The sequence below is a fragment of the Notolepis coatsorum genome (genome assembly GCF_963971535.1).
Source record: "Notolepis coatsorum genome assembly, chromosome: 9".
NCBI classification, from domain to species: domain Eukaryota; kingdom Metazoa; phylum Chordata; class Actinopteri; order Aulopiformes; family Paralepididae; genus Notolepis; species Notolepis coatsorum.
In genome coordinates this window covers 65,220,687-65,342,582 of record NC_140173.1, presented here as the reverse complement: position 1 = coordinate 65,342,582, position 121,896 = coordinate 65,220,687, and the positions used below count along the sequence as shown (strand labels likewise).

At 43.0% G+C, this 121,896-nt stretch overlaps 1 protein-coding gene across 1 annotated transcript; it reads left to right on the top strand.

The window, feature by feature from the left end:
* Positions 1-4,829: 4,829 nt before the first annotated feature.
* On the top strand, positions 4,830-98,855 carry LOC311234648 (uncharacterized protein). Its single transcript, XM_084321894.1, has 12 exons — positions 4,830-5,079; positions 39,794-39,888; positions 40,387-41,191; positions 50,419-52,249; positions 70,143-70,249; positions 71,992-72,091; positions 79,116-79,399; positions 91,636-91,830; positions 92,334-92,424; positions 93,179-93,297; positions 93,536-94,406; positions 98,625-98,855. Exons 1-12 carry the CDS (start codon positions 4,918-4,920, stop codon positions 98,660-98,662), a joined length of 4,698 nt encoding a protein of 1,565 aa, XP_084178020.1. The 5' UTR covers positions 4,830-4,917; the 3' UTR covers positions 98,663-98,855.
* Positions 98,856-121,896: the final 23,041 nt, after the last annotated feature.

Here is a 121,896-nt window from a genome sequence, read left to right as displayed (position 1 = left end):
GGGACTTAAATGTGGACAGGCCCACTGCTCGCTGGTCTGAAAGATTAATAAGAACACATGTTAGCACAATGTCATTCATTTTCAAGCTTTGTTTTTATTTGACAAAGACCTATTTGACCTATTTCTTTGACAAAGATTTGCTTACACCTACCAACTGGCATTGCCTTGGTATATAAACGCCACACAGATGCCTTCGTGACGCAAGATGGTAACAGCTGACCGGTAAAGTTCTTTTGGTGTGCCTGGCGTCCAGGGAGGTGAACAGCATGATCTTCTGCATAATTCAACACAAATTGAACTACTTTTTCGATATCTTCATATTTTATGCAATGCTTGTTGTTGTGTGGCGATCGCTTCTTTGTGCGAAGACACATGCCATTTTCTGACATGTGTTTGCTTATTGCAATCAAGCGATCCTTACCTATTCTTGGGAGAGAAGAGGGGGGGGGGGGGAGACAGAGAGAGAGATAGTTAGATCATCATCATCACAAGTACCGGTACCTGTCTGTACCACACCCAGTCTACATGATTGTGGAGACAGAGACAGAGAAGTTAGATCATCATCATCATCAATCATCATCATCACAAGTACCGGTACCTGTCTGTACCACACCCAGTCTACATGATTGTGGAGACAGAGAGAGATAGTTAGATCATCATCATCAATCATCATCATCATCACAAGTACCGGTACCTGTCTGTACCACACCCAGTCTACATGATTGTGGAGACAGAGAGAGATAGTTAGATCATCATCATCAATCATCATCATCATCACAAGTACCGGTACCTGTCTGTACCACACCCAGTCTACATGATTGTGGAGACAGAGAGAGATAGTTATTGTAATTGTGGCACAAATCAAAAGACACAAATAGTGTCTTTGGTCTATACTATCTGCTATACTTTATACTATACTATGCTACTATACTCTACTATAATGTACTATAATTAGTTTTAATAAAATGGGGGACCCTGATAATAAACAAGACTAATCAAGTTTCAAGATTTTATTATCATTTAAAAAAAAAATAGGCATGATGTACTATATTAGTTTTAAATAGACAATAATAATAACTTACCCGTGGATGAAGAGGAAAGCTTCACGGCAGATTTGTATCGCCCCGAAGAAATAGTTTGTGTAAGCACGTTGTCTTTTTTTGGAAAACGATTTATTTCCGATAGTCCATTCTGACTTTCGACCAAAAGCCTGGAGCTGCGCCATAATAATCAAGTCTTTATGATCCTCTTCGAGAGCCGCTATCTCAAAACGCCTTGTGTAAACTTCATCACGGTCCAATTTTGTGATACATGACCGCCGATTAAGAATGTCATTTTCTTTATCAACCTGGACGCATTTACAAGTAAATCGCAAAAGTCTTTCCATTTGGCGTTCGTGGTTCTCGTCAGATTCAACTTCCACAACGCACATTACGTGTTCTACCTTGTCTCCAAATCCGTTAGGTGTGTTGTCACCATCATCAGATTCTGGCTCTGCCTCGTCTTCAAATCCGTTAGTTTTGTCACAATCACCACCATCACCATCATTTTCTGGCTCTGCCTCGTCTTCAATAGTGTTGTCACCATCATCATCATCTGCCTCTAACTCGTCACAATTGTCTTCTTCTTCTGAACCAGAATCTGAGTTTCTTTTTGGATTTTTCTTCTGCGGAAAGAAATCCGTGATGAATGTTCCTAAAGCGCGTTCGTCTTCAACACAGTGTGCTCCGAAGTGAGCAAACCGGTTTAATGCCTCGGCAAGTGCCCTCGCTGTGGGTTGCTGACTGGGTTCCATGGTGACTGGCAAACATGCACTGCCCTGCTCTCTGTTTAATACTCACCGATCAATGGCATCAACTTAATGACGTGACTCACCTGACCAATAAGCATTTAGATGTAAATACATGTAGTGTGGTAGTGAAAGACACAACAACTAGGTTAACCTTCTGTAGTGTGGTAGTGAAAGGTTAACCTTCTGTAGTGTGGTAGTGACGGATAAAAAAACGGATAAATAGTTTTTTTCACCATATTTCTAATATTTATTTTTGCTAAATACCAATTATAAATATCTCGACGAATTACCTCTGAATATGAATCAAAAAAAATATTAAAGATTTGCTCACTAGTTCTACCAGAAACGGAGTTGAGGCGAAGCATTACTAAGCTTCTGTAGTGTGGCAGTGAAAGGGTTAACGCGCCCTCATCGCGCCGCAGCGCAGTTTACATCAGGGCCCCCACAATAATGAAAAAGCCGATGAAAAAGCCATTTTTTATCACTCCGTTTCCGTATTAAATTAATTTACTTTTAGCCATTAGGTTGGAAAAAATGCACCCTACCGAAATTCGTTCGCTCATAAAATTCGAACTGTGTTTTAATGGTTTTTAATTAAGTTAAAACACACGTTTTATAAAGGCCGTAAAGGCCTCTTTTTTTAATCTTTTTTTTAGACACTGCGTTACGTTGCTTATAAATCATCTGAACTTATAACATTAAGATAGTGTATTAATAGTGTGTTATTCTAAAGCTAATGACGTCTGTGTGTTAACACCTATTAAGTACAGTACTTGGCCCCTGTGGACAGGCCCCACAGCCCGCGCGTGTAGTTTTTTCTCCTCACTTGGAAGAAAATTTGTGGAACTATTATAACAATAATTACCTCATTTACAAGTTGTATTTAAGTTTGCAACTAAGGGCAAATAAGGGAACACATCAATGACAATTCAAATATGTAAAAAAAATCAAGATTTCGATTTTTAGGATTTTCTAAACAGCAAGACATTTTCTTCATTTCAGAGCACCTCCCCCTTTGCGGATCAAATCGGGTTTGGTCACGGCGAGTCACATGACACACACAGTGGCGTAACTCTCTCTCCAGGTGTGCGGGGGACAGATTTGTGGGCGTGGCCCCTCTCTACCTAGATTTTTTTTTTTAAATACCAGGGGTGCAATACCGCATTTTCCCAGGCGGTGGCGCCATTTCTCCATGTAAACGACACACTGAGCTCATACATACAGAATTTCCATTGCATTCAGAGATCTCCAGGGTTCAAACAACCAAAACACAATTATCCTCCTCTAAACCAGTAGGAACGCCTTTCATCTCTGATGGCTCCCATTGTGAAATGTATTTACAATACAAGGATGTTACAATACTTCCATTGAATATGACAACAACAACAACAAAAGCTATAGAAGTTATGTTTATTATTGGTCAAATTATTCATAGTCTTTCCCTCATGTAAATATTTTGGGTTTTTATCTTTTTAACCAGAGTTATACTGCAGTTTGTAACGTAATGGTCTTTGCTATGGCAAATTGCTCTTAGAAATGGGAGTCAAGCAAACTTGTTAAAGTGTACAGCATGTGAATCAAATGTGGGATTGTTGTGACAAAGCTACAGCATAGAATTCTAAAGAAGCAAATCAAAATCCTTACTCCTGATTCCCCCAAAACACAACACTGCAGTAAATGAACTCATGCTGAAATTCTTCTTTCAACATGAGATCACTGCAATAACCAGAGGAACGTGCCAAAAAAAACAGGGTCCAACTCATCTGTGAACTAAAGAGCACTTTCAAGCATTTCTAATTGCCACTTCATCTGCAGAAAATGAAATGTCATGTTTATCTCCAATCCAGTTAAAAGAGTTTCTCACACCAAGAAAACCTATTTTATCTTTTAGTGGAATGAACATTGCCGGCATCAGAATACATTTGACTTCTGGTCTTCATATAATCTATCAACAAAACATTGGAATAATGACAAAGCCATGCTAGTTTACATAGATCCCCCATTTTCAACTTACCTTCCCCCATTTTCAACTTAACTTTCGTCTCGTTTACATAGGTACATAGACAGTAATGTTACATCTAGACATTTATGACATACCAGATCTAGTAATAATAAAGTAAACTTTTACTGCTACATCTAGACATTTATGACATACCAGATCTAGTAATAATAGAGTAAACTTAACTTTCGTCTTAGTAACAATGTTCATAAAGTGTTGAGTGCTACAGTGTAGGTTAGTTTATTAGGACAAGTGCATGACAGTAAGGTTAGTTAGGGTTAGATTTTTTTTTATTTAGATAATGGTTGAAGTAGTGAGTCTTTAGTCGACGGCGAAAGATTGGACGGGTTTCAAAAAATGGACTCTTTATACTCTCACGTGCTCCAGTCCACACGCATGCGCATACACATTGCGCACTCCAACACATAGCGAGAGAGCCCCCCCCTCATCCGCAATACTTGTCCAGACCACTAATACTTGTCCAGACCACGAAGCCCCGCCTCCAACCCGTCCAGCCTGGCTCTGCGGCTCTGCAGATACCCCCTACTCTCTGATTGGCCGACGCCAGTTTCTACACTGGTTAAGCTTAGGCACTCTTCGAAGTTGGTTAAGGTTAGAGTTTGTCTTAGAGCGTGACGGTTAAGCTTAGGCACTCTTTCGAAGTTGGTTAAGGTTAGAGTTTGTCTTAGAGCATTGATTGATTGATTGATTGATTGAAAACTTTATTAACAGATTGTAGAATGGGTACAATACAGTACAGCTCAATACACACAATTGTTAAGGGGATGCAGACCAGAGAAAGACTTTCGTCTTTCTATCGCATGGCGATAGAACGCCAGGTAGTTTGCAGGCTGTTTGACGTGGAAATGGGCAAAGAGTCGACACAGCTCGTCACGCTATTGGGCGCACATGTCACATGACCAGAAACGTCTGCCAGAAATGCGGCTACCTTTGGTAATCACGCGCGAGCGCCCGTCCGCTACTACACTTGAGATACATGGTGGCTAACAACAACGACGAGCTAACCGCTAACTCACTGCTGAAACACACGGCACTGTTCTGCATTAACTAAGCGATAGAAAGCGTACTTGCTAGTGTTCTATATTTACGGAGAACAGACAGCAGCATGTACCGTGGCCGGCCTCCGACTCGAGGAGGATATGCACCGCCGGCATTAGGCCCCGGTGCTGGTGCTCGTCCGCCGTTCAGAGGGGACCGAGGGCCTCCCTTCCAGCGAGGCGGTTATCATCACAACCAGGGACCACCGGAGCCGTACGGGAGAATAGAGGTAAATAATAATACCGGAGTCAGGAGTTTCTTTCTAGTAGCTAACTAACGTTATTGGTCAAAGTCCATTTCCTCATCGTTAGAATGTCTCTGCGTCGATATATCAATTCCAACGAATTCAGTTGTTGATACTAGTATCAGTTACATGAGCACCAGCAGCAACATCATCCTCCATGGGTGTACTGTCTGTATGCATTTCCACACCCCCATGGGTGTTGTTGATGGTGCTCCTCATGTAACGTCAACGCAGAGACAGTCTAACAATGAGTAACGTTAGCTTAGCCAACTAACTTCAAAGGGAAATATGGAATAAATGAAGAATTCCTGACTGTTATATTACATGGCCTACTAGTGAAGTGCTATCAATATTTGTGAACATGAGCTGAGTTAATCTCTTCTCTCTCAAAGCCATAGCCCCTTTCGTGACTGTAAGTCACGACAACATAAACATTTTAAATAATTTTAATAAACTTGTCAGTTAAAATGGCTCCCTTCTTCTTCTGCATGTTATTGCATTGTGAGTGACATGGGTGGTGCGCCCAGCAATGCAAAGTCAAGTTAAGAGTTTTATTTGTCACGGCACACAAGTATGCGGGGGGTCTTGCCCGCAACGATTGTGCATAATACAACAACAATAATAATAATAATAATAGAATAGAACGACATTGTGCAATAATACAAGTAATCAAAGTAGGGCATATCGGTATATGTACATGCGTTTTTACAGAGCATGGTAGGACATGCTAGGTCCTGTGATGGTGCAATACACTGTTAGCTACGGATGAGGCACTGGGTCTTTATGTACACTGTAATGCTATATTATACAATCTCAAGTTATACTATACTATTCTTTTTTTTTTATCCACTTTTTCTCCCATTTTCTATATTTTCTCCCATCCTAATTTCGTATCATCCAATTCAACCCTCCCCTGTCACGAACGCTGTTTCTTGCCTCCCACAAGCCCTAAGTCATACATAGCACAAGTCCCCTCCGGTACTTGAGGTAACAGCAGTCGCATCTTTTCACCTGCGCAGCTCGATCTCTCAGTGGCGAGGAGTAACGCGTGGGAGGCTCACGCTGCACCCGACACTTCCGGATTCCACTGCGCAGGTGCACCAACCGACCTGTAGGAGTCGCTGTCCACAACGCCCGATCCCCACCCATCAGTTTCCCACCCCCTAATACGGCCAATGTGTATTAGTACGGACGACCAGCTAAACTGAAAGCAATGAGGAGCGCTGGGCTCGAACAGGCAAGCCCAGCATCTCCGTCATTCATGGCAAGTGCCTTGCCCACTACGCCACGTAGCCGCCCATACTATACTATTCTTAAAGTGACCTTTCCTTTTGTAAAGTGGCCATAAGTGTGAGCGTGTGCAGCATGAGTGTGTGTGTGCTCATGTTAAAGTGGCTGCTAGTGTGTGAGCGTTAGAGCTGCCGCGGTATTGATGTTTTCCTTACCGCACAAATTTGCGAAATATTTCCTACCGCCGCGGTTATTACCGCACGCACACAAAAAAAATTAAAAAAAAAGTTTGAATGCATTTTTTTTTTAGTAGTCTACTCTTTATAGCATATAGCCTGCCTCTAGTCTAAATGTCTATCTTTAGAGGATGACTTTGCAGCATGAATATTGTTTGGGATTCGGCAAGCACGCATTCGTTATTGAAAGTGAAACACGGATTCGAAGTTTCCCCTCTGGTCGTGCGCCGTTCACTCGGTGTCGCGGGCAGGGGTGGTTACCCCCCCGACCCTTTCTTCTTATTATTATTATAAAGTTACTACTTTATAATAAAGGCATTCGTTTTGTGGCATTAACGTTATATAGTTTTTTTTTGATCCACTTTTTCTCCCATTTTTCTATATTTTCTCCCATCCCAATTTCGTATCATCCAATTCAACCCTCCCCTGTCACGAACGCTGTTTCTTGCCTCCCACAAGCCGGCTGCAATGTGGACTAAGTCATACATAGCACAAGTCCCCTCCGGTACTTGAGGTAACAGCAGTCGCATCTTTTCACCTGCGCAGCTCGATCTCTCAGTGTCGAGGAGTAACGCGTGGGAGGCTCACGCTGCCCCCGACACTTCCTGATTCTACTGCGCAGGCGCACCAACCGACTTGTAGGAGTCGCTTGTTCACAACGCCCGATCCCCACCCTTCAGTTTCCCTCCCCGTAATACGGCCAATGTGTATTACTGCGGACGACCAGCTAAACTGAAAACAATGTGGAGAGCTGGATTCGAACACGCGAATCCTAGCGTCTCCACACTGGTGGCGAGTGCCAATGCCCACTACACCACCTAGCCGCCCGCATTAACGTTATATAGTTACACGTTCAATAACATCAGCGTATTTACCGGACCATAGCAAGGGCAAGCAATACTCAATTCATATCTCAGTTCCTTTCTTTGCTCAGAGCGTGCTGAGTTGTCCCATTCTGCGGTCTGTTAATAAAGTTTTCAATCAGACAAGTGTATAGAACGAAGGGCTTTTATTATAACATTCGTTGCAGGCAGTAAAATCATTATGTCTCGTTTAGTACTCCTGAGGAGCGATGGTAGTCCACTCCGGCGGGGAGCTAAAGCTAACGTTATTAGCCGTGTTGTGATGAGCTCTGATCAATTGGTGACATTCAGGACGTAAAAACGTGTGACGCGTAGGCCTGCCGCGATAAGCAATAAATCGATTAATTGCTGCGATAATTAAAATTAATGCAATGATTTTGACGGGCGCGATTAATTGCTATTTGCGCGTTTGTTTTAATGAGGCGGAACCAGTGCCCCTTGTCAGTCACTGTCCGTGTTGGGAGGCGGGTCGCTGACGTTACTAGAGTACAGCACGGGAGCTCCGTGGGGCAACGCCATATAGGGCTGGGCGATATGGCCTAAATATGATATCACGATATTTTCTGACCTTTCGGCGATACACGATACACATCACGATGTTTTTCCTTTTTTCCCCAAACAATTCATTATGAGGCTTACCAAGACAGTATTTGAGTTTGCAAGCGAACATTAAAGACAAAAGACTCATGCATTTAGCATTTTTATATTATATATTAGATTTAGATTATTGGATTCTTAGATTATATATTTAGCATTTTAGCCTTTCGTTTTTTTATATTATATATTAGATTTAGATGATTAGATTACATATTGTAACTATTTATTTATTTACATGTATGTATACATTTATTATTTGAACGGCTTAAGGCTATATCTGTACTTGATGTTTGTTTGTTGTGTTGCATACTTGAAATAAACTTCAATCAAATCAAACCCCCCCTCTTAAAAACAAAAACCTGTGTTTAACCTAGCCATCTATAAAACATCATGCTAAAACTGTGAAACAAATGTCCTACTCCCCTAAAGAAAGAAATACATAGCAAACATGACTCAGTTATCCAATAGTGCTGCTGCTTTTTATTTTGTTAAAATCTTTTAGTTAAGACTAAAAGACTACAATATATATGACTACAAGGGCCAGAAGCCCACTTCATGACGGCTTCCTGTCCTCGCATTCCATTTCCGGTTTTCCGGTTAACGTTACATTTTCAACAACAGATTGCTGCTAATTAAACACTTCATGGAAACGGAGTAACGTTAACGTTATGTCGAGTTCATACGTGTAGTGTAGTATGAACTCCACATAACGCTAACATTACTCCGTGTCCACTGTTGCTGCCACTGTTGCGTCGCAGATGGATGTTACACTCTGTTAGCTCCGTAGCTAATCCGCTCATAAACTAACTTACAGATAGCAGTACCGTTAACGCCGGAGCTTACTCCTGGGTTTTAGGGGGCATCCCTAGCACCGAGCCACCGCCTCTCTGTCTCTGGCTAGGTGTGTGCGCTTGCGTGCGTGTATGTGCGTGTAGATGACGTAATTTTGGCAAGTGTGTGTGTGACTGACTTTTTTTTTCTGCGAGAGGGAGAGGCGAGAGAGAGAGGAAAGCATTTAGCACTGCGCTTGTAAGTCTCATCTCAGCCGCGGCGGCCTCTAACGCGAGGGCAAAACATCACGATATCCGCGATACGTTTAAAAAGTGTATTGTTAATGAACTGTACCCGATATTTATATAATATCGTCATATCGCCCAGCCCTAACGCCATAGCTTAACTACATTTCTCAATAGTGTTGCTCCTTTTAACCAAGTAGCATTATTTGTAGTGTAACGTTAGCTATTTTTAGACCCAAGTAGTTACTCGCTACTGCCCGGAGAAACTGGACTGCTAAATAAAGATGAAAGATAGAGCTTTGATTCTCATTCCATGCTAACATTAGCTAAATAGCTAACAAACGAAATACAACGTATAGCATAGCTACAAGTACAACACAGAATAACGTTAATACAATTACATGCATCATTGTTTACAATGAACGGGTGGGGCTAGTCAAAGGACTGGACACGGGGACAAGTTAAACATGAATTAATTTATTATAACACTCCGGTAGTTTCGAGTCGTGCTGCAGTGCTTACGCACCACAGCTATTCTATTATATACTGCTTTGACGCTTCCTCCTCATCGTTGATTGCCTGTAGTAGCTGCATCTAACGTTAGTAGCTAACGTTAAAACTTAACTAACCTAAAGTTAGTTGTTCACCAACAATTTGTTTTATCATTAGCTCAAAAACAGAACCGGACTTGTCGGCTCATAGGTTCTGCTTAGGATAATCACAACAATACTTCCGGTCCGGTCGGTGGGCTTCAAAATAAAAGTCTAAAACACCGGAAAAGACGGAGCGGTGGGCTTCAAAATAAAAGTTTTGGGAAATACATTTCTCAAAAAAAATTCTCTAACCGGTCGCAATAATATCGCTTATCGCAATATTTTCGGGGGCAATTAATCGCCCAGCAAAATGTGTTATCGTGGCAGGCCTAGTGACGCGTCTCTCTTCTGACCAATCAGTGGTCTGCAATGTTTCACGTGACTTTTCTGGTACCCAATAGGGTCGCTTGGAACCTCGATAGAGGAGTAGGGCAGGGCTATTCAACTGGCGGCCCGCGGGCCAGATCCGGCCCGCGGGATGATTCTGACCGGCCCGCCAAAGATTACATGATAATAATAATAAAAAAAAAAAAAAAATAATAATATTATTATATTTTTTTTTTACTTTTTTTTTCTTCATGTCAACGTTCACACGCACAATTGAGCCAAAAGTCACTCAATTAATGACAGATTTCATTGATAAATTGAGGGAAAACTTTGCAAGTCGATTTGATGAATTTGACATGTCCAGAGAATTGATGCATTTTGTGAGCAACCCATTTGCCAATGTAGCTGCTATTTCCACAAAAGGACAAGAGTTCCTTGCATCACTTCACATTGATGAAGGTCTCCTGCAACTTGAAATAATTGACATGCAAGCATCATCTGCTCTGAAGCACTTGAGAATGAATCCACCACAACATTTTGGATAAAGTGTATTCATGTCAACACATTCCCCAAAATAAAAACGCTGGCAATATCTGTGCTAACAATGTTTGGCTCAACATACACCTGTGAATCCAGTTTCTCTCACATGAATGCCATTAAAACAAGCAACCGTGCCTCCTTGACGCATTTGCATCACTGTTTGCGGATAGCCCTCACTTCCTATGAACCCTCTTTCTCTGCCATTGCCCAGTCAAAGAAGTGCAATCTCTCTCATTTAGGGATGGGTATCGTTAGGATTTTATCGATACTACTACTCCTATCGATACTGCTTAACGGTTCGGTACTTTATCGATACTCTTATCGGTTCTTTTTGATAATTTTTTTATGATTTTTATATTTGCAGTTGAGAGCATTGGTCATCTCCCTACAGTAAAGATTAGAAATGATTGAATTATTGTAAATGTGTGTGGAGTGGTGGGAATAGCTGCTTCAATAATAACTTATAACAACAACAGACAAGTTAGACAACTATGTATACAAAAAAAACGATATACACTGAATGATTAGTTGTTACCTAAAGTCCTTGGACTCCACTGTAGAGAACGGGTGCAGGCCTTTGACAACAAACTTTGTCACAGCCCTGTGACACTCGTTCACCCTATCCTCTGTCATCTTTCCTCTAGCTGCTAGGGAGAAAGGACTTTGGGTGGTGGAGGGAGGTAGAGGGAGGATGTGTGGTGGCCCTGGGCTCACTGGCCTGGGACACATTGGTGGCTGACCTCAGCTTGACAATCTATAAAAAGTTTTTAGATTGTAGTATTTGTAGCTAAACAATTATTTTGTTTATTAGCCTATTTGTAATAATTCGTTATTAGCCTAGGAAACTCTGTATCTTGGCTTACCGGCTGCAGTGGACGTGGATGCAGATGGACCACTGCGCGCAAGGCAGTCGAATACGGCGCATTTCTGCACACTAATATAGTGTTTTGCAAACAAATGTTTTGATAGATTGCTCGTATTGCCACCCTTACTGGCAAATGTTTTGTTGCACTTGTGAACGCTTCGCTCTATCCGCCAGTGACGCCCCGAACTCACTGCTCACGAACGAATTTCACGTGCGGCTCCCTCGTGAGATCGCGCGCCTGGTCAGGCACACTGGACCTACGACTTGAGCGTGCGGAAGCGCACCGAGGAAGGCATATTTACATTGGGACAGCTGTAAATGCCTAGTCTATATGCAAAGTCAGTCATTTTAGAATGATGATCAGTGTGACTGTACTCCTGAAAGAGCAGCGTGTAGCCCCAGCAGCAGCAAGAGCTTATTATTATTATTATTATTATTATTATTATTATTATTATTATTATTATTATTATTATTATTATTATTATTATTATTATTATTATGCAACATTGTAATAGTTATAGGTATAAACAAACATACAGACAAACATTCAAGGCGTTTATTTGCAGATACAGACACAGCTGGTTGAACAACATCTATATCTGTGGTAATAATGCAGATATTCAATTGTATTTCTGTGACAATGTTGTCACATGTGTTGTCCATGTCAGATCCTCTGAGATGTGGACCCCCAGGTACTTGAAGCTGCTCTGCTCACCCTGTCCACGGTAGCCCCGTTTATCCTCAGTGGTGTGTGTGTCCTAGGGGTGGACGGTATACGCAGGGCCGCCTGGGAGAAATGCGAGGCCCTGTGTGAGATTTAAACGCGAGGCCCCCCCCCCCCCCCCAAAAGGTTAAAAAAAAAAAATATATATATACAAAACAGAAGGAAAAGATAACTTCACAAAGGCAACATGAATATACATGGATCCAAAAGGACAAAGATCAACACTTAAATTCAAAGAGAAGAGGGTCTATACCAGAGAAAACAAAGCAGCAAGGAGCCAATGGCCGACATCACCTAAATAGGCTAGCCAGGTAGGCTACTGACACCAGGCCACACACAGCTTTGGCCAACGGTAGGGCTGCACGATTAATCGTTTTTTAATCGAAATCGCGATTTGGAATGATGCAATTATCAAATCGCCAAGCCTGCAATTAATTTTTTATTTTATTTTTTTTAACCAGGAAGTCCCATTGAGATACAAGATCTCATTTGCAAGGTAGACCTGGCCAAGATGACAGCAATAACATTTGCAATACATCACACAGCAATAAAATGTGCGATACATCACACAAGAACATAATACATGTGCATGTATACAATACATCACATGTAAACACAAAGCAGAATAGTCTACATGATAGTAAAAGTGTATAATACAGGGTAATACAGTAATTTTGCAGTTGGGACCCGACTACAGAAAGCAGCAACATTTGTAATTTTTTTTTTAATATGTTATAATCGCATCGCAAATCGCAATCGCAATATCTGTCAGAATAATCGCAATTAGATTATTTCCCAAAATCGTGCAGCCCTAGCCAACGGCCCAACGCTACCCAAGCTACACAAACGACCAAGACAATTCACACACAGCACATGTCGTATCTCCAAATGTTGTGAAGTAACATATGTTTTGCCTGGAAAAAAACATCGTTATTAACAAAACATTCAGGAGGGGAAGGAAGGAAGAGTGGGGTAATGTCATGACATTTTCATTCATCTTACCTGCACCAAGGAACGCAGGGCGAAAGGCCGCAACACGGGTCTCCACGTTGACGAAAGGCCTCTCGCTGGCGGGACAAAAATAAGCTATGGCCGGAGCCTTGTCATGGTGCAGGCCCGACTACATCTTCTGTCAAAGATGATGTCGTAGTCAGAGTGCCAGAACCCCCTGCTATTCTCACGGCTAATGTCAATGGTCGTAGCACAAGCTAACAGCTAACTCTAGGCTAACTGATAGGATCAAGCTAACGTTCCCAGCCGAGCGCAGCCGGCAGCTAACGTCGTAGCTAAACAGCTAACTGGCTAACAGTTAGCTCAACCCGGCTATCGCTAACCATTAGCTAACGCAGAAGCAAGCTATGCGGCTACCACTGAAAAACTGTACAACGTGAGAAAAGCAATACAGGTGCTGACACCAAGCCACACACCGTTAGCTACTAGTACTACAACAGCTAGTCGGCCAGTTTGGCTCCAGAGAGAGAGAGAGCGAGAGAGAGAGAGATCCACGGCGGGAATAGAAGAGTTAGGTTAAAAACTCACCAAACGTCCAAGAGGATGGAGACAACCGCGTGGAGTTGACGAAGTTCATCTGCCAAACGACCATCCTCTTCATCTTGGCTGCATGCGCTGTCTCTAGGTTAGCTAACGCTAGTTAGCCTTTAGCTAAGCTAGCTACTAGCCGACATCATCATGGCTATATCCCGACTGCACCATGACAAGGCTCCGGCCATAGCTTCTTTTTGTCCCGCCAGCGAGAGGCCTTTCGTCAACGTTCCTTGGTGACCGACCAACTGATAATGACCGACCTCTTCGTCTTGGCTGGCATAACTAAGCATAACCTCCAAAGCTGCACGCGCGAAATAGTCAAACGCAGCTGACGCACGCCGGCGTACACATGATGTAACCACTCCCTTCGTTGAAACCAATAGTATGTCTGCTGCAGAGCCCCAGAGCTCCAATAGTGAGTGTCTGCTGCAGAGCCGCAGACCCAGGAACAAGTCAGACACATTCTACATGTCTAATGTGAAATATATAAGCATATAAGCAAAACTAGATTTTAGGTCTGTGATGAAAAAGGGCCTCGCGGGAAGGGGGGCCTCGCAAAAAAATAAAAAAAATAATAAATAATTTTTTTTTTTTTTTTTTTGTGAGGCCCCCCTTCCCGCGAGGCCCTGTGCGACCGCACTGCTCGCACACCCCCTGAGGCGGCCCTGGGTATACGGTATAAATGGTATGAATTTGCTCTACGGTATGGATTTTGACTATACCTTGTAACCGGTAGAGCAGCTCTAAAATAGCAATGACGTCATGTAACCACAGCGTGACTATTTCACTCGCATTTGCCCCTAAAAATAGATAGAATTAGTCATAGATAATAGATATGTGCAAACTGCAAAAAGTTATTTAGGAGGCTTCGCGCAGTGGGCGTGTCAACACGCAATTGTCATTTCATAATAAACACATCACCGTGGCGCACAGCAAGTTTCAATTTCAGTTCCTGGCATTTTTAACCAGTGGAGAAAGGTAAGAGATTTCCCTATTGTTTTTCTTATATGAATTATTCTACGTTAATAAAACATACCTGGTGATCAACTACAGTTTGCTGTGAACATTATGATATGTGTGTAGTGTTCTGATAACGACGGCTGGGCAGCGGGAGCTGAATGCTCGATTTTGCGAGAAGCATGGAGCTGCAGAGCAGGGCCGATGTGCCTGCACAGTGCAATACTCCAATTCAGCCATTGGCAATTCAGCCGTTGGGTGGGGGCCGCTGTTGAGCGGGCCTGTGACCGGACCTGAAAGCGCCCCTGCTCTGCGGCTCTGCAGTTGCATACTATTGGGATTCGTTGGGAGCAGCACAGAGTCTCGACTCGGGACTTATTTTATTTGGAATATAATGACTGTATACGCAAAAGTAGCCTAGTTTTAAGTTAAAATATTATAAATCTACATGCCTTGAGGATGTCATTCTTTATATAGCCTGCCTATCAGGCAAAAAAAATATTCTAACGGAAACACTGATACCGTGATATATACCGTTACCGTCTATGCTTCAAATTATACCGTGATATACATTTTAGACCATACCGTCCACCCCTAGTGTGTCCCCTGCTGTCTTCTCCTAAAATCCACGATCAGCTCCTTGGTTTTACCAATGTTCAGGAGCAGGCTGTTGTCCTGGCACCAGCGTTCCAGTACCTCAACCTCCTCCCGGTAGGCCATCTCGTTGTTGTCCGAGATCAGCCCCACTACCACTGTGTCGTCCGCAAACTTCACTATGGAGTTGGAGCTGAACTTGGCCACACAGTCATGTGTGTATAGCGAGTACAGCAGGGGGCTCAGAACACAGCCCTGGGGGGACCTGATGCGCAGGGTGATGGTGTTGGAGGTCTGACCCCCCACCCTGACTAGGGATGGGAATCGAAAACCGGTTCCCAACGGCCGATGCCTGGAACCGTGTGGCTCCCGTGACTTTCGATTCCCTTATCGCTGCCTACAGTTGCGCAATAATGTTAGCCGTTAGCATGTAGCCATGGCAGACTCTATTTGATTCCTTAATGGCTCGAAATTGCCTGGGTTTTGGTAATATGCTCCCGAAATGCTCCTGCTGTTTGGCTACTTCTATGTGCAGTGAAAACTACTTGAATGCTTTAGAACCTAGTCATTGATTTAGATCAGGCTGAGCTAAAATTAGCCGCGGAGCTAACGTGAGCTAACGCTATTTAATCAAGCTCACAAAGAGAGATAAACAGCTGACAGCGGATAGTACAGGTACAAATACAATAAAACAGCAGGTGGGGGCTGTTGTGTAAACCTTGTACTCTTTAGTTCACATATAATGAGAGACGGAATGTTTGTTTACAAGACTGTAAGCCAGGAAGTACAGTGGTGCAACATACAAATGTGTCCGTGTAGCAACACAAGCCAATACCTTATAGGACAGGGGCCCGGGGAGCTCTCTCTCTCTGTGTGTGTGTGTGTGTGTGTGTGTGTGTGTGTGTGTGTGTGTGTGTGTGTGTGTGTGAGAGAGAGAGTGTGTGAGTGAGAGACAGAAGTCAGAGGAATAACAACCTGTTATTCAATAGATTAAATTAGTTTAAGAATAAAAAAATAAATACATTTTAAGAGAATCTCAAATACATTATTTTATTTAAGTGTAGGCTATAGTTAATGTTTTATTTTTTACAGTTTTTGTATTTTTCTGACATGGGGGCTCAACAATAAATGACAATCAGAAATGTCAAGTTGCATGTTATTCTAACCAGCTTAGACCCCTACGCTCTGCATCTTCTGGCCGCCTCAGACCTACTCCTATCCGAGCTCCGGGAGGGTCATCAAAGAGAAGTCGCCTATTCTCAGTCCTTGCCCCACAATGGTGGAATGAACTACCCACCCCAGTTAGGACAGCCGAAACCCATCCAATCTTTCGCCGTCGACTAAAGACGCACTTCTTCAACCATTATCTGAATAAAAAAAAATATATCTAACCCCAACTAACCGTACTGTCATGCACTTGTCCTAATAAACTAACCTACACTTTAGCACTCAACACTTTGATGAACATTGTTGCTCAGCTGATAGAGTTGTGCCCTTCCTGATGGCTTGTCGTACAGAACTTGTAAGTCACTTTGGATAAAAGCGTCAGCTAAATGACTAAATGTAGTTCTGTTGCATTTTCAATTTATTTATTTAAATTATAAATTGATCAGGTATCGATAAGGGAATCGATAAAGAATCGAATCGATAAGCAGAATCGATAATGGAATCGTATCGATAAAATCCTATCAATTCCCATCCCTAACCCTGACCGCCTGGGGCCTTTCACTCAGAAAATCCAGGGCAGAGCTCAGACCCAGCTCGATCAGCTTGTCCACCAGTCTGGTGGGAACTATGGTGTTGAACGCTGAGCTGTAGTCAGTGAACAACAGTCTCACATAGCCCCCCTTCTGGCGGTCTAGGTGAGAGAGGGTGCTGTGCAGTACTTGGGAGACCGCATCATCAATGGACCTGTTTGGCCTGTATGCAAATTGCATAGGGTCCATATCACTGGGGAGGGAGGCACAAATGTGATCCTTAACCAGCCTCTCGAAACATTTCATGGCCACAGACGTGAGTGCCACCGGTCTGTAGTCATTGAGACCTGTTGGGGAGGGTTTCTTTGGTACCGGGATAATGGTAGACATCTTGAAGCAGGCAGGGACCACTGACTCCGCCAGGGATAGATTAAATATGGTGGTGAACACAGGGGCTAGCTGGTTAGCACAGGACTTAAGTATGCATCCTGTTATTCCATCTGGGCCAGCACTGCAGCCTTCCTGATGTTCACCCGCATAAATGCTCTTCTCACACTGTGTTCCGTCAATGAGAGAGCGTCCCCGCCCCCCGGTGAGCTAGCGTCGCCACTGTTTGCCCCAAACCGAGCGTAGAAGGAGTTGAGTTTGTCCGCGAGAGAGGCGTCGTCGCTCCCCATTGAGGGGGCGCTGACTTTGTAGTCAGTTATCAAAGTAAGTAAAGAAAATGCAGAAGAAGAAAGGCAGCCATTTTGAAGGAAAGCAGTAGTTTAGCTGAAGTTGATAAGTAACGCTGAGCTTTCAAACCCTGTCTGAAACAGATTGGATTGTCTTACCATATGAATAACATGTCGGCTGTAGGGGTTTTGAAAATGTGAGTAGCTGCTAGGGGTGGAACGGTTCACAAAATCGACGGTTCGGTTCGTATCACGGTTTTCGGTTCGGTTCGATATATGTTTTTTTTTTTTTATCCACTTTTTCTCCCATTTTCTATATTTTCTCCCATCCCAATTTCGTATCATCCAATTCAACCCTCCCCTGTCACGAACGCTGTTTCTTGCCTCCCACAAGCCGGCTGCAATGTGGACTAAGTCATACATAGCACAAGTCAGGGTTAGAAATTAACATTTTTTTTCAAGGGCTTTTTTTGCCCCCCTTAATTGATTTTCGGGGGCTTTTTTTTGTATTTCGGGGGCACTGAATTTTTATGATGAAAATTAACATAAGGATTATAAAACATTGTTGACACTTTTTTTTACAGTCTTCGTCCCTATGTTTGATAATGTAATGTTAATGTCTCCATATATAGGGCTCTACGCTAACCTTTTTCCCAAGGAGCACATGTGCTCCTAAATAAAATGTTAATAAATAAAATCTAAATAAAAATTTAGGAGCACACAAAGAAATTTAGGAGCACAGTGAAAATTGTTCAAGTAACAGAGTTTATTAACTATTTATCTCATGCATTATTATACTGTGCGTGTGCACACTATGAATTGAAAATGGGGGACCCTGATGTAAACAAGACCAAAGTCTTTCTCTGGTCTGCATCCCCTTAACTTGTGTGTATTGAGCTGTACTGTATTGTACCCATTCTGCAATCTGTTAATAAAGTTTTCAATCAATCAAACGCAAAGGATATCGGTTGTCAAGCTGCTTTTGTATGTTGTAGTGTTGTTATGATACCAACATTTTGACTTTGATACAGATAGGAAAGGTAATGGAATATATTATTAGATGACAGAACATTGAAAATTCTTTATACAATTATTTAATTCATTATGAAATAGAAATTCCGTTTTTGGGTGGAACGTTTGTTGCAAGGAGGGAGGAGGCGGGGACCGCTGCGTGTTACACACAACACGGAGAAATGGTCTAGCTGCTTCGGTGCGTCGTTAACGTTAACGTCGGAAGAAATTCCCCACTAAGCCCTAAATTCAGAGCAGAGCAGTATCCTAATGACTTTTATGCTTCAGTCGATAAGGTGTTTTGCGAATTCTGTCAACATACCGTGGGGACTGGACCCGCAAAAACACGTGCGAATATCACTTCAAAAGCCATGTCAGCCGGATTCCTCTCTTTCTCCTCGTCTCTCTTTTGCTCAAAATAAAAATGAATGGGCTTCATGGCTGGCTGATTTTTTTGCGTTGTCTGATTCTGAATGTATAACTTGCCTAAGCCGGTAACGTGACTTTGTTTTCGGGCGCTACTGTGATTGGACGTTTATGCGCCTTGTGTAATGTGGGACTATTATAACAGCGGAGCTGTTTTGTAATCGTCACTCGTCTCGAGTAAATGATTTTTCCGGGTGGCGCGCACACACATATTATTAGGGCCAAACACAAGGGAAATGCTCGCACTGTAGATCATATATATAATTATATATATAATTAGTAAACTGTCGGGGGCATTTTCTGCCCCCCTTAACTGATATTCGGGGGCATTTTGTCCATTTTCAAGGGCATTTTGCCCCGAGCCCCCGTTAATTTCGAACCCTGGCACAAGTCCCCTCCGGTACTTGAGGTAACAGCAGTCGCATCTTTTCACCTGCGCAGCTCGATCTCTGTGTCGAGGAGTAACGCATGGGAGGCTCACGCTGCCCCCGACACTTCCTGATTCTACTGCGCAGGCGCACCAACCGACCTGTAGGAGTCGCTGTCCACAACGCCCGATCCCCACCCATCAGTTTCCCACCCCCTAATACGGCCAATGTGTATTAGTACGGACGACCAGCTAAACTGAAAGCAAATGTGGAGCGCTGGGCTCGAACAGGCAAGCCCAGCGTCTCCAGATTTCGTGGCGAGCGCCTTGCCCACTACGCCACGTAGCCGCCCGGTTCGATATATGTTGTTTTTCATTAATTTTTTTTTAACATTGCTTCTAATTTTTTTATATATATATATATAAGTTTACAGTGGTTTGCCTTAAATAATGTTTGGCACACAACGACCGAACTGACTGATAAATATAGGCTACATTTGTAAGTTAGTGCAAACAAACAATATGCTCAGCCAGCACTAGACTTTCCTTTCTTTAAAATAAACACACAAAAAACAATGTCAACAATGTTTAAATGCCCTGCTTGTCAGTTCTTAACACATTGCCTGCCGAGTAGGGCTGACCTTCGAAGCTTTTTTTGGCAATCGAAGCTTCGGGGCCGAGCTTCGATTTTAATTCGAAGCTTCAAGAAGAGAAGCAAATATTTCATTATAATATATATATATATTTTTTTTTATCTCATGTTGTGGGACTTGTACAGCACTTTGGTAAACTTTGTTGTTTTTAAATGTGCTCTATAAATAAAGTGGATTGGATTAATTAATTAAGTAGCCCCTTTTCGTGACTGTGATGCAGCCAACAAGGTTTCACTCAGCTGCGCTGCCTGGGTGCAGTGGGGCTGCTCTCACAGCCAACGACATGACATTACATAATTATGTTGCAACCTTCGTCTATCAAGCAAACAATTATATTATATTTAATTTATAATTATATCACACAATGCACCTACAAAAGCAGATGATTACAATTAAATTAGCCAACTTGGTAACACATTAGTCATGGCAGCATAGGCATAGCCTTATTAATGTTTTGTGTGGCGTTGCCGTCGTGTACAACGATACTTACGTTTTTTAGGTGATTTGACAAAGTTGTTGTGATATGCCATTTTCTTCTGGCATATCTGGCACTCTGCTTTTTGGGCATTGTCTTTGCATATTTTAAAGTGTAACCACACGTCTGATGACTTCTTCGTCTGCTGCACATGTCCTTGTTGTTTTCAACACAGATAATCTCCACGTGCTTGTTGTAGAGAGGTGGAGTCGAGGCGCCGCTTACTTTCGTTTCATTGGAATGGAGGCGCAAGATTGGAGGCAAAAAAAAGTAAAAAAAATTATTATAAACTTCGATTTTTCTTTTAATGTTCGAAGCTTGTGCCATCGAACGAAGCTTCGAAGTATTTAAGACAGCCCTACTGCCGAGCATTGTACCCATCTAATGCCTATTAAGTAGGGATGGCCGATATTATCGGCCGACCGATATTATCGGCCGATATCGGCAGTAAAATGTGATATCGGAAAATATCGGTATCGGCAAAAAAAAAAAAAAAATAATAACTATTGCATCCAGTGAAATTATTAGTTACCTGAAATTATTCCGTTTTTTTGGGGGGGAAACCCTGCATATATCGGTATCGGAAATTAAGAGTTGGACAATATCGGAATATCGGTATCGGTAAAAAAGCCAATATCGAGCATCCCTACTATTAAGTCTATGGAGTGGCTCACCTTCTTTGCAGGGCTATAACTTTTTAAATTGTATTGCTATATTGACATTACTATGGCTCATTCAACATCGATTATCTATCGTTCAGGATGTGGGAACGTTATACTTTTTCATTCATACATTCATACAAAAATACCTTCTAGAATATAAGTGTTTTTATCGTTTTCTCCAGTAATTCCTAGAACGTGAGTTATAGGCCTAAACGCATATATAGATTATCGATTGCCGTTTCCCCCCTATACACGCTATATTAAAAAATTAAACTGTATATGATCGGTATACGTTATGCCTCATCATGCGTGATCGTCAGTAAATGCTTTATGTAGTATGGGTGATATATTGATCAGAATGTTTGCAGTGAAATGAATAAACAATTGGGCTGAAAATAACGTTAGTGTCCTCTTACCGTGCGTCAAAGAGACTGGCGGTGAAAGATCCCAAGTATAGGACGTCGATCACCTAGGTCCATTTCCGGTTTGTATGTCGCAATAAATGCCGAAATCATATCGATTATTAAGTTTAGAAAGCGATCCATTATGTACATTGTGTCTGTCGGGAGCCTTGCAACGATATCTGACGGCCGGATGAATTTAATCAACGCACAGCCCCCATATCCTGTTTGCCAGTGTAACTCGCCCGACCATCCACCAGGCGGCGGTATTGAGCCGTCGTTGCCTTCACCTTTAGGGTCCAGCTGGAGTGTTGCGGGTGTATATATGAATTATGAATGCCATGGGCTGTACAGTGCGAGATATATATCGCACGTGCTACAGCAACAGCGGTCTGTGCGATGAATGGATTTACTTCAGTAGCACTGGTGCGATAGGCATTCGGTTCATATCGATACTCTTATTTTGAAAATCCTGTCGCGGGTCTCATTTCCGCCTAAGCGCAGCTCCAGCTATAATAACTATGGCTCCACAGCACACAACAGTACTCGTCTCAGTAGTACCAGCAGTAGCGTCTGGAACGCGGACATTGCAACATAGCAAGGCTAGTGTGCTTATTTCGCGACCCAAAACAAATCCCTTCTGTTTTATTCCGCAACGGGTCAAATGCATATAACATGCTTTGCAATCCTTGCCATTCCTTTATGACCACGTCATGTTTAAGACCGGAATTAACGTTGCGTTAGCATGAGCTAACAACAAGCTAAAACCCTGTTCAGAGCGACAGAGAACAACAGAGTGGGGACAGGGAAGGAGGTGGGGGGGCATTCTCCCTTCTGTGTGTGTGCGTTTGAAAAGATATGATGAAGTCAAACGAGTATATTATATTGATAGTAAATGTACTGAGGGTGGACAGATGATGTTGATATTTAAACATAAAAAATACAATACATAATAAATGTATGCATGATCATCATGCAACATAAAAACAATTGCAGGAACGGTTTGGGAGAGGAAGGGGTTTTAAGTTGCATGTTCCAAAATTTTTTTACTTAAAGTTTAAAGCTCAATATATCAAAACGTGGCACTTTATAGTGAACAGGAGGTCTATTTGTATTAAAAACAATAAATTTGTTTTTCATTTAAATGTCTGGAAGAGCTAATTTTTTTTTTCCAAATTATATTTGTTACCTTTTGAGTTGATCTAAATGTTACTGATTGTGTTAAATGGGCTTATGATATCATCTCATATCAAGTTTCAAGTTTCTTTAATAGTTGTCATACAGAAGTACAGAATACTTTCATACAAAATGCTTCTTACTGTTACGCTCCAGAGACTGTGCTAGACAAGATAGTATCAAATAACATAGTATAGCATGTAATTTAGAAGTAGAAAATGAGGTCACAGTGTTCAGTATAGACATATGTACAATGTTCGATGCAGAATAGACGTAACTGAGTTACCATATAATATACAATACTATGCAGTGTACTAATGTACAGTACTATATAGTGCAAAGCAGAAATGGGATGAGGTACAATTTAGGTACAATTTACAGTAAGGTGTACGAGTTGTAGTGCAATCCTTCATCAATAAATATAAAGTGTGGGGAGTGGGTGCTACAGTGTGTTTGTTTAAAGTGGGTGTGTGCTATAAGTGTGTGGAGTGGGTGCTACAGTGTGTTTGTTTAAAGTGAGTGTGTGCGTGTGGATGTGTGTGCTATGTGCGTTTGATGGTTGTTGTTGTGTAGTGTTCATTGTTCGTTTAGCAGCCTGATGGCCTGGGGATAGAAGCTTCTTCTGAGTCTTTCTGTGCTCTCCTTGAGACTCCGGTAGCGCTTGCCTGACCGCAGCAGTTCAAAGAGGCAGTTGTTCGGGTGACTGGAGTCTTTAATGATTCTCTTAGCCTTGCCCCTGCAACGCTTGTTGTAAATGTTCTGGAGGGTGGGGAGCCCCCCTCCAATTGTGCGTTCGGCTGAACGTGTCACTCTTTGTAGTCTGCTTCGGTCTTGTGCAGTGCTATTCCCAAACCAGGAGGTGATGTTGCCAGTCAAGATGCTCTCTATTGTACATGAGTAGAAGTTCTTAAGGATCTTCTGACTGACTTGGAACTTCCTTAGTCGCCTGAGGAAGTAGAGGCGTTGTCGTGCCTTCTTCACAACACTGTCAATGTGTGTGGTCCATGTCAAGTCCTCGGATATGTAGGCTCCGAGGTACTTAAAGCTGTTGACTCTCTCAACCGGTGCCCCGTCGATGCTGAGGGCGCTGTAGTCCTTGACCCCCGACCTCCTGAAGTCCACAATCATCTCCTTTTGTTTTGCTGACGTTCAGGGAGAGGCTGTTTTCCTGGCACCATCCCGCCAGGACCTTGACCTCTTCCAGGTAGGCCCTCTCGTCGTTGGCAGAGATCAGGCCCACCACCACTGTGTCGTCAGCAAATTTGATGATTGTATTGCTACTCTGCTGAACCACACAGTCGTGTGTGTACAGGGAGTAGAGGAGGGGGATTGCAGGCACCTGCATTGTATCGTATCGTGGCAGATATCGCAAATATCGTATCGTTGTCCAAATAATCGATATCGTGTCGTGATGAAATTGGTGATTCCCACCCCTAGTAGAGTCCATACACCCAACACCAAATCCCATAATTCCTTACATGTAACGTGTCTGGCTGTGTGACGTCAACTTGTCAGCATGAAAATGACATCCAAACATGGCACTACAACTAAATAACACAAATACAATAGGCACATTTGTGACTGTTACAAATATAACACGTTTTATACTTGTGCTACAAGATATTGGCCTGTGCTACAAAACTATCAACCTCTGTAGCACCAGTGCTATGTGCAAAAAAAGTTAACATACAGCCATGGCGAAAAAATGAAATATTGATCTCAATAACTAGGGATGCCCCGATCACGTTTTTTGCCACCGATACCGATCACCGATCGTCGTGAGCCATATCGGCCGATACCGATCCGATACCGATCGTTTTTGATTAAAAAGAAATTAAAAATTATTTTATATAAAGTTTTTTTCTTTTTTTTTTTTTTTTATAAAATATATATATTATATAATTAGACTTGTACTTGTATTATCTGCGAGACATCGCCACCACGCAACAAGTCAAAATGCTCGCTATCTGCAAACAGCTCCACTGTCTGTGTGTACTCTAGTAGCCTCCAGCTCCAAAAAGGATTCTCCGGCGCTGCAGCGGGACCCTATTGGTAACGTTATGCTTTGGTCATTTCACATTCAGCAAGCCCTCAGCTCGAATACGCATTCAATCAATGTTATAAGACATTGATATCAGGAGCTATCTGTAGCTACTGCTAGCCGGCTAGATGACGTTAAGACAACTATTTAGTTCAATCGGACATTTAGTTTTGAACTGTTAACTAACGTCAGCTAACGCAAGCTAACGGAGATATCAACATGGATTACTAGACTTCCTGGGGCATTTGTTGATATCCGGAGCTATCAGTAGCTAGCCGGCTAAATACCGTTAGACAATGCCTACTAAAAGTGAATAGTTGACTGGGTAATTTTGTTTAAACAGTAACGATAGCTAGGTAGCTAATGTTAGCTCAGGTCGAATGCACTATCTAGACTCAGCAGAGGAGGTCCGCCTCCTCTGTGTTTACAAACTCTACACGGGTACGGGCGCGGCTAGGGAGGAGGAGCAGTTTGCAGGTCCTGTGCGTCTGAGACAAGCGAGTGAGATATCCACTTGATCAGTTTCCGCGATCGGCGAATATGACTAATTATCGGAATTCCCCGATCGCATATTTATACTGATTATCGGCCGATAACGATCGGTGGCCGATCGATCGGGGCATCCCTATCAATAACACTGTACAGCGAGGTCTGGCGGTCAAAGCATGGCGGGCAATAACGTTTTAAAGCGTTTCCGGCGGTGGATGTGTTAATGGAAAGATTAGTTTTCCGCTTGAAATTAAAGTGCTTATTTGAAATACAATGAAAGGAATATGGCTGGATTTCTTATCAAAAGGAAAAGTGTCACTGTTATTTAAAATAAATAAACAAATTAGAAGGCCATCAATATAGTCAAGTCAAGTTAAGTAAATTTTATTTATATAGCACATTTCCAGGCAGCTGGCACCAAAGTGCTTCACAGGCAGGTTGATAAAAAAACGAAATAATACGATGCAAGATATAAAATTAAAAACACAGTAAAACAATTAATGTTAGTGATGCACGATATATCGGCCGCCGATATAATATGGCCGTTTTTTTACACATCGGTATCGGTCCGATATCAAGATAAAGCCGATATTTAAAAAAAAAAAAAATTCTACATGTTTTTGCCTTAAATAGTTTCAATATATCAGTCATTTCTGAAAATAAGTTACAAAAGTAAAAAAAATTATGCGTTTTGGAAAATAGCTCTTTATTTGATTATCATAAAGTGTTTTCTATACAGAGATATCGACATCGGTAAATATCGGTATCGGCCAGAACAGCAATATTAATATCGGTTATCGGTATCGGCCACAATTTTCACATCGGTGCATCACTAATTAATGTAATAAAAACAGGTAGGACACAGTAAAGCAAAGAGGATAGGAGGGCCAGGGGTCTAGTGGTGATTAAGTGGGGGGGGAAGGCCAAGGAGAACAATAATATTATAAAAATATAAAATGCAGCATACTTAAGCATTACATCACACGCAGGAGTGGTTTGTGACCAATAAACCATGCCTAGGGGTGGTTGTTAGGCCCGAGGCGCAGCCGAGGGTCGTTAGACCCCCCTAGGCATGGTTTATTGGTCACAAATCACGACTGCACGTGGTGTAAAGCTTTTATACAACTGCCAGATTCATCCAACCTTATTTCTATACAATAAACACACATTAATCGAAGATTTATTGAAAAAACCATCCGCCAGAAAAAGTAGTTCCCACAACTCCATGTGGAAGCAGCTTGAAGTGCATCCAACCAAACTAACACATCCAACTGTGTATTATTGGAATGATTGAGAGAAGTTGCCTCATGTGGAAGCAGCTTGAAGTGCATCCAACCAACTAACACATCCAACTGTGTATTATTGGAATGATTGATTGAAAATTTTATTACCAGATGCAGAATGGGTACAATACAGTACGGCTCAATACACACAATTGTTAAGGGAATGCATAGGAAAAAAACGTTTTCTTCGCCCTATTTTTTTATTTATTTCTTTTAGCCTAAACTTAACCAGTTGGAAACCAGGGGTACAGTAATAAAATTAGCAATCAACCAATCAATCAATTCAATAGACCATGCTCACTTAAAACAGCGCTGCTTCTCTCTCAGTCTGACTCCCCCGCTGTTGCAGACAGGAGTGTGTGTGTGTGTGTGTGCGTGTGTGTGTGTGTGTGTGTGTGTCACAGTGTGTGTGTGCGTGTGTGTGTGTATGTGTGTGTGTGTGTGTGTGTGTGTGTGTGTGTGTATGTGTATGTGTGTGTGTGTGTTTGTGGGTACGCCAGCGTCGGACAGTGAGAGAGAACGCTGCAGTCAGTAGCAAGAAGGAAGTAGAAATTTAAATCAATCAATTAATCTATCAATCAAACTGCGATTTTTCTTTTGTTCTAGATTGCCTCAAGACCCATCAATTACATCATCCAACATTGTTTAAAGGGCTAACACATTCCCCTTGACAGAATCGCTTCATATTTAGTCGTTTAGTCGCCATTAACATATCCATTTGTAAATATTATTGGCCACCTTCTTGTGATCCGGCGGAGTGATGTGATGTGGGTCGGTTGTGGGCGGGTCCTGGGCCAGCAGCGTGGATTGTTGCCAATAAAGACGTGTAAAATGACTGTTTCAGCCAATCAGAATCGAGAAATTTGCATGCCGTTGTATAAATCAAACTAACACACAATCGAGTTGATAATATGCAGTGGAAAAGCGGCAATAGTCCCGGTTGGAGTTAGTAAACACAGTTGTATGTTAGCCTTCTTGGATGTTGAATAAACGAACGCCTATCACTGTCTTTCAACACCCCGCCTCTCAGGCCATGTCCAGACTAAAAAGATTTTGGTAGTTTTAGGCAAAGTATTTGATCGTTTGCATCGTTCTGCCACACGGAATTGCGTTCTGGCAGCCTGAAGACGGTACTTTTTGATACTAGCTCCCAGAGTGCGCAATTCTGAAGACGCCCCCCCATTGCGTTACCATCTTTACAAACGATACACGTGTTCTCCTGAACCGATGATGCGTTGGCCCACCTCTCCCTTACCCCACATGCGCAAACTCTCAGTTAACATCACAACAACAATGGCGTCGTACAGAGTAGTTGCGTTCGTGGTGCAGAAGCTATTGAGCCTGATCTGGCTTTTGCGGCAAACTGTTCCATAGCATACCCCTTCAGTTGATGACAAATAGGGGTGCCCCGATATGAAAATTTGCCACCGATACCGATTGTTCAACTAACACAATCGGCCGATACCGATATTTGTGGCAAAAAAAAATTATTATTATTTTTTAATATATATATATATATATATCTTTTTTTTTTAAACTACTGTATATGTGCACGAGCGCCCTTTTGGCGGTGCGTGACATGAAAAGGCTAATGGCGGTGCTATAGTGTTGTTTTACTAATAAATATAACTAATAGTAATCTGTTTCTGAGCCTATGCATGTAATTCTCATTTTGTTCTTTCGTGTGGTGAAGTATTTTATTTGTTGCAATTTGAGTAAAATGACTGGAGTTACCAACAATACAGTGAAATATACTGACTTTTCCACGATATTCTAATTTATTGAGCTGCACCTGTATTCACCATGCCATGTGTTTTATTAAATTATAATGCTCATGAGTCATACAATACTCACTGGCTTTCATAACGTTACAGACTAACTTCTAAGGCTGAGCCCGAACGTTCGAACGTTCGTTCGTTACGTTGACATTCGGACTTTAATTAATAGGTTCGAACGTTCGGTGAAAAAAAAAAAAAGGCAGGCGCGCGACGTTGAGGCGATGTGAAGCGGCGCGTCCCCCGAGTGCGCTCGGCTCAACCAGTGTGGTCTCTGCCGGGCTGTAGCTGGATACTATTGTCTCAACCAATGCAATAGAACCATTTTGATTGACAGGCGATTCTGCCAATTACGTCACACCGCTTGCACCCGCCTCTGCTGTTACCACCAATCGGCAAGCGTTTTACTTCCGGCAATACATTTATCTGCTTGCGAGACCGAGAAGCACAACAGAGTGAACAGACTCCGTAGCTCCCCGCTGAGGAAGGATCATTAATGAATACCAGCCTTTTTCGGCCACGGAGCGCGAGCTTCATGGCGGGAGGTGGTTGCGTTGTAAACAACTCTGGCCGAGGGCGGACGGGCGACAGGCGTGTTGGGAGCCCGGCGGCACCCCGCCGGTGTCTCTCTGTCGTCCCCCGTTCCGAGGTAGACGGTGGAAGGAGCCGAGGCGCGCGCCTCTCTCCTTCCCGTCGACCAAGAGTGAATACCTGTTTGAACGTGTAACACCAATGCCACAAAACGAATGCATTTGTTTATCTAGCCCCTTACGTGACTGCGGTGTGCAAGGGCTATTGTTTATCATAAGTAGGAACTTTATGCAGTACTCAGTACGTAGCTTGTTTATTTCCTTCTGAGTGCTTTGTTTAATTACATGTTTACATGAACAGCCACCACTGTAAACATGTTTTTTCACCAATAGATTATGCAATGCCGCCCTCCGTAGGATCTATAATACAAAAAAAAAAAGATTATACAAAAAAAAATGTAATAAAAAATTTTTTATTAAAAATTTTACAAAAAACGAACGTTCGAACGTTCGTTCGATAAACCCTGGCGAACGTTCGAACCCTAAAAACAGGGTTCGGGCTCAGCCTTACTAACTTCTTGTCTTGCTCAAGACTTGTTTATGACTTAGTTATGAGTTTTAATAAGAGAGCACCATCTCTCTCAACCAAAGCAATGCATGGTGACGGCAACAGAACAATCTTTATTGAAAGTGGATTCTGCCAATTACGTCACACCGCTAGCACCCACCTCCTGCTGTTCTTACCACCAATCGGCAAGCGTTTATTCGTTTTTTACTTCCGGGAATTCCACCATTGATCTGCTTGCGAGAACCACAACAAACCTACCGGCGCTGATAACGTTAGCTCCCCGCCGGCCATGAGTAGATTACCAGCGCTCCGCAGGATGACCAAACGGCATAATGATTTTACTGCAACGAATGTTATAATAAATTTTTTTTTTTTTTTTTTTTATCTTTCCCCCCCCTTCTTTTTCCTCCGATTTTTCTCCCATCCCAATATTAGTCGTTATGCCAATTCCCAATCCCCTTCCTGGTCGCTGCGCACTTACCCCCCACAGTCGGTCTGGGAGAGTGGAGGCTATCACGTGCTTCCTCCGACACACGTCTAGCCAATCAACCGCTTCTTTTCACCTGGCAGCGCGGACTCTCACTGAGAGGGCGTAGCGTGTGGAAGGATCACACTATCCCACTTAGATCCTATCCGCGCTTAGCAGGTGCCCCGACCGAACTGTAGGAGTCGCTGTTTACAATGACCCGGACCCACCCCGCCAGCTTCTCCCACCCTCTAATACTGCCAATTGTATTAGTGTGAACGGCCAGCCAAGCTGGTGTCAGACAACCCCGGAGCTGTGAGCTGGATTCGAACAGGCGAATCCAGCGTCTCCGGGGTTGGTGACAAACGCAATCTCCGTTACGCCACCTGACCGCCCTATAATAAAAGCTTTTCTATACATTTGTCTGATTGAAAACTTTATTAACAGATTGCAGAATGGGTACAACTCAGTACGGGCTCTCTGAGCAACGGAAGGAAGGAACTGAGCTATGAATGACTGAGTAATGCTTGCTATGTTTGGTTAAATAATATGCTGATGTTATTGAACGTGTAACACTAACTATATAACGTTAATGCCACAAAACGAATGCCTTTGTTAATAAGTAGTAACTTTGATGCAGTAGCTTCTTATGGGTACAGGACATGGCTTTTCTTATAACACTAAGTATAAGTTATATTTAATATAAATATAAATAAATGCATATACAACACATTCTCAAGATAGATCACTCTGATTAGAAAAGAAAACCCACAACTAAAGTGTACATAAATAGCCACTATTTTTAATATATACAATAAATATACATGGATTTACAGTTACACAAATGGATGTACAATATAAACTGGAATAGCGAACAATATCATGTGTTGTGATACATCTATGGTAATTTAACATTATATTCTTGTAGCCAAATGAATGCTGTGACGAGGCTTAAAATTGATTTTGTCCCAACCCCAGACCCATAGTTCACAAATCGAATTAAAATGTTATCGCTGGATGCACATTGTCAATCTCCTGACCCGTTAGTCATAGTCACAACATTTGCTGTGATTATTGATTACCCTTGGAAGGAGAAACATGTTGATTTTGGTTACCCTGTAACCTTTCTTCTAGTACCTCCATTATGGATTAATAGCCTGGTCTGTTGACATTTGCAATATCAGCAACTGTTGATGAAGATTAAGTACTTTAACATTTTAAACCAGCAATCTGAGGGACACAGAGCAGCATACCTGGACCACTTTAACAACCTTCAGGTCAATATATCGAGGGTTGAATGCACTGAAATACAAGACCACCCTATAGAATATGTACTGTACTTTTACGTTTGAAACTTAATACAGTACTGTAGTGATTGTAATGGTACATAATTCACCCACGGACCTATGTTAGGAACATTCTAGAAAATTAGTGCCGCCCGAACATTCTGGAACGTGTGTGATAATGTCATGGCAGTACATTGGCAGTACATTCTAGAACCTTAGTTATGCCCGATCATTCTGGAACGTTGGTGATGATGTCATAGTAGAACCTTCTAGAACCTCTAACATTCCTATTAAGCATTCTGTTTAGCTTTCTAGTAATGTCCACCTTCCATTGCTCCACAGGCCGCGTGTTGCTTCTTCCCAATCCAACAGTGCAAAAATGCGGAAGCATTCGTCACCGCACGCCACTACGATGAATGAATGCATGTTAAAAAATATTGCCATTCTCTAAGTCAAACTCTAACCTTAACCAGCTCCTTAACAGCGCCTAAACTTAACCCTTCTAACCTTAAGCAACTCCGAAACAATGCCTAACCTTAACCAACTCCGAAACAATGCCTAAACTTAACCGGCGAAATGAAACCGGCACTCCTCATCTGTAGTAAGAGGGGAGGAGAGAGGGGTGATGGATAAGGAGAGAGGGGTGATGGATAAGGGGGGAGGGATGAGGGGGAGAGGTGAATGAGGAGAGAGGGATGAGGGGGAGAGGTGAATGAGGAGAGAGGGATATTATTCAGTTCATATATTCAGTTCATCAATGACACGATTGTAAAGCTGCACACATTCCATGATGCTCACTTTAGTCCAAAAACATAAATCAGACCTCTTTCATTGTCACTCATGTCATGTCTTGGGTTGACCTGTGTCGTCTCTGTGAGGGCAGTAACATCTCCAGCACACCTCATTCTGTGAAAAAAACACAAAAAGCTGAGTATTAGCTAAGCATAGACGGATACTAATAATAGTTCATTTATGGAGCATCTTTCATACATAAAATGCAGCTCAAAGTGGATTTTATTGACAAACATAACAACTTTGACAGATCAACATTTATATTTGCCTTGTCAGGGATAAAACGAAAAGTCCAGGACTTATTTACATCGTTGTCCCTGTTGTTACTAGTTTCAAGTGGCACTATGGCATCTGAAGTGCATCGAGCATTCTTAGTGCATGTAGTAGTATTTATGTTATTAGTATTCTGTTGTCTGTTAGCCAGTTCTTTATACTATCAAGGGTGGTCACTACATTACATCTATAACTATAACTGTCCTTGTTGGTCATCATTTCCACTGTTATGCACCTGGCTTGCGGTAACGTTGCTGATGAGATGAGGAACTAGCTGGCTCTACTCGTACTAGCCCTGCTATCAATCCAGTCCAGAGTATAAGCTAACGTTATGATACAGAAAGCTAACGTTATGATGCAGAAAGCTAACGTTATGATGCAGAAAGCTTATGTTATGATACATAAACCTAACGTTATGATGCAGAAAGCTAACAAGGTTGTCATTCGAGAGGTAGGGTCTGTGTCTTTTCGGAGCAAACACGAAAGCCCGGATATACGCTAGCTAGTGCAGTCAAAGTCAAATGTTAGCAAACTAATAGTTTGGTCTACGTTTCTAATACTACATGCCGTCAAATATTATGTTTTTATGAATTAACCTTACCTTTGAGCAAACATAAGTGTCCTTGGTAATGGTCTTCACATTCAGTTGTGTATGTGGTCGACGACACAGCAGAATCCATTGCTTGCATTTGTCGAGTTGTCTTTTGGGCTTCGGAAAAGGTATGAAATATACTCCTCCATCCAGTCTTTCAGGGTACCTGGTGTCCGAATTACAGGTACCCCACGCACAGCGTTTCACCATCAGATATTAGGTAGATAATAACATATAAACTGAACTCTTCACAGTGGTTTCGATCACAGCCGTCTGGTTTGATACAGCCCACAAACCGAGTTGACAGAGGATTTTTGCTGTGATATGATTGGACAAATTCTATTTTGGGGAGTGGTTTAGCGACCGGTCTATTGTCATTTCATAATAGACACGGAGCAGCGTGGACGAGCGAGCTCTGTAAAAACAACTCATCTCGAGTCTGCTTCTATGTGTAACGAAAACTCTGCGAGCAGCGGTTCCAATTGTCTAACATGCTTTGCATCCTCGCCAGTCCTGTATACCCACGTCGCGCTAAAACATTAACTATTGTAATGTTATCTGCTAACTGAGTACTCCAACTAAGCTAACCTGCTAACGCTAAATACTGCTAACGCTATCACTGGGAACGCTCAAAAGCATAGTGAGGGAAGGAGGGGGCTGAGAATCTCTGTCTCGCTCTCTCCCTCTCTCTACATCTCTCCTGAACCTATTTCATTCAAAAGGAAGATATTGTTGGACAGTAGCTAGCTAGTATATATCAATAGCGTTTAAATTATAATGAATAAAATAATTGTATAAAGAATTTTCCATGTTCTGTATCTATTAATAATATATTCCATTACCTTTCCTATCTGTATCAAAGTCAAAATGTTGGTATCGTGACAACACTACAACATACAAAAGCAGCTTGACAACCGATATCCTTTGCATCTAGTAGGCATGGGCCAATGTGTGATTTTGGTGGTATGTGCTATACCAGTATAATATGCATGTAATAAATAGTTTGTTAACACTTTAATCGCCGGAAATGCTGAAACACGTCTTTCCCCGCCATGCTCATTCTGCCGAAGACGCTGGACCGCGTCTTTGATATCAATATTTCAAAAATCTGTGATCGAAATCATATTTCTCCCCCGGAGACATGAGATGTACTGTTGAGCCCCTCTCAACTCTACAACGGTTCAAGAGCGCCATCTGGTGGCCGATCGGCGGATCGCCCAGGGCAGAAACGGGAAGTGGAAGCTGGTGCTCATTTCAATTTGGTCCGATCACTCGCTAATAGTCCCAGGACTCGAGCTGATCACAACGGATAGTGATCCGTTACCAATAACTCGATAAACAACATGATTTGGACGTATATACTATTATACAACCTGGAAATGGATCGGATATTTCGACATCCCATAATAGAACAAATTCTGTTCCACGCTCATCTCCCAACGCTACGAGGAAGCTACGGTGAGTTTCAGCGTTATTTGTTAACGTCTTCGATACTAACTGCTCTAATGATCATATCACCCACACTAGATGAATGATATAACGTTGCCCACGGAATTATAAACGACCCCCCCCCCCCCCCCCCATCCGGTCAACATCAGATCATACGTAGTAACTCCTAGAAGCACGTACAGTTGAAATGTTTTATCTCGCACAGATTCCTACCAAACTGTATTTGATCATCAATATAATGCATTTAGGGCTATAAATCAAGTTCTGGAGAAAGCTGCAGAAAACGATAAAAACATACTTATACTTTAGACCGTATTTTAGTATGAATATGTGAATGAAAAAGTATAACGTTGCTACACCCTGAACAATAGATATAGGACGTTGAATGGGCCATAGTAATGTCAATTTAGCAATATAATTTAAAAAGTTATAGCCCTGCAAAGAAGGGGAACTTCTCAATGTTAAATAGGGCTGGCGAGGGATGGTAAATTATGAATTTAACCCCGGCGATCAAAGTGTTAATAAACGCTGTTACTTGAAAAATGTTCAGTGCTCCTAATTTTTTTAATTTAGGAGCACATGTCCTCCCTGGGAAAAAAGGTTAGCGTAGAGCCCTGTATATAGTAATAATAATTACACATGGCGATATACTAAAAAGCTATTTCAAATTTTTGGCTGATAAAAAATCTGCCTGGCTGGTAGTTTTTTTAATCTACCAGCCACCTTGGCTGGTAAGCCAAAAAGTTAATTTTGTTCCCTGCATGGCAGACTATTTGATTCTTCAAGGGCTCAAAATTGCCTGGGTTTTGGTCATATGCAGTCAAAAAAAAGATAAAAAAAAACGATATTATATAAATTTTTTATAAATATAATTTTTTTTTTAACAAATACTGTTTTATATATACTGTTTTTTAGTAATAACTAGAAAGTAATGGTATTTATTCAACAACAGGTGATTGTATAGATTTGTATTAGTATCATTAATCAATGAGTATGGGGCTTCAGCACTGCAGATATACCCTACTCCAATGATCCACACGGACATTATACGTTGCTGCACTCGCTACCCACTGGCTCTGCAGATATACCCTACTCAGTCTGTCTACAAGGCTCCGTTTCAGTAGCAGTCGGATCTGTTGTGATTTTTGCACAATAAATATTCAACATTCTCTTTTGAGACTCCGCCTCAGACTCTTATCATTTGGCACTAAAAGCTAAACATTGTCACAGATATGGCTGTCCGCAACATGTCATTAATTGTGTACGCGAGGTGGTCTCAATGACGACGTCAACGTGAGCTAAGTTAGCATAGCATGAGCTGCCGGTATATGAAAAGACTGTAACGTTACTGGTGACATTGTGATTTAACGAATACTCCTTTGCCAACTTGCTGTACTTTGCTTGCAGGTCTGCAGCCATTATTGCTGGATTATATGAATAGCCCCAACTTTAGCCAAGGTAATGTTAAAGCTAGCTTTCGGTTAGCTGTTCAATGCTAATAACACCAGCCACCAAGCGAACCCATGAGCTCCCCGTCAACACCGCTCTGTCGGGACGATGACATTTAAGAAAGTATCTGCTGTTAAAATGACAAATGGCATTGACACTTTAATCGATTAAGCACCCGTTTGTTTTATAATGCTTACTCAACAGACCACAGTGTTGTTGATAAATTACGTCATATGGTATCGGAGCGCAGCATTAGAGGGTACTCGCCGATACCGATACCAGCATTTTAGCCAGTATCGGCGGCTTTTCCGATACTGGTATCGGTATCGGAACAACTCTAGTGTGAACGTTGACATGAAAAGAAAAAAGTAAAAAAAAAAGATTAATAAAAAAAAAAAAAAATCGGTTTCTCACTTGATTCGATACTCGGTAGTACCGACGTGTTTCGGTTCGGTACCTCAAAAGTACAGAATTCGGTACCCATCCCTATCCATCAGTGGACCAATTGCATGCTTTTGCAGAGGACAAGAAGCCTTCACTCGACTCCTTCAGAGATTAAGCACCCCCCACAGCCCAAATGGAATGTTTTTTTTAATTTTTTTTTAATTATACTAATAGTCGACTAACGGCAAATTTTGGCCAATCATAGTCGACTATCCAAATCCTTAGTCGGGGACAGCCCTACCGTGTAGCAACACGAGCCAATACCTTACAGGACAGGGGCGAGTGGGGACCGGGGAGGGAGCTCTGTGTGCATGGAACAAACTTAACTTTTTGACTTACCAGCCATTTGGCTGGTAGATTTAAAAAACTACCAGCCGGGCAGATTTTTTACTAGCCAAAAATTATAAATAGCTTTTTAGTATATCGCCATGTGTTATTATTACTATATAATACTCTCATATGCTATTTTCAATTAATATCATAAACAACATAAGGAATATTAGCATAATTTTGAGTGGACTGAAGGAATGAGTCAGTCAACTGGTCGTTATTCCTCTGTCTTTCCTCTCTGTCAGCGCGCACACACCACACACACAGACGGCTCCTCCCCCGCTAGCCCCCACCCTCTTCTAGTCAGCCTGCTGTTCTGTCTCTCTCTCTCTCTCTCTCTCTCTGTGTTTATGCGGAGCAGCGGATTAAATGAATAACTAGGTTGCAAATCATAGTAGTTTTCACTGCACATGGAAGCAGTCAAACACTTCGGGAGCATTTCGGTAGCATATGACCAAAACCCAGGCAACTTCGAGCCCTTAAGGAATTAAATAGTCTGCTCTATGGCTGCATGCTGTGTATCGCTGCTCTGCTCGGCTTTAATGGAGCAGAAGCATGGACTGGGGCGGATATGACTCGCGGAGTTGCTACAGGGCAGGGTTAGAAATTAACATTTTTTTTCAAGGGCTTTTTTTGCCCCCCTTAATTGATTTTCGGGGGCTTTTTTTTGTATTTCGGGGGCACAACATTTTTATAATGAAAATTAACATAAAGATTATAAAACATTGTTGACACTTTTTTTTACAGTCTTCGTCCCTATGTTTGATAACGTAATGTTAATGTCTCCATATATAGGGCTCTACGCTAACCTTTTTCCCAAGGAGCACATGTGCTCCTAAATAAAATGTTAATAAATAAAATCTAAATACAAATTTAGGAGCACACAGAAATTTAGGAGCACAGTGACAATTGTTCAAGTAACACACACACACACGATGTGTGACATCATGGCTTGGTTTCATGTTTTGAGGTACCTTCAATTATCTGTAAATAATACATACATACTCTATCTAAATAGATTAAATATTATTGTCCCTGAGGGCAAGTTGTGTTGTTGTCTTGATATATCTACAAATAGCAGACGAATAACCGGTTGCCTCTGGATCAATGAATGTCTAATATTGAATAATATTATTAGATATTTTATTTTTAACATCCCTAATTCCAACAGTCAAGAGGCTTGTTTCAAATTGATGAAAAACCCCACACACGCAACGTTTGTGAGTATAGGCTCTGGCCAGATCGATCAATGAAATACGTTGCGCGCTCAGCGCTGTGGAATGAAGGAAATGCGCATCGGGATCGGATTTGGATGTTATTCTTTGGAGTTGTTACAAATGGAACGGTCTTTCCCCGCCGAACACAAGTTACTTAACGTTACACAGGTCGCGCTATGCAGATGCTTAGCTTGCTAACGTTAAGATAGCAGTGTAATGCTTGATGAGAGCAGAGCGCTCTGTCTCAAGTGCCTGTAACACGCAGCGGGCCCCGCCTCCCTCCTCCTTGGAACAAACATTCCACCCAAAAACTGAATTTCAGTCCAGTTTCAATCTGAACTATTAACAGCGGAGCTGTTTTGTAATCTTCACAATCACTCGTCTGTCTCGCACACTGCAAGTAAATGATTTTTCCGGTTTGCACACACACATATTATTAGAGGCAAATACGAGGGAAATGCTCGCACTGTAGAGCATATATATAATTATATATATAATTAGTAAACTGTCGGGGGCTTTTTTTGCCCCCCTTAACTGATTTTCGAGGGCATTTGGTCAATTTTCGAGGGCATTTTGCCCCAAGCCCCCGTTAATTTCGAACCCTGCTACAGGGTTTTTCAAAATAAGAGTATTATAGGAACGGAACGTTTCTAGCTGCCGGAGCCCAGATATTATGACTGGAGCTGCGCTTGGGGCGGCAATGAGACCCGCACAGGATTTTCAAAATAAGAGTATCGATATGAACTACACGCCAGCTGGCGGGCAGACTATTATTTTCAGACGCCAGACGGTAAATCTACACGCATTTGGCGATGGGCGTCTTCTAGTTATTTTGTTCCCTGTCTGTGTGTGTGTGTGTGTGTCTCTGAAAGACCAGAGACAGAGAAGTCAGAGGAATAACGACCTGTTGAATGCAACTACGGTTCAATAGATTAAATTAGTTTAAGATATTGAACTGTAGTTACATTCAGGGCTTGACATTAAGGCTTGTCCTATTGTCCGGGACAAGTAAAAAAAAATGGTCGGACAAGCATAATAGAATTTAACTTGTCCGACCGGACAAGTAAAAAAATATATATTCCCCAAACGAATAGTAACGTTATTCCATCTGATCAGAAAGTGCCTGTCTCACAGTGTCACACTGGAGACTCTCAATCTCTGTACGTCAATATTACTTGTCCTGGACAAACGGCGAGCGTCTTCTGAGTGCTCGCTTAGTTGACACTGACAGTGGCACGAGACCCGCGAAAATGTCTGGTCGTCAAGAGAGAGGGAAGATGAGAAAGATGAGCTGGTGCTGATGGGGGGTGAAGATTAGCTGGAGGACTGATCATACAGTACCACACACACACAAATGCACACGCACTGTGTTTAAGTTATTAAATCATAATACTTGTCCAAATCTCTTGTCGGTTTATTTATTTATTTATTTATTATAATTATTTTTTTAGGCCTTTATTTTCACAAGTACATTTCGGACAAGTAAGTTTAGCTTTCGGACAAGTAAAATATCTGAGCCACTTGTCCAAAGGACAATTATTTTAAATAATTAATTAAATATCGATACTTGGCAATACAGTATCGCCACGCAAAGTATTGCGATACTACTACGTATCGATATTGTCCCCCACCACTAGTTTATACAGTATGGATTGATTATGGTCAACAAGAGTTCAGAGTTTATACAGTATGGATTGAGTATGGGCAAGAGAGTTCAGAGGTCAACAGAGTTCTGGAGTAGGTAGAGTGGTGGGTGTAGAGAGAGAGAGAGGGGGGAGGGGCTGTCACTGTGGTGCAGACTTTAGCAAGATGACAGCTATGGGGAATAAGCTGTTCCTGAGCCTGCTGGTCCTAGAACTGAGATTCCTGTAGTGCCTCCCACAGGGGATAATGGCATAGTCTATGGTTGGGGTGAGAGGTGTCCTTGACAATACTGAGTGGCTTCCTCAGTCACCGTTTGTGATGGATAGACTCAATTGCAGGGAGTGATGTCTCTCTCTCAAAGAAGGCTCCTGCTGTAGTTGGACATGCAGCAGTCAAGATGTTAGATGGGCATTGCATTAGTTAACTCTGTGTTTGTTTACAGAGGTCACCATCACTGCGAGGTGAGCTGCCCCTGGATCATAACCATGGCCATGAGTTGACTGGACCGTCAGGGGGTACCTTTGACTCACGTGACAGGTAACCTTATTTTCCTTAAGAGAAAATACACACATTAGATTAGATTCAATAGCTCACAAAAGACACATGTTTTTACATGCAAGGTTTCAGATTATAAAAAGCAACCTTGATGGGAGAATGTCCTCTACCCATACATACATGTTTTAAAGGGATTTTGAAGGAGGGATATGATAATGTTAAAGATTGGATTGGATAATGTAAAAGGACCACAGCGGTGTAATTTTCACTTCTCACCTTTGCCGGAGATTGTCCTTGTCTTTTACTGATGGTGTGTTCATAGGTGTACACTGTACAGGGTATGTTGTTCCTCTAATTTCTATTCTTGATTATTATTAAAAATTATTAATCTATGGAAATTATTACACTTCTAGTCTCAGCATGAGTTTGACATTTCACAATGTATTGATTTGTTATCTTAAAATGTTCTTCTATTGGGGGGGAAAAGACAATGAAGCAGTTCAACTTGCTCATATATAAATGGAGCTTTCCTCTTTACAGAGACTACCCACCAAAATCTGGCCATGTTGGTCCTGATGACCGGGGCTCCCGAAGGAGGAGCGCCAGTAGAGGGAGGAGCCGCAGTCGCAGTCGAGACCGAGCCAGGTGGAAGAGTCGTGGGAGGAGCAAAAGCCGACAACGCAGTCGAAGCCGCAGCCCTGATAGGAGCAGGGGGAAGAGCCTTGGGAGGAGCAAGAGCCAACAACGCAGTCGAAGCCGCAGCCCTGATAGGAGCAGGGAGAAGAGACGTGGGAGGAGCAAGAGCAGACAACGCAGTCGAAGCCGCAGCCCCGATAAGAGCAGGGCGAAGAGTCATGGGAGGAGCAAAAGTCGAGCTCGCAGCCAGAGTCCTGAAAGGAAAATAGCCAAGAGCCGTGGCAGGAGCAAGAGTCATGCTCGCAGTAGATCGAGGTCCAGGTCCAAGTCTAGATCAAGGTCCAGGAGCCACAGCCTTAGCAAGGGCCAACCCAAGAGTCGGAGTCGCAGTATGAGTATTAGTAGCAGCAGCAGCAGCAGCAGCAGCAGCAGCAGCAGCAGCAGCAGCAGTAGTAGTCAGAGTAGCAATGGAGCCAAGACTGAATTCCAGGAGCTAGAGCTGGCCAGCAGTAGTCAGAGTAGCAATGGAGCCAAGACTGAATTCCAGGAGCCAGAGCTGGCCAGCAGTAGTCAGAGTAGCAATGGAGCCAAGACTGAATTCCAGGAGCTAGAGCTGGCTAAGAGACATAAAGAAATGGAGATTCCGAGCAGACCTACCAAGTCCATCCTAAAGAAACTGATGGACTCTGAAGATTCCCCTTCAGTGATGGTAGGTGTAGATTCGTATATCTTTTAGTTATATCATGTATTTTAAGCAACCTGATATTGCTTGTGCACACTGACCTAGAATATTTTTCACATCGGTCAACAATTTTTATTTTTATTTTTTTTAATTCCATTGTTGTTCTTGTTGTTTGTCCATTGCAATATGTATTCAGTATGAAGTTACACTTTTTGAATGCAAGAGGGCAACACTACCTAGTAGGCTGCCATCTTTTTCCATTCTCCCATGCAGTGAGTTGAACCATGTTCCACTGTCGAAACATCTCTAAACAAATTCCCAACGCAGTTTAGCTCAAAACCCCCGCCCCATCGTTTTCATTGGTTTACATGTTGTGGCCCTACAGTGCAGGGATTGTATTTTAGTCCCTTAGTTGCTTACTACATTATCTTCTTTCCATTTATTCCTAATGATTTTTTATTTCTTCCTCTGTCAGTGGTTCTCAAACTGTGGTACGCATACCACTGGTGGCACTGCTGGTGGCATTGCTGGTGTTACTTAAAAAATAAATAAAAATATATATTTTTTAATATTCTAATATATATATATTTTTTGTGCAGTTAGGCCACTGAACTTAGAAGCAGGCCAGGCCAGTGTTTCTAGTTGCGGCGGCGTGATAGTTAGATAACTTAAGTGGGGAACAACCAGGAGATCACTGTGACAGAGAGTAATGCAGTCTAAACAGTTATTTTTAGATTTTTTTGTAATGTCAGATAAAAAATGAAATACTCTCTGTAGCTGAGGGGTACAATTCCCTGACTGTATTGTTAGATATGATATTTAATACCACTACCTCATGTACTTTAACTTCTGGCCACCCAGTACAAGATATAAGTATGATGAACACTTTCCCACCTGATGAAACGAACCAACACAAATGGACCAAATCGAATATTTAATACAGCAAAGGGTGTACACAATATTCACTTAATTACATTTATGATTTGAAATGTTAAGTATGCACTTTTATGGCAAATGAGTATTCGTAGGTAAATCAACATTGAATGTCCAATCTCTGGTTGCGCAGGGAGTAAGTATACAACCTGGAATATTTAGGAAAGGCGACAGGGGGGTAGGTCAGCCATCCGTGGTATGCTGGGCTGCGCGCGCCACTTACGGCAGTCTAGACAGGTTCGCTGGAAGCGCCGTACTGCTTCTCTCCCTTGTAATATCCAATAACGACGTCTGATCTCCGCGAAGACTCTCTCTGCTCCGGCGTGGTGCACATCCTCGTCGTATTTCTTTATGATCAGCTCTGTGACCTTGTGTCGGCTGTTCAAGACGATCGGGTGCTTAATGTCATCTGGTAGATCGGGGGCTCTCCGCAGGCGACCACCCACTCTGATGAGATTATGTGCGTCACTCTCTGGTGCCAGGTGAATCAGTCTGCTGTCTGATGGGACGGGGTTTCCTCCCTGTAGACAGTCTAGCTCATCGGGGAACGAGTCTCTCTGGGCTCGTTGTAGTAGAAGAAGTTCTGCTTCTTCGTAGTCAGCTGCTGACATGTCAGTGGTGGACTGAATCTCTGGGTGGTGCCGCAGGAATTTCCTTTGTTGCGCACTCTCTAGGGTAATGCAGTCATCTATGTTCGGGTCTGTGGAGGCGACAGTGCTCAGTCCACAGAACATAGGCTTCTTGTTCTCAGCCTCCTCTCTACTTGCTTCCCTCGGGGTGGGCGTAGGCCAATCTCCTTCCGGGAGCTGGAGGAATGCTGGTCCGTCACTGTAGATGTTGTGACGGGTTAGGTCATCCAGGGACATTCCCCGGGTGATGACGTCAGCTGGGTTGTGTTTGGTATCCACATATCTCCAGCTTGCTTCTTCTGTTAGTTCCTGAATCTCGGTGACTCTGACTCCCACGAAGACTTTGTATCTGCATGAATCAGACTTAATCCATGTGAGTACTGTCGTGGAATCTGACCACAAGATTGTTCTATGCACCGGAATGGTGAGTTCACGTTGGATTAACGTGGCTAGATGCGCTCCTGCGAGGGCTGCGCAGAGCTCTAGACGTGGGATAGATTGTTGCTTACGTGGGGCTATCCTTGAGCGGGCCAGTATGAAAGCAGTGTGTATCTCTCCTCCCATCTCTTGGGCACGCAAATAAGCAACCGATCCGTAGGCTACTTCGGAGGCATCGCTGAAGACGTGTAGCTCAATCTCGCATGTCTCTGGCCTCACTGTGGATGGGAAGTAGCTGCGGCGTATATTAACACCTGGGAGTGAGCGGAGTTCCGTCTCCCACTCTCTCCATGTTGAGGCAAGGTGTGCGGGTATTGGGTCGTCCCAGCCCTGGTCCTTGTCCCATAGTGCTCGTACAATCATCTTTGCCCTGGTGGTGTAAGGTAGAATACATCCCAGCGGGTCATATTGTCTGGCGAGTGTTCTGTACACACTCCGTCTGGTGGTCGGTATCGCCGCCGACCTTCCTTGCTCTGGAGCCAAGGGTTTGTGTCTATAGTGGAGCGAGTCTGTTTTGAAGCGCCAGACTAATCCTAGTGTCATTTCTTGGGCTTCTCCTGGGATTGTCGCCATCCAGGTCTCGCTGCTGGCAGCCTTGTCTGCGGAGGAGAGGCTGCGCAATACGTGCGGGTCACTGCTGGCCCACTGCCTGAGATCAAAGCCTCCTTTGATTAGGGAGGCGCGTAACTTGATTAGGAGAGCCTCGGCTTCTTCTTGAGTCGAGACGCTTTGTAGACAGTTGTCTACGTAGAAACTGTTCTTCACACTGTGTTGGACCTCTTCATTTGCTGCTGGGTCCTCTGTGACGTGTTTCTGTAGTGCAAATGTAGCACAGCACGGGCTGCATGTGGTTCCGAAGGGGAGTACTTCCCACTGGTAGATGGATGGGTTCTCATCTCCGATCTTCTCTCTCCATAGGAACCGTAGCAGAGGCTTGTCCTCCTCTACTAGTCTCACTTGCAAGAACATCCCTTTGATATCCCCGCTTATAGCCACCTTGTCCTGGCGGAAGCGCAGTAGCACGCCTAGTAGGGAGGGGCCGAGTGTGGGGCCGGGCAAAAGCTCTTTATTCAGATTTTGGGATCCGATCTGGTAGCTGCAGTTAAACACAATGCGATCCTTGCCATTGTGATGGACCTTGTGATGCGGCACGTACCATGATTCGGTCGTCTGATCGGCCTCTTTAATGTCAATCTTTGTTACGTGTCCCGCTGTGATTAGCTTCTCAATCTCAGCTCGGTACACACTCTGTTGAGCGGGGTCTTTGGCGAGGCGCCGCTCTGTGTTCAGTAGATAGCGCTCCGTGGCGTCTTTCTTTGCGTGAAAGGGGGGCATTCCCTCTCTCCTCAGGAGTGGAGTTGCGTATCTCATCACTCCGCCGACTGTGACTCTCTTTGTCCCCTGCTCGAGTAGGTGGATGGCGTAAATGTCTTCTTCAGAGCGAATGTCTTTCTTTTCGTTCTTAAAGGGCATTGTCTCTAGGGTCCATAGCCTCTCGACATGCTGCAGGAGAGTGGTGTCTTCTTCTGTCGTTCGGGAGTGGAAGCAGCTAGTGGCTGCGGTTCGGTTGAGAGATTTAGCGAGGGGGCCTTGTAATGTCCATCCTAAGCGGGTCTCGACGGCTGCAGGACAGCCTCGGGGACCGGTGTGGACCCGGTCGATCGGGACTATGAGTTCTGCATGGTCGGAGCCTATCAACAGGGTCGGGGTAGCGCCGTTTATGAGCGGGATAGGTAATTGGCGCAGGTGCACATATTTATCCATCAACTTGGTGACAGGGTAGGTGTACTGCGAGAGTCCTATTTCTTGGCTGGTGAAAGCATTTGTGATCTTGTACTGTCGCTCTGGCTGCCCGTTGGCTGCGATAGTGAAGGAGACATTCTCGCCCTTTATCGTCTTCAAATCTCTTCTTATTGTCCGAATCGTCATTTCGTTCTTGCTCCCCCGCAGTCCCAGTTGAGTCGCAGCGGAGGCGAGCAGAAGGGTCTTCTCTGACCCGTCATCAAGGACGGCGTAAGTGTCCATGACTTTATCCTGGTAGCTCAATGTCACACGGACTACCTTTAAGAGCACTTGAGCTCCGTTGCTGCTGGCGGGGTCAATGTACATGACACTTGCCTTGGTGCCGCTCCGTGGTGCAGGTGTAGGCCGTCTTCCGTTACTATCGTGTAGTATATCTAGATGGGCTCCATCGCACCGGCTGCACCTTTTCTTTAGGCGGCATTCGGCTGCCATGTGGGGCCGCGCACATCGATAACAGCGCCGGTTGGACTTTATCCATTGGCTCACTTCTTCTGCATTCATCTTTGTGAATGTGTCACATTGTGACAGCCAGTGTTCTTTCTCACAGTAGGGACACGCTATCTTCCACTTCTCCTTCCTCGAGGGGGTGCTGTGACTCTTACTGCTCGGTACTGACTCTGATTGGTGCATGACAGTCACCGATCTTCTTCCATCATTTATTCTCCTGGGTCCCTCTCTGGAGCTTGGCGTGCTCCGCCCGAAGGTGTCCAGTCGTAAGCTGCTGACCTCTCTCGCCAGGAAGTCGGCCAGATCAAGGAGGGATGGCTCGGGGCCGTCGGGATCTCGGTAGTCCCTCTGCCGCCGAAAGCGCTCCTGTCTTGCGGGTGGCAGCTTCTCCAAAATCCTCTCGACGTTAGAGTTGGCGTACAGCTCATGCCTGCCCTTCTCCCGTTGAGCTCCCAGCATCCCCACCAGGGACTGCACTTTGATTGACAGGTCATCTAGTGAGCGATTGTCTGTGGCTGGGGGTAGGCGGTCAATATGCCTTATCTCCTGGATTACGTAATCCCATATACGTCCATATCTTTGATCCAGCGCTGCAAGGGCCGCTGTGTATGGGGTCGAGGAGGTAGCATAGGCTAGCGCTATATTGTGTGCTCGCTGTACTTTCAGGTGCTTCAATAATATTGCATACTTGTGGCGTTCATCAATGACATCCGCCAGCATTATCTCTAAGCACATCCGGAGCTCCGTGTACTGTGCTCGACTCTCATAGACGAAGTCTGGGATTGATGGCGTGGCGTTGTATGACGCCGTGGATGGCGAATACATCGGCGAGCGTTGGGGGAGAGACCTCCTGGGCGAGTCCCCTCTTGCGCCTCGCTGTGGGCCGGTACTGGCAGGGTACCATGGCCCGCTGGTCCAGGTACTGTTCCTCGGGGCTGGTCGTGCGTCGTGCTCACCCGTAAATAGAGTCGGGGGTCTGTAGCGCAGCGCCGCGGGGGTATAGCCTGGACTGTATGGGACCTCCTGGTCCGGTGGAGTACTGTGCTGTCGTCGGGCTTGGTTCTCCTCTTCTCCCTCTTCTTCTTCTATCAAATCTTCCAGATCTTGTAATCGTTTATTTAGCTTCTCCGCAGTGTAGGCCGCTCCTTCCTTGTAGCTGGGTCTCGCTTGGACCGGTATGGGAAGGGGGTCTGCGGGGGGTCTAGACTCGGTCTGTTGGTCAAGTTCAGGGTCGCTTGCTCGTTGCGGTGACGCTGCTCTTGACTGCTGTCTCGACGAGTTCCTTGAGCCCCTGGCGGAGGGAGAGGGAGTTGTCCTTTTGATCAGCTGCTCTATTAGTTGCGCTTGTAGTCTGTCGCGCTCTGCGTCTCTTTGGGCACCGGCAGCGGTGCGCTGGGCGTCGGCGCGGTCTCTTGCCATATTCTCTTCCATCTGGAAGCGTCTCATCTCCAGACTTGTGCGCTGTTCTTCGCTCCGTTGCTGTGCTTGGAGGTGTTCGCGCTTGCTGGTCGCCTGGGCTTGGAGACGTTCGCGCTCGCTAAGCGTCTGTGCTTGGAGCCGATCGCGTTCGGTAGAGGCTGTCAGGCTGACGAGGAACGCCTGTTGTAGTATCCTCTCCGCTTCGCTGGGGGAAGGCGGTAGTGGAGGTGAGCCGCTCCTGCGTGAACCGCTCCTGGGGGTACTCGTTGGGGAGTCCTGGAGCTCTAGTTCCTCGGCGCTCTCCTCTTCTTCTTCCGTGCAGAGTTCTCTCTCTGTAGGGTTGTCTTCCTCCCGGGGCGTGTCGGGGACTACTTCTTTAGTAGTGGCGGGGGGTAAAGGCATGTCAATTCCCTCCTGGTCTCCACCGTGGGCTTGGTCAGTTACATTAGGACCTACTAGGGCCTCTGTGGTCGGGGAAACCTGGTCGTTAAGGTCAGACATAATTTTACTTTCTACTTTTACTACGTTTAGCGTTTGTCGAAGGCTAGGTAGTTGACTGACAGTGTAAGCCTCTAAGTACTGAGGTGTCTGTCGTCTGCGCCGCGGGCGTTCTAGGTTAGGAGGATCGTTTCGTGGAGTGTTCATCATAGGCCATTTCGATATTAATAACACTATATTAATATTACACTAGTTACCATCCGGCTCGAAGGACCAATTGTAGCTGAGGGGTACAATTCCCTGACTGTATTGTTAGATATGATATTTAATACCACTACCTCATGTACTTTAACTTCTGGCCACCCAGTACAAGATATAAGTATGATGAACACTTTCCCACCTGATGAAACGAACCAACACAAATGGACCAAATCGAATATTTAATACAGCAAAGGGTGTACACAATATTCACTTAATTACATTTATGATTTGAAATGTTAAGTATGCACTTTTATGGCAAATGAGTATTCGTAGGTAAATCAACATTGAATGTCCAATCTCTGGTTGCGCAGGGAGTAAGTATACAACCTGGAATATTTAGGAAACGATAGCGATAGTACTTAAATAATTATAGCTGGATACACTAAGGGGGGGGGGGGGGGTCCCGCTGGTTGTAAGACAGTAGGAGGGGGGGGGGTTAGAGAAGTCGCTGGCGGTATCCCATCTGGCCGACGGTGTCTTGGGAGAATCCAAAGTCTTAGACCCAGTGCCCACAGAACCTGGGGCCGCAGACGAACACAGCTGGACCCTCTGTGGAACGGTATCTGCCGGTCCACAACGGAGAGACGTGGTGCGACCTCACGTGTAGAGCGCCGCCTCACCTGTAGTCCTCTCCGGGGGGTAATTCCAACACTCGACAGTGTTGGCCTTTATCCATGGAATAATCAAAGCACATAAAGCATAATCCAAGAGCCGTGGAAGGCTCGCCGTCGTCGGGTAGAGTAATCCAATATACAGGTCCAGTCGCTCTTGACCCGGAGCTCCTCGGATGCAATCACCACTAGGGGTCTGACCAGCCTGGATAAGCGTCCAGATAACGTCAGGAACGATGGGGGTACTGATAACTGTAGAACTCGAACCGAACGATGCACCATACATAAATAGACTATTATTAGCTTAATAGAATACGTCCAACTCGACGGTATGGTGCCAAACTATGACCATTCAACTATTAATCTACACGATATCTCAATGCCTATTCTGGGCCAAGTAGGCCCTACTACACCGCACGTGCTTCGTGGGGAGGCTTTTGCGTCTGTCACTCTGTTGGAGGGTAAAGAACTGGACTAAAAGAAAGTTCTACTTTACGAGCGTCATATATATATATGCGCTATGAACAAATAGTACCACACGTATTTCGCCCGGCATATTACTGCGCGGGACCGGGGGCTGCCTCGACATGTTAGGCGGCACGATTGAACTTGAACCTAGGGGTATGGCAACCTGGCGCCAGGTTCTAGTCCAATGGTAGAATGTCCTAATAAACTAACCTACACTGTAACACGCAACACTTTGATGAACATTGTTACTCAGCTGATAGAGTTATACCCTTCTTGCTGTCTTGTCGCACAGAACTTGTAAGTCGCTTTGGATAAAAGCGTCAGCTAAATGACTAAATGTAAATGTAAATGTAGAATGAAACTATTATGGGCTGTTTAGTAGAAACGGGGATATTCAATGCATATTGTACAAGGAATATACAGGGGATATCAAACGATATACAAATACAATTAAATATATATATATAAATAAATATACATATTCGGTTTAATCTGATCCTTCACAACACTCTCACTTTTCTGAAACGAGTTGTTGTTAAATCTGACATTACAAAAAACAAAAAATCCATCAAAATCTGTGTTGTTGCTAATCATTGACACAATGCCTAGCCTGTAATAATCCCCCCCAGAAAAATTTACTTTGCATTTGATATATTGAAAATATTAAATGTTGTGTTTTTTTTAACAATAATTTGTGATGCCATCACACAAACTGGCATTTAAAGGGTTACAATTAGAAAATGTATTGAATGTGTGTGTGTGTGTGTGTATTTTTTTTTTATGCCCATCACAAACACTGGCATTTAAAGGGTAAAAATGTTGGCCTGACTGGGGCTATATTTCACACTATATTTCCCAGCCTGAATTATTTACCCAGTCCGGCCGCGTCTATACTTCCCGCAAGCAAGTTGTCCTTTTGCGCGATCTGATTGGCCACTGACGTTTCTGGTCATGTGACATGTGCGCCCAATCGTGTGACGGCAAGTTCTTTGGACGGTTAAGCTTAGGCGCTCTTTCGAAGTTGGTTAAGGTTAGAGTTTGTCTTAGAGCATGGCGATAGAACGCCAGCCCTGATTCCAAACTCTAACCTTAACCAACTGCGAAAGAGTCTCCTAAGCTTAACCAGTGATAAACTAGGCGTTAGGTCGTTTGCAGGCTGTTCGACGCGGAAATGGGCTAAGACACTGCTTGTCACATGTCACATGACCAGAAACGTCAGTGGCCAATCAGAGCAACGCGGAAGGACAACTTGCTTGTGGGAAGTATAGACTCAGTCCGGCCCTGCTTATGCGAGTTGTCAATGGACAACAACGTGTGTGTGTGTGTGTGTGTGTGTGTGTGTGTGTGTGTGTGTGTGTGTGTGTGTGTGTGTGTGTGTGTGTGTGTGTGTGTGTGTGTAGGACAATTGCTTGCTGTGTGAGAGAGAGAATTAAGTACATTTGCTGAAATACAGTTGTTCTTAATTTTCTCACTTGCTATGTGAGAATGTTAGTTTGTTCTCAAGGCCCCTTGCATTGTATGAGTTGTGTGGAAGAGTTTGCTAGTTCTAGTGCTACCCCTTTGTACATTGTGGCTGTCTGACAAAAGTTAACAATAAATAATGGTATTAGGAATACATTTGCCTCCTGCATGAACTGTGCATAGCTGAATATACTGTATTTTAACGTCGGCCATATGGTGGTACTTGGAGAGCCAGCTACGTTCTCAGGTGGTACTTGGTGTAAAAAGGTTGAGAACCACTGCTCTAGGTTAACCTTGTTTATGGTTTCTGTTTATTAATTTGTTGTTGTTATATTTGGCTTTTCAGGGCAGCTATACTCTAAGAGGTTTGGAGAGTGCCAACATGTCCCAAGAAGCAAAACGCTACATTACTGCCATGAAAGGCATGGAGCCACATATGTTGGCTTCTATGATGGCAGAGCTGAGGCAGGACCCTCAGATGGCTCAGAGAGCTGGACTCGATGCAGAACTCACTGGGATCCTTAACCTTCTAGGCAGTGCTGATGCAATACCAGAGGTGAAAGGCAAAGATGACATTGATGATGAAGAGAAGTTTCTCTATGGAGATGAAGATGAAGATGATCCCAGACCCCAGGTGCCAGCTGAACCTGCCCACCAACACAGCGTCTCTGACTTGTACAGGGATGAGAATGAAGAGGCGCTTTATGGGGACGATCCACAACCACACGCTGCAATGGCTCAAACATATACTGTCCCGCCTGTGGCCTCACCTCATCTCCTGGCCCATCCTGGCATGGGAGACCATGCACCCAGGGGCTCTCATCTTCAGCAGAAGGCGCTTTATGGGGACGATCCACAACCACACGCTGCTATGGCTCAAACATATACTGTCCCGCCTGTGGCCTCACCTCATCTCCTGGCCCATCCTGGCATGGGAGACCATGCACCCAGGGGCTCTCATCTTCAGCAGAAGGCGCTTTATGGGGACGATCCACAACCACACGCTGCAATGGCTCAAACATATACTGTCCCGCCTGTGGCCTCACCTCATCTCCTGGCCCATCCTGGCATGGGAGACCATGCACCCAGGGGCTCTCATCTTCAGCAGAAGGCGCTTTATGGGGACGATCCACAACCACACGCTGCAATGGCTCAAACATATACTGTCCCGCCTGTGGCCTCACCTCATCTCCTGGCCCATCCTGGCATGGGAGACCATGCACCCAGGGGCTCTCATCTTCAGCAGAAGGCGATTTATGGGGACGATCCACAACCACACGCTGCAATGGCTCAAACTGTGGCCTCACCTCATCTCCTGGCCCATCCTGGCATGGGAGACCATGCACCCAGGGGCTCTCATCTTCAGCAGAAGGTGGACATGAGGTACCAAAGCAGGTCCACCATCACCCCTGATCAAAATAGAAAAGTTGAAGTGCCTAACCCAGCCTACCCGCCTGGAACAGAGCTGCTGAATGCGAAGGGGCATCAGGAGGTTGAGGAATATGAGAAGATCCAAGACCTTCTCAAAACCATTGGGCTGGACTTGGGAGTGGCTGACATTACCAAGATGGCTGCCAGGACGAAGGAGCGCTTACAAGAGAACATGCCGCCTCCTAAGACCCCCACTCATCGCCCTGGCAGGCGGAGTAGACGTAACTCATCAGGAAGTTCAGATGGCAGCGACCATGTTGGAGGAGAACGACGCAGGGGCAGTCGAAGCTCTGATAGTAATCGGAGCAAGGCTGGCAGCTGGAACAGTGATGAGGGACAAACAAACAAACAAAGACGTCGGAAAAAGTCCCCCCCATCAGACAGGCGTAGCACTCATGGAACGTCCCAGAGTATCAAAGAAGCAAAGAAGGATAACCGTGACTGGGAGGTGCCTGCCTCGGCCCAAGCGGCTCCACCGCCTACCCTGGATCCAAACACACACCCTGTTCTCCCCGTGTCTCCCTTTGGTCAATCCCAGCTGCATGGCATGGCTACCCCTAACTACCCTCCCCCTGTCTACGGGCAGTATGGGAGCTACATGCCTTACATGCCTCCTCAGCAGTGGCCACCCATGTACCCACCACCAGGCATGGGCATGCCACCTCAGCCCTCTCATGATTACCCTCAGCCATCACCATATGATCAACCATACCATAAAGCTAGCCAGCAAGACTCCGCTATGAAGGGTGAGCTCACTTGAATTGATTGAGATTTATTAGTTGGTATGCTGTATGTGGTTTTATTGATAAATTAATTAGATTTGACATTTAGCTTAATTATTTAATGTTTTATATTTGTAAACGGAGAAGTAATGTTATGAAAATATCACATCACGATTATAGTGATCAAAATTATCATGGTTATCAGTATTGTCATCGTTATAAGTATTATTACGGTTATCAGTTTTATCATGGTTATCAGTATTGTCATGGTTATCATCAGTATTGTCATGGTTATCATGGTTATCAGTATTATCATGGTTATCAGTTTTATCACCAGTATCAGTATTATCACTGTTATCAGTATTATCATGGTTATCAGTGTAACCAAGTACTGAAATTATTTCACCAACTTTTATATTGAAAACTACAAATAAAATTAGCAGCACTATGCTATCATTGGTAGAGCTGCTGCGGTATTGATGTTTTCCTTACCGCACAAATTTGCGAAATATTTCCTACCGCCGCGGTTATTACCGCACGCACACACAAAAAATTAAAAAAAAAGTTTGAATGCATTTCTTTTTAGTAGTCTACTCTTTATAGCATATAGCCTGCCTCTAGTCTAAATGTCTATCTTTAGAGGATGACTTTGCAGCATGAATATTGTTTGGGATTCGGCAAGCACGCATTCGTTATTGAAAGTGAAACACGGATTCGAAGTTTCCCCTCTGGTCGTGCGCCGTTCACTCGGTGTCGCGGGCAGGGGTGGTTACCCCCCCGACCCTTTCTTCTTATTATTATTATAAAGTTACTACTTTATAATAAAGGCATTCGTTTTGTGGCATTAACGTTATATAGTTACACGTTCAATAACATCAGCGTATTTACCGGACCATAGCAAGGGCAAGCAATACTCAATTCATATCTCAGTTCCTTTCTTTGCTCAGAGCGTGCTGAGTTGTCCCATTCTGCGGTCTGTTAATAAAGTTTTCAATCAGACAAGTGTATAGAACGAAGGGCTTTTATTATAACATTCGTTGCAGACAGTAAAATCATTATGTCTCGTTTAGTACTCCTGTCCTGAGGAGCGATGGTAGTCCACTCCGGCGGGGAGCTAAAGCTAACGTTATTAGCCGTGTTGTGATGAGCTCTGATCAATTGGTGACATTCAGGACGTAAAAAACTAATATGCGCTTGCCGATTGGTGGTAACACACTGCAGGACGCCCCAACGTGTGACGCGTCTCTCTTCTGACCAATCAGTGGTCTGCAATGTTTCACGTGACTTTTCTGGTACCCAATAGGGTCGCTTGGAACCTCGATAGAGGAGTAGGGTATATCTGCAGAGCCGCAAGCCCAACGAGAGGAGGGTACTTTATTATTATTATAAAAAAACAGCAGTGATGCGGTATTCAGCCTACTCTTGCGGTGGGCGTGATGTAATGCGGTAATCGCGGCAGCTCTAATCATTGGTATTGTTCCATTATTATTATTATTCTCTCACTTGCTCACACACACACACACACACACACACACACACACACACACACACACACACACACACACACACACACACACACAGAGTATATCTTCTGTATTGCATTTGAGTATAGGCAATGACCCCATGCACAATTTACATACAAGTTTCAAGTTTCTTTAATAGTTGTCATACAGAAGTACAGAATACTTTTATACAAAATGCTTCTTACTGTTACGCTCCAGAGACTGTGCAAGACAAGATAAGTATGAAATAAAATAACATAGTATAGCATGTAAATTAGAAGTAAAAAAATGAGGTCACAGTGTTCAGTATAGACATATGTACAATGTTCGATGCAGAATAGACTTAACTGAGTTACCATATAATATACAATACTGTGTAGTGTACTAATATACAATACTATATAGTGCAAGGCAGAAATAGGATGAGGTGCAATTTAGGTACAATTTACAGTAGGTGTACGAGTTGTAGTGCAAATCCTTTATCAATAAATATAAAGTGTGTTTGTGTGATCTAAAGTGTGGAGAGTGGGTGCTGCAGTGTGTTGTTTGTTTAAGTGAGTGTGTGCGTGTGGGTGTGTGTGCTGTGTGCATTTGATGGTTGTTGCATAGTGTTTATTGTTCGTTTAGCAGCCTGATGGCCTGGGGATAGAAGCTTCTTCTGAGTCTTTCTGTGCTCGCCTTAAGACTCCGGTATCGCTTGCCTGACGGCAACGGTGGTGTAGTGGTTAACACTGTCGCCTCACAGCAAGAAGGTCCAGGGTTCGATTCCCGCTTGGGGACCAGGTTTCCATGATGCCAGGTACCCAGGTGGGGTATCTCCCAGGCCTTTCTGTGTGGAGTTTGCATGTTCTCCCCGTGCTCGCAAGGGTTTCCCCCCCGATAAGATAAACCCAATGGAAAAACATGCACAACAACAGATCGCTAACGCTGTGGCGTCCTTAAATGGCCTTTCCCAGTATCCAGCCCCGATTCCCGGCCGTGTGGCCCTATATTAATAAAACGTACATCTCTAATTCACAACAAGGCCCACTCTTCCAATTCACCTCACAGCATTCACCCTCACCAAGCTGAGTTATCACAAAATGTGCATATCAGTGATGTCGGAGATCTCTAGGGCTGACCTTCGAAGCTTTTTTTGGCAATCGAAGCTTCGGGGCCGAGCTTCGATTTTAATTCGAAGCTTCGATTTTTTTTTTTTTTTTTTATATAATTTTTTATCTTATGTTGTGGGACTTGTACAGCACTTTCATAAACTTTGTTGTTTTTAAATGTGCTCTATAAATAAAGTGGGTTGGATTAATTAATTAAGTAGCCCCTTTCGTGACTGAGCCAACAAGGTTTCACTCGGCTGTGTGATTTAATTCAAGGTGGATCGCTGTTGTCGTTTGAACAACTTCAGATTTCATGGGAACTACCAATCCCCCAAATCAAGAATGTTTAAGATGAATGAAGTAAGATTTTGATTATTTGAAATATGGCCTGTGTAGACTAAACTATGCACAGAATTATGTCAGTCTACAAGGTCCGGATTCTACATGGTCCGGCAATGTAGACCTTGTAGACTCCACTACAGACCAATTATCAGTGAATGTTCATGCATTTTTAAGAAGGGCAACTTCCACAAAAAAACAAAGAACTCACCAAAACATCTCAGTAGCACCTTATCTAAATTTTATTTCCTATTTTGTTTATTCATCCCAGTATCTTTCTTTCTTATGTGTGGAATTCTACAAGGCATGTAGGTGTATATGTATTTGAGGATGATATCCTTCAAACAGGCAATAGTGATGATATAATTTGGGCAGTGCTGAGCTGGGTTACTTTCCGCCAGTGTATTTGTCCCCCGGCCCCACCCAATGGCCCCATGCGTGCGCACACACACACACACACACACACACACACACACACACACACACACACACACACACCAGGGTTTCCGTTAGAAAAAATTGTTGCCGGTCTCCGTGACCTGCAAGATTTCAATCTACCGGACAAATGAGATTAATTCCGGTCATAGTTTATTGAGCTTTAAAACAATTGATAGGCAGGCTATATAAAGAATGTCATCCTCAAGGCATGTAGATTTATAATAGTATTACTTAAAACTAGGCTACTTTTGCGTATACAGTCATTAATATATTCCAAATAAAATAAGTCCCTCGATACTCCGTGCTGCTGCTGACTTGAAATAAAATAGACCACGTATGTGGGCAGTCGGTCCGACACTAAACAGCAGTCCGTTATAATCACATTTTTATGAGCTAACGAATTCCGTTATATTGGACATTTGTATTAATTATATCAAGCGAAGAACTGAGAAAGCAGAGAGACGGCAACATTATCGTGGTTTGCGTGACGACTCTCTCCACCTCGCAACGACTTATTTGCAAAGAGTATGGCGCTGCAGAGCAGCTGATTCAGCTGTTATTGGCTCTTTTCTGGGAACCGCACAGCAGCGCCCCCCACCCAACATTGGCTGAAAATGGCTGAATTGGAGTACTGCTGGAATACTGCATTGTGCTGCTGTTGCTCGGGCTCTGCAGCTTCACAAAAGTTCGCACACCCAGCACTAAGCTCTCGCTGACAACGTCGTTGTCATTATTAGAAGCAACGAGGAAACAAATGTAATGATCGTTTCGTTCATCGCATAGGCTATTTAATTTTAGCCTATTTTAATGCAATTCAAATAATCAAATTGTGCTTAGACTCAGGGAATAATTTTCACCAGACATTAAGATTAAATATGTCGGACTTCAACAGATTTTGCCGGTCAAATACCGGTAATTACCGGCTAACGGAAACGCTGACACACACACACACACACACACACACAAAGGCTGAGCCCGAACGTTCGAACGTTCGTTCGTTACGCTGACATTCGGACTTTAATTAATAGGTTCGAACGTTCGGTGAAAAAAAAATAAAGGATGCGCACGGGGTTGAGGTGATGTGAATGCGAGGCGCTCGGCTCAACCAGTATGGTCTGCCGGGCTGCAGCGGGATACTATTTCTCAACCAGAGCTCTATTTTGATTGACAGGCGATTCTGCCAATTACGTCACACCGCTTGCACCCGCCTCTGCTGTTACCACCAATCGGCAAGCCTCAACAGACTTACCGTAGCTACCGGGGAGCCGTAGTTAGCTCCCTGCCGAGGAAGTAATCGGTAACAAGGTTTCCGTAGGTGAACCTGCAGATTAGGATCATTAATGAATACCATCCTTTTTCGGCCACAGAGCGCGAGCTTCATGGCGGGAGGTGGTTGCGTTGGAAACAACAGCAGGCGCACGGTGGACAGACCCGTCCACCGTCTACCTCGGAACGGTGGTAGGGCGGACGGGCGGCAGGCGTGTTGGGAGCCCGGCCGTTCCGAGGTAGACGGTGGACGGGTCTGTTGAGCCGAGGCGTGCGCCTCTCCTCCCGGCTCCCCTCCCCGTCGAGGCGTCGACCAAGAGTGAATACCTGTTATTGAACGTGTAACACTAACTATATAACGTTAATGCCACAAAACTAATGCATTTGTTTATCTAGCCCCTTACGTGACTGCAAGGGCTATTGTTTATCATACTTTGATTCAGTAACTTGTTTATTTTCTTCTGAGGGCTTTGTTTAATTACATGTTTACATGAACAGCCACCACTGTAAACATGTTTTTCACCAATAGACTATGCAATGCCGCCCTCCGTAGGATCTATAATAATACAATAAAAAAAAAATTATTATTAAAAAAATGAAAAAAAAAATTATTAACGTTTATCGAACGTTCGTTCGATAAACCCTGGCGAACGTTCAAACCCTAAAAACAGGGTTCGGGCTCAGCCTTAACACACACACATTTACATTTAGTCATTTAGCTGACGCTTTTATCCAAAGCGACTTACAAGTTCTGTACGACAAGACAGCAAGAAGGGTACAACTCTATCAGCTGAGTAACAATGTTTATCAAAGTGTTGCGTGTTACAGTGTAGGTTAGTTTATTAGGGAAAGTGCATGACAGTAAGGTTAGTCACGGTTAGATTTTTTTTTTTTTTTTTATAAATCATTTCAGATAATGGTTGAAGAAGTGAGTCTTTAGTAGACGGCGAAAGATTGGACGGGATTTGGCTGTCCTAACTGGGATGGGTAGTTCTCACACACGCACACGCACACACACACACACAAATCGAAGTTAAAAAAAAATGTGAAAAAAAATTTTGAAAAAAGATTTTTTTTTTTTTTTTTTCTTTTTTTAAACTTCGATTTTTTTTTTAATGTTCGAAGCTTGTGCCATCGAACGAAGCTTCGAAGTATTTAAGACAGCCCTAGAGATCTCCCAGCTGCATAACAATGTGGCAGATGCCACCGGGTCACACAGTGGTTGGAGCCCCGCCTCAAAACGGCCTAAGGTCCTGAGGTAGAAAAATGCCACTTTTGAGAACACGACTCGAAAACAGAGCAATGAACCTTCATGAAAAACAAAAACCTACAGAGGTGTTCCATAGACTCACAGGAACCGTGTAAAAGTGACCAAATAGTGAAGAAATAGCTAAATAGCTGCCCCCCAATAAAATCCCCAGTTAAATTCAAGAGGACAACACAAAAGACAAGACAGACAAGACATTTCCTCCTCCCCCTCCCACGAGACCGCCGGACTCCCCCGAACAAGCACCCCAACCCCGCTCAGCCGCACACGGCGGTCCTGACCTTCTCAGCTGCTGCGAACCACAGGTCAATCCCAGCCTGCCCCACCCCAATCACCCGCGCTGTGGATATCTCAAGATAAATCACATCCAACAGTGTTAGGGACCAGTTAATCACTGTGAGCTTATCAGGCTCCTTCCATCTCAATGCTATTAGCTTCTTCGCTGCTGTGACGCCCGCTAGGACAACCCTTTTTAGTTGTACGGACGCGGGTAGTGTTATATCGTTCAGGAGTAGCGTAACAGCTGTGAATGGGATAGTTAAGCCACACAGATCTGAAAGTTTGTCCGTTATTGACCTCCAGAAGCGGGCCACTGGTGGGCAATCCCAATACATATGCATATAAGTGCCAGCGGCCCTTTGAGAGCACAAAGTGCACCGAGAGTCGGTTACCAGTCCCATAGCAAATAGCTTCCTAGGTGTAAGATAGGTCCTATGAATATAATTAAAATTAATTTGCTGGTGATTGGTGTTGCGGGAAGACAATGCCACATTTGCCCAAACATCATCCCAGTCAAACTCGGGGTCCAACTCCGGGATATCCCCACGCCAGATTGTATCCAATGATAGATTTTTATACGTGGATTGCATTAAGAGCGTATAAAAGTCTGAGACAAACCCTCTGGAGGTCGTCCTGTCCACTATGAGCCTGAGGAAGGGGTGTGGTTGCAAAGCTTGAGCCCACGGCACGCCATGCGCCCTCAGCGCTGACCTTAGTTGAAGGTAAAGAAAGAAGGACTTGCCGGGAAGATCATAAAATTATTTTAAGTCCTGAAACGCACGAAGGCCGTTCTTATCATAAATATCCTCCAGAGTATGAACTCCCCTCCTTTGCCATTGAGGAATACTAACCGGCTTGTGCCCAACAAGTAGTTGCTGGTTATTAAAAATGGGAGAGTCCAGGTGCCATGGGCATTTAACCCCACATGACTTCTGTACATTACGCCATGTTTGGATCACGTGAGTTATGATCGGTCCATATCTCAGTCGGCATTTTGAAATAGGGACAGTGGAGTACACTACATCCTGCAATCTTAGCGGTGAGACCGCCGCCGCTTCTAAGGAGCGCCAAGATACAGCCTCTACAGGGTCTAGCCAGCACATCAGAGGTCTCAGTGAAAAGGACCAGAAATAAAGCTTAAAATCAGGGATTGCGAGGCCCCCATCTTGTTTTCTACGTTGAGTAGTAGCTCTTTTGATTCTCGGGCGTTTGTTATTCCAGATAAACTTAGATACCATCGATTGTACCTTGCGCCAGTGGTCTATTGGAGGGGGCAGGGGGAGCATTGAGCTAACAAAATGTATCCTAGGCAGGACGTTCATTTTGATTATGGAAGCCCAGGCTTGTAAGGAGTTAGGAAGGGACGACCATCTGTCTAGATCCTGGCGTATTTTATTATAAGTACCCGTGAAGTTGTACTTAGTAGTTCGACTCAGCGTGGGGAATATCTCTATGCCTAAGTATTTCAAATGTTCCACTATGGGGATATCAGCTGGTAGTCTCACCGCCTTGGCCAGCTCATTAAGAGGTAGGCAGGCTGATTTGTTCCAGTTAATCTTAAAGCCTGACAATTTACCAAAGTCGTCGATTATTCCCAGTAATTTTGTGGCCGACCGGGAGGGGTCATCCATAAAAATCAGTAGGTCATCCGCATAGAGAGCAATTTTGTGTGGTGTATTATTGACCATTATGGGGACGATGTCCTCCGATTGCCTAATAAATTGGGCCAATGGTTCGAGGGAAAGCGCGAATAGTCCTGGGCTCAGAGGACAACCCTGTCTAGAAGATCTGGAGACTGGAAAAAGTGTGGAACAGTTTTTGCCTGTCAGTATCATTGCCGACGGCGAGGCATACAGGACTTTAATCATATGAATACAATTCTTTCCAAGACCCATAACCTCAAGTACCTTCCACAGGTATGACCATTCTAGTCTGTCAAACGCCTTCATGGCATCCAAAGACAGAACTGTGGACGGAGCTGTATTGTCTTTACTGTTATCGACTACATGCAACAGCCTCCTAAGATTATCTGCAGCCAGGCGCCCCGGGATAAAACCAGTCTGATCGCAGTGTACCAATACCGTCATAAATCTCTGCAGGCGGCGGGCCAGCACCTTGGCAAACACTTTTAGATCGGCCCCGAGAAGACTCAAGGGCCTATAGCTACCACAATCATTGGGATCTTTATCCTTCTTGAGAAGTAAAGAAATCAATGCCATGTTGACATCCCTTGAGAACTCCCCTTGTTCGATAGCGTAATTGATCATATCGAGCATCAATGGACCCAGTTGGTCCCAGAAAGCTAAATATACCTCGGGTGGAATCCCATCCCAGCCTGGTGCCTTACCCCTCTGTATTTCAGCAATCGTCTCCCTAAGTTCCATAAGAGTGATTGGTTTCCCCAGTTCCTTAGCCTCTTCCTCAGAAATGTGGGGTATCTCAAGCCCGCCAATGAACGATTCAAATTTAGAGTTATCGAAATTAACCTCTGAGCTATATAACTGAGTAAAATTCTTTAAAAGTGTCGTTGATCTTTTTTGAATCAGTAGTGACTGTTCCCTGTCGCGTCTTGATCGAAGGGATATCCGAGAAATGATCATTCGAGCGTATCTTCATTGCCAACAGATGGCTAGGCCTGGAACCGTGAAAGTAGTAATTTTGCCTTGTCCTATGTATCAAGAACTCAGACTGTTGTTTAAGTATGGAGTTTATTTCTTTCTTGACTATCTTCTCACTATCACTATAGTTAGTTTGCAAAGATGCGTATATGTCCGCGTATAATGTTTCCAGTCCTTCTAGTTTTTTTGACCGGGATTTACGCAAATTGGAGGCGAAAAGTGTGACATGACCCCTGATAAATCCTTTCAATGCGTTCCACAGGACCCTAGGGTCTTCGACCGTGCCGACATTGATCTGCAAGAATTCAGCTAGTTTACTCCTGAACTCAGTACAGAAATCATCGTTCTTTAATAAGGTTGAGTTAAAACGCCACCTGGGAGCTCTCGTGGAGAGCCTGCCAAAGGTTGCCACAAGGAAAATCCCCTTGTGGTCCGAGAGAGCTAGGGGAACCAATGAGACGTCGAAACTATCAAACATATTAGGGGACGCGAATGCATAGTCTATTCGAGAGGTTTTGTGTCTGGCTGACAGGTGAGAGTAATCCTTGAGGGTGGGATTGGATATGCGCCATAGGTCTGCGAGCCCCGTGTCCTGGGCCCACATCCTGAGGGCCTTAGAGGACCGTTTTTGGTCGCTTGTTTCAGAGGACCCGGACCTATCCATCTCCGCATCCCAGCACGCATTAAAATCGCCACCCACAATGAGAGCGTATCCAGTAAGTTCCAACATATTCTTCGTGATTGTATTATAGAACGCTGAATCAAATGTGTTAGGGGCATACAATGCTATTAATGCCATCTTCCTATGAGAGAACTCAACTTTTGCTATAGTAATCCTTCCCTCCGTGTCCGACCACACATCCAGAACTTTGATATCAAGGTTACGTCTTGTAACTATGACGACTCCTTTTGTCTTATCGTCCGCTGAGGATGAGGAGATAACGTGATATTGTCGATTTGCTAGCCTTGACACATCACCCATCAATAAATGCGTCTCACTAAGGAGAGCAATGTCAATATTTCTTCTCTTCAATAACCAAAGGACACTGGCACGCTTGTGTGGGGTGTTAAGACCCCCTGCGTTCCAAATAAAAATATTCAATTTAGCCATGGTCGAACTTGTCTAAATGCGTGGAGAACATACCAGTGCAGCCAGACGGGCCCAGACGGTCAATCCCAAGAGTTCAGAGGAGGAACAATTACACACATACAGGACAACCGTACAGAAAACACAGAAAAATACCACCCCAGTTACAACCCCCCCTACTTCTACTCTATACCCTAACCCACCCGTCCTAATATTAACCCTCCTATACCCATTCTCCAATCCCCTCCCTATGCTCCATCCACTAAGGATGGTCATCTTCCTATCGTTTCCCACTGGAATCATGGATCCAATAAGACGCTCCCCACTCCGACCCCCTCTCTAGATAAACCCCTGATTAAACCCCCCACTAGTCCAATATACACAAATAAAAATAAAAATTTTAAATTCAATAAAGTTATCGGTCGCAAACCACCGTGAGCCTTGGCCCTAACATGAGACAACTATAAGGGAAAAAATAGCTATTATATAATAACTCAACATCATCCCTGTAACCAACTACTTCCGAATCTGCATATCAATGTCGCAATGCTATAGCACAAATGGATAAAGGAACATTAAAAAAATTAAAGCATACCAGAAGATAGTCTAAGGCAGGACCCGATCACAGTTAAATTGTGCAAACGGATGTCATTTAAACAGCAACAATAAAAAGAAAAAGGAAAAAGGGTTATGGTCAAGGTGCAAGCATTTAACCGTCCCTCTGGTCAGGCACAAAGGCTGGAATGACATAATCCTATATAAGAATAGAAGTACACACCTTCATTAACCCGGGGATAGTAATAAGCTATACCTGACACAGCCTGTTATTATATATTGCATATATATACTTAACCGACCTTCTACGACTGGAGCCTAAGGCTCAAAACAGCCAAACCCCGTCTAGACAAGGAAAACAACAAACGTGAGCCTTGGCCCTAATATGAGCCAACTATAAGGGAAAAATTAGCCATTATTATATAATAACTCAACGCCATCCCTGTAACCAACTACTTCTAAATCTGCGTATCAACGTCGCAAAGCTATAGCACAACTGGATAAAAGAAAAATTAAAATAATAAAGCATATCAGAAGATAGGTAGGGCAGGACCCAATCACAGTTAAATTGTGCAAACAGATGCCACTTAAACAGCAACAACAGCCAAAATACGTAAACATTAACGGGTCCCGAATGATTCGGTGCGGGCGATAGCCATAGCATGTTAGTTAGCCCGAGGCTAGCGTGCAAGCTAGTGATGAAACCAGCTAGCACGCTTGTATCTGAAATGAACATTGTCCAGCTAGCTCGCTAGCTTCCATAGACACACGTACGACCATGAGGTCAGCATTAGCAAGTAACAGAAGTCATTGGGATGCCCCGCTAGCTTGGATGGGCAGTGGCCAGTTAGCCTGTTTGGGCATGACAATAAGCATTTGTGAGTAGTCCGCCCTATCAATGTATTTAGGCCCACATCGCCAAGTCACTCACCCGCCACAGTTATCAAGCTACAGTCTCGGCTATCCCCCCGAGATATTCCTCCGCTTTAGCCAACGACCAAAATGAACGACGATCATCGCCCTTACACAGCACGGATAATCTTGCGGGGGCGAATAGCGTAGGCCTCAGGCCCAGTTTCCATAGCCTGGCCATGACCACTTTGTATTCGCCTCTGTGCTTGAACCTCCGGCGTAAAGTCTTCGAAAATGGCCACTTTGTGATTGCCGAGACCTAGTTCACCCCTTCTGGCACGGGCCGACCGCATGATGAGCTCCCTCTGTTGTAGCCTGTTTAGCTTGACAATGATGGGCCTCGGCTCCTTGTTCACTCCAGGACTGGTCTTGCCCGCTCTGTAGGCAGACTCGCATACGGGTGGGCTGGGGAGGACATCCGCCCCCAGTATTTTCTGCAACAATTCCGGCATGGTCTCCGAGAGATGACCTCCCTCAGTGCCCTCCGGTACACCAACAATCCTGATGTTGTAGCGTCTCTCCCGGGACTGCATTTCCACAATTACCGACTGTAGTTTGGCAACGTCAGCCTGCCTAGCCAGCAGGGAGCTCTCCAGACACGCCATCCTCTCGCCCTGTTGTGAGGCCTCTGTCGTTAGCGAGGCTAGTTCGTTAGCATTAGCTGTGGAGGCAGCGTGTAGCGACTCCATCTTCTCCCTCAACGGATCGACCGCCAATCTAATTTCCTCTGACATCGCTCGATGAAGGGTATCAAAAAATTCCGCCTGTACTTTTCTTTGTGTTTCAGCGAAGCGTACCTCAAAGTCTGCATGGAGTTTGGTCATGACCGAGAGAACAGCTTCACTTATCTCACTGATTCCGGGCGAATGCGAGGGTAGACCCGGTGGCAGTTTGCCGGCTGGAGTGCTCATGGCTCTGGTCTCCATCGACATCGCAGAAAGTTGAAAAAAGTCGACTAAAGTAGTTGAAACTCGACAACTCAACAAGAAGACCAATAACAAATAAAAATAAAATAAAGACTAATGGGGAGAAAAGTGGATTTTGCACGATAGAAGGGAGCTCTCATGAAACACGTCTCACTCCATGAACGCCTGGCTCCGCCCCCGCCTAAAGGTACATGCCTAAGTAAATGGAAGATTGCTCCACTTCTACAAGGTCAATTAGCATGTTCTTGGTATCTAGGAACATCTAGGGCCCTGGGGGTATGTATTCCCCGAAATATTGTCTGTTACTAGGCTTGAGTAAATTGTAATGAAAAAAAGGAGAATATAAATGATGATATTTTTTTGCATCTGTGCCTGTGAATAACACTATGTTACAATTGTGAGCAAACCGAGCTTGCTCCCTGAGCTCATTCACCACCTTATTGAGCTCAAGTGTACAAAAAAATCTAAGCAAATGAATAAAGGGAAGATGATTAAACAGAAGGATTTGTAGATACAGTAATAAATGATAATCGATTTTAATTATAAATTCATATTTGAACTTGACTTTGACTTTATTATGGCCAAATCATACATCTATGGATAGGGAAAAGGCTCCTCTTTCCAATGGCAGGGTTGAATCTGGATTCAGTCATTTCCTCACGGTTTTACGATAAAAGACATATACCGGTAATTAGAATTTTTTCGATAAATTCTTATTTTAGGTAAATCTTACAAAACATCTGTAAAAATGAAAATATACACTTTGACTGCTGTTTTGATATGGTTATGGTCTTTACTCTTGGCAAAACATTTAAAAAAAAATTATGTCATGTAGAGGTTCTTCCAAAAAATAATAATTATAATACAATAAAACATATATATGTATATAATATTTAAAAAATGTATGAATTAGTTGGCTGGTGAAATTGTTAAAGTTGGTAGATGTTAGACATGACCAGCCACTTGTAAGATTCTGATCAAACTGGCCAGTATCACGTCTTCGTCTGTTTGGCCCTCCATCCAATTCCTCTGCGTTGTGTACTTTTAATGGTCCTGACGTCTCCGATACTGGTAGATAAGATCCTTATCTCCCCCGTTAGTGCAATCCATAAACCATAATAATTCGACACTCCGACACCGTGAAATACCTTACAAGGAAAAGCGTGGTTTTATTTCTCTAAACAGAAACCTCAGCTCAGATGTTAACAGATTGTATTGTCCTTGAAGAGTCTATTTCTAATGATCTTTCGGTGTGTTCATCTATCGTCCTTTTGTTATTCAGTCCAATAGTGGTCAGGCCTGGTCGTTAGCCTGAAACCCTCCTCGTGTTAGCCGAAGCTACTGTAATGATGATGTGGCATTCTCCCTTCCCCCCCCCCCTAGATGGTGGAGGAGGAAGAGTCTCTCCTGGTTCCTTCCCTCCCAGTCTCAGTCAGATTCTAGTCTGCTCTACCCGGAAACACCGTTCGACTTATAGGTCTTCGTCGTAGCAACGACGGCCCCCCGCCCCTCTCCTGGTTGTCATGCGACGTGCTGTCATGACGACTGCTAACCTTTCACACCATTAAACGTTTCATCCACTGTTGCATTAAAGAGGTCACCCCTCTCCTCCTGCTCTGGGCCTACACTCTAATCTCAGATGTTCTTCTAAGGAATTCATAACAAAACCCTCGCTGACGCGGCCTGTGCCTGTGAAATCACTGGTTCCACCACCGTCACCTCTTCCATGCACATTTCAATCACCGTTTTAGCTGTGGTCATCTCTCCCCAATCTATACATCACATACATTGAAAAAGCACCGTTTTCTCTCAATCCCCCCTTGATTCTTATCACCCCTTCAGAATCATAAATCATTATTTGGTTTTTCAATTAATTATGCCAAAAATAGCCTGTGGTTGAAGCAAACCAACCTCGTCTCTCGTGCACAAGAAACGAAGACGGCCCACGGTCAACCCAGTGATCCTGCTGCCTGATGTCTGTTTGCGCCCCCCTTCGTGCACAAAGGGAACCGAAACCGACCACCAAAACCAACAACATCCAACGACTCATAACCATTGGAGCCCCCCTGTCTGCTCCCAATAATTATATCCTGTTGTTCTACTGTTCTCCCTCTTATCTACCTTCTATATATATATATATCCTTCTATACATATATCTTATATATGAATCCTCCATTTATATCTCATACTCCTAATCAATGAACACAGGACTTCTCGCTGTTGTCTCGTCTCTCGATCTCCTGATTGACTCTGAAAGGAAGTCCCTGTTTGTTCATGATTCACCGCCCGTGCTCTGTTGTTTCAAAACGCTCTCTAAACAGCGTCTCCGCAGGGAAACCCCCTCCGATGTCTGCCTCGTTCTCCCCTGGGCAAACACCGCCTGCGACCGCTGGACTCCGCCTCGTCGGCCGTCTCCGCCCCGTCGGTCATCTCCGCCCCGTCGGTCATCTCCGCCCTGTCGGTCATCTTGGTTGAGGCTCATCTCCACCGCCGTCGGCCCTCTCTCTCGTCGTGGACGATCTGTGTACCAGGCTGCCGTGCCTGGCCCCTGCGGCTTCCTCCTCCTCCAGTCTGTCTCCTGGCCATCTCCATCGCTGTCGGTGTCATTCCCCCCTTGAAAGCAGAAACACAACACCGGCAGTCTTTCTGTACACTCGACCCTGTGTTTTCTATTAGTCTACCGTGGCTTTGGGCCTGCAGCTCGTTCTCTATATATTTTTTTTCCTCTGCAAGCCCCTGCCATGGCCACGCCCTTTCAGACTGTTGGACGGTGTGAGTGTCCTACAGCCCATGGCGCTATTTGTTCTCTATTAGTCCCCCACCTTCTCAACACCCATATCTAATCCTACAGGGCTGTTCCCTGTTTTGTTGTCTTCCGGCGTGACACCAGCAGCTAAACGATACCCACTCGGCGCTCTACGTTTGTCCCACGGTTGACCCCCAGCGCGCGCCAGTTCTTTCTGGTGACGTGTCCCCTCAAGACTCTGCCTATTTATTAGGTGTGAGAAGGCCCCACTGGAGATCGAACTCCCTCTTATTTCATAATTAAACTTATTTAATTAACCTGTATATCGATCTTATTATTATGATAATAACATACAACCGAGCATCGCTCTAACATACAACAGAGCAGGTTGGTTCCCTGCTCCTAACTCACATACGTACTCGTACTATCATCTAACATACAACAGAGCTGTCCGTCGCCCTATACCCTACGGGGCTGTCTACCGTCGCCCTGGAGCTGTCACCGTTGCTCTATACCCTACGGGGCTGTCTACCGTCGCCCTGGAGCTGTCACCGTCGCTCTATACCCTACGGGGCTGTCTACCATCGCCCTGGAGCTGTCACCGTCGCTCTATACCCTACGGGGCTGTCTACCGTCGCCCTGGAGCTGTCACCGTCGCTCTATACCCTACGGGGCTGTCTACCGTCGCCCTGGAGCTGTCACGTCGCTCTATATACCCTACAGGGCTGTCTACCGTCGCCCTGGAGCTGTCCCGTCGCTCTATATACCACACTTTGAGTTCCTTTACAAAGTTCTCACATACACCACCGTGTATACACACAAGCAGTTGGTAATTTTGAAAAAATTCAACTCCTTAATTAACTTAAACTCTACATATTCGCCTATGGGTAATGGAAACTCCCCAGCACTACCCCCCCCCCCCCCTCCGCAATTAAACTCCTTAATTGAATTAAACTCTAAATATTCCCCTATGGGTAATGGAAACTCCCCAGCACTACCCCCCCCCCCTCCGCAATTAAACTCCTTAATTGAATTAAACTCTAAATATTCCCCTATGGGTAATGGAAACTCCCCAGCACTACCCCCCCCCCCCCCCCCCCTCCGCCACTAGGTGGCGACCTACTCCTCCATTTGCCTGTATTATCCCACTGCCCCCCTAGATGGCGGCCAAAACTCAGTCTAGAGGATTGTAGGTGACGTGTCACTTCCTGATTATAAACCCCTCGTGGCTCTGCGGCCATTTTGACTCGGTGCAAATGGCTACTCTCTCAACAAACGGCCGCTGCCCTTCCTTCCAAGGCCTGAAAACACCGCTGTTTTTCCTCTCTTTCCTATCCATTATCAGGGGACGCTTTCTCAGACTAATACTCTTGCCTGATCGGACATAATACACACTGGTACAATCTCCTTTCGACTTTCCTTCTGTTATGAAAACAGTCCCGCCATAACAATTTTTCGATCTGATTCAAGCGCCCCCCCCCCCCCTTTCCTCATCTCGCATTTACCCTCCTTAAACCAAAACTGTGCAGCCTGCCTCATTTGCTTTTCATTCTCTGTAGATAACACCCTCGATTTTCACCATGGCTCTCTGCTCATATTATTACAGCTGGCATTCTCTCTCTGTGTCAAACTAGAAATGTTTACGTTTACGGATTCACTATCTGTTCGTTTTTATTTGGCTATAAAAGATCAAAACAACCGTGTGCACAGTGAACTCACATTTTTGATCGGAGCGCTGTTTCCCCTACAGCGCTGGTTCGCCTCCTGACCGCTCGACTCGCCGCTCTCTCCCAGGGCTGGCCGGCCTTGCTTCGATCATGATTCTCCCACACATTGATGACTGTTGTCCACTGTCGCCCCATTATTGAAAAAGTCTTTATCCGTTGTTCTTATCTCTTGCAAATCCGGCTGTCATCAACAACCAACAACAACCAACTGTTCCCGTTGTTTTAATCTCTTGCAAATCCGGGTCCCAACGGCATCAACTGTAAGATTCTGATCAAACTGGCCAGTATCACGTCTTTGTCTGTTTGGCCCTCCATCCAATTCCTCTGCGTTGTGTACTTTTAATGGTCCTGACGTCTCCGATACTGGTAGATAAGATCCTTATCTCCCCCGTTAGTGCAATCCATAAACCATAATAATTCGACACTCCGACACCGTGAAATACCTTACAAGGAAAAGCGTGGTTTTATTTCTCTAAACAGAAACCTCAGCTCAGATGTTAACAGATTGTATTGTCCTTGAAGAGTCTATTTCTAATGATCTTTCGGTGTGTTCATCTATCGTCCTTTTGTTATTCAGTCCAATAGTGGTCAGGCCTGGTCGTTAGCCTGAAACCCTCCTCGTGTTAGCCGAAGCTACTGTAATGATGATGTGGCATTCTCCCTTCCCCCCCCCCCTAGATGGTGGAGGAGGAAGAGTCTCTCCTGGTTCCTTCCCTCCCAGTCTCAGTCAGATTCTAGTCTGCTCTACCCGGAAACACCGTTCGACTTATAGGTCTTCGTCGTAGCAACGACGGCCCCCCGCCCCTCTCCTGGTTGTCATGCGACGTGCTGTCATGACGACTGCTAACCTTTCACACCATTAAACGTTTCATCCACTGTTGCATTAAAGAGGTCACCCCTCTCCTCCTGCTCTGGGCCTACACTCTAATCTCAGATGTTCTTCTAAGGAATTCATAACAAAACCCTCGCTGACGCGGCCTGTGCCTGTGAAATCACTGGTTCCACCACCGTCACCTCTTCCATGCACATTTCAATCACCGTTTTAGCTGTGGTCATCTCTCCCCAATCTATACATCACATACATTGAAAAAGCACCGTTTTCTCTCACACTGCAGCTGGTAGACTAAAAAGTTAATAAGCTGTTATTCGTCTATGTCCTCATAGGATCATCAAAGAGCATGCGTCTGGATAGTGGGAAGGAAAGCTCCAAGGCAAACAACCGTGAGAGGAGAGTCCTTGAAGAAAAGAACAATGAGAATCAAAAGCAAAAGGTAACCATACACACATTTTCTGGACATGCCCAAAACTATGTCACTTCTGGGATGATGTATTCAGGGATGTAAAAAAAGTATTCGACATGGACATTCCACATGATTTCAAAACTGCCATCCTCGGAGTCATACCAGAGGGCATTGAGGAAAGGAAAAGTGTGTATCTTCTTCAAATACTGTTAACTGCTGCCAAGAAAATGATCACAATTAATTGGTTAAAACCCAGTCCCCCAACACATAACCAATGGCTAAACAAAGTTAAAGAAATTCAGGACATGGAGAGGATGACTCATCTGATCAGGTTGCAAGGTGAACAGTTCGATAGAAAGTGGGCTTGTATAGAGCGAATAGGGCTATAAAGGCAATGTATTACTTATTTTCATCTTATTATTTTCATCTCACTCCCCATTTTATTGTCATTTTATTTTTTAAATGGTTTGAACCACACGTAGTATATTCTGTTATTTTTTATTTTTTTTTATTTTTTTTATATTATTTATTTTTTATTTTTATTTCTGTTAATGTATTTATTTTTGCGCCCCTTCCCCAAGCATAGCTGTCTCTGGATGACACGGTACAGACAGGATGTTGGTTGAGAACTAGTTGTAAGGTATATCTGCATATCTGTACTGTCTTGATTTTGTGCTGAATAGACGGGATATGTGAACGGGAAGAAGGACGCAATCCTAACTGCATGCATTTACATGCTTTTGAGAATGGTCAGTGATGGAGGATGAAGGGTTGGATTTGTAATGCAGTGATGGTGATACAACCAAAGCTCTGGTATAAGAGAATGTTTGCTACTGCTGTACTACACCCAGAGAAGAGAGGTTGACACATAGTATATTCTGGGTTACCTGTTTATTTATTTATTTTGTTTTGTTGTTGGTTTTTGTGTGTGTCCCCCACGCCCCTTCTCCATGCATAGCTCTCTTTTTTTTTTATCCACTTTTTCTCCCAATTTCTATATTTTCTCCCATCCCAATTTCTTATCATCCAATTCAACCCTCCCCTGTCACGAACGCTGTTTTTTGCCTCCCACAAGCCGGCTGCAATGTGAACTAAGTCATACATAGCACAAGTCCCCTCCGGTACTTGAGGTAACAGCAGTCGCATCTTTTCACCTGCGCAGCTCGATCTCTCAGTGGCGAGGAGTAACGCGTGGGAGGCTCACGCTGCCCCCGACACTTCCTGATTCTACTGCGCAGGCGCACCAACCGACCTGTAGGAGTCGCTGTCCACAACGCCCGATCCCCACCCATCAGTTTCCCACCCCCTAATACGGCCAATGTGTATTAGTACGGACGACCAGCTAAACTGAAAGCAAATGTGGAGCGCTGGGCTCGAACAGGCAAGCTCAGCGTCTCCAGATTTCGTGGCGAGCGCCTTGCCCACTACGCCACGTAGCCGCCCAGCATAGCTGTCTCTTAATGATACGGTACAGACATGATGTTGATTGAGAACGTGATGTAAAGTATATCTGCATATCTGTACTGTTTTGATTTTGTGCTGAATAAAAAAATATATATGATCAAAAGGTGTTGCATTTCAACTCTACTATTGTTGTGCAGTAAAACCTTGTTTTCCAAAGTGAAAGTATTTCAACAGTATGTTTATACATGCATGTGTTGTATGAATTGCCTTTTGATTGAGGGGGTTCACAGAGCAGTTCCTCTTTCAGTAGACAACATTTATATCTATTTGTCTTTTTTTTTATGTTTGATCCTCTTTAAAAAAAACAGATTTTCGAGGAACAAGAAAAACTGAGACAAGAAAGAGACATCACTATGAGGAAGAAAGAGTACTTGATGAAGGAACTTGAGAGCCTGAAAAGACAGCAAGGTCAGTGCTGTTGAAATCTTAATTTCTTATCTAATAAATATAACATCTTTCTATGACTGCTCTCAAATTATTAACATTAACATACTAGGTGTAGGAGCCATTTCATTTGATTTAATAGTTTTGACTAAATAGCGCCGCCACTGGTCGCCTCGTAAAATGGCACCATGGTTCTCCTATTAATTATGGCACAGCTGTGTGTAAACGCACGCCAGACGAGAAACAGTTTTTCAACCGCTCGCTTGCTACACACACACACAGCGCAGATTGAATGAATGAAAGACTGAAAAGAAAGACTTTGCTTAGAATCATTATGAGTTTATTTGAAACCCTTTTGCTGCGCCTGTTTGTTTTGAAACCTTTTTAGTACAAGTCTGGAGCCTGTTTTGTTTCATTTGTTTGCCCCGTTATTATTTGAAACTTTACGCAACTCCTTCCATAAAACTCAACCGGTTCGAACCCATCGGATGCAACTATCAACAACATCAAACAGTGAGTAACAAGACAGCCCAAGTCAATGTGGTGTGAGCGCGTTGAAGACGTATCCTGGCTTAGATAGGCAAATTGAGCCTACATTCAAGTTGAAAAACTCTCTGATACGGACACAATTAATGGAATTTGATGGATCAAAATGATCTAATGGATGTGTCACGCTATTGAGAACAATGGAATGTGCAATACAATTGGATAAATGAACGCGAAAGACGCGCATTTAAAATGGTATCAAACGGATCTACTGGATGTGTCACGCTATTGAAAACAATGGACTGTGCAATATGATTGAATAAATGAACACGAAAGACGCGCATTTCAAAATGGAATTGGATGATCAAAGTATCTAATGGATGTGTGATGCTATTAAAGACAATACAATGTGCGATATCATGGATAAATGGACGCCAAAGACGCGCATTTCAAAATAGAATTGGAGGATCAAAGTATCTAATGGATGTGTGATTCTATTAAAGATAATGCAATGTGCGATATCATGTGGATAAATGAACGCCAAAGACGCGCATTTAAAGTGGATTTGAAGAAATATATGTCGTCATCAAATAAACCTGTGCACCGTTATAAATAGATAAATAGATGCTGCTTAACGATGTCTGGTCAAGATAAAGACGAATTGGGCCATTCTGATGCAGCTGCTGTGATTGTGACTGAAGGTTCTGATGCAGCTGCTGTGATTGAAGTTACCACCGTTCACACTTCTGATACAAATGTTAACTTGCCTGTGGTTGAGGGAAAGAGACAAGTGAAACCCACGCAACGGGCACTTGAGGCTAATTATACAAAACAATGTAATCGAAGAAAAGCTAAACTTGGACAACTCACAAGCAAAAGAAATGTGTTACAAGCACTTATGGTTGATTACAGAAATGTTGAATTGGTTAAACAAGAATACAATGAATTTAATTCTAAAACAAATCACTTCAAATCACTTCACAAAACAGTACAGCAGCTGTTATCAGAAGAGGAAGCGGCAGAAGAACAAGATCAGTGGTACATGCCGAAGTTCAAAATCATATGTGAATTTCATGATAAGGTTATAGAATGGATAAATAATGCCCCTGCAGCTATGGCACAAAAGCCACCAGAAGTGACACCAGCAGTGACACCAGCACAAAGTGTGAAATCATTTGGCAATAATTCACTTGGCATGAAATCCACTTCAAGCACCGCAGCATTAAGACAGGTAGAGGCCGAAAGAGCCAATCTAGCCACACGTTCTGCTTATCTCAAGCAAAGACAAGCATTTGAATTTCAGGAGGCACAGCTCAAAGCAAGAAAGGAAGCATTTGAATTGGAAGTGGAAATTGCAGCTGCTGATGCCATGTTAAAGGTTCTGGATGTTACTAAACATGTAGACACCAGGCTTGATGTTAACCCCTTAATCCACATCAATCCACTTTATTTTGACTCAATGCGATCCTTACCAGTGGACAGCCAGAAGGTTAATCATGGATTGGATGATGAAGAGGAAGATGATGACTATGAAGAGGATGATGAGGCTGAAGAGAATGATGATGATGATGATGATGATGATGATGATGATGAATTTGAAGGAGCAGCTTCCCATCCACCACTGAGACGAAGGTCTCAACATGCCCCTAGTGGCCAATTACGGCAGCCACAGAAATAAATGGCTCAGCAGCCTACAAGGTCACGAATGCCTGTTGCTCACCAACAACCCCAACAGCCTAACCCAAACTTTGGCTTGCAAGATGGTGCTCAGGTTAATGTTCAACCAGGCGGAGCCATGATGGACATTTTGAGAAAACAAAATGAAATCACAGAAATGTTAATTCAAGAACAGAGGTTCTCACTCTTGCCTTCTAGAGAGATACCTGTTTTTAAAGGTGATCCATTAAGTTATGTCTCTTTCATTAGTACATTTGAACATTGTATAGAAAGAAAGACAAGTAACAACAGAGATCGACTGCTCTTTCTTGAACAATTTACAGATCGAGAACCAAAGGCAATTGTGAGAAGCTGCCTTCACATGGATTCCCAAAAAGGCTATGTGAAAGCAAAACGGCTGCTACGCAAACATTTTGGAAATTAGGTTCTCATTGCTGCTGCCTATCAGGAACAAATTCTGAATTGGGATGCAATCCGATCAGAAGATGGTAAAGCCTTACACAAATACTCACTCTTCTTGAGAACATGCTGCAATGCTATGAGCAATAATGAAATTCTGCAAGACATGAACAATCCTACACACTTGAAATCTGTCTTGTCAAAACTGCCATTCAAGCACAGAGAGAGGTGGAGGGCAGTAGCATATGGTTACTATGAGCGTACACACAGAAGAGCTAAGTTCCCACAACTTGTAAATTTCATTGAAAGGCAAGCAAACATTGCCATTGATCCCCTCTTTGGAGAAATACAAGACACAAAACCGAAAGACAAGAGGACAATCCCTCCTCCGCGAAACAGTATTTTGAAATCTGTAGCAGTTTCATCATACACTAAAGGCAATTATAAGAGCAGTTTTGCGACAGTAACAGAATCCTCAGAACCAAAGTCACAGTCGAGCACAAGCAGCTCTGCAGCCGTGCAACAGAAAACATGTTTCTTTTGCAAAGAAAACCACAGCACAGACCTGTGCAAGACATTAGATAAGAAAATACACAAAGACAAAGTTGAGTTCTTTAAAGTAAACGGTTTATGTTTCGGATGTGTGACTCAGGGTCACATGAGTAAGGACTGTAAAAAACGTGTGACTTGTAAAATATGCACAAAGAAGCATCCTACTGTGTTGCACATTGAATTTAAAAAAGATACAAGTCAAACTAGTCCAAGCACCGATAGCACGTCGGTGGGCAGTGCATTAGTCACCATGAATAGGCCTATTCATACTGGGGCCGGTGACCAACAGAAACTGTCAATTGTTCCTGTGCAAGTCAAGTTGTCAAATTCTAACCAGGTACTTCAAACGTACGCTTTCCTTGATCCAGGAAGCACTGGAACCTTCTGTACTGAGGCTTTAAGGAAGCAACTGAATGCTAAGGCAACACCAACTCGAATCCTACTTCGTACTCTAGGACAAGAAAGGGTCATAAGTATTAACCGAATCAATGGGCTGGAAGTGTCAAGTCTTGAAGGAGATGATTTCCTAAAACTGCCACCACTCTATACTCAAACAGAAATTCCTGTAACCAAGCAACAAATTCCCACTCAGGATGATGTGCAAGAATGGAACTACCTAAAAGAGGTTAAGTTGCCATATATTGATGCAGATATTGGACTCCTGATTGGTAATGATGCAGCTAAGTTTATGGAACCGTGGGCAGTAATTAATAGCAAGGGTAATGGGCCCTATGCTGTAAAGACGAGACTTGGATGGGTGGTTAGTGGGCTTCTACACAAACCCACAATAAGCCATAAGCAGCCAACCCATATTTTCGGCAATCGCATATCAATAATACATTTGAATGACCTCATGATCCAAAAAGGGAAATTCAAGAAAGATGTGGAGTTTCACAAACAGTACACTGACCTTCTTGAAAGTGTCATTCAAAAGGGACACGCTGAAGCTGTGCCACAAGAGCAGTTAAATCTAGAGGAAAGAAGGACTCACCATGGAGTACGCCACCCAAAGAAACGCAGACTGCGTGTAATCATGGCAAAGGCAAGAGACGCCCCCTTGAAACGGGTTACAACACCCAGAATGGAACTTACTGCTGCAGTACTAGCAGTGAAAGTGAACAGGAATGTGGATGAAGATACATTCAGAACCCAAGTGAACACCAAGATCAACCCTGCAGACCATGTGTCCCGAGGTCTTACAGCTGATGCATTTTTAAAGTGTGAAAACTGGAAGAAGGGGCCGGACTTCCTACAGGAAAAAGAAGAGACATGGCCTAACTTACCTGCTGATCTCACCCCCATACCAGCCGACGATCCGGAAGTCAAAAGAGAGAAGGTTACAGTCGATACCATTCAGATGATGGATCAAGATCCTACTAGCACTCTCATACACCACTACTCAAGTTTCTACAAATTGAAAAGAGCTGTAGCATGGATGTTGTATTTGAGAACTCACCTTTTGCAGTTGAGTAAAAAAAGGAAAGATCTGATGCAAATTCAAGAACCAGACGCAGACAAACAAAGACAGACAATTGAAGTGGAGATGAAAAAATTCAAAAACACTGTAAAGGCACACAAACTCTCTGGATGAACTGGACATTTCAGAGATAGCCGTTGTAAGATTCTGTCTCAAACAAGGATTTCAAGAGGAAATCAAAACATTGCAGAAAGGAAGTTTGAACGTGCAGAAACACAGTTCAACCTACAAGCTTGATCCCAAACTTGAAAACGAAGCCATAAGAGTGGGTGGGAGATTAAGCAGAGCAGCCATGCCAGAAGATGCAAAGCACCCTGCTATCCTCCCAAAAGACCATGTGTATGCAAATCGCCATTGGAGACAAGTACAGTACCTGTCAGATCTATTTTGGACTAGATGGATAAAAGAATACCTACCTCTTATGAATGTACGTCAAAAATGGAACCGCATCCGCAGGAACTTTGAAAAGGAAGACATTGTGATCATAGCTGACACGAATGCACCAAGAGGATCCTGGATGTTGGCTAGAGTCCTGGAAACAATGCCAGACTCAAGAGGACTTGTGAGAAGTGTGCGTCTTCAGACAAAAACCAGTGTACTTGAAAGGCCCATCAGCATGATTTGCCTGCTGGTGCCAAACTCAAATTAGGTACTGAAGATTCAAACAGGCATATACACCATGCCTGTTTCCCACCTCACATGTATTTATTTTGTTTTGAACATTTTGTATGGCTCCAGCAGTTTTTTGATTTTGTATTGTTATTAGAGCCTGCCCATAACAATAGGGGCCGGTAATGTAGGAGCCATTTCATTTGATTTAATAGTTTTGACTAAATAGCGCCGCCACTGGTCGCCTCGTAAAATGGCACCATGGTTCTCCTATTAATTATGGCACAGCTGTGTGTAAACGCACGCCAGATGAGAAACAGTTTTTCAACCGCTCGCTTGCTACACACATACACAGCGCAGATTGAATGAATGAAAGACTGAAAAGAAAGACTTTGCTTAGAATCATTATGAGTTTATTTGAAACCCTTTTGCTGCGCCTGTTTGTTTTGAAACCTTTTTAGTACAAGTCTGGAGCCTGTTTTGTTTCATTTGTTTGCCCCGTTATTATTTGAAACTTTACGCAACTCCTTCCATAAAACTCAACCGGTTCGAACCCATCGGATGCAACTATCAACAACATCAAACAGTGAGTAACAAGACAGCCCAAGTCAATGTGGTGTGAGCGCGTTGAAGACGTATCCTGGCTTAGATAGGCAAATTGAGCCTACACTAGGGCTCCTAGACTATGGCAAAAATCATGATAATTTTTATTGATATTGAAATCACGATTATTAAACACGATTACTCATTGATTTGAGAACATCATATGAGGACGACTGAATTAGTTTTACCTTTCTTCTCGACCAACGGCTGCCTTTCTGTCATCTTCTACAAGTTACCAAAGGCTGCCTTTCTGTCATCTTCTACAAGTTACCAAATGCTGCCTTTCTGTCATCTTCTACAAGTTACCAAAGGCTGCTTTTCTGTCATCTTCTACAAGTTACCAAAGACTGCCTTTCTGTCATCTTCTACAAGTTACCAAAGGCTGCCTTTCTGTCATCTTCTACAAGTTACCAAAGGCTGCCTTTCTGTCATCTTCTACAAGTTACCAAAGGCTGCCTTTCTGTCATCTTCTACAAGTTACCAAAGGCTGCCCCTCTGTCATCTTCTACAAGTTATCAAAGGCTGCCTTTCTGTCATCTTCTACAAGTTACCAAAGGCTGCCTTTCTGTCATCTTCTACAAGTTACCAAAGGCTGCCTTTCTGTCATCTTCTACAAGTTACCAAAGGCTGCCTTTCTGTCATATTCTACAAGTTACCAAAGGCTGCCTTTCTGTCATCTTCTACAAGTTACCAAAGGCTGCCTTTCTGTCATCTTCTACAAGTTACCAAAGGCTGCCTTTCTGTCATCTTCTACAAGTTACCAAAGGCTGCCTTTCTGTCATATTCTACAAGTTACCAAAGGCTGCCTTTCTGTCATCTTCTACAAGTTACCAAAGGCTGCCTTTCTGTCATCTTCTACAAGTTACCAAAGGCTGCCTTTCTGTCATCTTCTACAAGTTATCAAAGACGTTTCAAAATTACTGGAGAAACGTGCTGGCTGCTCCATCTCAACACCAGCTGAAACTACTGTTTGGGCCTGGAGGGGGAGGGGTGGAACGCACCACTGAAGGAAGGGTGCACTGCATTTAAAGCACAAGACAAAATGAGAGCAACACGGCATGCAACACAATAATAGCCTATAGTACCTCGATTATCATGACCGTGGGAAGCCATAATCATAATTGAAATTGAAACTCATTTAATGAATCACCCAGCCCTAATGCTATGTGTTTTACAATGGGGTTTATTATTGTAATCCAGTTTTGGATAGTTGGTTAATAGACAAATGTCTCATTTGTTATATAGGGGAGCTTCTCAGGAAAAAAGGCTGTGAGGATCCAAGGCTCTCAGAGATCAACCGGTTGCAGGAGCAGGTGATGAGCCAGATCTCTGACCTTCGCAAAGACTACGAGGCGGCTGAGACCAAACGCAAAGAAATCAAGAAGGTTGCTCAGGTGTTGGGCCTTAATCTATCCGACAAGCCCCGGAAAGTGAGCAAGCCATCAGAAGACGAGGAGGAGGAGCAGCAGAAGAAACGTGAGAGAGATCGTAGTACTGAGTCACCAGAACGCTCGTCTACCAACACCAAGGTACAACCATAATGGTCTTCTACCAAGGAAGGTAAAGGGGAAGAACACTAGATTTGAACAATATGTGCATAGTTACTCCTATGACCTAACACAGTTTAATCATGTATATAAATCTACCAATATTAGAACCAATATTAACCTGAGATCTCGTATACAGTCTTCTCTGTTGACAGAGAGGAATCCTACTTTTTGGATCCATACGACGGTAGCATTTCAGGCTTTTGCACCCAATTTACATTTTACTTCAAAAATTCCCTTGTGCTGTCAGTTATCTTTGCAATTGTTTTTAAATAGCCCATATTATGTCCATTTCCCAGTTTAATATTTCCGTGGTCTATTTACAAACATTTGCATGTTACGGTTACAGCTGTACAGACTTACCCTACAATCACTGGATCTTCATTCACATTTGATCTGCAATGTCGAGTTTTACAGTTCGATCTGAATGAACCAGGAAATGCTGCAGCACAGGGGAGCAGCAGCTCATTTGCATTTAAAGAGACAGGAGGGAAAGCCGCCCGAGGCTGGGTGAGTCTGTACAGCTGTAACCGTAACAACATGCAAATGTTTGTAAATAGACCACAGAAATATTAAACTGGGAAATGGACATAATATGGGCTATTTAAAAACAATTGCAAAGATAACTGACAGCACAAGGACATTTTTGAAGTAAAATGTCAGGTTCAGATCTGTGGAATGAAGCTAAAGTAAATTGGGTGCAAAAGCCTGAAATGCTACCGTCCTATGGATCCAAAAAGTAGGATTCCTCTCTGTCAACAGAGAAGACTGTATACGAGATCTCAGGTTACTCATACCGTGACCCCATTTTATTTGGGATTTATTTTTTTATTTTTTTTATTATCTTTATTAGCGTTTTACAGCTTTTTCTGGCCACGCAGGACCGATAGAGGAGAGAGGGAGAACGGGAGGAGAGGTAGGGAAGACATGCGGCAAATGGTCGCCGGCACTGGGAAACGAACCCGGGACGACCGCTTCGCAACTCAGCGCGCTATATGGTGTGCTACTAGAGCGCCCATTTAGGATATTTTTTTTGGGACCCCACACTTAACACTTTCAGTGCCCAGCAGGGGGCGCACATTTAGTGCTTGAATGCCCACCATCCACTTCAATGTTAGCGGTAATATCTATGTAATCTATGTTTTAAATAGATTATAGTGTCTAATCTGCCCGTCGCTTATCAATGACTCATTTTCCAGTCAACATTGTCGAAGCGGATTGTTTTTTTATCGGTTCATTTCCGTTTTATAGCATTTTGAAAAGCCCTCGTTTTCAAGGGTGACAAAAGATTCCGTGATAAACGCCCTGTACTGGAATATTCTAGAACGTTGTCATTTTTCTGCCTATTTATGAATCGTTTTCAAATAAACGCTAGATTATCGATAGTATATGTGTACGTATGCACGCTGGTGCCGCGAGCTGAAAATCGATTCTCTTAGTTCCTGATCGCTCGCACAGTCAAACAGCCATATCACACATAGGGGGAAAGCTTATATCTCTGTGAAAACAGGTCTGATTATCCTAAGACTGGTAAAATAGATTCCTTACCTGAGATCAGATGGTATCCAAAAAGATTATTCCAATTCCTGATCGCCATTCCAAAAATCTATCCTTTTATTGATCCAATGCAACTTACTGTAAACACATATTCCACACATTCCTGAGGCTCCACAATGACTGGGATCATCTCCGGTTACATGCGAAGTAAAATTTCGATTCCGGAGTTTTTTTTCTCATCCATTTTCATTGAGTCCATTCCAAAAGGGCGCATTACCATCTGGGAGAAAATAGGGGGCGCTTTTTCCAAATCTGAGCTGCTACAGGGGCTGCTGTACCAACGGGAGACTCGGTTGATAAAATATGAATTTAGATCGCTAATAAAAAATAAAACGATATTTGTCGTGATGGGCATTCAGGCGTTGGGCTGATAACACAAGTTATGTCGTGATGGGCATTCAAAGTGTTAAAGGGGACATATGGAAAATATGTTTTGCCTACTGTTAGAAAATGGTTGTTTCAGCCTTCATCGCCTCTCTCTTCCAAGTTCCAAAAAAAAAAAAAAAAAAAATCTCCCGATGCATTTTGAACAATCGTACGTTGAGTAGGGGTGGGAATCACCAGTTCCATCACAATACGATACAATATCGATTATTTGGACAACGATACGATATTTGCCGATATCACAAAGTCTGCCACGATACGATACGATTCCATTCAGGAGCCTGCAATCGATACGAGATGATATCATATGGCCATTTAACACAATCCGTAACATTTAGATCAACTCAAAAAAGGCAACGAAAATATCATATTTTTATTTTTGAGCTCTTCCAGACATTTAAATGAAAATCAATCTATTGTTTTTTAATACAAATAGACCTGTTCACTGTCTGTAAAGTGCCACATTTTGATATATTGAGCTTTAAACTTTAAGTTCCATTTTTTGGAACTCACAACCTAAAACCCCTCCCAACCTCCCTCTCCAAAACCGTTCCTACAAAAAGAAATGTATGTTGCATGATCATGTATACATTTATTATGTATTATATTTATTATGTTTAAATATCAACATTATCTCTCCATCCTCAGTAAATACTATCAAACTCCTCTGACCTCATCTGGTCTTTCCAAGCAATCAATTAACCTTTAATTAATCAATTAGCTGTGCTTTTTGGAACCAGGAACATTGCCTACCTAATGGACTGTCCAGTTTTTATGTGGGCAAGCCAGACAGAGAAGGGAATATATAATTTAAAATGTGATGACTAGTTTCTTAGTAAAGAAAAACAATGTTCCAAAGATTCAACTAAGTTTTATAAGATTGTTGAAAAGATACTAAATATAGGGCGGCTGGGTAGTACAGCGAACTAAGCGTCTGCCTACCACCACAGAGACAGTGGGATCGAATCCAGCTGTGGTGCTTCCGAGTTGGCCGACCATCCATACTAACACAATTGGCAGTGTTAGAGGGTGGGAAACCCGGCGAGGGTGGGTCCTGGTCGTTGTAAACAGCGACTCCTACAGTTCGGTCTGGGCGCCTGCACAGCAAGGGAAGGATCTAGGAAACGTAGTGTGACCTTGCACACGTTACTCTCTCCCAGTGAGAGTCCGTGCTGCCAGGTGAAAAGAAGCGGTGGGCTGGGTACACATGTGTCGGAGGAAGCATGTGATAGTCTCCGCCCTCCCGGACCGACGGTAGGGGGTAGAGTGCGCAACGACCAGGAAGGGGATTGGGAATTGGCATAACGACTAACATTGGGAGGGGAGAAAAACGGAAAAAAGGGAGGAAAAAGATAATAATAAAAGATTAAATAAAAAGATACTAAATATGTCACCTTTAAATGTTGTGGGTTGGTTTTACAACAAACATTCGGGGACAGGACACATTTCTGACTACTGGGGGACACTATTTTGTGTTCACAAATACAAATAGAGCTGTCATAGGAAACACTTATTTGAATGCCACAATTAAGTGGTTACCAGTTTAAGTGTCTTAAGTTCCCTTACAGGTAGTGCCTATGAATCCCATGGTAAGTTCATCTCCAGAATCTAACTAGTATCTTGTTTTGCATTTTTATAGGACTTTTATAGGACAGCTTGTGTATAAATGTCTGTTTTGAGGGTTATTGGATACTTTATATAGTCAAATGATAGTCTGTTCAGATCTATTTTACTTTATATAGTCAGTTCAGTTCATACTTTATACAGTTAGTTCATTGTTCATATAGTCTGTTCAGAACTATTTTACTTTATATAGTCAGTTTATTGTTTGATCTACAAAGGATAGTCTGTTCAGAACTATTTTACTTTATATAGTCAGTTCATTGTTTGATCTACAGGATAAGTCTGATAAGATGTATTTTACTTTAAATATGCTATGCTATGTTGGATTTATGTTGCTGTGAATTTTGTTGTGATGGGATATTAATTCCAATACTAGTAAGAAAAGGGGCTACAGTATGTATGCTGATTATCACAATGATATATTTGACAATGATATTAGAGAAAATCATGTACTTATGTCTTAACTCTTTCACGTATGTTTTCACATGTGAGATTGAATTTTGAGAACTGAACATTCTAATTATGACATAACAATGGCTACTGACTAGGAGTGTGACGATTCCCTCAGCTCACAAAACGATACGTGATATTGTGTTCTCGATATTATAACAATAATAAATAAATCGTCTTTTATAAAAGTATTTGACAAAATAAACAATGCAGTTGATAAAAAAATTTTCTTATTAAATTGTAAACAATTTGTAATAGCTTAGGGCGGCTACGTGGCGTAGTGGGCAAGGCGCTCGCCACGAATGCAGAGCCGCTGGGCTCGCCTGTTCGAGCCCAGCGCTCCACATTACTTTCAGTTTAGCTGGTCGTTCATACTAATACACATTGTCCGTATTAGGGGGTGGGAAACTGATGGGTGGGGATCGGGCGTTGTGGACAGCGACTCCTACAGGTCGGTTGGTGCGCCTGCACAGTAGAATCAGGAAGTGTCGGGGGCAGCGTGAGCCTCCCACGCGTTACTCCTCGCCACTGAGAGATCGAGCTGCGCAGGTGAAAAGATGCAACTGCTGTTACCTCAAGTACCGGAGGGGACTTGTGCTATGTATGACTTAGTCCACATTGCAGCCGGCTTGTGGGAGGCAAGAAACAGCGTTCGTGACAGGGGAGGGTTGAATTGGATGATACGAAATTGGGATGGGAGAAAATATAGAAAATGGGAGAAAAAGTGGATAAAAAAAAAACAATTTGTAATAGCTTATCTTATAACTTATACCTATCATGTATACAGGCCATGCACTTGCCAGTGTAAACGTTCTTGAGAGATGTCGGAAGCCTGTCCTGAACGCAGAGTGCAAATTAACTCGGAGTGAACTAGCCTACTGCAAACAAATGCAATAAGCAGCACGGTGGAAAACTGGTAAAATGTCAAACAGCCTGGACCGATGGACCCCAGCATTTAGAAGGATCAACAGGCTCGCTGGTGATGGATTATCTGCGCAATACCCTGGGAATAACGCAAAACGTTAACATTACGAAGCAGAAAGAGGCTGATGGCTCCATGTCTGATTTGTGGGCTGTTTCGTATGGTATGCACAATTTCTATTGCCATTCAGTTGAGTAATGTTGATGATCGATAAGAACACTGATTGATTGAGCGTCATATTACTCATGATGATGGGCATATTACTGTAAGCTCCACAGCTAGTGGGTGTTTGTGCTGTGGTGAAATGTCAATTCCCATCGTTGTGGGCAATGGCAAACACTGGTCCAGTAGCAGCAGCTAGGTGTTGTCTCCAGACACTGTGGTTTAGTAGCAGCAGCTAGGTGTTGTCTCCAGACACTGTGGTTTAGTAGCAGCACCTATGTGTTGTCTGTGCTCCAGACACTGGTTCAGTAGCAGCGGCTAGGTGTTGTCTCCAGACACTGGTTCAGTAGCAGCAGCTAGGTGTTGTCTGTGGTTCAGTAGCAGCAGCTAGGTGTTGTCTCCAGACACTGTGGTTCAGTAGCAGCAGCTAGGTGTTGTCTGTGGTTCAATAGCAGCGGCTAGGTGTTGTCTCCAGACACTGTGGTTCAGTAGCAGCAGCTAGGTGTTGTCTGTGGTTCAATAGCAGCAGCTAGGTGTTGTCTCCAGACACTGTGGTTCAGTAGCAGCAGTTAGGTGTTGTCTGTGGTTCAGTAGCAGCAGCTAGGTGTTGTCTCCAGACACTGTGGTTCAGTAGCAGCAGCTAGGTGTTGTCTCCAGACACTGTGGTTCAGTAGCAGCAGCTAGGTGTTGTCTCCAGACACTGTGGTTCAGTAGCAGCAGCTAGGTGTTGTCTCCAGACACTGGTTCAGTAGCAGCAGCTAGGTGTTGTCTCCAGACACTGTGGTTTAGTAGCAGCAAGTTTCAAGTTTCTTTAATAGTTGTCATACAGAAGTACAGAATACTTTTATACAAAATGCTTCTTACTGTTGCGCTCCAGAGACTGTGCAAGACAAGATAAGTATGAAATAAAATAACATAGTAAAATTAGAAGTAAAAAAAATGAGGTCACAGTGTTCAGTTTAGACATATGTACAATGTTCGATGCAGAATAGACGTAGTTACCATACAATATACAATACTGTGCAGTGTACTAATATACAATACTATATAGTGCAAGGCAGAAATGGAGAAATGGGACGAGGTGCAATTTAGGTACAATTCACAGTAGGTGTACGAGTTGTAGTGCAAATCCTTTATCAATAAATATAAAGTGTAAGTGTGTTTGTGTGATCTAAAGTGAAAATGTGTTGTCTGTGCTCCAGACACTGTGGTTCAGTAGCAGCAGCTAGGTGTTGTCTCCAGACACTGTGGTTCAGTAGCAGCAGCTACAGTAGGCGTTGTCTCCAGACACTGTGGTTCAGTAGCAGCAGTTAGGTGTTGTCTGTGGTTCAATAGCAGCAGCTAGGTGTTGTCTCCAGACACTGTGGTTCAGTAGCAGCAGTTAGGTGTTGTCTGTGGTTCAGTAGCAGCAGCTAGATGTTGTCTCCAGACATTGTGGTTCAGTACTGTAGCAGCAGCTAGTTGTTGTCTGTGGTTCAGTAGCAGCAGCTAGGCGTTGTCTCTAGACACTGTGGTTCAGTAGCAGCAGCTAGATGTTGTCTCCAGACACTGTGGTTCAGTAGCAGCAGCTAGATGTTGTCTCCAGACATTGTGGTTCAGTACTGTAGCAGCAGCTAGTTGTTGTCTGTGGTTCAGTAGCAGCAGCTAGGCGTTGTCTCTAGACACTGTGGTTCAGTAGCAGCAGCTAGTTATTGTCTGTGGTTCAGTAGCAGCAGCTAGTTGTTGTCTGTGGTTCAGTAGCAGCAGCTAGGCGTTGTCTCTAGACACTGTGGTTCAGTAGCAGCAGCTAGTTATTGTCTGTGGTTCAGTAGCAGCAGCTAGGCGTTGTCTCTAGACACTGTGGTTCAGTAGCAGCAGCTAGTTATTGTCTGTGGTTCAGTAGCAGCAGCTAGGCGTTGTCTAGACACTGTGGTTCAGTAGCAGCAGCTAGTTGTTGTCTGTGGTTCAGTAGCAGCAGCTAGGCGTTGTCTCTAGACACTGTGGTTCAGTAGCAGCAGCTAGACACTGGTTCAGTGGCAGCAGGTTTGTTTATTCAATACATTTGATTGGAACATGAACAAGTAAAAATCAAGCTTTTTTGGTTGAATTGAATGAATTACCCTAAAATGTCACACTATCTTTACCCTAATATCACCAGCTTCTGAACAGAACATTTTATCCTCCGTCGGCCATGGAAACACTGTTTGAAGAAAGAAACGCAATTACGAGATAATTCACTACGACAATTTGATTGTACATATCCGTTGAGTGATTTCTTCAAGGCTGGAACACGGATCCCTTCAGCTGAAGGTAAGAGTTTTAATACATTTCTAGATTTTAAGGAAGAGTTAAAAAAAAATCCTTTCATAACTATTTTTCGAAGGGTCCATTTAGGATGGTGTTTAAAACAATTTTGTTGATCAGTATAACATTTTTAATGCACCGTCATCCTCAAGAGCATCCCCAGACAAACCGAAGCCAATTGTCCCTGCCATGGCTCCGCCCCCAGTCCTGCCTCCTGACTCATTTGAATAATGTGACGCAGCCTGAAACCATTGATGTAAAAACTGTAACGTCACCTCTGATGGTTCCATGTTCGATTTTTTTTGCGCACAAATCGCACACAATGGTTTGCTGCTACAAGTTCCTCCAAAACCGAGAATTCCTCTTCAATAGAAAAACTGACCAGGTCTGCCTTTCATGATTTGTCACTGAACCTCTACATTTCCTGAAGACGAACATCTTTAATTTTCCATACTGTCATACATACATGATTGTACATTTGTAGATTCTCACAGAAAAGGGAGTGTTAATGAATCTTCTGCTCTCAAAACAGGTTCCTAGACTGTATATCACCTTGAAGTGAAGGTAAACATCAATGACCGTTTTAGTTGTCATCTTTTGATGTAACTATTTTCACTTTTCTCTTTACCTAGGAGCTAAGTTCTTGCTGCCAGTGAGAGGATTATTTTGCCTGCTGTGTAGAGAGTTTTATGGGGACTCTATTTGTGCTGAAGAGCATGTCACAACTCGTGCTCACAATGAGAAGTACAAGGTATTTGTCTTCTGGATATTTAATGGTCCACAAAAATTACAAGGTATTTATCTGCTGCATATTAAATGAGCCACAAATGGTCAAGTATTGATAAAGTTGGTGTTTCCCTGATATATATTGAGTTTAAACATTTCTCTTTGTTTGTCACTTCACGGCTTGCAAAGTGGAAAATAATGCAGTCAAATATATGCCAAGTTAATTTAGGTCATTTTTCATTACTAATGTTTTGAGCTTGTGTTTTTAATTCCTTCACCAGAAACAAATGTATGAGAATCCACTCTACGAACAGAGGAGGAACCTGGACCGCCAGGCTGGGCTAGAAATAGAGAATAGTAGCAAGAAGCGGAAACATGATGATGAGGATGGAAAAGAGAAGGAAGAAAAACCCAAGCACAAAAAGGATAAAGAGAAAAAGGAGGAGAAAGAAGAGAGAGCCAAATCTAAAAAAAAAAGGAGGAAAAGCCCAAGCAAACCAAAAGACAAGAGGAGGAGAAGTCTTTGTACAGCAAGAAAGATGAAGATGAAAAGTACAAATACAGTAAGAAGGAGGATCCTGACAGATGCAGTAAAGAGGAGGACGAGAGGGCCAAGTATGGTAGGAGAGAGGAAGATGATGGATACAAATATAGCAGGGAGGAAGATCACAGGGAAGAAGAGGATGAGATTCAGATTGGATGGAGAGAGGATGAGTACAGACACAGCAGACCCAAACATGATAGGAAAGAGGAGAGATGCAAACCAGAGAAGGATGAGGGAAGATTTAGGGGTGATGAGGAAGGTAAGCTGAGTAGAAAGGCTATGCATTCTGAGGAAGAGAAGCCTGTACCCAAAAAGCAGCTTGCGTCTCCAGCTAAACCCTATGATCCAATGATCCACGCAAGGACTTCTGTGGTCCCAGTCCCGCAATGAGAGCAAAGCTTTGCAAGCAAATGATCGAAACAGCCAAAGCTGCCCCTACAGAAACGGCCAGAGATCCCTAACCTACCTTTGGAAAGTTCACCTGGAAGAAAAAATAGGACATGCTCGGGAAGGAAGCAGAGAAAGTGGCTGCAGAGTTCCTCAAGGAGCGACAGTGGCTCAGGAGGTAGAGTGGTCGTCTGGTTGTCTGAAGGTTCCTGGTTTGATTCCCATTCCTCTCGGGCAGCGTGTTGATGTGTCCTTGAGCAAGACACTTAACCCATAATTGCTCCAGATGAGCAGCTTGGCACCTTGCATGGTTGCCCCCGCTGTCTGTGTGTGAATGGGTGAATGTGAGGAACAAAATTGTAAAGCGCTTTGGATAAGCTACTATATAAATGCACCATTTACCATTTCAAGGATGATGAGGCTGCTGCAGTGGAATCGATTCAACCAGAGGATTCTTTTGCAAAGTTGATGGCTGTTGAAGGGGTGACAGTGGCTCGGGAGGTAGAGCAGTCGTCTGGCAATCCGGAGGTTCCCGGTTCGATTCCCGCTCCTCCCGGGCAGCGTGTTGATGTGTCCTTGAGCAAGACACAACCCCTAATTGCTCCTGATGAGGAGGTTGGCACCTTGCATGGTTGCCTCTGCCGTTGGTGTGTGAGTGAATGGGTAAAATGTGAGTAACTAATTGTCAAGCGCTTTGGATATATTACCATGTTGCTAAAGAACTTGCTCTCAAGCATACAGGCCCAAATTTGTTTCCTCCACACTGGGTGTCTCGGGGCAGGATACGCCCAAACATGCACCCGCCATGATCCTCAGGAAAACATCTGGCACTTTTGCTAAACCTGCACCTTTGAATACCTTCCTCTCTTATCAGACCACAGAATCCAGGTGTTTTAGTGCCTCTGCCACTTGTCAATCCAGCTATTGTAACGTTTACCCCAGAGCAAACGACAGACTCTGCTGTCTGTTTTGATGTAATTTCAAAGGCTTTTGGTGGTGAGGAGATCCCAGTAAAGGTTGTTTCTGAAGGGGAAAAGCCTCCATGGAATCAATAATGTGTGGATGTTTTTGTACCAGTAAAATTAACTAAAGGGTAGCGAACTAGTTTCATTACTTGTTTGTAGACTAGCTAGCTGATATACTTTACGAATACTGACTGAGTAGATTATGCAAACTCTTCAGGGAAGCAGATTGGATATCTGAAATGGTTTGATTCTGTTGATCTCCAGGGTGAAGAAAACTGCATTTGGAAAGTGCACCATAAAACATCTGCTACTCGTTACAGCGCCATCACGAAAAAGAAGATTCAGACAAATATTCTCAAACACTGTTATGGAAACATATTGCTCTGTATTGTTTACTCCTCTTTCATCAACTACTCTGCTTAATGTCGTTCTGTGTAGCTAGTGCAAACAAAATGCTTGTCCTGTAAAGGTTGTTGCATTAGTTTCAAATAAAATCGAGTGAAAACAGTGCTTCCTTATCTCATTATATTGAGTATCATGTAAACGGTAGATCACCTCCCATGTAGCAGTGATGTCCAGTCAAATAATTAGGGGTCGATTTCTGTTGGAACAAAACCATATAGCATATATATACATATTATGTAACAGTTTTCACATTTCTGAACATGACTGATGCACTACATATCTTTGTTTATGAAATGCTTCCATTACATTGGTATTCACTTCTGTTGAATAAGTCCTTCCACATGAGTGAGTTATGATTAATTGTCATATGTGACAAGGTTATAGTTTGTTACCTTGTAGTTTACAACATTCCAGGAGGGGAAAGTAACTTAAGTGATTTTACTACATGTATGTGCAGTTTTGTGCATGTACTTTTGTTTTACAGGACTTTTAAAGTTTTACTTAACTACATTTCATAGCAAACATCCTACCTTTTCTTTACATTTATCTAACCTGCACCTTAAATAATTATATATATATATATATTTGATGCCTAAGGTGATAACTTGATAAAAATGATGCATTGCTTTGTTTTGTCTTTAAGCCAGCCGTGTTTGAGATGAAGCCATCACAGAAAGCAAGTGGAGCACTGACGACATAAACTTAATCCAAAGGTTTTAAGATGGAAAAGCTCCCAGCTATGAAATAAGATGTTTTAATAAATTCCTAGATTTTGGGGTAGTTGAAAAAATCCTTTCCTAACAGTTTTTTGAAGGGTCCATTTATGTTTGTGTGTATGTTAACACATTGGTTGCCAGCCGGATATGACGATTTATCGCTTGGATGCCAGCACGTTAATCAATGGGAGGACGAGCACATTTGCGAGCGATTAAACTATATCTTAAATTATGGCTGTGTCTAATACACCCGTCGCTTATCAATGACTTGCTTGCAGTCAACATGTACGAAACTGATTGTTTTTTCATCAGTACATTTCCGTTTTATACCGTTTTGAATAAGAGTATAGTTTCAGAGAGTTCTAGTAATTTCTGAGAAATTCCGCGATAATAGCCATTTACTGGAATACACAAAACACGTTGTCATTTTCCGGCTGATTTATGAATCGTTTTCAAATAAACGCTAGATTATCGAGAGTATTTGTGTTCTTATGCACGATACAAAAGCAGGCTGACAAATCATTTATTCGTGCCGCGCCCAACGTCACACACACACGTTGTGAACGCTATGAAAAACAACTCTGATTAACCCAAAACTTTTAACATAGATTCCTTACCTCAGATCAGATGTTCTGCAAAAAGATTAATCCAATTCCTGATTGCCATTCCAAATATTGATCGCGTTTATTGATCCAACGTTATAGTCCGAAACGCATAATCGAAAGCTGCTCCGAACCTCGCCAGTGAATCTGGTAACAGACACTGCTTGCCAGAGATGGGGAAACCCTGGACCGGAGTTTTTCTCTGATGCACTTTTTCACTCAATCCAATGATGTGCATTACCATCGGCGAGACGATGGGGGGCGGTATTTGCCCTTTTCGAGCAGAGCCATTCCCAATGATAACGTCAGGCTGGACGGATGAAAAATGAATGTATATCGCAACTAAAAGAAATAATGATTAAATAACGAGAAATCTCGTTATTGGCAACCAACGCATGGCGGCCAATAACGAGAAATCTCATTGTTGGCAACCAATGTGTTAATGTTAAGCAAATGTTTTGTTGATCATTATCAAATTGTGTTTGTTATCAGAGTGCGCCGTCATCCCCAAGAGCATCCCCAGAGAAACGGAAGCCGATTGTCCCTGCTGTGGCTCCGCCCCCAGTCCCGCCTCCTGACCCATTTGAATACTATGACGCAGGAAACCATTGGTGCACAAACTGCAAAGTCACCTCTGGTTCCATGTTCGATTTTTTCACGCACTTGCACAGCAAATCGCATAGAAAGGTTTGTTGTACAAATTGAAGGGTTTTGTGTACAATGATGAAAATGTTGCATGAAAATGTTTAACCTTATTAGTAGGGGTGTAACGGTACACAAAAACCACGGTTCGGTACGTACCTCGGTTTTGAAGTCATGGTTCGGTACGGGTTTTGGGAAGTTTGGCTTTCCGTATTCCACTCAGGGGTGATGTAGTGTGCAGTAACTAATTGTACTTGTAGGGCTGTCAACGAATATTCTATATTGAAATGAATAATCGATTTGTTAAATAAAAAATTATTATATTAGATTGTGAAAAAAACAGCCCCCGGTGGGCGGTTGTTAGTGGTTAACATACTGTTGTATTCGTTCGGTACACAGCCGCACTGAACGGTTCGGTACGGATACGTGTACCTTTACACCCCTACTTATTAGTACATGTTCCATCACTAACCTCTCCTTTCTAGATGGATTGGATTCAGTGCATATCTCTATACTTTTAAATGTGTTTTTATCTTGCCATTTCACAGACGCTGGATCCATATGACAGACCTTGGTCTTCAAATTCCTCCAAAACCGAGAATTCCTCTTCAATAGAAAAACTGACCAAGCCTGCCAAAGGTAGTCCACTGTAATTTTTGTCATTGAGATCTGCCTTTCATGATTTGTCACTGAACCTCTAAATTTAGTTAGCAATCAATTACTTCTAGGTTTTGTTTCCTACTGGATCTCTACTGCAGTTTTCTGTCCCTGAAGGCAAACGGTTGCATCAAGAAGAAAACAAAGATTTACTCTTGCAGAGGGATTCACATATGGAGTCTTGTCAATCCACTCATTGTTTTTTGTTTTCTACAAAAGTGTATATTATTGTAAATGTGATGCGTTGAAGTTTTGCACTGTATTAACTTTCTTTCCATCTTGGAAATTCATGCTAACTGAGTTAGTCTTGTATTCATTCATGTTAACTACTGAGTTAGTCTTCTATTCATTCATGTTAACTATTGAGTTAGTCTTCTCTTAATTTCAAACAAACTGCTGTTGCTGCTGGTGATGTAAAACGCATCACTTCCTCTGTGCCGGATGATTTTCCTGGGAATGTCCTACCAGACACCAGTGTTTAAAACGACCAAGAACAGCAAATGTAAAAGCATTCACAAACTGGGTATAGATAGAATCACTATTGTGTTACATCAATTGGCAATAGAGAGTGGCAAAATACATTTATTTATATGAAAAAGTTTGAGATTACTACTTTAATGAACCTTCTGCTCTCACAACAGGTTCCTAGACTGAAAATCGCTGTGAAGGTAAACATCAATGACTGTTTTAGTTGCTATCTTTTAATGTAACTATTTTCACTTTTCTCTTTACCTAGGAGCTGAGTTCTTGCTGCCAATGAGCGGATTCTATTGCCTGCTGTGTAGAGAGTTTTATGGGGACTCGATTTGTGCTGAAGAGCATGTCACAACTCATGCTCACAATGAGAAGTACAAGGTATTTGTCTTCTGGATATTTAATGGTCCACAAAAGGTCAAGTATTGATAAAATTGGCATTGGCAGTAGATATTTTCCCTGATAAAATTGAATTTATGTAGAAGAGATATTTCTTTTGTTTGTCATGTCACAGCTTGCCTAACAGAGTGGAAGATAATGCAGACGAATATAAGCCAATAGTTAATTTAGGGCAGATTACTAATGTTTTGTGCTTTTGTGTTTTTAATTCCTTCACCAGAAACAAATGTATGAGAATCCACTCTACGAACAGAGGAGGAACCTGGACCGCCAGGCTGTGCTAGAAATAGAGAATAGTAGCAAGAAGCGGAAACATGACGATGACGATGATTATGAAAAAGAGAAGGAAGAAAAGCCCAAGCTCAAAAAGGATAATGAGAAAAAGAAGGATGAGGAGAAGAAGGAAGAGAAACCCAAATTTAAAAAAGAGGAGGAGGAAAAGCCCAAGCAAATCAAAAGAGAAGAGAAGTCTGTGGATAGATACAGTAAAGAGGAGGAAGAGAGGGCCAAGTATAGTAGTAGAGAGGAAGATGATGGATATGAATATAGCAGGACTGAGGATACGCCCAAGCATGGATGGAGAGAGGATGAGTACAGATACAGCAAACCTAAATATGATAGGAAAGAGGAGAAGTCCAAACCAGAGAAGGCTGAGGAAGGTAAGCAGTTTAGAAAGGCTGAGCATTCTAAGGAGGAAGAGAGGCCTGTACCCAAAAAGCAGCCTGCGCCTCCGCCTCCAGCTAAACCCTATGATCCACCCAAGGTCTTCTGTGGTCCCAATCCCGCAATGATAGCAAAGCTTCGCAAGCAAAGTATCGAAACAGCCAAAGCTGCCCCTACAGAAACGGCCAGAGCTGCCCAAGCTACCTTTGGAAAGTTCACCTGGAAGAAAAGAGAGGACATGCTCGTGAGGGAAGCAGAGCAAGTAGCTGCAGAGTTCCTCAAGGACGACGAGGAAGCTGCTGCAGTGGAATCATCTCAACCAGATGATTCTGTTGCAAAGTCGATGGCTGTTGCTAAAGGACTTGCTCTCAAGGTGACGGACCCACGTCTTCCTTCACGTGCTCCTCCAGAGTGGGTGCCCATGGGAGGTAGGTTACGCACAGGCATGTGCACATATAAATATTAGGTAAAGAGAGAGATTCCCCATATTCCATTGCACCTCCACCTTTGAATAACTTCCTCTCTATCAGACCACAAAATCCAGGTGTTTTAGTGCCTCCGCCACTTGTCAATTTAGCTATTGTAACGGTTACCCAAGTCACTCCAGCCCCACAAACCTCAGAACCACAACCAGCTTCCCAAACCAAGCCTCAAGCCCAGTCTCCCAGCTAGGCAAACACAACCCAAACCAGATCCCCAATGAAAGCAAATCCAGCCACAGCCACCCCTGAAACCCCAGACCCAGCCATCTCCTAAAGTTGAATCAATATGTTCCCCATCAGATCCACAAATTAAGCCACCCCAACCAGGAGAACTCATTAAATCAGTCCAACCCCAGCTATCTCCATAAATTGAGCGAACCCAACTCAAACCTATTTCCCAACTCCAACCAGCTCTGGACTGGTAATCTGGCATAGACCTAGATTGAGCATAGGGCTGACTCACAGCCCAAAAAAACAAAGCCTGAAGATGCCCCTACAAATGTGGATAAGCATGACGAGAAGGAGTAAGTCACACCTGAAACCCTGGGTCTCCCGTCTGACATGATGTCCTTAGGTTTTGAGTATGATTTCAACATTGAGTAATACTATAAAATTGTCATAGTGAAAGGGTTTTTGTTTTGAGATGTAAATGACTTGAAGACTTTTAGTAGTAACCCACACATCCCCTTTCTTTTGGAGAAAGGCAGCTTGGAATTGAGTTGACGTGAGTGAAACTCAACTCGGACCCTTCGATAAAATCTCAACTGTCTTTGCAAACCATTTGTAAATTTGATTTATTCCTTGTTCTGCACAGCAAATATTTTAGTTTTCCTCTTAAAAGATTCAGTACAATGAAAATGTAGTTTTTCAATCGTTTAATTTTAACACATTCCCTGCCACGCTTATATCCATCAATGTTTGATCACTGCCACCAGTCTAAGCCTATGGAGATGTTTACCTTCTTTGCAGGCCTATAACTTTTTTAATTGTATTGCTAAATTGACATTACTATGGCCCATTCAACATCGATTATCTATCGTTCGGGATGTAGGAACGTTTTACTTTTTCATTCATAGGTTCATATGAAAATACCCACTAGAATATAAATATGTTTTTTATCGTTCTGCAGTAATTCCTAGAACGTGAGATATAGGCATAAACGCATATATAGATTATCAAATGCCGTTTGTTGGCGATACATGCTATATTAAAAATTTCAACTGTACATGATCCTAAACGTTATGACTGATCATGCGCGGGTGAACGGGGGGGGGGGGGTCGTTTATAATTCTGTGATCGTCGGTAAATGCTTTATGTAGTATGGGTGATATATTGATCGGAGCGGTTTGCATGGATAATAATAAACAAACACGCTGAAAATTACGTCAGTGTCCTCTTACCGTTGGCCGGTGAGACTGGAGCAAAAAGATCCCACTTATTTGACGGCGATCGAGTTGATCCATTTCCGGTTTGTATAATAATAATAACAGCCCAAATCATGTCGATTATTGAGTTATGGCAGCGATCCATATACACGGTGTGTCTTGAGTCCCGCGACAATATGCGAGTGCCGGACGCATTTCCAAGACGCACCGAGATCGACTCGTCCATTTCCGGTTTGGCAACTCGCCAATCATCCACCAGGGGGCAGTATTTAAGCGTTGCAGAGTTGTGCATGCTTCCACTGCATCAGACGAGGCTCCATGAGGGAATTATGAATAACATGGCGAAAAAATGAAATATGATCTCAATAACGTTGTACGCCGTGGTTTGGCAGAATTCGCATGAACTTGAAACACGTCGTACAACGGTATTGGCGCAGAATGTGTTAACAGAAGGTATGTAGACATAAAATAACCAAAAAGGTTAGAAATGTTATTGAAATTGTTGTGAAATTGATAACTAAATCCCTTTGGTGTCTATCCCCCTGGATATCAACATAATTAAGCCATTCAGATATCCAATCTATTTCCTTTGAAATATTGCATCATATACACAGGTTACCAGTCTTGTCAGTTGTCAGTAGTTGTACACAATTTAGTACATTTTAGTGGTTCAGAAACATTCACAGCAACTGTGAGCATTTATTTATCACCTGCTAGCGCAGTCGGTCAATGTTAATCTCCCATAGCAAGTGATCAAATGTGCTTGTGCATTTGTTTACATTTAAAAGCTTAATGTATTAACTCTTTCTTTTTTTTTTTTGCTTTATTTTTTTGCGTTTATCGCTTTTTTCTGGTCAAGCATGACCGACAGAAACAGGTTGAAATGGGATGTAGAGCAGGGGAAGACATTCTGAGAAATGACGGCGGGTCCGGGAATCGAACTCGTGTCCCCCAGATCCGTGACGAGCACGGTTTTCCCCGACGCAGAAATAGCGCCGAGATATGCGGTGAGCTACGGGAGCTCCCCTGTATTAACTTTCACGGCCAACAATGTTTATATACGTTATTGGGCGCCAACCGTTAACTCATTCAGCGGCAGCTATTAGACAGGGCCCATCATAGCAAGGCCACGCTTTAAAAGATAGGAGTGCGTCACCTTGTTTGTAGAGCTATAACTATATTCTATATTATAGCTATGGATACAATACTATGGCCCATTTGACATCACCCATCTATCGTTCAATATGTGAAATATATATATGGTGAATATAAGTATGGTTTTAGAGCGGTCTGGGGTAATTCCCGAAATGCTGAGTTATAGCCTTATACGTCAATTCTACTATAAACGTTGCCGTTTCTTGCCTGTACACGCTACTATTCCCAAATCAAATCTATGTCATAGGTATTATTCATGAATGCATGAAAGGGGGGGGGGGTCGTTTCTGATTATTTGATTGCCAGTAACGGCATTCATATTGAGCACTAAAAACGCTTATCAACCCGATATATAAAAGCATTGCACGATCAAGCAAAAATGTACGTCAGATGGTCCTTATCTGTGATCGGGAGTATTACAAAAATAATATTCCAATTGTTTGATCGCCATCTGGTACATCCGATGTCCATTTGGTCCACGGCATAGCCCCCCACAACATATGGATCGGGATATTTGACGCGCTTCAATGGAACCGGGAGACCCGCTCCACTCGCCCGACAAGGAAAAGTGAGCCCAGAGACATTTGGCCGTTACACAGGCCAAGATACAAGGTTACAAAGGGTGCTCGATACCGCCGTCTAGCTGGATGTGGCCGGTATTGCACTTTGGCGATCTCAAGACTCATTCCCTATGGTAACACCAAGGTCCCTGGATGAATAATGAATACAAATATCGAATAAAGGAATAAACTACCAAAACCCGAGAAATCTCTGGTCTGGCGCCCAACCGCTGGCGAGTTAACCTGACTTATCTCGGGTTTGGCCTCCATTGAGTTAAGGGCCAAAAAACGTATATACGTTTTTGGATCGTTTTTTCCTTTTTTTCGATTTTAATATTCTATTCAATGTCACGGACCTGTATGTTGCCGTTAAAATAATATAGAATATAGATATAGCTCTACAAACAATGTGACGCACTCCTATCTTTAACAGCGTGTCCTAGCTAGAACAGGATGAGGAATATCCTCGGCCCTGAATGAGTTAAGATACTAACTTGACATCTCCTTTCAATGAACAGAAGGCCATGCCCCCTCAAAATACTGAGAGTTGGCTATGCTCAGAGAGGGTGACCTAAAATGGTTAACAAATCAAATTACATGATTGATCAGATGATGATCAAATGATTGCTATGGGAGATTAACATTGGATAACCTGTGCTAGCAGCCGCAGGTGATAAATTAATTGTCACAGTTTCTGTGGATGTTTTTGAACCACTAAAATGAACTATTGAACAAACTATTTTCATTACTTGTTTGTGGATTAGCTAGCTGGTATCCTTAACAAATACTGACAATTGACAGACTGACTGATGGGCCAATCACGGTAACCTGAGTAGATTATGCAATCTCTTCAAAGAAGTAGATTGAATATCTGAAATGTTTTATTCTGTTGATATCCAGGGGGATAAAGAGCTTTAATTTTCATTTTCACAACAGTTCCAACATGTTCGGTGACGATAAAACAATCTGAATCAATGAGATTGAAAAACATGATTTTCAATTGAACTGAATCTTTAATAATTTTAAGTGTTTCTTGTTTTCTTTCCTCTTTAAATGATTACAAGATGTTTTGATAAAGGAACAAGAATACTCACTGTTGTGAAGAAAACTGCATTTTACAGCACCATCATGGAAAAGAAGATACAGAAAAATTCTCACCATGTTATGTAAATATATTGCTCAGTATTTGTTGTTGTTGTTTTTTTACTCTTTCATCAACTACTCTTAGTGTAGCTAGTGTAAACAAAATGCTTGTCTTGTAAAAGTTGTTGCATTAGTTTCAAATAAAATCGAGTGAAAACAGTGCTTCCTTCTTATTAGTCAATATCTCATGAGTATCATCATGTAAACATTAGATCACCTCCCCTATAGCTGTGACTCATCAAATAATTAATTTCTTTAGTAACATTAACCATACAGCATACAGTAAGTTCTCCAAATTCTTTACACGACTGATGCACAATGTATGTTTATGAAATGCTTCTGTTACATTGGTATTATGTGTTACATGATTTCCACATTAGTGAGTCATAATGAATTGTCGTGTGACAAGGTTATAGTTTGTTACCTTGTAGTTTTGTCATTTGTTCATCACATTAATTCCAGGAGGGGAAAGTAAATTCATTGCATGCTACATTTCATAGCAAACATCCTACCTTTTCTTTACACATGTCTAACCTGTACCTTAAATAATTATATACCGTATACATGATGCCTAAAGGTGATCACTTGATAAAAAATATGCATTGCATATTTGAGAGGAAGCAATTACACATCTGCTATTACTTTAGTACATTTAATATCAACTACTTACTTAAACATAATTCCAAGTAAAACTTGACTCATCCACCAAGGATTTGTGTGCCACTTGGACTACTGATAAGAGGTGAGCGGGCACGTCCTAACTTAAGATGATTTCCATGTTGTACCTATGGTCACATTAACACATTCCCCACCATAGGTATATCCATCAATATAGCCAGTCTGCCAGCACTATAACCCTATGGAGATGTTTACCTTCTTTGCAGGGCTATAACTTTCTAAATTGTATTGCTATATTGACATTACTATGGCCCATTCAACATCGATTATCTATCGTTCAGGATGTGGGAACGTTATATTTTTCATTCATACATTGTTGTGTTACTAGCGTCGAGAATATAAGTACCGTATGTTTTTAATCTTTTCTGCTGTAATTCCAAAAACAGTAGTTATAGGCCCTGAAGCATAATAGATTATCGATTGGCGTTTCTTTCCCATACACGCTATATTAAAAAAATCAAATGTATATGATTGGTATACATTATGCTTTATCATGCGTGGAGGGTGGGGGGAGGGTCGTTATAATTCCTTGATCGTCAGTAACGGGTTGATATGTTGAGCAGATGGTTTGCAGTGAAATGAATAAACAATCGTGTTGAAAATAACGTTAGTTGCCTCTTACCGTGCGCCGATGAGAATGGAGGAGAAAGATCCCAATTATTCGACGCCGATCTCCTACATCCATTTCCGGTTTGTATGGCGCAATGCCGAAATCATATAGATTATTGCATTATGGAAGCGATCCATATGCACGCCAGTGTTTGTCTGTAGTCCCGTAACGAGATGAGACTGCCGGAGGAATTTCCTCGACGCACCGATGACAACATCCGGTTTTGAGAGTGTAACTCGCCCGACCATCCACCAGGCGGCGGTATTGAGGCGTTGCAGTCTCATTCAGGGTCCCGCTGCAGCACCGGAGGTTGGGTGGATGAATTATGAATGCCATGGTGAAAAAATTTAATATTGTTCTCAAAAACGCTGTACAGCGTTGTTTGCCGTTCAACGCATGGCGGGCAATAACGCTGTAAAGCGATTTTGGCGACCAATGTGTTAACACATTGTCTTGACTGAGTGTTTTCAAGGCATGAAAGTTTATTTATTTTTTGCTGTAAGTGTCACAGAATCCAACCATATATTATTCTAATCACCATTGTGTTGCCTATAGCAGAGTTTTGAAACATGACCAACTCGCAGCCAGTGTTATAGCTATAGGCTTAACCTCAACATGGTGGGGTTAGTTGTAACATGGTGTTACAACAAAGCATACTATACAATGTTATAAAAGCAACTATTTCTCTGAACTTGAAAAACAGATAGGAATAAAAAATTATATTGATAGGCTGCTCCATCTGCTGACCTGTCATGTTTTATTTTTATCTGCCATCCAAAGAATTAATTGTCAATGTTTGACAGTCTTTTGTCAATTCAGTATATTTATATATGTGAACATATTTCTATATCTGTGTGCATATATTTATAATAATAATACATTTGATTTGTAGTGCACTTTTCGTTCACTAGGATCCCAAAGTGCTATAGGGTTAAAACCTAAAATAATTATTAATAATAATAAAATAAAATGCAGAATAAAAATGAAATACAAATAAAACATAGTATAAACAGATAATGTAAAACAACAGCACAAGAAAAAAGTATTGTTTTTTCATTGGTACATTTCCGTTTTATACCGTTTTGAATACGAGTATAGTTTTGGAGAGTTCTAGTAATTTCAGAGACATTCCGCGATAATAGCCCTTTAGTGGAATACACAACATGTAATTTTTCGGCTGATTTATGAATAGTTTTTAAATAAACGCTAGATTATCGATAGTATATGTGTACTTATGCACGCTAGAGAAGCGGGCTGAAAGTTGTATTATCCATGACCTGGTCAGTGCTAACGTCATACTCATACATACACACAGACACGTTGTGATGGCTATGAAAAAAAACATCTGATTAACCAAATACTGGTAAAATAGAGTCCTTACCTCACATCAGATGTTCTGCAAAAAGATTAATCCAATTCCTGATCGCCATTCCAAATATTGATCGTGTTTATTGATCCAACGTTATAGTCCGAAACACATAATCGATGCTGCTCTGAGGGTCCTCAGTCAATCTGGTAACACAACACTGCTTGCCAGAGATGGGAAAACCCTGGACCGGACTTTTTTTCTGATGCACATGGCCACCCAATCCAATCCAATGATGTGCATTACCATCCGGGAGACGATAGGAGGCGGTATTTGCCCTTTTCGAGCTCAGAGCCATTCCCAATGATAACGTCAGGCTGGATGGATGAAAAATGTATGGATATTGTTAATAAAAGAAATAACGAGAACTCGTCATTGGCACTCAACGCATGACGAGTTAAGATGACTAATCTCGTCATTGGCACTCAATGTGTTAAAAGAGTCCAGGCTGGGGGTTATGTGCTCATGTTTACGGACTCTCATCAGGATCCTGGCAGCGCTGTTTTGGATGACTTGCAGCTTTTGGATGCTCTTGCCAGGAATCCCGATGAAGAGTCCGTTACAGTAGTCGAGTCTTGAGGAGACAAAGGCATGGACAAGCTTCTCTGCGTCTGACAGGGTTAAAGTGGGACGGAGTTTGGAGACATTTCTTGGGTGATAGAATGAGGTCTTGCAGAGGTGTTTTATGTGGATGTTGAAGGTCAGGTGGGGGTCAAACCGAACCCCCAGATTTGTGACTGAGGGGGATGATCTGGCCGTCAAAGGTGAGATGGGATATGGGTGAAGACAACCTGGTGTGGAGTGCCAATGAGAAGTGCCTTGGTTTTTTTGCTGTTTAGTTGGAGGAAGTTGCTGTTCATCCATGCCTTTATCTCATCAAGACAGGTGGTGAGGCATGACAGAGCTGCAGAGGGGTTTATGGAGGGGGTGGGGGGGAAACTACATTGGAGGGGGGGGGGGGTAACTGTACATTGGATTATCGACGAAACCTTACTTTGTCCCAAGAAGAGGGTCTCGTGTATTATTGGGTTTAATAGGACATTTATTGTACATTGGAGGGGGTTGCGTTAGGACATTTACAGGGGCCAGTTTCGAATTGCAGTCTCTCGTAGGTGCTCTTTGAGAGTGTTTTTGAAAGTGGGTAGTGATTCACATTCCTTTACAGCTGTGGGTAGGGCGTTCCACATTGATAATTGCTAAACGTGTTTAGTCCCTTGTTGAAGCCGAATCTGGGTTTAACATGATTTGTGGAGCTCCCTCTGGTGTTGTGGTATTCACTGACCTTTGGGAAGTATTTTGAACATGGGCGTGTAGTCAGGGCCGGCTCTGACCAATTGGCTGCCCTAGGCAGGATTTTATCTGTTGCCCCCTTGCATCACAGTTTATTCACTACCAATAATATGCACTCACCCTTTTGTTTTCACATTTTTCTTTTATTGAAAATAACTCACAAAATCAAACAGTTAACATCAAAACTGTGAACAAGTGGCATTATTATAATAAATATTTACAATATATTATCTTAATATTAACCAGTAGCCTACTGCCATAAATAAAGTAAGGTAAAATATAATTACAATGAACTTAAAAAAAGTTAAATAAAGAAATAAATAATTGCACACAAACGCAAAAGGCACACACGCACAAGGCTTCGACTTGTAACATACTTAGAAGCCCCCTCATCAAGCTCACTTTACTCACTTACAGTCTTACTTTCCTAACCTTTCTTGCAGCAAAGTCATCTATGACGTCATCATAAGACAACTGTTTTGAGACCACATGATTTATGCTTATGATGGAAAGTCCACGGAGACATTCTTGCACCATAGTAGATCTCGGGTACGTTTTGGTGAGCTTGAGCTTAGAGAAGCTTCTTTCAGCAGCAGCCACTGTAACAGGAAGAGCCACAGAGATTCTCAGAGCAACCCACATGTTTGGGTACATTTCTCAGCTTCTCATGCAGAAAGGTCAAGAGTTCCATTAATGGACATTTTATTAAACATTGTTATTACAATGAAATGTAGATTTACATGCACTGTCCAATAAAGCAGTAAACCAGTGCAATACTAATATAGCATAATGGTGAAATTAATTTGGCATTAACATTAATGATATGCACTTTAAAACACTGATGTAACTATATATATATATACTCACGTAAGAGACTATGAACAGTAAAACAACAAACCAAAGGCTTACTACAACAATTAATTATAAAGGAGCTGAAAAGGAATAGCATTTTTTTTATTACAGGGTAAACGGATGTCAATATACCTAATTTCCCTGATGATGACTGGTACTAGTTTTCTTATTTTTATTGGTTATGTAGCCTATCGTCCATCACTTCGCCCTCGTCGGTCGGCCTAACGCTGTATTTTTGACACATTGTTGGAAAGCTAAAATGGCCGCAGTTCGATTGACACCCTACTCAACCTATTACGTGCTTCCAGTCTCGGGTTACAAGGCCGAACAGCGAACAACCAATGAGCGTCGGTTTCGGACAAGTGACCACAAGTGATTGACAGTTTTTGTAGCCAATGAATTTCTGGAGCTAATGGTATATTACGCGAGGGCTGTTCTGTTCCATACGGTAAAGGGAGAGAAGAAGACGAAGAAGTTGTTTGGAGAATTTCTCACTCGCCGTCCAAATGAATGAACCATTGTAAAACACTCATTTTCCATGGGATTGTTGGACCTGTACTATAGATAAGACTTCAGTATTTCAAAATAACTAGTAGTATTAGTAATAAATAAAATAAAATAAATGTGTTGCCCCCTCTGGGTGGTGGCGCCCTTAGCATTTGCCTATACTGCCTATGCCTAGAACCGGCCCTGCATGTAGTGTATCTTGTAGACCAGGCCCATTGCAAGTTGCTGTTGCAAGTTGTCGTGTACTCTAAGCCATCCTAGGTTGTCAAAGTGGGCAGGGGTGAGGTGCCTCACCTCATCCATCACAGTCTGGTACGGTTCCACTGATAAACACACCAAACACAAACTCCAACGCATCACCAAGACAGCCTCCAAAATAATTGGCTGCCCCCTCTCTGGACTCCATCTACACCTCACGCACCTCACCCGCTCTTGTAAAATAGTCAAAGATCCCTCTCACCCAGCACACCACTTATTCCAGCACATGCCCTCAGGTCGCTACAGGTCCATTCTAACCAGACACACACGCTTCACAAACTGTTTTTTCCCCACAGCAGTCCGAACACTGAACACCCTGGCCCGCCCCCCCCTTGCACAGACGGGCAAGCATCTGTCACTGACTGACACTGTTACCGTGACTGTCCTGTATGTACCTATGTATATATGTATTTATTGTGGGGATTGGGAGGGGGGCGTTTTTGATGTTTAAGGTTTCATGTTGATGTAACCAGTGCCTAACAATCTGTACCGCAAACAATTACCACCAACCATCGTTGTGTGGCATTAAAGTATCTTGTATCTTGTGGGTTCTAGGAGTAAGGTCAAGCAGTAGTCTGACCAGTTTGTTTTGTGATGTTTGTAATCTTGTTTTTAGTGCCTTTTGAGGTGCTTTGGTACCATGAGCTAATACTAGCAGTTACAATTAACCCCATCCATGGGGTAAGTTGTAACATTTCACTTCTGCCACATTTGGTGGAATTTCATTGACATTTACAGTCATTCAGCTGATGCTCTTAACCAAAGCGACTTACAAGTTGTGTACAACAAGTCAGCAGGAAGGGAAGGGTACAACTCTGGCAGCTAAGGGTAAGTAAGATTGTTCGTAGCTTAAATATTAAAATAATTATTTAGCAAAAAAACTAAATGTGTGAGGTTGTGCCCCGCTCTCCCCTACCTCTAATCTTTTTCTGTTGAATTGGAATACCAACAACCACACTACACTGAACCTGCAGCGGAAAAAGGTAAGATCTACAGGGCATGTTTCTTTTACAGACATGGATTTAAAGGAACACGTCAACTTTTTTGGGAAATTAGCTTATTTGCCATCTACCCTGGAGTTAGACAAGCAGATACCCTTTTCTTCTCTGTGCATGCATTAGGCTTAGGGAACAGCCGTACCGTTAGCCTAGCTTAGCATCATTCACTTGAAGTAGGTGTGCCAGTGTAGCCTAGTTCCCAACAGTCACGAAATACACTCCAAATACAACTTCAAAACTTTCCTGTAAACATGTTGGGACCTGTGTATTTACCACGTGAAAAAATAAAAAGAATTAGACATTTTCATTTTCTAAGCAGATATATACTCTGAACTATTTATTGCAGAACCACTGCGGCCTGGGCGCAGTGATTTCATCACCTCAAAAGCCCTGTTGCTTTTTGAAAAACTGGGCTTTTGAGGTGTATTTCGTGACTGTTGGGAACTGGGCTACACTGGCACACCTACTTCCAGTGAATGACGCTAAGCTAGGCTAACGGTGCGGCTGTTCCCTAAGCCTAATGCATGCACAGAGAAGAAAAGGGTATGTATCTGCTTGTCTAACTCCAGGGTAGATGGCAAATAAGCAAATTTCCCAAAAGGTTGGCGTGTTCCTTTTAAGCCTACCTCTGAACTAACCATTATAAAATGCCTTTGGTCTTAGGCCTTGGTACGTATTAATCTGATCAAATGTAACGACAGTATAAAAGGGAAACAGTTTGAAATGTTTTAGACTAGATAAGCAATCTTCAAGTTCATATTAGAAGTGATGACTTATAGACCCTTTTTGTTTGTCGCTTCTCTTCTGTAGCCTAATGTACTGTAAAAACAATATTTTGGTGCATAGCCTATTTCGGTCCACAGTTGAAAATGTACTTTTTCTCTTTTGGTAAAGAATGACCTTTTCGTTTGTTGCCCAACCCTTCTGTAATGATTTATTTGTCAAATAAATGTTTTGGAATGTGATGCTATGGTGTTTGTTTATGAAGTGAATAAATAATAGACATGTGGATTTGTTGTGGTCTGTTAAAGTATAAAGTGCTCTTAATGAGATATTGATAGATGAGAAATATACCAACAGAAATGTCAGTTTGTGTCTTATTACTGGATCTTGTAAATAGGTCACAGTAGAACAATAGTGTGCTTTTCCAGTGTTTCACCTACTCTATACCACTGCACAGAAATTGGGGATTTTCTTTAGGAAGTGGTTACCAATGGTTACAGGCAGCCATGTTGGAGGAAAGAGAACGACACAAACATTCTGTGAAAGGCCTCTATAAGAAGGTTCACGGTTCCCAAAAATATTGTATTCAAGTAGCCGTTTTTAGTGCAACATCAAAAATGCTTATTGTGCAATGACTTAGAAATGTGCAATCATAGAGATCATAACCTGTTCCACCCGTGGAATATTTTCGCCTAAAATATATACCTAGGTAAATGGAATATTGCTCCACTTCTACAAGGTCCATTAGCATATTCTTGGTATCTAGGGACATCTATGGACCTCAGGGAATGTATTCACAGTGTCAGAAATATTGTGTATTACTAGGCTTGATGAAACAAAGGAGAATATGAATTATGATTTTTCTTTGCATCTTTGACAGTGAATAACACCATGAATGGGTGCTCCAGTAGCACACCATGTTACCGCGCTGCGTCGCGGGACTCCGTGCTGCGTCACGGATCTGGTTGACTCCGAGTTCGATTCCCGGACTCGCCGTCATTTGCCGAATGTCTCCCCCTGCTCTCTCTCCCGTTTCACCCTACAACTGTCGGTCATGCTTGACCAGAAAAGCGATAAACGCAAAAAAATAAAGTTTAAAAAAAAAAAGAATAACACCATGATAATAATGACCAAACTTAAAAAACTGCCACTGATCTCGTTCAGTACCCTCTTGAGATCATGTGTAAAAAAAAAAATCAAAGGAAATTAATAAAGGGAAGATGATTAAACCGAAGGTTCTGTAGATACAGTACTGAATTCTCCCATCCGGACCAATGCTATTTGAAATATTATTATAGAATATGATGCTTTTAAATTACCTTATTATAGCCAATTCGCACATTTATATATATACATATATTATCTTTCAAAATGCCTGAGTTCAATTTGGATTTAGTATCACCAGACGTGCATAAGAACAGATGATATCTGCTGTAATTTACTGTACCTTTTTCTTTTCACCACAGTGCAACCATTTTGAAACTAATTTCAGATCTAATTGTTGCTACATGCTAACAATAGGGAGGAGAAACTAACTGCGTTTCAATATTTGTCAAAAACGTTACCTTTTGTGGCTTATTATCCCGAATAATAACAGTTATTGATATAATTAATTCAGAACGCTGAACTTTGAACTCCCACAGAATCTGCCAGAAAGTGTAGTTCGGAAAAATTCCAACGCTGATCCACAGCTATGCATGCCCTCGACGAAATGGAATCGAGAAGTTAAAACTATCTAATGGCACTTTTAACCTATTGCTAAACTAACGTATTGATGATAATATACATTCTACATGCTTTTGTGACATGTTAGTGATGTTAATACTTGAATACCTTTGATTTTAAAATCGCAAATTATTTTGCAACACTCTGAAAAAATATTGATATATGACCAGATGCCATTTTGGGGTCGGTACCGACCCCGTCGGGTGGAAGTGAGTGCATAGATACCCAGGGAGCTCATGAAGCAGATTCGCTACAATGTCCCTTCAAGAAAAGAGAAGTTGCTGTATTTATAATAAAAGTAAAACACAAGATACTTGTGCCCTAGTGATAAGGATAAGTGCTAAATGAAGAAACCCAATCCCCTTGCTAAACATCTATGCTACTCATAGTGGTCAAATTTACGTAAAGTCAAGACAGTTGAAGATTTCCTCTCCTGAAGCATGCTAAGAAACGTGAAGAAAATGTCAAAAGGGATACAAGAATGACGGGACACTGAAAGGGGGAGAGTTTGCTTTGACAGTGGAACGTCATCCAACTCTCTGCGTAGGAGTGTGTGCCGTGGCCGCCAATATCGTGCTGTGATTGGCAGGCCTGGCACACCGCACATGGAATTGGCAGCCAGTTTCCTTTTGGCGCCCTTGAACAGATTTGGCCGGTGTCTGGTCTAATTTCAGTGTGAACCGCAAGCGAATCCAACATCAAATTAGAAAACCATCAAAACTGGATGAGCAAACACTGGATAAACAACCATGTACTTTGTCAATTAAATCTTTGTTTTGTCAAATACATTTTAAGCAGTGTCAAACTGATAAAGACAACAAAGACTAAACTAATCTAATGTAAAATAATAATAAAAATATAGAAATACCGTACTTTTCGGACTATAAGCCGCGGCTTTTTTCCCAATTTTTCTACCCTGCGGCTTATATGTGGACAAAACACGAAAATCGAAATATTGCTTTTTTTACTGCATTGAAATGTTATTTATCTGATCCCTTATTTGCTAAACTTAATACAACTTGTAAATTAGTTAATGTTATTTGTCCGACAGTATTGTGTCCCAATGGGAGTCATTCTCTGTAGAGGTGGGAACTTAAAGCTCAATATAAGAACGGCCATGCACCACCACTCACAGAATCGAGAAAGAGCAATCAATCTGTCAATCCTTTCGGTGTCCGGGCCGGGTGAGGTTTCCCGCGTTGAGTCAAATTAAGCCGCAGGCTCCACTCCTTACATATGGTAATTAAACATTAAAACACATGCGGCTTATAGTCCAGTGCGGCTTATATATGTACACATAATTCAATTTAGCTGCTGCGGTTTATGGTCAGGTGCGGCTTATAGTGCGAAAAGTACGGTAAAGACGTGAGTTTAAGTTCACTTAAAACTTATAAAACAAAATTGTATATTTTTATTGCGTTTTGGTTTTGTGAGGGAGAAATCATTGACGTGTATTGTTCCATTTCCTTCATAAATACAAATTATTCTGTTGGTAAATTTACATTTGACGAGAAGTAAAATTGTATTAATAAGCAAAAATGCATTATTATGTTTGTCACTATAATCATAGCAACCAAATATCATATTTCTATAGTACAAAGTACTAAAGAAAATGTCAACTATAAAATTACATCTTACAAAAGATGTGCATCTTACACAAGACATCTTTCCACAGTTCATAATATAAATTTACAAGACCAGAGCCAGGTTCAGAATGTATTTAACAGAAAGAGCCATTTACTTCTATATCACTCTTACTTACTGGATAGAATCTATGGATCAACTTAAATTAAACGTTTTACCTTATTTGTTAGAAGTAACTTTTGTGGTAAGGACCAAACTTTTTTCCAGACAATATTACAGCGCATCCGGAAAGTATTCCCTTCACTTTTTCCACATTTTGTTATGTTACAGCCGTATTCCAAAATGGATCAAATATTTTTTTCTCAAATTCTACACACAATACCCAATAATGACAAAGTGAAAACGTTTTTTTAGGATTTTTTGCCACCACCACGCCTCACTGTAGGGATGGTATTGACCAGGTGATAAGCGGTGCCTTATTTCCACCAAATATGGCACTTAGCATTTGGGCCAAATAGTTAAACAGGAACAAGTTGCAGTCACAAGTTGACGACATGTCATTTGCATAAATTAGGAACAGTAACACAAGTCTCCAAGTCACATGAGTCTCCCAGTCACACAAGTCTCCCAGTCACACGAGTCTCCCAGTCACACGAGTCTCCCAGTCACATGAGTCTCCCAGTCACACAAGTCTCCAAGTGACACGAGTCTCCCAGTCACACAAGTCTACAAGTCACACAAGTCTCCCAGTCACACAAGTCTCCAAGTGACACGAGTCTCCAAGTAAGTAAGTATTTATTTATAAAGCACCTTTCATACGTGTCATGCAGCTCAAAGTGCTGTACACAAACATACGCATATATAAAGCATCACATTAATAAGACAACAGTAATAAAAGTACGGCAATAGGCAAAGCACAGTAAAATAACATTTCAGTAAAAGATCAATACATAAAATAAAAAATTAAATAAAAACATAATAATAAAAACATTTCAATAAGATACTCTCTTTCCCTAAGGCATGGTACACTATTTGTAAGCTATACTGTATAGGTACGTTTTTAATTTTCCTTTAAAAATGTGTATGGAGCTGGCTGGCGTTCCTAGTGTTGGTAGTGTGTTCCATAGTTTTGGGGCATAGTTGGCAAATGCCATACTTCCGATCCTCTGTAGTGGATGACTGTAGCGTTCTTGAGGGCAGATAACTAACTAGGGAATTTGCTATGTATTTTGGGCCTTGCTCATTAAGAGCTTTATATGTCAGCAAAAGGACCTTAAAATCAATTCTATGAGTTATTGGCAGCCAGAGTGGCTAGGACTGGAGTGATATGTTCTCTTCTCTTTGTACGAGTTAGTAATCGAGCTGCAGAGTTTTGGATAAGCTGAAGCTTCCCAATGGTTGCTTTGGGAAGACCAGTGAACAGTGCATTACAATAGTCAAGCCGGCTTGAGATGAATCAGTGTCTCTGCATCCTTTTTATTTACGAAAGGTCTTATTTTCGCTATGTTTCTTAGGTGAAAGAATGACGTTTTCATGGCCTTATTAATATGAGACTTAAATGTCAGGTCTGAGTCCAAGATGACACCTAGGCTTCAGTGGAGGCTGCTGACCAAATTTTTAGGTGAAGCACAAATTATTATATTATATTATATATTAAATAATATTTTTAAAACATCCCCCACTGTGTGTCAGTGGACACAGATGAAAACATATTAACATTAGGTGACAGCGGACTTGACCAGATGAAAACATATTAGGTGACAGCGCACCTGACCAGATGAAATCATATTAGGTGACAGTGCACCTGATCAGATCAAAACATTTTAGGTGACAGCGCACCTGACCAGATCAAAACATAATTAGGTGAAGGTGACAAGGAAGCCACATACTCATACCCCCCCGACACTCAACTAACCGCCTCGGACAGTCCTTCATACCAGTGGCCATCAGGCTCCACAACAGTGGGCAGCGACTGCTGCCAGACATCGACCTAGAACTAATAGGAACCCAAGTAGGACAATAACACTACCTTATGCATACTGCACCTTATGTGGATACTGTGAATAATGAATAATGTATATTTCAGTTAGTTAGATAGTAAATTATATTGACCTATTTGTTTACACTGCTTGTGTTGTTTTCACTACCTGTACCCCCCCCCCCCTTCCCCCATGCTGCTATGATGCCTGAATTTCCCCAAGGGGATCAATAAAGGAATATCTTATCTTATCTTAAAAGGAAAGATGAAATTACCTACCTGGGTTCCATCCTATAGAGGCAAATCTTTCCTGTGACAAAATGGGATCCAATGTAATAAAACGAAGTCAACCAACGAACTAGATTCCTGTACCGGATCTCCTCTCTGGTAAACAAGAATACCTTGAAGACTCTAACAGGAGCACTCATTCAAGGGTACTACGACTATGCTTGCACCTCATGGTACCAAAGCACCTCAAAGGCACTAAAAACAAGATTACAAACATCACAAAACAAACTGGTCAGACTACTGCTTGACCTTACTCCTAAAACCCACCTCACCCCTGTCCACTTTGATAACCTAGGATGGCTTAGAGTAGACGACAGAGTACAGCAACTTGCAATGGGCCTGGTCTACAAGATACACTACACCACTAAGATACCCATGTGCATGTCGAAATACTTCCCAAAGGTCAGTGAATACCACGACCACAACACCAGAGGGAGTTCCACAAATCATGTTCAACCCAGATAAAAAAAAAAAAAAAAAAAAAAAAAAACGTTTTTTTTTAATAAAAGAAAATAGTCATAACTTAGAAATTAGATTGCATAGGTCTATGAATCGATATCGCGATTCTGTTTCGATTAATTGCCCAGCCCTACAGTGTGTACAGTAAGTTAGCTTGGTGATTATCATTGTGATGTAGGCTAAGCTGCCTAGCTACTGTTAGCATACAAGCACTGTAGCCTACTTACGTTTTTTCTGATCCAGATGCATAAATCCACTTCTTCATGTTGCTCAGTTGCTGGTTTATACTTCGGTCCTAATGTTGGTGCAAAGTTTAATTTAGCCTGACTTGTTATAGCTGTACAGCTTACTAACTACTAAACAACAACTTTCTCATAGTCTCAACTTTCACATAGTCAAAATGGGTCCAGCTGCATGTGAGGAGGATAGGTTTAGCTCGGGCCAATCTCAAGTTTCTCAAGTTTCTTTATTATTTGTCATACAGAAGTACAGAATACTTTTATACAAAATGCTTCTTTATGTTACATTTTGTATAAAAGTATTCTGTACTTCTGTATGACAACTAATAAAGAAACTTGAGAAACTTGAGATTGGCCCGAGCTAAACCTATCCTCCTCACATGCAGCTGGACCCATTTTGACTTTGCAATGCAGAAATCTCTGATTGGATTTGCAAGGCTGCCAATCATATTCAACCTCCGTGTATTGGATGTCAAGGGCTGTCAATCAATCAATCCTCCATTCAATGGCAAGAGTTTAACTGCACAGACCGTGCTTAGATGAAGTTAATAGCCTATTTTGATTCGCTGTTATTTATTATTTATTTAACAATGGGTCACACCTGTGAAGTTTTCTTCACGAATAATTACTGCAGGCAATACTGCAGTGCAGGCCTGCTCAGAGCTGTACATTTTGGCCATTTTTGAAAAAAAAAAAATCACTGGCATTTTTTTTACAGAGGAAAACATTTATAATAAAAAAATAATAATAATAATAATTTAAAAAAAAATATATATATATATAGTTTTTTTTTTTTTTATATATAGGTATATGTAAATTAATAATAATTATGAATTATGAGTGAATTTGTGTTTCACGTGTTGTCATAGAGAAACCTCCACTGCTAGGCTTGTAACCTCAGTCTTTACATAGGATGACAGACTCCCCACGTTTTCACACAGCACTTCCCTTTTCGCTTTTGGGCCGATCAATAGGATTTCGGTCTTGCTTTCGTTTAATTTTAGGAAGTTATTGTTCATCCACTTATTTATTGCTAAAAGACAGTTTGTAATGGACTGTATGGCTGTAGTGTTATTTGGTTCTGCAGAGATATATAGTTGTGTATCATCAGCATAACTATGGAAGCATACATTGTGGTCTCGAATGATGTCCCCGAGGGGCAGCATATATAGCGAGAAGAGTAATGGACCAAGGCAGCTTCCTTGTGCAACTCCAAAGTTGCTGTCATGTTTCTCGGATATATTGTCTCCAAGCTTAACATAGAACTTTCTCCCCTTAATGTATGTTATGAGCCAATTTAGTACATGACCGGAAAAACCAACCAGTCTTTCACGACGACTGATCAGGATATTATGGTCAATCGTATCGAACGCTGCACTAAGGTCCAATAGGACAAAAATTGAGACTTTGCCAGCATCAGAGTTTAGCCTGAGGTCGCTAACTATTTTAGTAAGGGCAGTTTCAGTGCTGTGATTTGTTCTGAAAGTGACACGAGTCTCCAAGTCAAGTCTCCCAGTCACGAGTCTCCCAGTCACACAAGTCTCCCAGTCACACAAGTCTCCAAGTCACACGAGTCTCCCAGTCACACAAGTCTCCCAGTCACACAAGTCTCCCAGTCACACGAGTCTCCCAGTCACACGAGTCTCCCAGTCACACGAGTCTCCCAGTCACACAAGTCTCCCAGTCACACAAGTCTCCCAGTCACACAAATCTCCCAGTCACACAAGTCTCCAAGTCACTTGTGTGACTGGGAGACTCATGACTTGTGTGACTGGGAGACTCGTGTGACTTGAAGACTTGTGACTGGGAGACCTGTGTGACTTGGAGACTTGTGTGACTTGGAGACTTGTGTGACTGGGAGACTTGTGAGACTGGGAGATGTGTGTGACTTGGAGACTCGTGTGACTGGGAGATGTGGTAAATACACAGGTCACAACATGTTTACAGGAACGTTTGGGAGTTGTATTTTGATTGTATTTGGAGTATATGTCCTGACTGTAGTGAACTAGGCTAGATGTCTGCCCCACTTCCAGTGATGAAGCTAAGCTAGGCTAACGGTCCAGGCGTTCCCTAAGCCCAATGCATGCAGAGAGACGAAAAATGTATCTTTTTGTCTAACTCTAGGGAAGATCTTAAATAAGCTAATTTCCCCAAATGTTGGAGTTTTCCTTTAAAGCAGAACGGAAGAGGAGGAAGTGCCTCTATTAGCAGGCTACCTCACTGACGTTTTGCAAAACAAACGAGATAGTAGCAAAAACAGTGTAGTGACACAAACATTCAAGGTTATATACACTGGCAATCTTCTTTTTTGACACCCAGCGTCCATGGGGTAAGAGGGGGAGGCGCTGTCGCCCAGAGTCCATACCCCCCTCCAGGGGGTGGGTAAGAGGGGGAGGCGCTGTCGCAGAGCATCCATACCCCCCTCCAGGGGGGGGGGGTGAGGGGGAGGCTCTGACGCCCAGTGTCCGTACCCCCCTCCAGGGGGTGGGGTAAGAGGGGGAGGCTCTGACGCCCAGTGTCCGTACCCCCCTCCAGGGGGTGGGGTGAGAGGGGGAGGCTCTGACGCCCAGTGTCCGTACCCCCCTCCAGGGGGTGGGGTAAGAGGGGGAGGCTCTGACGCCCAGTGTCCGTACCCCCCTCCAGGGGGTGAGGTGAGAGGGGGAGGCTCTGACGCCCAGTGTCCGTACCCCCCTCCAGGGGGTGGGGTAAGAGGTGGAGGCTCTGACGCCCAGTGTCCGTACCCCCCTCCAGGGGGTGGGGTGAGAGGGGGAGGCTCTGACGCCCAGTGTCCGTACCCCCCTCCAGGGGGTGGGGTAAGAGGTGGAGGCGCTGACACCCAGCCCACTGGTGGTGGCTCTCTGGTGGTGGGCCCTCAGGAACATGAACCAGGGGGGGGAGAGTCATCACCAGATTCATAAACCCAGATTCGGCTCAAACAAGGGACTAAACACGTTTCGCAATTATGCCACATCAATGTGGAACGCCCTACCCAAAGCTGTAAAGGAATGTGAATCACTACCCACTTTCAAAACCACTCTCAAAGAACACCTACGGAAGACTGCAATTCGAAACTGGCCCCTGTAAATGTCCTAACACAACCCCCTCAATGTACAGTAAATGACCAAGTATGGTTGTCAATATTCCAATGTACAGTTTTGTTTGTACAGTGTATGTCCCCCACCCACCCCTCCTACCCAACCCCCCCCCCCCACCTACCCAACCTCCAATGTACAGTTTCTATGTCAAATGTATATACTCTCTTTTCTGGACTCTTTTTGTATCACTATCACAAACAGTACTGTATTTGCAAGTCTGGTATGTCATAAATGTATAGATGTAGCAGTACTGTCTATCTGTATGTCATGTATGTCATATATGTTATGATGATTTGAAAATGGGGGACCCCGATGTAAACAAGATGAAATTGTATGTATTGAGCTGTACTGTACCCATTCTGCAATCTGTTAATAAAGTTTTCAATTCAATTCACCATACAGGTACTGGATCACAGCTGGAGCAACATCTCCTCTAGGGAGGGTCGTCCTGCAGGGTGTTTGGAGAGACAGCTCTCCAACATATCCTTGCATCCTGGAGGGCGAGCGCGCGCGCGAGAGAGAGGGGGAGATATTGGTGAAAATCCGTGCTGTGTGTAATACTGTATGTCTGCATGTACATTTACATGTTAAGCTCGTATCCAGAGCAACTATAAGTGCTTAAGTGCTCCAGTAATGTTTTCACAAATTCCAGTATTAGCAACATAGCAAGCAACAAAGCAGCACTAAGAGCAGGTTAACAGCCCAGTCAACAGCACGAGAACAGGAAGCCTAAAATAAAGATGTTCCACAATGAATGAGGGGATAGCGTGTCCTCAATGTAGGGCTCAAAGTCGATGATCTCGTGGTCGCCGCTGAAGGGGAGGTCACCATGCACCATGCAGTACAGCACCACTCCCAACTGCCACACAGTGAGCCCCACTGCAGTGTAGGCTGCATTGATCAAACACTCTGGAGGAAAATGGGTTCCTGAAGAGAGACTGGGAGAGAAAACAATATGAAGAGAGAGAGAATGATATGGAGAGAAACGGAGAGAGAGAAAGAAAGAATGATATGGAGAGAAACAGAGAGAGAAATAACGATATGGAGAGAATGGGTGGGATGGGTAGTGAAGGATAAGAACAGAACAGCATACCTTCAAACTCCTCGTACAGTCCATCATGCAGTTTGCAGGCACAGCCAAAGCTATGAGCTATGAGCCTGAGGCGCGGGACGTCAGAACCGGTTTCCACCAGGATGTTCTCCAGTTTAATGTCCCGGTGCAGAACTCCTCTAGAGTGGACCTCTATTACAGCCTCAACCAGCTGCCATGAAGACCTGGAACACAGAGAGAGAGATAATGTTGATGAAATATATAGATATATATAGAGAGAGAGATAATGTTGATGAAATATATATATATAGAGAGAGATAATGTTGATGAGATATATATATATAGAGAGAGATAATGTTGCTGAAATATATATATAGAGAGATAATGTTGATGAAATATATAGAGAGAGATAATGTTGATGAAATATATAGAGAGAGATAATGTTGATGAAATATATATAGAGAATGTTGATGAAATATAGAGATAATGTTGATGAAATATATAGAGAGATAATGTTGATGAAATATATATAGAGATAATGTTGATGAAATATATAGAGAGATAATGTTGATGAAATATATATAGAGATAATGTTGATGAAATATATAGAGAGAGAGAGAATGTTGATGAAATATATGGAGAGAGAGAATGTTGATGAAATATATAGAGATAATGTTGATGAAATATATATAGAGATAATGCTGATGAAATATATAGAGAGAATGTTGATGAAATATATAGAGAGAGATAATGTTGATGAAATATATAGAGAGAGATAATGTTGATGAAATAATAGAGCGAGATAATGTTGATGAAATATATAGAGAGAGAATGTTGATGAAATATAGAGAGAGTGAATGTTGATGAAATATATATATTATATACACACACTTACACACACACACCCATACACAAACACACACAACACAAACCACCTACCATGGCTTGGAGCTGCGGCAGCGTCTCTCCTCTATCCTTCATGTAATCGAAGAGGTCGGTACATGGGACGGGTCTCTCCAGGACTAGCAGCACCTCCTCCAGGTTGTACCAGTCCAACAGGGCCACGGCTCCCCACTCTGTCCCGGCTCCCCACTCTGTCCCGGCTCCCCTGACACCCTCAGCAGGAGCTGCACCTTCAGGCGGACCTCACACATCCTTGAGTCACTGAGCCTCACCTGGGTGTAGGTGACTCCCTCCTTGGCGATGTGTTTTATCGCCACCTACAGGACAGACACAAAAACACTCTTCTATTGTCTGCAGCACTTAGACAACATAATGTCAAGCAAACTCTGTGTGTGTGTCTATTCACTTTCAATATAATCAATAAAAAATGTAAATAGACATTTACATGTTAATGAAATAACCTAAAAGGGATACTTCACACTACTACTTTGTAATTCACATTTGTATGTATTATTATGTCACATGACCAGAAACGTGCGTGGCCAATCAGAGCGCAAAACGGGAACGCGGAAGGACAAGCCACTTGCCTAAAGCATAGACGCACGCCGGACCTATACTTTCCGCAACGGAGCTCGGTTTCCGGGTTCCTCTGATTGGCTGCGACCCCCACGTGACCCGCGCTAGCACGCCCCCTTATCCAACGCTGCCGCGGCTTTGACGCTCGCTTCCTGAGTCAAGAAACGCGCCACTCTGAGTCAAGAAACGCGCTGTTGGTAACACCACCCACTTCAATGACAGAGCTCTCTTGTTTAATAATATTGTCGCGTCGCACTTTGTGCTCTCAAAGGGCCACTGGCACTTATATGCATATGTATTGGGATTGCCCACCAGTAGCCCGCTTCTGGAGGTCAATAACGGACAAACTTTCAGATCTATGTGGCTTAACAATCCCATTCACAGCTGTTACACTACTCCTGAACGATATAACAACACTACCCACGTCCGTACAACAAAAAAGGGTTATCCTAGCAGGCGTCACAGCAGCGAAGAAGCTGATAGCATTGAGATGGAAGGAGCCTGAGAAGCTCACAGTGATTAACTGGTCCCTAACACTGATGGATGTGATTTATCTTGAGATATCCACGGCGCGGGTGATTGGGGTGGGGCAGGCTGGGATTGAACTGTGGGTCGCAGCAGCTGAAAAGGTCAGAACCGCCGTGTGCGGCTGAGCGGGGTTGGGGTGCTTGTCCGGGGGAGTCCGGCGGTCTCGTGGGAGGGGGAGGAGGAAATGTCTTGTCTGTCTTGTCTTTTGTGTTGTCCTCTTGACTTTAACTGGGGGGATTTTATTGGGGGGGAGCTATTTTGCTATTTCTTCACTATTTGGGCACTTTTACAAGGTTCCTGTGAGTCTATGGAACACCTCTGTAGGTTTTTATTTTTCAAGAAGGTTCATTGTTTTGTATTTCTATTCGGGTACTCAAAAGCAGCGTTTTTCTACCTCAAGACCTTAAGCCGTTTTGAGGCTGGGCTCCAACCACTGTGTGGCCCGGTGGCAACTGCCACATTGTGATGCAGCTGGGAAATCTCTGACATCACTGATATGCACATTTTGAGATGACTCAGTTCGGTGAGGGTGAATGTTGTGAGGGGAATTGGAAGAATACGCCTTTATGAGAATTAGAGACATAAGTTTTATTAATATAGGGCCACACGGCCGGGAAACTGTGCTGAATACTGGGAAAGGCCATTTATGAGATAGTACCCCTTTAAATTTAAAATGTTGTACTCTGTTTTTTTTATTTTTTTATAATTTGTTATTTTTTTTTTTTTATCCACTTTTTCTCCCATTTTTTCTATATTTTCTCCCATACCAATTTCGTATCATCCAATTCAACCCTCACCTGTCACGAACGCTGTTTCTTGCCTCCCACAAGCCGGCTGCAATGTGGACTAAGTCATACATAGCACAAGTCCCCTCCGGTACTTGAGGTAACCGCAGTCGCATCTTTTCACCTGCGCAGCTCGATCTCTCAGTGGCGAGGAGTAACGCGTGGGAGGCTCACGCTGCCCCCGACACTTCCTGATTCTACTGCGCAGGCGCACCAACCGACCTGTAGGAGTCGCTGTCCACAACGCCCGATCCCCACCCATCAGTTTCCCACCCTCTAATACTGCCAATTGTATTAGTACGGACGACCAGCCAAACTGAAAACAATGTGGAGAGCTGGATTCGAACACGCGAACCCAGCGTCTCCACATTGGTGGCGAGTGCCTTGCCCACTACACCACCTAGCCGCCCTATAATTTGTTATTTCTGTATTATTATTGTTTCTGTTATCTCCCTGTGAAGTTCTGTGTATTGTTATTGTGGTTATTGTGTTGTCTTGTTTTCATGTAAGTAATAATAAAAAAAAAATATCAAAAAAAATAATAATATTGTCGCGTCATCTTAACACTTTGGTTGCCTTGGGTTAAATTCATGATATACCATAGATTGCCAGCTCTATTTGTCTATGGAGAAGTACCCCTTCTTTGCAGGGCTATAACTTTTTAAATTCTATTGCTACATTGCCATTATTAGGGCCCATTCAAAGTCCTATATGTATTGTTCATTGTGTAGCAACGTTAAACTTTTTCATTCACATATTCATAGTAAAGTATGGTCTAATGTATAAGTATGTTTTCATCTCTTTCTGCAGCTTTCTCCAGAACGTGATATATAGCCCCAAATGCATTATATTGATGATGCAATACAGTTTTATGGCAATCAGCGCGATATAAAAAATTCCAACTAGACGTACTTCTAGAAGTTACTACACGTCATCTGATGTTGACCGGATGGGCTAGGGGGCGTTTATAATTCCGTGGGCAGCGTTATACCAATCATCTAATGTGGGTCAAATGTTGATAAGTTAGTATCGAAGACGGTAACGTTACATGCTGAAACTCACCCCAGTCTCCGCGCGCCGTTGGGCGATCATCGTAGAGTTGAAATCTTATCATTATGGGATGTAAATTTACCCGGTCCATCTCCAGCTTGTATAATGGTATATACGTCCAAATCATGTTGTTTATCGAGTTATTGGCAATCGATCACTGTGTAGCGTGACGAGCCAGAGTCCCGGGACCTATAGCGAGCACCCGGAAGTACTACGGACGTCTAGCACAACCTCTATGCCACTTCCTGTTAAAGCGATTGCGCCGATCGGCCACCAGATGGCGCTCCTGAACCGCCAGAGAGCTCAGTGGGTCCTGCTGGTGGATCTCAGGCCAGCGGAGGGGACATATGAATCCGATCGCAGATTTTTGAAATATTGATATAAGGACGCTGTACAGCGTCCTCCGGCAACTTGAGCATGGCCCGCAATGACGTCAAAACACGTTTCATGGCAGTCAAAGTGTTAATATGCTGCTTATGCAGTTATCAGCTGTACGCTCGCTTCCTGAGTCAAGAAACGCGCTGTTGGTAACACCACCCACTTCAATGACAGAGCTCTCTTGTTTAATAATATTGTCACGTCATCTTAATATGCTGCTTATGCAGTTATCAGCTGTATTTGGCATAGACGCCTGAGTCAAGAAACGCTATTGTCGCGCCCGCCACTCTGAGTCAAGAAACGCAGTCATCTTAATATGCTGCTTATGCAGTTATCAGCTAGCTGACTAAATGTAAATCTTTTTTTTTTAACTTCATTTTTTAGCGTTTATCGCTTTTTCTGGTCAAGCATGACCGACAGAAACAGGTTGAATGGGATATAGATCAGGGGAAGACACTGAGAAAATACGGCGAGTCCGGGAGTCGAACTCGTGTACCCCAGATCCGTGACGCGCACGGTTGTCCCCGACGCCGAAATAGCGCCGAGATACGCGGTGAGCTACTGGAGCTCCCCTAAATGTAAATCTTATGCAACGCCAGTCAAGAAACAACCGCCTCAGCAGCATCACGCATCAACTGTAATGTGGAGTGGACTTAAACATATTTACAATTAGCATTTTATAAAGTAGAACTGTAATGTTTACTTTATCAGTCAGCGCTAAGTGCAGCATCTGCCGCGCGCGCGTCAACACAGCGGCGAGCTGTAGCGGCAGCGGCGGATAAGGGGGCGTGCTAGCGCGGGTCACGTGGGGGTCGCGGCCAATCAGAGGAACCCGGAAACCGAGCTCCGTTGCGGAAAGTATAGACGCATCCCGGACTCGGTCGGCAGGATGGCTGCGTACCGGACTGTGAGTGGACGTGAGATGACAGGTGGTAGGAACAAACCAGGAAGTGAGGATGAGGCAGGAATGGAAGTAGGTGGCGGGGAATTTGAAAGTCCGATGAGTAGGAAAGCTAAACATAAAAGTAGGAAGCAGTATGATGAACTCAGTTCACATTCTGAATCGGATGAGATAGTAAACATTAAACAGATGAAAGATCAAAAGGAAGAGAATAAAGTAATTCTGAAACTGCTTGATTGATTGATTGATTGAAAAGTTTATTAACAGATTGCAGAATGGGTACAGTACAGTACAGCTCAATACATACAATTGTTAAGGGGATGCAGACCAGAGAAAGACTTTCGTCTTGTTTACATCAGGGTCCCCCATTT

What these genes read in the sequence shown, in the direction of transcription:
- LOC311234648 (XM_084321894.1), top strand. Translation starts at nt 4,918, where the DNA reads ATGTACCGTGGCCGGCCTCCGACTCGAGGAGGATATGCACCGCCGGCA. An exon ending in ACTGACCAAGCCTGCCAAAG is followed by an intron (nt 92,425 to 93,178) that starts GTAGTCCACTGT and finishes CTCTTTACCTAG; the next exon opens with GAGCTGAGTTCTTGCTGCCA. An exon ending in CTCACAATGAGAAGTACAAG is followed by an intron (nt 93,298 to 93,535) that starts GTATTTGTCTTC and finishes TTCCTTCACCAG; the next exon opens with AAACAAATGTATGAGAATCC.